Below are 135,510 nucleotides of genomic sequence, written 5' to 3' on the forward strand. Positions count from 1 at the left end.
TTGTTTTGAAATTTTCAATGACTTTTGTGGTCATTAAAAATGTCTTAAACTATTTTTTAGTATATAAGCACACATCAAACTAGCATAACAACTTTTCCTCACTGTCAATAAAAATTATGTTTTACGTGAAAAATACTTTCATGAAAATATTGTTACTTGTACCAGTATGTCTCTGAGGTACGTTAGCTTTCCTTTGACACAATTACATTCACCAAAATGATGATATTATTTTGGCAATTTTATGTATGAAACTGATTTTTATATAGATATTTGCTTTATATCAATGCTTCAATGGTATATTTCCTTTTCTATTCAGATGCATCAACTTCTGATGAAAACAAAGATCATAGCAAGCCAGAAAAAAACCCTAGCAGTAAAAAATCCATAACACATTTGAGAAGTCGTGCGTAGAAGCCCCTCGTGGAGAAACTCAAGAAAACATCGCTTCAAAAAAGAGAAAAAGGAATGTGGAGTCATGGAAAGTGAATAAAAGAAAATGCCTACGAAATCTGGTACTTCAGAAGTCACAAGAATATACATCTGCAACAGGAAAAATATGCCTGCAAGAGCCATCCAGCCATTTTAACATATTTTAAAATATCTGCCGATATGAACGCATGACTTTCACAGAATAAGAGTTTTGGAAAACTGGTTCTTGGCAACAACAAACGTCCTTCATAGTAAAATGTGTTTCAACGGCCAAACCAGGACATCCAGAACAAAACTGTAAGAAGTCAAACACACAAAGTACTGTCATTATCCTGGACAGTAATCAAGTGTGTAAGGAGTTCTTCCTGAAGACATTGACTACAAGCAATCACCAGTTTACCACAGCTGCATTATACAAACCAAGACTGAAAGGCCTGTCTCCGGTTAATCAACTTGGTAAAAATGCTCCTGGGAATAAAGTACTAGAAGATTATCTCACTACCGTAAGGAACCACATAAAAAGCTTTCCTCATTACACAAGTCACTATTCTCATAAACATAATCCTCACAAGAAATACCTGTCACCAGAGTTATCTATCTCAAAAATGTATATGCTTTATACTAAGAAGTGTGAGCCATGAAGGCCTGCATTTATCGCAAAGTGTCCAATTCAGAATTTAATCTATCATTTTATAAGCTAAGGAGTGACACCTGCAATACTCTTGACTGACTTGAAAATTTAATAAAAGCGGAGGTAGATGCCAGTAAAATTAACAATCTAAAGCTGGAGAAAGAGCTTCATCTAAGGAAAGTTGAGCAACCAAGAGCCGCTAAGAAAGGAAATATACAGAAGTGAAAAGAAGACTCAACACATGTGCTTACTTTTGACCTTGAAAAAACATTGCCAACTCCAATACTAACAACCAATGTTATTTACTACAAGACACAGCTTTGTACATTTAATCTTGGAATACATGACTGTAGAACAGAGCATGCCTTCATGTATATGTGGTCCGAAAATACTGCCTCACATGGACCTTCAGAAATTGTTTCTTGCTTAGTGAAGTATGTAAAATCATTGCCATCTGATATTAAACATGTTTTGCCTACAGTGATAGTTGCAGTGGGCAAAACAGAAATCAAATAATTGCCCAATTTTGGTTCTATATTGTTGCTCATACTTCTATTGAAATTGTTGATCATAAGTCTCTCGTGCCTGGACATAGTTAACTCGAAAATGATGCTGACTTTTCTCACATTGAGAGGAATAAAAAGAAAATCCAGTTTACATTTGTGCCACAGGATTGGATGAAGCTTGTAGAAAATGCCAGGGTGACATTTCATGTGAAAGAAATGAAGTAAGATGATTTCCTATCTACAGAACCAACTGCAAAACTTCTCATAAGCAGAAAAATAGACATTTAAAAAGCAAAAGGATGACTGGTTACACTGAGATGGATGCAAAACAGAAAAGCTGAACCAAAAGCTTTCTTCATCAAGGAAACATTGACTGAAGACATACAATTTCGAAAAGTAAATCTTGCAGGTCCATGTAGGTCTGGAACAATACCTGAACAGCTTCCACTACTTCGACACTGACCAGTATGTTTAAAGCAAGCAAAAATTGGTGACTTGATGTCGTTGTTACAGTTTATTCCTCCAGTGTACCACAACTTCTATAGGAATCTAACACAGATTCAGAGCTTGCCAGAAAATCAACCAGGTTGTTGTGGTCACCCTTGTGATTGTGGCAGAGGTCAGCATCATCTTTCACACCTTCCACAGTACACTGCACAGCCAGGTGGTGATGAATGCTACTCTGACAACTGTAAAAGCGATGAAGTGAATGGATGAAGTGAATGAAAGCAAGTAAGAGGAAAGAGTTTATTCTTTAAAGACATAGTGATACAAGTGACATTTTAGAAGAAATTTTGAAACCATAATGGTACAAGTGAACTTTATGGATATTTTAAACTACGACACCTTATACCACGGACCCTCAAATACTTATCATATATATGTCCTCTAAGTGTAAAACTTTGTATAAATGTTTTGTATCATAACCTGTGACTTTATATAAACACTGAAATGTTTAAGGTCATTTTTCTCACAATAAACTCTATGCCACCTATACCACTATGATCTTCACCCATTCATATATTTGAAATGAATGGTAAGATACCTGTATTGAAGTGCAAGCTAAATGTCTCTCAAGGACTATTTAAAGAATCAAGTGAGCAGCCAAACAGGGCCATTCATAGGAGGATTATGGTACGTACACAAAAGTGGTGTTGCCACCTGCTAGAACAATGCGAAAATTTACAGCTTCCAGTGACATTAGACTGCGCAGCACAACAACTGTGGATACTGGCCAATATTTGGTTCAAATAGCGATAAATGTTTATTTTATGCAAAGAAAAACTTCCAGTACCAGGTAGATCCCAAATAATCTTTCTGTACTATATTCCTATGTGTAAATGAAATGAAAAATTGTTTTTATGGTTATCTTTCCTAAGTGCTGTACATCAAATAATGCCCATCCAGCTGATACAATGGTTACACTACCACACAAATCAGTGTTGCCTAACAGTATTTTTAAATATCACAACCTTTTTATTAAAAAATAGTTCAATTCCAAAGTTTTTCAATACAAAAATTATCCTCTAATTTCAGACTATCATAAGCAATATCCACAACAAATAGTAAGGTTATATAAAAATTTGAGGAAACATTCCCCAAAGAATTTCAGTAGATTGGAGATATTTTGGTATAATTATGTTGATTAATCCACTCCTCTTATTAAGCTGAGATCAAACGCAAGCACTCCATTTGCATTTAATCAACTGCTCTTTCTTGATCATAATCTAAATTTTCCATAGCAAAAGTTGGATCTGATACAACTTAAAAGATACTTTTGGTTACAACATAAAATTGTTTGAAATTATCAGTCTCTTCTCACAGCAGAATTTTATTTATTTATTTTTACTGTATCAGTCCTCTGAGTGTAATCTAAGCTCCCATTTTCAGAAATTATGCCTATCGTCACTAACAGTTATTGAAAGTCAGAACTACTTATTACTGAGAGAACATAGTATATGTTTTGTAGGGAAGCTTCCATTTACAGATAAAATCATTTATGACTTTTTGCAATCAAGTGACTGTGATAAAGGTTGTGCAAATGACTAAGAACTTGCAAAAATAAATGAACTGAAAATGAATGGTCATTTAGAAAGAGAAGAAGAAGAAGAAGAAGAAGAAGAAGAAGAAGAAGAAGAAGAAAGGGAGGAGAGAGGGGCAGGGGTGGGAGGAGAGGGAGGGGAGAGAGGGGAGGGCAGGGAGGGAGAGGGGGGGGGGAGAGGGGCAGGGGAGGGGGGGAGAGAGGGGCAGGGGAGGGAGGAGAGAGGGGCAGGGGTGGGAGGGAGAGGGGGGAGAGGGGCAGGGTGGGAGGGAGAGGGGGGGGAGAGAGGGGCAGGGGAGGGAGGGAGAGAGGGGGGGGGGGGGGAGAGAGGGGCAGGGGAGGGAGGGAGAGGGGGGGAGAGAGGGGCAGGGGAGGGAGGGAGAGGGGGGAGAGAGGGGCAGGGGAGGGAGGGAGAGGGGGGAGAGAGGGGCAGGGGGAGGGAGGGAGAGGGGGGAGAGAGGGGCAGGGGAGGGAGGGAGAGGGGGGAGAGAGGGGCAGGGGAGGGAGGGGAGAGGGGGGAGAGAGGGGCAGGGGAGGGAGGAGAGGGGGGGAGAGAGGGGCAGGGGAGGGACGGGAGAGGAGGGGGGAGAGAGGGGCAGGGGAGGGAGGGAGAGGGGGGAGAGAGGGGCAGGGGAGGGAGGGAGAGGGGGGGAGAGGGGCAGGGGAGGAGGGAGAGGGGGGAGAGGGGCAGGGGAGGGAGGGAGAGGGGGAGAGGGGCAGGGGAGGGGAGGGAGAGGGGGGGAGAGGGGCAGGGGAGGGAGGGAGAGGGGGGAGAGGGGCAGGGGAGGGAGGGAGAGGGGGGGAGAGGGGCAGGGGAGGGAGGGAGAGGGGGGGAGAGGGGCAGGGGAGGGAGGGAGAGGGGGGAGAGGGGCAGGGGAGGGGAGGGAGAGGGCGGGGGAGAGAGGGGCAGGGGAGGGAGGGGAGAGGGGGGGGGGAGAGAGGGGCATGGGAGAGAGGGGCAGGGGAGGGAGGGAGAGGGGGGGGGAGAGAGACAGAGAGAGACAGAGAGAGAATTATAGAAACAGGGATCATCAAGTGAGACGAGTAGAGTAGTTTTCCTGACAGACAGCCATGGCAGAAAACCATCTAGCATGTTTCAGGGATAAATCATGACACAGAAGTGACAAGCATGGTGAAATCTGTAGCATGGACTAATAGATGTCATAAGTGCTGTCATTTAAGTGAAAATAACCAAGTAAATGACTACTGCTTGCATGAAAGGCTCACCTTATGAAGCACGTTTGTGTTGAAGGACTGTAGAATTTTCGAGAAGAGAATTAATCAAGAAATTCAGTAGTTGCTACAGTGTCTCATAGGCAAGATCCAATTTATAGCTTTGGTGTTAACACAGAATTGAAAAATGAACATTAAAATAAAGAAACTGTGTTCTCAAGATACAAATTTCGTTGTACTGGACATAAATAAGCTGCTTCATAACCTACATACCAAGCATTTAATGCATTTAAACTATGAATGTAAGAATTTTGTGTTTGGCTATGTCGATGAAATAAAGACTCAAATGGAAAAAAAAAACTATCAATTGAAGCAGTACTTTGAATAACAATAGGAATGTAAGTCATGTTTCATGATAAAAACCAGTGACTTGACAGATAATAAAACTTGTGCACTTGAGATTGATGGTGAAAGCAATTCTTGGAAGGAAAACTGTTAGCATATAGCAACATAAATAACTCTGTCTTTTTTTAAAAAGGGTGCATAAGTCACCATTTTTACCATTTCAGTGTTTTCGACATTCTAGCTAATACAGTAGTTGGTCTGTCATTAGTGTTTAAAAGGTTGCCAGTAATGCTGTTGGTCAGCTGGTAACAGGAAAACAAAGCTCATAATTATTTTTAAATGCGTGGTTGTCAGTGACTTACATCACTTTAAAAATGAACAGCTGCCCATGCAAACAGCTGAAGAGGAATAAAAACTGTTTGTTATTCTTTGGAGGTAGTCTAATTATTTCTAGCTTATTTATAAAATATTGTTATCTGAAAAAATGTCAGATGATGGAAATACTGCAAATGATACTGAAGATGTAACAAGAAAAATAAGGAGAGGAAGAGCTCCTCCTCTAGTTACAACAGTAACAAAATAAAAGTAGCTTCACTGAAGAGAGCCCAACTGAAGCTAAAAAGAGCCAGAATTCTCTTGCACAATAAACTAATCTTTCATTTCATTTAGCACATCTCTGTTGAATTCGGTGCAACTGAAATTACAGTCATGACAATTAACAAAACATATATAGCCTAATATATTCTCTTTGGTTATCACAAACATAACCTCAGTTGTCACCAGTAACAAAAAATAAAACAGCTTTGAGTAATATCCTTTTCATTATTCTGAAATCAATTTCATTTATTTCCCTCAGATATATGAAGAAATGTTTGGCAGTAATTTGAGAGGAAATCTGCTTAAAACATTTTTACAAACTTTTACAGTTCTCCTAATAAGAATGAGCAAGACTTATTTCTACAAGAATTAACAGATTCTCAAGAGGTCTAGCAGAAACTACCAAGACAGAAACGATAACCTTGTGGTGACAGATTCTGCTAGATTTTGTCAACAGGTTTGCAACGAAGCTTTCCTATCAGTTTTTTTAACATTAGTGAGAAACCTATACAAAGAATAAGACAGCCTAAATTCTCTGGGAAAACCCCAGATGACAGGAGACGTAGGGGAGCTACACATATCCTTGAATCTTCAGTTTGTAATGCACTAAGCAAACATATTCAGTCATTCCCTTACACTGCTGAAAAGGTATATTATCTAGTGCGTACGTAAATGTGAAAATAATGTAGAAATTGTTATTTGAGAAGCACCCATAGAGTAAAGTAACTCATTTCTTTTATTGGAGATTTTTTTTGGGAACAGTTCCACTTATTGATTTGGTTCACCTGCTGTATCTGTGAAGAGCTGAAATTAAAACTTTGATCTCCATTTCTCAATGATGTAGCAAAATGAACAGCAGTTGCAGAACTGATGAGACATCAGTGCAGAAGTTGAAAATTTTACTTAGCTCTCAGGCATGAAGTATCAGATGAACCAAACAAAGAGAGTAATATCTTATCCTTATCATTTGATTATATGCAAAAGATCCATGCGTCAAAACTGCCAGTACATAAACTATTTTATCTAAGGGAATTTGTACTGAATGGTTTTTTTTTTTTTTTTTTTTTTTTTTTTTTTTTTTTCATTCAAGGTATGACAGAGGATCTAGATGATGATATGTATACCATGAAGGAAATGATAAAAAGGACCCCCATAAAGTCTGTTCCTTTCTATTTGACTATCTGAAGCCTGCACCCAAAAGCATCACACAGCTTGTATTGTTCTGTGACAAATGTGCCAGACAGAACAACAACCAGTCTCTGTGCAGATTATTACTATCACTTGCATACTCTGGCTGTTTCCAAGGAGTACAGCAATACTACCATATGCAAGGGCACAGCTTCTTACCCTGTGACAAAGATTTTGAGATTATCTGAAAATGGCTTCGTTGGTATGACAGAATTTTCATTATCCATCATCTTATACAACACATTATTCAAAGCACAACAAAAATGGCAAGTTCTTAGTAACAGAAGGAGGGGCATTCCACATTCTAGACTTCAAGAACTGGTCGACAAAGACTGTAAGAAACCACATTTTCTGAAGAAACAAGGAGTAAGTCTAGAACTGAAAGAATTAACTTTGCAATTAGCACTACATCCTATCCTGTTTACTCACATGATACATTGGAAAATATAATAGAAACCAGTAACATAAACAAATAAACTGCATATTCTTCAGGCATGTATGAGAAGATCTGTTCCTGCATCATCAGTATTAACATACTCTTCCAGAACAGTTCCAAATGCAGAGAACCTGAAGCCCATCCGTTACCTTGCTACAAGGTATCATTGTTGGTAATGGTAAAGTTAAGAATCCACCACAGAACACTGATGGCCCATGCAGGATGACTTGTGCACCAACGTAGTTAGAGGTATTAATAGCAATATTGTCTATTGCTTTATAGACTGTAAAGTGCGTACTACTTGTCCTCTTGTAATATCGTGGCATCTTCTGTGAGATTTTCCTTACCAAAAAATTATTAATTACAATATTCCATCAGCCACATGCGAGATACTCTGTGTGAGCGATGACCTTGGTCATTACGCAACCTCTTATCGCTCTATGTTTACAAACATGACAAGCCAAATAAGGAATAGGGAAGAGGGAAGATAATGATTTTATTTAATTTCTATAATAATGGGTAAGGTCACAGACGAGTTTTTTTTTTTTTTTTTTTTTTTTCTCCCATAATTGTCAGCACCTTTAACCCACAATGACACAGATTCTGATTCATTTATTTTACGATGATTCCTGGTCCTCAGAACGAACGGCATTGGTGGCAGGTAATATGATTTACCCATTACCAACAATGATACCTTGCAGCAAAGTAACGGATAGGTAACCGTGGCCCTCGTCCATGGACCAAAAGTTGGCAAAGTTGCAGGGCTTGAAGCGGATGGGCTAAACTTGAAGATGACACAGTACATTCCACGTAAACATATGACATTATGTGAGAAATTTTTCAAATAGTCAACATATAATAATGCTGCAGGCAGCAATTGAAAAATAGTGAATTCCAATTTAGATGAATGTTTTTTAATCTTCTAAAATATTTTGTACGTTGATTAAAGTTCCCTTCTTTGAATGTGATTCTGAATGACTTGCTGTGCAACAGAATGTTGTTATACTGTTAATTACTAGTCTCCTATTATGTTTCTTCATGTTCTAAAGCCAATCTTTTTTTTAAAGTCAGTTTTTTTTCCATTTTTTAAAACCCTAACAACCACTGTTACGTATTATGCATAGTAAGAAGTTACAGTGAAGTCCAATAAATCTTTACGATGTTCAAAATTATATGCCTTCAAATACTTTGCTTCTAAAATAGCTTTCTTCATTTTCTGACTAATTTGCATTTCTTGACTTACACTCTTTTAAAAACAGTTGATTCAAATATCTTACTGTAACACAAATGAATACTCACTGCATTAGGAATAAAATAATACAAAAAGAACATATTTCCAATGCTGAAACTGGATGATGGTGTGTGTGTGTGTGTGTGTGTGTGTGTGTGTGTGAGTGTGTGTGTGTGTGTGAGTGTGTGTGTGTGAGTAAGTGAGTGAGTGAGAGAAAGAGGGAGAGGGAGAGAGAGAGAGAGAAAGAGAGAGAAAGAGAGAGAGAGAGAGAGAGAGAGAGAGAGAAGATTGTCTGATGGACGATCTGGAAGAACATTTTGTTCTTCAAGGTTATTCTGTTAGAGACTTATGTAGAAAAACAGAAGTCGCTATCTAGAAATGGCAAACACTTATGAACATGTTGCAGGAATGAGGAATGTTTTTCAATATCTTAAGATCACATTGTACAAACTACAGGCCCACAGGAAATAATGCTTGCTTGGATAATATTACAGTTAATTTTTCAAGAAGTACATATGGCAGCAGACTAGCTGGTGGAGCCCTAGCAGATCATGAATCTCTAATTTTAAGATTCAGCTATAAATGACTGTAAAAGTCAGATACATCACCATCAAGTTGGGAGTAAGATGGATAAGACATCAGAAGGATAAATGTGTTAATTTATTTATTGACAGATTAGCTGGGAGTTTCTGTACAAAATACAACCTGGGATCTGTTGAACAGTTTCCGGAAAAAATTTACTGGATTATGGCACTCCTGCTCATCACAAGCAGCTCTAAGCACAAATATAACGATAAATAGACAAAGTGGTATACGGATTAGCTGGCTGTCATTAGGGAGGAGATGCTCAAACCGTACAGAATACAAACAAGTTATTGACCAGAAGGGCCAGAGCTGGATGACACTACTTATGGAGCTAACATAAAATCAGACACGCAAACTGACCCTGGCCGAAAAGTTTCATGTTAACATGAAAAACAAAATGAAGGAAAATGGCACAACTGCATTAGATGTGCTTGGTACTAGGTCACATGTGATGTATGCCTTCCACTGGAATATTAATGATTAATGATGACCACCACAGTTCCACTGACACATTTTTATTGTGTCATGACTGGTTCCACATTCATTAAAACATCATGAGGTTGCTGAGTTTTGTCACACTATCAAAATTTAAACTGTCTAGTTGTGTTCATGTAATGTTACAGGCCACTTCTGGAAATGACAATCATACAAACACTCTGCTGACAGCCTTGCAGAAGCAAGGGCGAGCAATCAATGCATGGCAATTCAACAGCAATCCACCAGTGATACCACTAAACAGAAGACTAGGATCTGCCAGCATGCCGCTTACTTACACTGCCACTAGTAGTAAACCACAGAGCAACCTGCGTAGTCTACCTCGCAACAGTAACTCTTGTTGACTATCAGGCTATTTCTGTGCACACTAAGCATCTCCAGAACCCAATTCAACTTTGCTGTCAGGCTCTACTATAAGTAATGTACCATAAATTACAGACTAACCTTGCAATTCAGATTGAGGTAGCTTGTTCAGCTCTCAGTTACAAAAACTAATTTGGTGAAGCAGCATTCTTAAGTTGCCAACGAAGGTAAATTTTTTTGTTAATGAATGGAAGTTGGTTTTACAAGTTATTACTGCTTGGACACAGCAGGACATTATTTGGGTATACTGCAACACTTTATGGACTGTCTACTGTTATAAAGGGGTCAATCAATAAGGATCAGTCAATAAATATTCAGAGGATGTTGAGCTATGAAACAGTGTCATCAGAGCAAGTGCAGTATTTATTGCAGAGCCACTAGTACATATTTTAAACTCATCCTTTGAGAAGATATACTTTCAAACAGTCTAAAAACTACAAAGGTAACACCATCGCACAAAAAAGATGCCATGTGTGGAATCACGAACTGTAAGTGAGATTAAGCTACTATCAACAACATAGTGATATCATCATAGCCGTCCACGACAGACACAAAGTATATACCATCACATTAGTACAAGTTTATACACCCAATAGTGACATAGACGACAGAGAGACTGAAACAATGTATGATGAGATGAAATAAATTATTGAAATAGTTAATGGAGATGAAAAATATTAACTGATGGAAGGAGAAGATGGAAGGGATCTTAGTCTCCTTGCGAAAGACACCAATAAAAAAGTTTCAGAGTGGTGTAAGTAAAACAACATAATGAGAAATCTCAGCAAACATAAAGCACGCACTTTCAAAAATGGTCTCTATAAGGAATCCCACTGCTGGAACAGAAAGTCTAGGATACCAGCTACTTAATGCTGGCCCCTATTTTGACAGCACATGAAATTGGGTTCCTTTTACACGTAGATCAGGAGGTCAGACGATGGCACAGTGAAATGTCAAAATTGGTTGTATAAGTAAATTACATTCAAAATGTAGAGGGCTGATAATGTTTTTAATTTTACATTTTATACTTTCAGACAGAATACAAGAGAAATCAGTTACAGTCAACAGTTCTTAAATGAAAAATTATTAAAGATGAACTATGTATTGCAGTTTCTCTATAGTAACGTAAGTGTATTTTGCTTGTGTATATTTACTCGAGATATGGCACCATACTGTGGGGAAATTTTGCCTTTAGCTTAAAACAAAAAAGAATTGTAATAACTGTTTAAATGATCACATACCAAAATGACAATGTTTATTGTTCCACTAATCGTTAATTTTGACATTATGCCAATTTCAAGTGGTCACTGCGATACATTTAAGAAAAGCGTAGTAATTGTTCAATAGAACAAAGTTTGTGAATCAGGACATATTACTGCAAACAAAACTGGTAGTTTCCAAATTCTACACATTGCTGAGAAAAGGAGAAGAATGAATAGGCTATATTAGAAGAAATTCAAATCTATGGATACTAAAACTGGACCCTGATAAGAGTTTGAACAATAAAATGAACTTAGCATTATAAGAACTTTTTCAAAGTACGCAATATAATTACCAAGTGCTCCTACTGAAAAATATTTAACGTGTAGTACAATATCTATTGTGTTAATTTTGTGAACTAATGTGTTTATTGTTTTCCTAGCTCTCCCGTATAGTCTGACACCTATTTTAGCAACCCCACCAGACATGCAAATGGAGAAATGGACATACTGATATGTGTAATGTAGCACAGGTCCTGCGCAGCAAGAAGAAGGCTGATATTGCAGGTCGGGCATATGAGCTCCCATGGTAGCCAAACATTAAGCCACTCAACAGTGCACTGTGAGTTTGCAAGTAGCCAACTGCCTGCAGGTGTGTATTCTGTAATGCTACAACAATTTACCGCACATGAGTGCACACAGTGCTACAAATTCTGAACTTCTGGTTTTCAGCACTTCTACCCTACGCAGAACTTTAATTATGATGTGCGAGTTAACTGGCTAAGCTGTGCTTGTACTTTATTCTGCTATTCTGGAATGATTTCATAATTGTATCTATTTGAAGGTCAAATGAATAATTTTCTATGAACTATTACTGTTTAGTTCATGAGCTAACTGACAGTGTATGTTGTTGTAATAGAAGTTATATATGTTCAATAAACACAACGGCACGAAGTGAGGGTTACAACACCTATGATGTCCCCAACTTCTTATATTTGTTCTTAGCCAAAGGTAAAATTACTTTTATTGGTGAAATTCAAATGCCACATGTAATTTCTCTGCAAATCAATTGACATTACAATGTTCCATAATCTAAACATTCACATACATTCAGAATCTAATAGAATCACTAACAAGCAATATGTACATAGCACACTAGAACAAATAATAACTACATTACTATTTTGTTTTCTAACCATTATACATTAAATGTTATCATCTATTAATTTGTATGGCATACATAATTTCTGTCTCTTATGCGTATTTCAATGGCCAGCTGAAATGGTACAATATTAAAACCAGACAACAATAGAACAATAAATAGCTTAGCCATTCTGATGAATATGTTGTCATTTAACCAATTCCGTATGACTGTGGCACCGTACAAAGAAATTGTTGGAATAATGAAGCATGTAAGCAGCAGCAAATCATGCAAATCATTCCTTAGTTAAAAAAAGAAAGGTACTTATTCAGAACAAGAACAAAAGCTAGCATGAATACTGTAAAAAATCAAATCATGACACATACAAAGTACTATTACAGTACCCTGTGGAAGAAAGATGTATATCAATCAAGAATACAATTGTTCAATAGCTTCCTGAGTCGTCTAAAAGCCACTAGTTAAACAAGTATCTTAAAAAGTTGTAACTTTACATCTGCTGCAAAACCTTTGCACTCGGTCTACCATAGCTTGAAATTGGAAATGTTTAATTGTGCTGTAAATTTGCAGTCTATGTTAGGTAATTTTTCTCTCATAAAATATTCTGATGTGTAAGTACCTTAAAAACAAGAATGCATAAGTGCTGAATTGTACTTTAAGCAAATTTTGTCGATACAAGCACTGTGATAGACAATGAAATGTCCACTAACCTAGGGGCTAGTGCTAGCCAATTGACTGCAGATGTTCTGTACTTATTCACAGAAAATTCACCAGTGATAAACCTAGAAAAATGAACTATATCGAGTTGACTTTTCTGAGCTGAGGTACACAGTTATGTAAAACTTTCTAAATGAAATGGTCACCTTTACTGTAAAGTGATTTATTTAAAAACCACTGTCCCAATTTTGGCCATGTGACCAAGCAGATGGATGGTGTACACAAACAGTAGTTTCATGTATTTATGTAAAAGATAATATTAAACACCCAACATATCGATACATGAATTTTTTGTTTTGTCCATCAACACACAATGTTAAAAAATGGAAACTCCGGGTCCGAATATCAACAAAATACAAAAAGACTGATTCCTACTTACTGTGAAGATGTGATGTTAACTTGCTGACACATACGATTAAGTCACTTACAAGTAAGCTTTTAGCCACAGCCTTGATCAAAAACAGATAGAGAAACACACACACACACACACACACACACACACACACACACACACACACACAATGAACTTCAACAGCTCTAGTCTGAGCTGCCGGAGTTGGCAGTCCGGAGTGTGTGATGTGCGAATGTGTGAATGAATGGTGTGTGTTTCTCTTTCTTATTCTGACAAAGGTCATGGCCATAAGCTTACGTGTAAGTGTCTTTTAGTTGTTTCTGTCTCCAATTGAATGTGTCATCTTTATGGCAAGGAGCAATCTATCTTTTCCTACACTGTTAATAATGTTTCCTACATTTTTAACAATGTTATGTGGATACAATTTAGCATAGTTATCAAGTTAAAAAAAACTTACTGCCACATAAGAAAATTCTGTGTGTTTACTTATTGAAATAAGCCACCTGTGGTATCTGAAACAAAAGGAATTTTAAGAGCATTGGGGCATTGGCGATACTTGCAACTCCACATCCTGCATTCATGGAGTAGCAAGTGGTGGTAATTGAGACATTACAGACAAGGACGGCTAAAAGCAGTGTGAGCACAGCTTGCACAGAGCAGCTGTCTGTTAACCTAGCAGATGGCACCTGAGCATCTGAAACTGGCAGAATGGGAGTCGGTGAAGTATGCCAGCTAACAGAAGGACCATAGGTTAGCTGGAGAGTTACTGTGAGTTGGTTTTTCCCAGGTGCTTGGCCATTTTGGGTCACTTGGGGTGTAAGGTGCAAGCATGGCACAGAGTGAAAGGCTGCAAAATCATTTCACACTCCACACACAGTTCACAGTCATAAAATATGTAAAATCAGCAATGACACCAAATTAAAGATGAAAACGAGACAAGAAACTCAACACCCACTCAGTAGACAGAATTGTATTTATGGTTCCAAAGACTTTAGTTTTGCAAATACCTACTACAAAATTAACAACTTCTAAACATCTTTAGCAATTTAAAAAAGTCCACAGATAGCACTTGAACATCAGCATCAAAATACAGTTTCAGAATTCCTATCTATGTAATTCATACTGAACTAGGACCCAGTGTGTTAATCTGAGAATTAAACCATGTATTTTAATGCAAAATAAAACTGTAGATCAATACACATAGTAGCAGCATGAGGCAGAAAATGACCCCAGCTATCCATAAACATGTACATTTTGTCATGACAGACAATAGTAAATAATGGTAAGTTAACCATCTCACTGATTAAAATGTAAATAACATAAAAAAAGGACTCAAGCAAAATCGAATGACAACATGCGAAAGCTTGTGAAATTTTAGTCTTCATTTATGTGTAATACACGTAGCAGCAAAAAATTAAATGTAAATTTGTGATTTTGCAGTAACATATTGTCTGGAGTCAGATCGCATGTATTTGTAGAAGAGTAGTGTGTCGGTCACAATGAAATGACAGAAATTTTTTAGGAAGCCAGTTTAGAAACGTGTAAAAGTTTTCAGTAGTCACTTTGATGGGCAACATTGTTTGGACTTGTGAATTATTCACATAGCTTCATGAACCTTACCTCTGAACAGTACTGTGATGTGTCGGGCTTAGCACTTTCATAATCTAGCTAACAACTATCTCTCATTCCTCTCACTGTGTTAAATAAAGGTTCAATACGCATTTTCATTTCTAAATGATGATCGCTAGTGTTTCAAATATTATTTATACCATTGACCATAGTTCTGTCTGCAACTGATAATAATTACATGTTCACTGCCACAAGAGTGTGTGTGTGTGTGAATGTGTGTGTGTGTGTGTGTGTGTGTGTGTGTGTGTGTGTGTGTGTGTGTGTGCGCGCGCGCGCGCCCTAGATGCAAACGGCTGATCACACACTTAATAAACCCTTTTACTCGCCAGAATCCCAAGGAGCAAGAACTTCAGATCCCTTATGAAATGTGGGATCATCGCCTGCAGCAATTCACCTGTACTGAAAAGTTCATATCTTTCAGGAAAATGTTGTCTCCAGAATTTAATGTTGAGTGTCTCCGGGAACCTCCTCTACATAATAATGTGCACTGATAATATATAGCCTTCAGTAAGCCTAGACTCAGTAGTAGAACCATCAGCATTGTACCTAAATGCAGGCACAGAAATCAGATGTAATGAAAACAATAACTTTTTTACAAGAGGAAATAAGACAACATAAGTATCAACAAAACAGTGTAGCTCCACGACGTCTGGCTAAAGATTAGTGTGACACCTCAGATGCTTGCAGATGTATGGCATGGTTGACAGGCACATGAACTATGACGATCACATGTTAAAATTTGCTCAAAAATGAAGGGCCAATGTACTATGGGAGACCAAAACACAGAATGCAGATATTACAGAAGGAAAGTTGCTACTCACCATACAGCAGAGATGCTGAGTTGTGATAGGCATAACAAAAAGATTTACACAATTACAGCTTGTGGTTTCAATTGTCTGAGACTTCAGATGTGTGTGCAAGTTGCGTTTGCGGGAGTGTGCGTGTGCGTGTGTGTATGTGTGCATATTGCTGACAAAGGCCTTAATTGTCGAAAGCTATAATTGTGTGAATCTTCTTTTGCACCTATCGCAACTCAGCATCTTTACTATATGGTGAGTAGCAACTTTCCCTCTCTAATATTGTTACATTCCATCCTGGATTTTCTATTGTTTGACCAAATGCAGATACATTGTTAACTATGGGTATGTTAGGTTACAGTTAATTGTTAACACTCACTGTCATGTGTGTCAGGCAAATTCAGCCCTATTCACATACATAAATTAATGAAGCTGCAGGAGGACGCCATCAGGAGTTTTTAACTTTGCCCCCAAGACAGTCTTGTAGAAACAAATTCAGAGAACTACATAAATTATCTCCTCTTTTTATTCACATGAAATAATTAACTACTTTGCTAACAAACACACACATAGTTAAAATGCAATAAATAAATAAATAAATTCCATGGTTGAAATTAACTAAAAAAGATTCTGTAAATAAGGGCACAATTCTTAGATTAACTACGGTGTAATGAAGACAAGACATCCACATTCAGAAACATGTAATATAGCTTCATTGAGTCAGTACAGAGGTCAAGTATATTTAGATGTTAATCACATAGAGTACTATTCTACTATAGCTCCAGACATAATTTGGAATGTAGTATGAATAGTACCTTTTAGGCATACTATATATAACACACATCACTTATTTTTATCAAATGGTTATATGCTGTTTCAGTTTGTTTCTGGATAACTTGACATTCACATTGTTTTACAAAATGATCCCAGGACAACCAAAGTACAAATATTAATATTATGTTTATCAACACACTCAATGCAGGAATGTTTGTATACAGGTTACACCCCATGTAAATAAACTTTTGTAGCCAATCAAGGTTTTGAACAACATTCTCAAAAGATTCCAGAACAAACTGTGCAACACAGTAAATCTATGTCGATCATTTTAGCAGTTTCTCCAGTGGTCACAAAATAAATAAATAAATAAATAAATACATTTTCATTGCTTCTTACAGTTACATAGGAAACAAAGACCATATATTTTGTACTGTCATACTCTAATGACTAGAATGAATGGCTTTCTCATCCATGTATTCACAATTGCTCAAATGACATATTACTCCAATTTGAAACTATCAAACCGAAACATTAATAACTGTCATAAAATTTGAAGTGGATACACAGTAACATTTATATACTAAAACTCACCAAAACACAGTTTTATCCTCCTGTGTGCTCCTAATTCCAGCATCAAAGTTATTAAAAAACTGCCTTTGATGTTCACTGTAAATGAAATGACGTTTTGACCAAAGGAAATTAAGTATCTCCTTTCACCAGAATAGGTGTCAAGCAAATAGTGTCAAGAACACAGATTCATGAATGCTTTATAAATTTAACATCATGGGAAGACAGTTTATAAAGTTAACATATCTTCTGGCAAGATAACATTATAGTACTCTCTCTCTCTCTCTCTCTCTCTCTCTCTCTCTCCCCCCCCCCCCCTCCCTCCCCCCCCCCTTTCTGTTTTTCCCCTCAACAACCACAATTCCTCACTTTTACCCGACAGAACTAAGCCCTAGAAAATTGCACAACCATAGGTTTATAATATCTATATTATACACACAATAAGTTATGGAATATAATAAAAGGAATCAAGCACCTCTTTTACAGATAAGGAAACATAAGAACACATATCTAGTGTGCCTAATAATACTTTGTGCTATGGAATTTTAGTAGACAGCATTTAGGCACATTTTAAATACATTTAGCTACATACTTACACTTCATTCATCCCAACTGATGGACCAGTACCATGGACGCAAAATAAGCTGTGACATAACATCAAAATGTCCCACTCCATTACCACAAAGGTAGTATGATACCAGTGAAAAAACATTGCTCCTACATGTACTGTTCACACATTGATGACACAGTACACATGTATAATTAGACACATCGAAGAGAAAAGAATTAGACAGTTTTGTATTTGCTAGTCTGATTTAAGGAAGCAAAATGCATTTTGTAATGCTGCCGTGCTGTATCTCCATCAACCTAAGACAGAAAGTTTGTGACTTAAATTTATGATGGTTTGTAATAAATAACTTAACTACATCATGTTAAACACAAAAACAAAAAATATGTCCTGATTATCAGGCTGCCCACAAACTCCATTCTTAATGAAAACTTAACTGGGCATCCCTGTTTGACAATTTCACAGGGAAACTCATTCCGCATTAACATTTAGCCCAAGCTTGACATCAGAAATAGGGAAATAGCCCACAGAATTACTCATTATGAAAATTTTGCTGCTTCACATGAAGATCTGTCAGGAAAGTTGAAGAGAATTCTGCCTTTAAGCCATGCAGAAGTGCATGGTAAAAAAGCAAGTAATCTTAGGGATTACTTTAGACCATTTGTGAGCAAAAATGATCATATTGCACATCTTAGGATAATGAGGGCCACATTGCCACGACAGATCCTTCCAATGTGGCACTTTGAATTTTGTTTAGTTTTTAATTTTAGAAAATATAGAACAAAAATTTAATAAAATAAATCTAAGTTCACATGAAACCAAGAAGCACAAAGAATAGTGAGTAATACATAGTGATAGAGACAACACATCATAACTGATCTCTGAGGAAAAGAGCCATGTAGCAACTGGGGATGTAAAATTTAGTGACACTGCATATTTATGATGACATCTGTCATCTTCCCCTTTCCCTTCCCCAGCCCATATAACTTCCCATTAAGTAAATAATTTTGATTTAAGAAACAACCAGTTTGTTAGACTCCACACTACCTTGAAAGTCTGTCATACTGCCATGATACATTTGGCATCAAGTTTTGAAAACTGTCATGGTCTCCACAGCAGTAGTTAAATAAAAGCAAGCTTATACACTAAATCACAACCAAATGTTCACAGATATACTAAGACTACTGACATTTAGAAAAGTAGTATATAACACCAAGTTATTCACAATCAGAATAGTCAGCCTTACACAAATCTCCCATATCTCGAAACAATGACAAATTACATTTTGGAAATATATGTGAATGTTTATTCAGTCTTATCTTTTATATGTTCCTCTTGACTCACAGCAGCACAATCTTTTATAGATTTTTCTTCAGTTTTGACAGCTGCATGACCTTTCATATGCTCCTCAAAACATGATCTTATGGTGAAGACCTTGGAACATGTAGTGCAAACATAAGATGTTGAATCTGAATGCATCTTAAGATGTTGGTTGAGGTTACCTTTGCTGCTGAATGTCTTTAAACAGTAGTTACATTTGTGTGGCCTGATTCCAGCATGCATTTTGAGATGTACGTGCAGGTCACCCCTAAATACGAAACTTCTTGAGCATTGTTGACAAGAAAATGGCCTAACAGCCGTGTGTTTTTTCATGTGCTGATTCAGGTTACCTGGAATAACACACATTAATGTAAAATCTTAAAGGAAATAAAATTTATATAAATAGCTGTCAGAGCACAACAGAATTTGTACTGCACGAAGTCCACTGACATCACTGAAGTATTTAAAATATTTTATCTCACAAATTAAAGACCTTTCCACAGCTCAGTTAATTCCAATTTTACCGGTAGAAGCTGTCCCAAATTTTCCATATTATAATTATTCCCTATAAATAAATGTCACATACATAATACAAGGACCTTATTGCAGTCTAACAACATACAGTATGAAATTAAATATAAACACACAATTTCTGGACATCACTACTATTAGGATACAAAGGAGAATCCAAGCTAGTATTGGAACAAAATGAAATTGTAAACTTGAAGTTGTATCTTCACCTTTCATTTTACTCATTTTTAATGCTGAAAGAGTTGGAAGCTGTCAGTCTGTTGGTACATCATTTTATAAATACAAGTGGATAAACATTTAAAAGCATGATACAGTAATACAAAATTCACAGCAACTGAAATCCTGTGCCTCTCGTCTCACAAATCCCATTCTGTACTTCATACTAGGAAAATAACTTGTCAAACAGATACAATGAATAAATTTTTTGGCTGATGGTTTTCACAATAGCTGATTTTGACTTTTCCAAACAAAAATCTAAAAAATTCAGTTCTCAAACAAGGAATACAACAAAGTTAGTACCACAGTTTGTCTTCTGAAACATGATCAATAGAGACTGATTGAACTTTTTAACCACAAAACAATTTAACTTCTCTCCTATGTCCATACCAGGTACAAGCATTGAACATTGACCCTACTGCACTGCACATACACGTAAATAATCTCAAATGTAATGCATTATCAGTAACTGAAAAATCTGTCACTTACAGGTTAATAATGGGGAGCAGCCTGAGATGAACAGTTGTGTGTAATCATTTGGGACTGCAGGTGCATAATCAGTGTAAAGGTGGTGTCATGTTTCCAGAAACACACAACTGCTGCTTTTGCACCACATCCACATGGTTCTGCAGGGTCACTTATTGGTAACTGCAATATTGTTGCGTGGTCAATGAAGAGGCTGCTCTTTATAGGATCCATCCCTTGGGATAGTCTTTCTGTGCTACTTTCTAGTGTCTGAGTGTAGAACTCATGATAGATGCATAACAAACTTTGACAATCATGGGCATCTTACAACAATACAGTGTACAGGCTCAGACAAGTGCAACTGAATGTAGACAGCTTGGGTGGCTTAAATGAGAGTATGGAAAGAGTTATCCTACAGCAGATACCATAATCTAGTACCTGGAAGTTATTCCAAAATAGAGTACAGAAGGGCTCTCCAAAGTGGTTTGCAAATACACAAAACAACCCAATGTTGGGTTCCTTGGTGATATATTCCCTCCCTCACAATAGGGGAAAATAGCAAAATTTCAGCCAACACTGGAGCCTGTGGTACCAAGAAAGTTCTAGTACCAGAGTGACTAAAACCTTTCAAGGTACCTCTTCTGGCAGCCTGCATATGCTATAACAGAAAAAAGACTGTCCTCAATGTGAAATGATGACGTCTGGGCACATTTTATTCAGAAACTGTGAAATAGGTGTATGTGCCCAACTGAAACATACTACAGACATTTGGCTGGACAGGATGAAAGCTGGCTAAATGACCTGTACAGTGGAAATTACCGAACAGACATGTATCTACTAGGCTGTGTAAACTTTAGGTACAAGTGCACCCCAAGCAACAAACACAATCAACAGTTGCTTATATTCTAATTTCTGCCTGCATCGATGTAACACAAGATGCTGAGCTACAAATGCAGTTGTTGCCTCAACATCAATAGTAGCAGTCTGTTAGACATTTTCATCACTCCCTACAAACTGCAAAGCCAACTGGCTACTTACATTTCAAAGGAACCCAACCACACAGCAGTCTTGAACCATTTATCAATGACTAGGCAGCGATGCACAACAACACATCATTTCTCCTCCCTCCTTTCCTTCCTCCTCCCCCTCCTTTTCTTCCTTCTCCGCCCTCCCCTCTCAATAACCATCTTACTTATTTACTATTCATATTTATAATTCCCAAGTGCAACATATATGTGCTGTCTACATTGTTCTCAAGCTGTACTGTTACATGTTGAATCAAAAAATATAGAATAAAACATACCAACTGAGAATAATCAAGCATTTTAAGTTCTTTAGCATTTGCCACATGTGCATTATTGATCCAGATTTTTGTTTCTGCCCCCTCCCACACCCAACTCCTTTGTCATGTATTGTATTGTATTGTATTGTTTGTTTGTTTGTTTGTTTCAGATTAATTGCTCAGCAGGTCCCAATATTAATTTTATCACTTTCTCATGACTGAGTCTTTCCCTTTTCCCAGTTAAAAATAAAAAGAGAAAAGTGATGACATGAAATTAAGATTGCCACAAATATGCTACTGAACAATTTGAAAATTTGTTGTTCTATTTATCACTTAGTTCATTCAAACCTATTGAATGATTCATATAGTGATAAATACTGCTACGCTGCAAGACAGAAACATTACTGAGAAACTATGAGTGTTAGCCTGTTAAATACAACTGTACATTACACATACTTGTGGACACCTCTCTTCTAACACTGCTGGCTGATGTGTGGCAATATGTACTCTAACCATTCCTCTTATATTTGTTGATAGTGTTCCACACAATGACATGTTCCTGTTATAGAGGACATGAAATAAAATCAGTATAGATAAAATTTTGAGTATAAATTTATGTCCAAAAACACAAAATTCTGCCTCTCAGTTAAGTACAGTTGCTTGGAGCAACCATACAATCTGTAGCTAATGAATGTACTATTATGACTGCCTTCAGTTGCAAATTACATTGCATTTCATTCCTCTGAAAGTAAGTTTATATGTTTGTGATAGGATGTACAGGAAAATGTGTTAGCAATGATTGGACACTTCCATGCCACATAAATGACCTACATATCTTCTTCTAGTTGGGAAAGAAACACCATGTTTTCTAAAATTCTCTTTCAACTTGACATTAAATTCCTTTAATACTAAGTTATGGGATTCACTCAGATTCAGATTAACAATAATTTACTACTTACATGTTCCGTGAATTATTTTTACAATAATTGTCAACACATTAAAACTTCATTGGTACAATAGATGAGTAAGATATGTTATTATTGTTGTTGTTTTTGCTGTTGCCATTATCATCATCAGCTCCAGTACTAAGACTTGTCTGATGCAGCTCTCTACATTACAGTCAAGTCAGCCAAAGAAGATATCTGACAGTTGCAGTGTGCTTAGTGTGACTGTTTATCACATCTACTTCAACAAATAACATCATCATATGGTTTTGTGTACATCCATGGCAATGCAACATTGCTGGTGCGGATCTATAGATAATTACTGTTTTTGCCTGCAGCTGTTTGGGCTTTGTAGCTGAAAGCTAGCAACAATGCTGCCAGTTGTCAGGGATTATCTTTTGCCAACTCTCCTGTAGTCTATTCTGTGTCACATATTCATCCCTGCACAACTACAGCAACATATATCCATTAGAACCTGCTTACTATACTGAAGTCTTGGTCTCCCTCTACTTTCCTCCATTTGCATATTTATGATTTCTTGAGCATCATGATGTGTCCTATCAACAGATACCTTCTTTTAGTTAAGGAGGTAGTCTTACTTGGAAATTTCAAAAAATCTGTTATCGTCTTACACTGTTCTCTGGGATGTCTATTTTATTGCAGTATTCATCACAAGCTTGCCAGAATCTCCATTACTGAGTTACAAAGCAATTTGTGAAAAAGTGTCTCTAAAAACCAATCACAGAGGGAAAATGTAATTGACATGTAATTTCAATGATGGAAATCATTAATGTGCTCAAACTTCAGATTGGGCCCACTTGTTACAACTTCTGTGCAAAAATGGATGGAAAACATATCGCTCAAGTTGAGCAGCAGATGACCAAAGCTGCCAAAGAGGCTCACAGGACTATCATGGCCATGAAGAAGATGGACTAAACATTCATTTTGGATCCAGAAAGACTGCTGTATGGTATGGCCATTGCTGACTAGAGGTATGTTTAACTTAAATACAAAAAAATGTAATCAAAAACTTTCAACACATTTTTCAACAAATTTTTCAAATTGGTTGGAAACATAACTTGAAAAAGGTACATATGATTATGATTGGTATTTGATGCCCTTGTTCTAAATTGAATCTTCTATTAGCATACATAGTCATTTTGTGATATCTTCAAATGTCTGTTTCATGGCACATTTTCATCTCAATTTTTTGGGCAAAGACACTCACATTTATTTCAACACATCATCATTTTGTTAGAACTTAATATTTTTCAATTATACTATGTATGCTGGCAGAAAACATATTGAAAATTATTTACACAAAATCATTTTGTTACATGTCAAATAGCAGGGTTTGGGAATTTCCACTGATGACCAAATTTACAGCTGCAAGGGATCCTTCCATCTCATGAAGAGGTTGCAAGGAGCATCCAATGTGCACACAAAAGTGACTTCTTAAAGAGAAATGTATAAGGAATGAAATTATGCAAGTGTGCGGTGTCTGTTCCTTCGAACATGTCTGAAGAACACACACACTACGCACATTCATGTAATTGATTCATCTCAACGGGCAATGAATCCACCCTCTTCAGTGTGGATGCAAAATTACAGTCAACCACCTCCTGCAGGAATATGAAAGTAGCAAGCACAGAACACATAGATGGAGACTGCAGATAGGTGGCATTACATGGGAATGTGGGTTGGCCGGGTGGCATGCCGAGACAGTCTGTACACCTGCAGTAAACTCTGTGCCCAGGTGATGCAGAGGTTAATACAACTGCCTAGTGACCAGGCGATCCCAGGTTCAAATCCTAGTCCGGCACAAATTTTCACTCGTCACCACTGATTCCACATAATGTCTCATGGCAGCTGACATCAATAGTTCATTCCTTTTCTTCCCTTCCACCTTCAATTTAAAGAACAAAACTATATCATTAGACTTAGCATGACTTTTTATTTTACTCAGCAAAAATCACAAAAACTACCTATTTTTCATGCAGTCACAGAGGGCTATCCCCTTAAGTTGTGCCACAAATTTCCCCCTCCACCTCTCACACACACACACACACACACACACACACACACACACACACACACACACACACACACACATTGCAAATTCAATTCAGTAAATCTTCATTAATTACATAATTACTCAATGTACCCCCCTGACCTACAGGATTATTCTGCAATACCACATTTGAAAATACTCTATTCTCTTCTTGTCTGAAATGCTTATTGCCCACATTTTACTTCATTACACGACTTGATGCCATTCAAATACCTCCCATAATCTTAAATTTATACTTAATTTTAACAAATTTATCTTTTTCAGAGACGCTTGCTTTTCTTGCTGTTAGCAGTTTGCATCTCACATCCTCTTAACTTAAGCCACAGACAGTTATTTTGCTATTTGAATAGCAAAACTTACTGACTGCTTTTAGTATCTCAATCCCTCATCTAATTCTATCAGCATTAGCTAATTTAATTTGACCACATTTCATTACTCTTGTTTTACTTTTGTTGAAAGTCATCTATAACCTCTTACCAAGATGCTACCTATTTTATTTTTAACTGCTCTATAAAATCCTTTGCTGTCTGACAGAATTACAATGCCATCATCAGACCTTAAAGCTTTCATTTCATGTCTCTGAACTTTAATCCCAGTATCAAAATACTCCTTGCTTTTGTTTACTTTTTACTGAGTGTACAGATTCAATAACATTGAGGAGAAGCTGCAACCCTGTCTTACACCATCTGATTTACTGCTCATCTTTGATGTCCACCAGCTCAACTGCAGTTTGGCTTCTGTGTAAACTGCAGGTAAACTTTCAAGCTCTTTTTTATCCTTGCTACCTCCAGGATTTCAAATAGTGTATTCCAGTCAACAGTTCCAAAACCTTCTTTGTATCTACAAATTCCATAAATGTAGGTTTGCCCTTTTTCAGTCTATCTCCTAAGGTAAGTCATGGTGTTAGTAGGGATTTGAGGAGTTGTAAAAAATAAACCACTTTAATCTGGTCTTTAAACACAAGACATTTAATTTCAGTGTGTAGGTCATCAAAGTGTGCTTCACTTATTCTATGCTAAATATCTCCAGTCCTAAGGGAGGTCTGGTGAAGCTCTCTATATTATAGTCAAGTTGACGCAAGAAGATCTCTGACAGCTGCAGTGTGCTTTCTACGACTGCTTATCACATGTATTTTAACAAATCACTTAATGCAGTTTTGTACGCATTTATGGCAATGTACCATTGTTGTCACAGCTCTACAGATTACTACTGTTTTTGCCTGAAGTTGTTTGGGCTTTGTAGCTGAAAGTTGGTAACAATGCTGCCAGTTGTGAGAGATCATCTTCTGGCAATTCTCCTACAGTCTAATCTGTGTTGCATATTCATTCCTGCGTAACTACTGCAACATATATCCATCTGAATCTGCTTACTGTACTGCAGAATAATACTCCATTATTTCTTCTTCTTCTTCTTCTTCTTCTTGTGCAATATTTGTGTGTATCAGAATTATTCTAAAACTCAAATGGATTATCAACACATTTTCTATTGTACAAATGTCAAATAGTGACAAGTGTCATGAGAATATACCATAATCATGATTTGCTGCTAAATATCTGACTTGCTTATTAAATACATGGCTAGTTATGTCACAATAACTTTCATCCACAACCAGCAACAGTTCAAGGTATGGATCATCTTCACTTTGGCTATGCACACAGTGAAAGTACAATTAGTCTTGGTTAAATTGCTCTTTTGCAGCAGCAGACCTCAAGGAAATCCATTTCAAGATAAAAAATTATTGCTAATAAAAGTTACTGTAATTTAGACAGTAAGTCTTTTAACAGTCTCTCAGAAATGCCAAGAAGACATAAAATGTGTTGCATTCCTGCTCTGGGAGTAACAATATAATACCACAACTTACAGTGGTTGAAATTCATATCTGATTTGTTTACAAGGCAGTTTTATTTGCTAAATATTGATCATACAGTAAAACTTTAACGTGACTATTCATTAATTACTCAATCATTTATTTATGTGGCTTTTTATTTCTATACCTTCTAAAATACTAAGCAACATCACTATCTGACCTATCAGACTTTCTCATCGTAAAATCGCTACAGCCACACTAATGAAAACAATTTAGTCAAATATTCAAGAACTCGCCATTATTTAAATACACTAAACTTGCTGAACATTTTAATTGATACTTCAATGAAGTAATTACAATTTTCAGTGCAGCTCAAAATAATATGATACAAAAAAATTCAGTGTGTTGCAGAATTACAAATAAACATTACCTCTTGAGCTGAAATTCTTGTGGCAAACATCACAGGTGTGAGGTTTCTTCCCTGCATGTGTAGCAGCATGCTTCCTGAGCACAGCCATGGTTGGAAAAGATTTATTGCACGAATCACAAACAAACGGTTTCATGCCTGTGTGCTCTGTCTCATGCACTAGCATGGTATCTCTGCGCACAAAGCCTTTGGAGCAGTATCTGCACTGGAATGGGTGCACTCCGAGGTGAGTGCGAATATGATAAGTCAAACTACTTCTGTTTAAAAAAGGTCTAGAGCATAAAGGACAGGGAACAGGCTTTTGTTTCTGATTGTCACCATTCGAGTCTCCAGTATCAGATGCTTGGGAAAGCGGTGAAATCTGTTTATCTGAAACAAATATGCAACAAATCAAAATACAGTGGATCTTCCAAGTGAGGAGTTAGGAAGACTTAAATCCTCAAAACATCACACTTACACTGATATGAGTCACTTAATAACCAAAAATACAATTATGGGGAAAATAGCCTCTGAATTTCAAGAATGTTGAAAGTTAATGCCAAAATTTCATTAAAAAATTCTGCAAACAGTGACTTATTTGAACATTACTCTTTTAGATTTCATTAATCTTTAATTAGCTTCATACAGTTATGTATTTAATATGCTGGCTCCATTATGTGCAACAAAATTTCATGCTGCAATAGCAAACAGTTTTTATAGGATGTATGCCAAAGTGTGTAAACAATACCTGTTCAACTGCATCCTGTTCAGACTAACAGTAAGGTGCTGGCTAGTCAAAAGTAGGGTCACAAGGCTCATAGTGTGCAGCTGATTTCTGAGGGTCATTGTCATTGAGCCAGTGACAAAGGTGTAGATGTTCAGCCTCAGTCAATGAATATTCCTGCTAAAGCTAATACAATGTGCTGAGCTGCCTACATTTGTTGATTATTAGTCATGGATGCAATACAGACATTTCTGTCAATATTTTTTGTTCAGTTTGTGTATCTCTGCTCCTTGTTGATGCACAACATACTTAGTTTTAATAAATACATGGTTAGAGATTTCACTACTACAGCTATGAAACAGAATGACTAATTCTGTGACTGATGTAAAGAAACATGAACTTGGAACATTTCTAAAAAAGCAGGGGGGAGGGGTGCACCACCACCACCACCACCACCACCACCACCACCACCACCACCAAATGAAATAGCACAACCAGCAAGGGGAGAGTGGAGAGACCACCAACAAGCTTGGTCTCATATTTACATTGTGTCTTTTACATAAATTTAATGCTGAAACCTAGTTTTCTGACCTTTCCAAATGAACATTATGCTTTCTGCCCATTGTAACATCAAACTCATGTAATGGATGCACACTTACTATGTAATCCAAGGAAAAAGCTACCCAATCAGTAACTTCACTTGTGGGTAGCTGACTTGTTGGGTTTGAATTGACACTGTAGATTCACATGTACAAATAGAACACGTCAACAGTCCTAGGAGATATATTTTGGTCCATTTTGTGTCATGTAAGGAAGTGTCTACCGCAACATTGAAACTGCATGAATCTTCCCTGAATGAAGTGTCATTAATAATGGAAGCTTTTAAAGGAACACAAGTAATCATCACCAGGTTAGAAATCTAATATCCACCAACTCACTCCTTATTCACATAACAAACTACATCCTTACACTTAACTACTACTTCTTTACGGAGAACATTACAAACAAATCCATGGGGCCCTCCTACGCCAATCTGTTCATGTGTCTTCTAGAGGAAAACTTCCTAGCCATCCAAAATTCCAAATGCTTTTCGCATCCCTGTGAAAGACGAAGGTGCAACACATGTCCGCTACCAGAACATCATACTCCAGTCCCATCATAGATGTACCCTGTCCTATCAGAAGCATGGCCACCTGGGAACTAGTTATAGCTTACACCAGTTCTGTTGTAATTTCACACAGCATTTTAGCTGAGTATGACCACCAACCAATTTCACCCAAATGAATAGCTACCACCAAACTGTAACCAAGAGAAAAATTTACCATCCAGGGAAACAGCACACTGTCAAGCAGGAGCATAGCATGATGCCAGGCACAGTATGCTTGATTTCATTTGATGCTTTATCTGTCTATCTGTAACATTCCCCCAAATGTCCGCTTCTCTGTAGTACATACATGGGAATGGTCATTCCAATACATCCTTCAATCCTATAATCCACCTGGCCTTAATCTATACTAACCCCTCTCCACACCACCTCCATTCCAGCCCCATAACTGGTAACTTCACTCATTCAGACCTCAGAGCCTCCTCTTCACAGTCACAATGTCCCTCTTTCTCTGTTCTACCTCACCCTCCCATACAGTCCTCCATGTTACCGTGTACTGTGCACAACGTTCTCTCTCTCTCTCTCTCACTCACTCACACACACACACACACACACACACACACACACACACACACACACACACACACACACACACACCATCAACGATGTAATTAGCTGGAAGAATGTTCCATACAGATGTGCATGTGTGAGTGCGGGAGGGGGGGGGGGGGGTGTCAAAGTCAAAGACAAAATACTGGAACAAGGAACTACTGCACTGAAAGACAGTTTCAGCATTTTAAAGTGCAGTCAAAATACTAGCGATATGTATTTATCAGAATGAAGCTAATTTTAACTAAAATGTATCTTGGCATAAATAAAGTTCAAATAAGTGGGTGGTCGCCATATTTCTTCAATTTAATCTGCTGCCAAAGCTTCACAAGCAATCATTGTGGATAAAATAATAATGCTAACACATAAATACATTTAAGCTATGTAGTAAAACATACTCTTCTTCTTATTATTATTCTTATGTTCAGGACACGGAATCAGGTTTATATAAAGGTGGTGTTACACAGCTTTAATGAATGTTAAGAACTATGTTATGCAATACACACCTGTAACAGTATATTTTATTAGACACAATCAATTTCAGTCTAGGATCAGTTCATCATTTAACCCAAAAACCATCTCAGTTAAATATTTTCATAACTAGATAACAGTTACCAGACATACAGCATTCCACCACTGATAGTACCTGTGCATACGTGATGTTATGCGCAGTTAACCTCATAGATGTTTGTGTGTCAAACACACAAATGTCTACGAGTTTAATGGATCATATTATTATACATCTACAGCTACTACCAGTGTTGGAAAAATGTATATCTGATAACCATTAGTCTATTTACACATACACATAGCTGAGATGGTTTCTCTGAGCAGGTGGTCTGATTCTAGACTGAAATCAATTGTCTCTAATAAAATATTCTGATACAGCTGTGTACAGCACAATGCAGTTTTTGAAAACCAGTTTTGTTGTTTTCAAAGGCAACATCATGGCATTCATCTTTTGCAGTTAGGGGACACAATGGAAAACTTAAATCTGGATAGCTAGATGATAATTTGAACTTCATTCCTCCCAAATGAGAGTGTAATGCCTGCACTACTTCATTTAGTCAAAATACGAGGTGTGATTTCAAAGTAATTGCGGATTTTTTAATTTTGCAAGCTTTATACAATTTTTTTTTTATTGTTTTGGGCATTAGACATTATGGTCAGTAAGGAATACCAGCTAAAAGTTATAAGCTGTTATGTGCTATTTGTGTGCAGCAATCCAAAGAAAATGGCCAGAATTGTGGCAAAATCGCTCATGGAAACTGAATCATGATAATGCTTCCACTCTCACCTCAATGCTTGTCTGTAATTTTTTGGCAAAAAACAAAACCATTTTGTTGCCTTAGCCAGCACATTCACCGGACATAGCCCCTTGCAGCTCCTTTCTATTCCTGTAGCTACAGAGAATCATGAAAGAACATTGTTTTGGCACCACTGATGAGATAGAAACAAAATCACTGAAAGAGCCGAACACTATAACAAAAAGTGAGTCTCAGAAGTTCTTCGAAGATTGGAAAAACCGCTGATAAAAGTGTATAATATCTAAGGGGGATTACTTTGAAGGGGACAAAGCTGATGCTGATGATGAATAAATAAAGAATATTTTAAAAAACTAAAAAGTCCCATTTTTTATCACACCTTGTAAGTGGAGCTATTACATATTATAGAGTGCGAAATCTCAACCGCGGTGGGACCAAAGAGTTCCTTTCTTGAAGAATGTCATTATTACAAAAATCAAATGGTGAAAAATGATTTTATCAAAGGTCAGTAAATAGTGCAGTTATCACTTAAAGTCATTAATATCAACAACAACATATAGTGCAAAATTAGAGGTCAAGTTTCATAATATAATCTGGAGTAAAGCAAAAAGTTTATTTAGCTACTTGATGTGATAGCATCTGCATGTTATCGGAACAATATGTCCAACTGTAGCAACTACTTTTTATTGAATGCTTTTCCCATCTGATGTTAGTAAGGATCAGATTCCAGGTTGGAATATCAGCTGTTATGGAAAGGATAGTGCCCCCCTTGTCACCCAACACCATCTTGGAATGGAACAACTGAATTTCATCCTTCGTTGGGGCTTTGATTATCTATCATCATACCCTAATATGAGGGACAGTCTACCCAAGATTCTTCCCACACCTCCTGAAGGTTGTTCCGTCACCCAAATATACCTACCCTCCACAACATTCTAGTCAATCTGTATGCTATTCCAAATCCCAACCCCTTGCCACAGAGATCATATCCCTATGGAAGAGCCAGGTGTAAGACCTGCCCAATCCAACCACCCAGCACTTCCCACTCCAGTCCCGTCACAGGCTTATCCTATCCCCATCAGAGGCCAGGCCACCTGCGAAAGCACCCATATGGTGTACCAGCTCTGCTGGGTTTGTTGCTATTAACAAGCTATCTGCCAGGATAAATGGTGGCCACCCTGTTCAAAGGCTGATTTCTCAACCCAGGTCATCTGGATTCTACCCTCCACCACCACCCTTTCCAAACGGAGCAAATGCAAGTTATGCTTACAACACATTCTCCACTCCCAGAATCATCCTGGACTCAACCTATGGTAACCTCCTATCCCCACACCCTCCACCCAGCAGTTTCTGCCCCTTCTGCCCTATCACTTCCTCCCAACTACGTTCCTTCACCCTTACTGCTCACTGCTCTCTGCCAATGCATCCACTGATCTTTTCCCCTTCTCCGCTCCTCTTCTTTCCTTTCCTTTCCTTTCCGTTCCCTTTTTCCCTATCCTCCCTCCACCAAAGCTTCCCAACACTGCACAGGGTAGGCTCATCTGCTGCCTCTTCTCCCCCACCTATACCCTGCTACCCCTCCTCCTTTCCTGATCCACTATGGATTGTTGCTTCCGTTCGATGCATTTCAGTTTTGGTCTGCCCTGAAAAGCCAGTGATAGTGGTCATGTGTGTGAGGTGTGCTTGCTTGTCTGAATGCATGCGTGGTCTTTTCTTTTGATGAAGGCTTCACCGAAACCTAAATGTGTAACAGTCTTATTGTTGTGACTGCCTGCAACACAGCATATCATTTTTACAGTGAGTAGCAATCTATCCTTTCCACAACTGTTAACATTAGTACAGAAATTGAACAGAATACAATAGAATACACTGTTCAAATTTTGCAATAATACTGCTACAAATAAATAGATTATGTTCAGCAATAAATGTTAGGAGGAAGAGTGCCCATACTTGGAGGAAAGGTGGGGATGTCCCCTCCCCTTTTCCCATAGCTTTCAGGAAAAGGAAAAAATATAATGTAGTCAAGCCTTTTTTTCCAAGGAAAAAACTGAAAAGTCAGTATTATGCAGGTTTTTAACAGGGTTGAAACAGGAACTTTTTTATGGCTACTTACAAGTTGTCACTTGTCTTTCAATACACTAAAAATACTCCATACCCCAGTTCCAGCCACCCCACCTCCCCCTCCCTACAAATTATCTCCTGCCCTTGGTTAGGAGATCACATAGCTAGCTGGAAAGAAGTTAAATCATATGGTGAAACAAAATGATACAAGGTTTAAGTGAACTACATGTGCTTTTAAGAAATTTAAGAACTGCATTACAGATCAGTGTGTGTCAAAAATTTGTTGTCAGTTGGTTTGTATAGTTTATGAGTGGGCAAGAACATGTAGAAAGTCTTATGTAAGACTGGCAGTATGTGACACAGTGACAATGCTGAAGTAGGTAGATGTTTATACAGAGAGATTTGACACAGATGTGCAGACTGTATGGAAGAGCATGGCATTAATGGAAAGACACATCTCACTTTTTATTGTGGTTTCATTAATATCTAAATCTTGTGACTGCTCTTAATCTGGCGTCAGTCAAAACTGGGAAAAGTGCATGAAAAAAGGCAAATTTTACCTGTGAAAATTCATCAATGTATTGGACAAAATTGAAGCATTAAAACTGACCTCTACTCTAGAAGCAAAAAATGTAATCTGTGAACTTAAAGTAGACTGAAAACTGATAATATTAAAGCCATCTCTAATTCAGCAAGTAAAATATAATGGCAAAGGAAGAAACCATTCTAACTTTCATATCCATGTTCAAGTGAGTCATAAAACTCTAGATAAATACTGTAAGTTATCAGCAGTAATGAAGCTGATTACAATGGTAAAGACTGAGAAGGCAGGTCATCATATCCCATCTCTTTCTTCTACTAATTTCCTTATCCCCCCTCAATTCCTCATGCCTCTTTACTCAAATATTTAATGTCCTACTTGACCCACAAATATCTCATTTTCACTTAATTCCTCCACAATACCATATCTACTCCACTCCTGTTTACCCTTTGAATATGCAAATATGAAGCACTCAAGCACTTATTACATAAGCTCAAGTTTCATCACATTTAGAAAAATGTCTGTAAATATTACAATGTTTCAAAAAGTACACAATTTAAAGTGGGTGAAATTTTAGTGGGAATGGGTCAGAATGATTTACAGAAAAATATCTGTATTTGTCTTCAATGAGGTTTTTAGTGGACAGGCATTGAATGTGTTGTCATATGCCCATTCTCACGGAGAAGTAGACAACAGTTCAGTGCATATGGATAATGAAAACACAGTCTAAGCATAGCAAGACTGTGGAGACTATTCTAACTGTGAAGTACCAAATGAGCCAACTGCTTGCAGTCCAATGCAGGAATTTGAAGAAACAGACTGTACAGTGTGTAGTCCTGTGTATCCTTGTAATATCCTGTCTCATCAACGTTAATAAATTCAATTCATTTTCACTCATCTGCAGGTGAATTTGGCAGTAGCCACTGACCAATGTGTTTGATGCAAGATCCCCGTTTGCTTGTGTATGAAGTTCATTTCATACAGAAATTGAAACCAAAGGATCACTCAGAACAGAGTAACTAGCCATGACAAATTATAATAAGGGTATTACAAAGATATAATTTTCAATGACAAGGGATATTTCCACTTTAATTTATCTGTAAACAAAACAATTTGTTGCTTATTGGGCACAACGAAGTTTTAGTGTGGATTGTAGTGTCACAGCAGCTTCATTGTGAAACTGTCTTAATCAATTTACTGGTGAAAAAAGGATATGTTCTCACAGTCAATCCATTTTTTCCATGAAATCATTAAGTTTTACCCTATTAGCTGGATCACATTAGTGACTTGTGGTTTCATCAAACTAGTGTCCCATGCCACAATACTGACGATACAATCAGTTTGATACTTGACAGCTACCAGGTTGACTTGCCTCCTTTCACAATGACCACACCTGCCCAGGTTCCCCTCTCCCCCTCTCTGTCTGTGATTGAGCACCGTGTAATTTTTTTTTTGGGATGTTTATAGCATTGCTTTATGAGAATAGTTCACAAACTTTGGTTAAACATAAGCAGGTATTAAAAAACATTATATAGTTTTTTTACCTTATTAAAGCAAGCTTCAATGGTCCCTTCATCTAAAATTTTGTGCTGATGAATTTCATTGTCCTACACACTTCATTTGATCTGCACATGTGGCTGAACGTATTTTTTTCATGTGTATAGCCTGATGTATTTTTCAAATTGTGTGTTTCACAGGAAATCGAAAGACAACTTCCTATGTTTGCCCTTTCTAATAGTCCCATCACAATAGCGCTCGACAGTCGCCGAAAACAATGCTGTCAATTAGCAAGCCATATCTTCCATTACACATAGTCCATTTGAGTAATTAATTTGGCATTTCACTACTGACCCATGAATTCTGTCACACACACATTGTCATTTCAAAAATGGACTTCAGGTGAAGAGTAGTAGCACAAATCAATCTTTTGTGCTAGTAGCTAGAGTAATAGCATATTTCAGTGCTGAATTTCACTTCAGAGGAGATGCTTGGCAGTATAGGTTCATTAAAACAGTTTATTCTCCAATCAAATTTGGTTAGGATCCTATTGATAATAAGTCTCTTTCTGAAGTATGTCATCATTTAAATTTGGCAAAAATTATTTGATCATACAATGAACTTCTTTCCAGAAGTCACATTGACTTAATTGCTTATAACAAATGATAGCTGGTAATATAAATAACACTTTTTAGTTGTTTGCATTCATTTTACCATATTTTGGATGAAATGGGGGTGATCACACAGCATTCTGATCTAATATGACAAATGAATGTAATGCTTCCAAGAACTTTTCAAGAATTTGTTGATCACACCTTAATATAATTCTGGCACTTTTTTACTTATCTTTCACTGAATGTAGAAGAGTGTAGCACTTATAAGTTCACAGCTGTTTACAAAGCCTGATGTAATACATTCACCATTTAATGTAGTTTTAAAGTTCTGCCAGCTAGTATTCCACATATCTTCTACTAGCAAATTCAACCTTTTTCATTTTTGTCTTGATCTCAAATCTGAGATGAGTATGTTTGTTTCAAACTATTGTACAAGTTTCATAATTATTTTTATCAAACCTTTGTACTGGTTTCACAATTATTTTTTATCATCAATTTGAGTTAATAATTTCATTTCATACTACTGTGTTTGTGTCACCAATTAATTTAGCATTTTTGTAACTCCGCAAATGATTTTTCTGTTATTGGTATTTTTAGAGAATGATTATAGTACATTTCTTTTTTCACTAGACACATTTTGAACTTTAGTTATGGAAAGTAGTTGGTTGACTGTTAATATTAATCTTTCATCAAACAGTTCATAGTTGCCAGTTTTTGGGTATATTTCTGAAGCAAGTATAGCATTTGTTTGTATTGGATCTTGTGACTTCTGGTCCGATGAATATGATAGCCTGAATTCAAACTATTTCTTACTACGACGACATTTTAAACTTTTTTGGAATACATCAAAGTTAAATATTACAGTACCTATTTTGATCTAACACCAACTGGAAGTTATGAATTGTCTGAAGGTAGCTTATTAACTTAGTGTCTCTGCAGCATTATATTTGTTAATTACTATTTCTGTCACTTCCTTAGACACAAATTATCTGCATTCTTTATTAATTCTCACGACAATTACATCCACTTTTTGGTACTATTTTTTTCTTCTCTGCTGGTGTTAGCATAGTCAATTTATGCAAAGCTGTAACTGATGCATATACCTATTCTTTATTGTTCCAGATGAAGGAGAATAATTAAGCATTTGGAAGCAAATTCTATTAACAAGTTCAAAGCTTTGCAAATGCCTATAAAGGTCATATCTAAATTAGAGTAATATTTTCTATAAGCATGCTTCATGCCTCTGATATATTTTATTGGTGAATAGTTACCCTTGTGAGTCTTTGTACCAGTTCAGGAATTTCTTGTATCTCTGTTACATAAAAGTTATACCAAAATGTGAATTTCCACTTGTTCCTGCTTCACAGTGTTTTTAGTTCAACATGTTCACAGATAACCTCATCACCTTAATGTGAACTCTTTCACAAGAGCATATGAAGCACTACAAACTAAGTATACAAACTAAGTATTGTGGATAGATTTTCCAAGGATGATCTCAGACACTTGTTAATTATTTAGTAGGTTTGCAAATACTTCTGACTTGTTACGCACACTAAACTGTAAAATGTGACAGATTTCCTAAGCCACCGTCGTGTTACAAAGTGGATCATTAAACAATGTTTCATTCAGAGTGTCTCGTTACATGCTTAAATGGCATACTGCAGATTATGCATCAGATCTTTGAAATGTAGGTACGCTTTCATGAACCCTCTTTTGAAAAATTTTAATATATTCCATCATGGACATGTTTTGACTGGGATTGTGGCTCTGTACTTTTACCCACACAAACCAAAGTAAGTGCATTTTCCAACATTCTGTACAAATTGGAGACATGTCAATTCTTGTGCTTATAAAAGTCCTCTTTGCTAAAATTTTTCATCTTTACTACAGTTGACACAGTCCACAGTAAGTGGTTGTCATCATTCTCACTTGCTGCATCACTAAAAGTTAAGTTCTCATTCAAATGTTTCCTCCACACTAAAATGTTTGTACAGTCAGTTATATACAAGAACTTAGCACAAACGTATTTCCTGGTGACATTTTTACATGTCTGTCTACAACTAGCATAACTCATTTTAAAAAAAAACTGTTATGATTTAAACAATGAAATCACATGCTTAGCACAATGTGTTTCAAGAATTTATTCTCATTTTCAAGTGCATTTGTTTTCGTGAATATTTTTGATGACGTTTGCATGTGTGATTTTCTGCCTATCTTGCATTGTAGGTATCTTTTTGAGACACAGAATGCCACACACAAACACACACACACACACACAAATCATCAGTTACAATGTTTGTTTTTGTAATCATATCTTTTAGTCTGGCATAACACTATTGTTCACAATGACATCAACTTTTCACATAAAAAGGCATTCTTTGACAGTGTGCTTCAGTTCTGGAGCAGTGAATTCAAGTGATGGAGTGATATTTCAACCATATCATCCTATTGTCAGAAAGGACGAAAGTTTTCACTGTGATGTAACCTTTTAAGAAATTAGAATAGTAATAATGAACAACTGACTAATCAAGTTGCCAGTCACACAGTGTCATTTTCACTGCATAATCCCTAAGAATCTACAGGATCATGTCAGAAGCAGAAATTTGCGTTATTGCTTCCTAAAGGATCATTATCAGGGTGAATCCAGTTTTCCTCCTTTTGTGGATAGTTGGCAGTAACAGATCTTAATCCATCTTAAAGAATTAATGTTCGTCTTTTACTTAGTCTCAGTTTTACTTCCTTAAAAATCTGTTTCTCTTGATGTCAATACTTTTACAGCAACTACAGATGAAGATACTGTACAATACTCCAATTAACCAGTAATTAATGCTGAATACACATTAAAAAGTTAAACTTTTTGTCTTTTCTTCCAATTTGGTGATCTGCACTTTACCAAACAGGCATATTTCATGAAAGCTGACATTCCAAGGTAGAGGTATTTGAGATAGTCTTAGTTTTCAATTCTTATTTCTAATTAGACATCTGTTGCAGGGTTATCACTACCCTAATTTTGTTTCCATCTTCTATGAATTTGCTTATCATATTCATACACAAAATGAATCTGACAATAATTTTCTCTTCAATTCTTTCATCACTGCTTTTGATATTTACCTGTAAAGAACAAATAACATAAAAATCAAAATTTTGTGGAAAGTAGTATACTAAAATAATGCAAAGTATACACAGACTCAGGAAGTAATCAAAGCATTTCACTGCACAAACATTTGAGTAACTCAGTAATTAATACATTAGGCAAACATTAAGTCCTTGGGAAATCAAGTGCGACTTTTACTCAAAAAAATAAATTTGTAAATGTGAGGCCAGTGAATCCATCCTGAAAAACCACAACTATCAGAAGACTATCCTGCCACCTCCTTTTCTTTTGGCTCATTGGTAGAAAAATATTCTGAAGGAACTGAAAGTCCTTTTACATCATCTGGCTGATCAGATGTGCATGAGCTTCATCAAGTTTCTGAAATATCAAATGTCACAACTTCTGACCTTAACCCCTATTCATGGTCTTGCTCATGAGTGGTTGAGTTACTTCTCCTTAAAGCACTGGAATATTGGAGTATTTCCACAGCAACTGAGTGCACATTTCTTGAAATCAAATGCTCCAGTTGCTTATTATATTGTAGCTTTGTTTACACAATGGTTCGCAACTCGATTAAAAATCACTGTCCTTCATTTTAAGTGGCCATGCTAATGACAGCAGTGTCACATAATTTTTTAGCTTCTGATATTTCATTGACATAAACATTACTCTTAAAATATTAAGTATGCTCCATTCAGTAACATTACACCTGCTAACAAGTAGGATGCTCAAACAGGTTCATGAGCTTCTTCAATGCTAAAGATAATGCACTGTCATTTTGCTTCCCGTTTTACCAAAAAGGCAGACACAATACCCTGTTAACTTTTGAGCTTCCTTTTGCATGCTTTGCTATGTCATATTTCTTTATCCTGTTTTACAACAAACAGACCTTTATATTTCCATTGATTATATTTAACTTATGACCATACAATCAACACACTATTTTCACTGCAGTGTCTTCAGCTTGACTCATTTCTTCTTTTGGTCTCTGAATCAATGTGATGCATTAATGACACCCATCAGTCTAACATACAAATTTAAAATGCTTATCACATTCTTGCACTGGAACCAAATAAGCTCTTCCAGACATTGCAGTAATTTCTTGTGTTTACCTTAAATATTCAGTCTAATGAGTTGTCTCCCACTTCTTCACTGCATGTTCTGTTTATTTTTGTAAAATTAAATCCATAAACCCCAGAAAATACTATAAGAGCACAGTATTTGCTGCAGTGGATAATGTATGTATGTTTTTGGTAAGAAAAATGTAAAAAAGATGTTCTTCAGAAATCCCTTTTGCAGAAATTGTTGTTTGGAACAAACGTCTGCTTTCTATGGACCTATCCTAAAGCCAATAATGAATTCATATCACAGTACTCCAAATACAAATCTATAATAAGGCAGTCATCATCACAGATCAATGCAGCTACATCAGAAGACTAAACAGTCAGTTTAATAACATCAGACACAATAATTCATTTATCAGTAGTTTAAGATTGAACGAAATGAAATTAATGAAATTCCAAAAGACATGCCAACCAGACTATGTAATTCAGATTTCAACTCCAAAGGAATGCAAATGTGTTGTTCTGTCTAAATCCAAACTGTTGCCATGCCTCTGTTCACTAACTCCATATCATTCACATTCTTATAAACATATTCTCTTTGTGATGATAGACAGTTTGCTACTTAATGTATCTACCACTACCACCTTTCCATTATAATCCTCTTGTACCTATGTCTTTCTTCTATTCTTTCTCCTGCAGCTTGACAGACCCTAAATAATTCTAAGGGCACAAAGAGAAGCGCTTTTCTCTCTTCCCTCCACTGCCATGACCTTTCTTTTGATATTTTGCTTTTTATTTAAATGAAGTAATTTTCTGACTGTCTACTAAGCATCACTTACCTCCACCTGATGCCAAATTTTCTATCTCCTCTTCGCTTATTTGCGCAAGTGCGGCAATTTCATCAAGAAGATTCCTGGGGAAAAAATGAGAACAGAAAATATTTTCATTGTTTTGTAAAAATTTATGTCCAAAACAGTGGTACAGCTAATGCACAGCATAAAAACTGAATTATGATTAAATACATGTGATACACCTACATAAGAACTGAAAAGTTCAATTTCCTTCACACTGCTCTGACCTTTAGTCCTTCACCTGATATAGCTACATAGTTTTATCTCATCCTTACATATCCTCTTCCTTTCCCATTAATCTGATTTTCTCTCTCTTTGGTACCTTTACTTGTCTGTTATTTCTTAATTATTTTGTTTTCATTTTTATCATTTGTTACAGTTTACTAAATTCTTTCAAAAATCCTCTTTTATTTTCCAAACCCTACACCCCTGATATTTTCGTCACATAATCTTGGCAGAAAGAAAACAGACAGGAAGAGAAGAAGGTATTGTATAATGATGCCATCATAAATTATGTACACTGCATTAGGAATTCAGTTTGAGTTCAAATGACGTGGAATGAGAATATATGGACATGAACAGTCAGGAAGACCAATGAGAACAAAATTTTGTACTTTATCAATGACATCCACCAGACTGTGACAATGAGGCATCAGTTAAATATGAGAGAAATAGCAGATGCTACTGGTATCTTATACAAACACAAACAAAAGAATTTACATGAAGATTGACATGAGAAAGGCAACCTTAAATTTGATGTTATCTACTTGTTGCTGATAAAAAATCCACACCTCGAATAAATGCATATAAATTATAAAAATGTATGTATGTATGTTCCACATCTCCCAAACGACTGGACCAATTTCAACCAAACTTGGTACACACATCATTTAGTGTCTGGAAAGAATCACTGCGGGGGTACGAAACACCCACCTATGAAAGAGGCTGGTGTAGGGATGAGGTTGATAAAGCAGTGTTGCCCATGATGCGAGAATACCCGAGACTTGCAACAAATTTAACACACACTTTCAATCCTTTACGAAACTTTTTCTTGGTGATGACAACCCCCCCCCCCCCCCCCCCCCCCGCCCCAAAAAAAAAAACTACTGAAAGAAGAAAAGTTTGTCACTTACCACATTTTCACTGTTCTTGCATGAAAACTATCTCATGAAGCACAATGTTTCAATTTATTACTTCTTTACTACTAACTGCATTCATGGCACTTTTGCAGTCTGTATTCATATATACCACTGAATGTACCAGAAAAATTACACCATTTTACAACTCTTAGTTCAGGAGATACAATGTCAAACACTGAATGTGTGAGAAACTACTACATCCCGGAAGATGTTTAAATTTATTACTTTGTTGCTACTAACTATTTGCAACTCTTGCATTTTGCACTGAATGCACCTACAGAAATATAGCATTGCACAAAACATAATTCAAGAGATATGATGTCATAAACAGCAAGATGGGCGAGACACTGCTGTATCATGCATGAAGTTTTAATTTTTTTATTACTTCTTTGCTACTAACTCCATTCACAACATTGACAGGCATTGAGGGAGAATGAGGAAATGGGGACAGGTGGGTGGAGGATGAAATGGACAAAGAGACAAGGGAGGGGGAAATGGACAGAAACATGAAAGAGGAGAGATATCCAGAGACGGGAGGAGAAAGGGACAGATAGAAAGATGTGGGAAGAGAAGATGAACAGACAGAGGGGAAGGAGGAAATGGCCAGGGAAAGGGAAGGGGAGGATATGGACAAAAATAGGAAAAAGGAAGAGATGGACAGAGAGAGGGGAGAGCAGAGGATTGGAAAAGAGAGGAGGGGGAGATGGAATTAGAGGGGGGAGGCACAGATTGAGATTGAGATAGAGAGAGATAGAGAGAGAGAGAGAGAGAGAGAGAGATATGGCGATGGACAGAGAGGTGTGGTGGAGATTGATAGAAAGAGCGAGAAAAAGGAGATGGACTAACAGAAGACTGGAATAAATACATATCCAGACAACACTGGGTACTCAGCTAGTATAGATTACAAATGGAAAATTATTATCTTGAAGGTTGTACTACTGTCAACAACATTCTGAAAATGAGAAATGTTTTATGACGTTTACAGCAAAGAACAGATTCCAAAGAAGAATGAAGCACCTAATGCCAGACACATGCATCACTCAAATTTTCCTAGGAACTCTTAGCCCTCTATAAGCCACATATATTGGCAAAAATAAAATTAATAAAGAAAGGAGATACTAGGATTACAGGAACTTGACAAAGCAGTAAATAATGTACAGGACAAGAAGGGTATTTGGGGGGGGGGGGGGGGGGGGGGTGGAGGTTGGATAAATGGAAAAAGGGAGGGATGAATATTGACTGATTAATTAATTAATTAATTAATTAATTACATGAAACTATCAAATTGCACTAATTTATTACGTTCCATTCAATCTTTGGAGTGTTCGAACAAGTCTTCCATTTTTTCCTCCGTGGCCTCTCTCTATTTTCAGTCCGCTTTCTGACTTTACTTTCTGGCAGTACTTAGTATTTGATAATGTTTGGCTGTACGAGTTACTGTTGAAAATGTCTCATGAACTAATATGAGCCTTTTCTAAATCCTTTTTGACCTGCTGGATCCAAGATACGGTTTTGAGTTGTTCTATGTACACTGCAGCTTTGTGGGCATGTTTTGTTGGGAGTCAGTGGATGTGCACATAAAATTCAAATTTTCTTTTTTTGAGGTTTGTCACAAGATTCTGTCCCTTTTTCAGTTGTTTTTCAAAACTGCAGTCTGCAATCATCTTCTGTTCTTTTGTGACAGAGTATCTACATCTACATCGATACTCTGCAAATCACACTTGCCTGCCTGGCAGAGGGATCATCAAACCACCTTCACAATAATTCTCTATTATCCCATTCTCAAACAGGGCGTAGAAAAAATGAACACCTGTATCTTTCTGTGCAAGCTCTGATTTCCCTTGTTTTATTATGATGATCGTTTCTCCCTATGTAGGTCAGGGTCAACAAAATATTTTCATATTCAGATGAGAAATTTGCTGATTGAAATTTTGTGAGGAGATTCCGACCACAATGAAAAACACCTTTGTTTTAATGATGTCCACCCCAAATTCTGTATCATGTCAGTAACACTCTCTCCCCTATTTCGCGACAATACAAAAGGTGCTGCTGTTCATTGAAATTTCTCGATGTACTCTGTTAATCCTACCTGGTACGGATTCCTGACCAAGCAGCAGTACTCCAAAAAGAGGACACACAAGCAAAGGGTAGGCAGTCTCTTTAGTAGATCTTTTACATTTTCTATGTGTCCTGCCAATAAAACACAGTCTTTGGTTAGCTTTCCCCACAATATTTTCTATGCGTTCCTTCCAATTTAAATTGTTTGACACTGTAATTCGTAGGTATTTATTTGAATTTACAGTCTTTAGATTTGACTGATTTGTCATGTAACAGAAGTTTAATGGATTCCTTTTAGCACTCATGTGATATCCTCACACTTCTCATTCTTTAGGGTCAACCGTCAATTTTCACACCATACAGATATCTTTTCTAAATTGTTTTGGTCTTAAGATGACTTTACTAGACAATAAAGGACAGCATCATCTGCAAACAAACCATACAGTTGCTCAGATTGTCTCCTAAATTGTTTATATAGATAAGGTACAGCAAAGGGCCTGTAACACTACCTTGGGTAACGCCAGATACCACTTTTGTTTTACTCAATAACTTTCTATCAGTTACTATGAACTGTGACCCCTCTGGCAGGGAATCACATATCCAGTTACATAACAATATTCCACAAGCATGCAATTTCACTACAAGCCACTTGTGTGGTACAGTGTCAAAAGCCTTCTGGAAACCTAGATATACAGAATCAGTTTGAAATCCCTAGTCTATAACACTCAACACTTTGCGTGTGTAAAGAGCTAGTTGTGTTTCTGAAGAATGATGTTTTCTAAATCCATGTTGACTGTTTACCAATAGACCATTCTCTTCGAGGTAATTCATACTGTTCAAACACAATATATGTTCCAAAATCCTGCTGCATATAAACATTAATGATATGGGCTTGTAATTTAGTGGATTATTCCTACTATCTTCCTTGAATATTAGTGTGACCTATACAACTTTCCAGTCTTTGGGTACAGATCTTTCATCGAGCGAATGGTTGCATATGATAGTTAAGTAAGGAGCTATTGTATCAGCTTACTCTGAAATGAATCTAATTAGTATACAATCTGGAGAGGAAGACTTGCTTTTATTGCTATTTAAGTTGCTTCAATACTCTGAGTTCTTAGAACTCTGCAGTCTGCTTTGAGGATATATTCCAGATCACTTTTACCATGGGGTGTATGCATTCTGTGGCTTCACGCTTGATAATTGAGTTGTAGTGCCTGGTTTTGTGTGTATTTATGTACTTTTTTTGGTAGATGATGTAGGTTTTACTGTATCCACTCCCATGTTTTTGTATGTGAATTTTCTGTGCCACCCCCCTACCCCATAGGTTCAAGGATTCAGCCTAACTACCTGAAGTACGGAAATCCCTTGATTTGTCCACATTTTGTTATCAGTTTTTGAGTCCGATGTTTTAAGCATATGTACCTCATTTTTTTTTTTTGGAAACATGTGGAGGTAACTCATCCAGCACAGTTGAGAGTTTCTATCAGTTTTATTGCTGTCCCCTCTTCTGTAAGTATTGGCAGGTCATCTGCAAAAGCTGGACAAGAAATCTGGATGTCATTTTTGTGTGTTCCAAGTTGTATGGGTTTCCAATAGTTTTGTTTTTAAAGTTTTTTCTAACTCTTGGATGATTTTGCCCAGAACCAGATTACAGAGGATAGGACACAGTTTGTCATCCTGTTGAATACTGGTTTGATTAGAAATGGTTCAGACACCTCAACCAGGAATTTTATTTTGGGTGTGTGTTGGTGAATGTTCGATGAGATTTCAGTTTTCAGGTCATATCCTCATTCTTTGAGGATGATAAAGAGGGTCTGGTGATCAACTGAATCATACTACGCCACAGTCAGATACACCACTCACATATGAGGGTAATTTTTAAACTAAGAACAGATAGCGCATTGTGTCCATGCATCCAGTCTTGTGGCATCTGTTCATGGTCAGCCACTCTTGGCCAGTCTTTCACTTCGGCACCACTATGTTTCACATCTCTACCAGTGTTGGTTTCATGGTTTATATTGCTTCGTTTGTTGCCACATCAATCAATAATCCCACCAACTGTGATGTGTGCTCGGTTATTTGGTTCTTAAATGCAAAACAAGTTCATCCTGGTGAAATTCTCCAGCAGATTGTTGAAGTTTATAGTAGACGTGTAATGACTAATGGAAGTGTGTGAATGTGTGTAAATGGTGTAGGCTTTTTAATGAAGGAAGGACAAATGTTCATGATAAGAATGATCTGGATGGCCTATTGTCGGGAATGAAGACCTGACATGAAACGCTGATGAGGAAATTTGCCAAAACAGGCAGTTCACTATAGACTAGTTGCATCAGATATTTCCCACAAGTTACAAAATCAGTAGTTTTTCATACTGTTACTGACAAACTTCACTACAAAAAGATATGTGCAATAAGGCTGCTGAAAATATTGACAGAAACACAGAAAACAAAAGCGAATGACACATTCTTTGTCTGTTTTAGGAGTGCTATCACAAGGATGGTGATGTGTCCTTGCGTAACACTGTGACTGGTGATGAAACATGGATTGTGTACTTCACTCTAGAGGATAAATGTCAATCCAGTGAGTGGCATCATTCAAACTCCCCAATGAAGCCACAGAAATCCAAACAAGGACATTAAACACAGAAATCATGGCCACAGTTTATTGGGACTGGAAAGGCATTCTTCTGTTTAACTTTTTAACAAGAGGAATGACAATAAGTGCTGAGAAGTACAGTAAAACATTATAAAAGCTTAGGCGCGCTACACAAAATCACTGATGGGGCTGCTCTCTAGCGACAACATTCTGCTTCACGACAATGCTCGGTCTCATGTAGTGGCAAGAACAAAGACACAACTGGACTAGTTTCACTGGGAACTACCAGATAATCCACCATACAGCTCTGACTTAGCACCATCACACTTACATCTGTTTTCAAAACTGAAGGAGTTTCTTGGTGGAAAGTGTTTGGAAAATGATGATATGCTGAAAAATGCTGTTACCAACTGGTTTAAAGGTCAGGTGGCAGAGGTCACTGAAGCCGAGATCCAAAAGCTGGTGCCACAACTTTACAAATGTTTAAATGTTCATGATGACTATGTTAGAAAGTGAAAAAATGTACATAATGTAGTTTCTGATCAATTTAATTCAATAATAAAATTTCTCTTACTCCATTGCAAATTGGTTCTTACTTTAAAAATGGCCCTCATAGAATCAACTGATAGCTAGCAGCATACATGCAATGAGCCATACCTTCCGCATAGCAGATGTTACTCATGTAAGCTAGCCTGAAGCTCCAGTTATGAAGTGTCACCACATTACAAGCAGCAAAATATTACATACATTATAGATTAAATTACACATCTACCATAGAACAAATGGAATAAAACTCTGTACAACATTCTGTTATGCAATAGCTAACAAAGAGGATGCCTCGTATATATACAGTACTTTTCAAGACATGCACACAAAGTCATACAATACACAGAATTTAGAACTTCCATAAATAAATAACTTTCTAACAGTAATGGAAATTCCTGCAGGGAGCAATATATAAAATACAGGAAAGGCAACCACTTGCCTATAGAGAATCAATGCATCAAGTGCAGAAACATATAACAGGAAACAACACACACACTAGCTTTTGAATGCTCAAAAGCTAGTGTGAAAGCTGTTTTCTGTTATGCATTTGTGTGCTCCATGAATTGATCTGCCACAGGTAACTTTCTAACAAGTCCATATGCATTAGCTAAAAGTCAATGGAGAAGTATGACAATGTATTTCAACAATATAGAAAAACAACTTAATCATATGTAATAATTGTATGTTTTAGTGACATTATGGTTTCTGTTTACTATTGCGAATTTCATTTGTTTAATTGCCTGAGTGAGTGGGATAATAAATGTGGTATTATGTGATGTAAGAATCTTTGCAACTGAGTGGATTAAAGCATGGGAACATGGATCTGTATTGTGTTGTAAGTCATGTACAAAAGGAAAGTTGTGAATTGTGAAATAGAATGTTAACAGTATTTTGGAATCACAATGGCTAGTTCAATCCTTGAGACAGTTGGTAACAAGATTAGTTTGCTTTTATTCATTTTTCTGGAACTCATGATTAAATAATTTTGTCTTAAGTAACTTTGGAATGACATAAATTCAAGGCACAAAATATGGGATTGTATGGATCTAAATCAAAACATGATTGGTTACACTGGGACTTGGCCAATCAGAAGCAAGATATTTTGTGTGCATTAAAACTGTGAGCAGGATTTTGATCTGAATCTTGAGGAGTGAGTTACTATCCTTCATGGCATTCAGATGTGTACTGAGCTTCAAAAAATGTATTAATTATGAATAATCATGAAAATAGGCAATTGAAATGTATCAGAAAGTGTTTAAGAATGAACATAAATGATGATTACGCAAATGACAGATTCTTCTATTTCAAATAAGAAATTCTGCATGATGTGCTGTTCAATTACAATGGAGAACTGGTATTCTGAAGTGAACATTTCCAAAGTATACTGTGCAAGAATTTCAACCATAAAAAATCCATTTGTATTTTTGGTGTCTGGACAGGGTGAAAACATTAAACTGGCTGCTTGTGAGTAATTGTGCTGTAATTGTGAATGATTTAGTACAGATTGTTTGGTTTCATGACTTATGTCAAAAACAACAAACTGTGGATTTGGTGGTACAAATTTGTACCAGAAATTGGCAATTTATCGGAGTTTACAATCAATGACTTTTGCTTATTTGATAGTTCATTTAGACATGGAACTTTATTTATCTTACACCCTATTGACAAATTCAGTGCATCTAATATTTTTACAGCTTTTTTTTTTTTTAAAAAAATTGAGAAACATTGTAGGTCTGACCAGCACTGGCCTGTGTACTGCAGAGGGAGATACCAAGGGCAAGTGAGCATTCTCTGTAGGGCAACAAACCTTGCCGCCACAATACCCTTCTTGAAGTTCACAGAGGAGCATATGATCAGGTTGTTTCTGAGTGTTTTCTGTTTTAATGTTGTTTTTAAATTTAATATTTCTTCTGCACAATTTCAATCAGTGCAGAAGCTGACTTGGAATTCACCAATTTTTCTTATCGAGTAGCATCTGAACTCTTTGGAAGAAGCAAGCTGACAGAGATTTGTATACATTTTTAAGAAGAGACATTCCATTATGGTTATTTACATCAGTTTTTTCAGGTTTAACGTAATGGGTGAATGAGGATGTATTTCCTGTCTACAAGAAGTTCTTCTGTCTGCTAAATCTCTGTCATTATTTGTGTAAATTCTTTGAGGGAATTTTGTCCAAGATTTTTCAGCAGTTCTTGAGTGATACCATCTTCTCCTGAAGCTCTGTTGTATTTGAGTTTGAGCATATGCCTGTGCATATCTTCTTGTGAGGGTGGTGGTGATTTGGTGTGGGTGTAAGTGCAGATTCACTTATTGCATCTGGAAGGAGGGGAGGGGAGGGGAGGGGAGGGGAGGGGCAGGGAGGGGAGGGGCAGGGAGGGGAGGGGCGGGGAGGGGAGGGGCAGGGAGGGGAGGGGCGGGGAGGGGAGGGGAGGGGAGGGGAGGGGAGGGGAGGGGAGGGGAGGGGAGGGGAGGGGAGGGGAGGGGAGGGGAGGAAGTTTGGGACAGTTGAGAAGTTCCCTTTCCCAAAACCACTGCATCAGTTCCTGACAGTTTTCCCGACTGATCACGGAATTTTCTGGGGAAAAAAAAGTTGTGGGTACATCCTCTGATTATTCCTGCAAAAGTCCTTTAGAAATCTTACATGTTGTAGCTGAGAAAATTTTGTTAAATGGTTGTTCCTTCATGTATTATCTCTTGGTATGTCTGATGGTTTTCATCACTTGTTTCCCAATTTCAGGTAAGTGTTTTTTTCTGCTGTTATACTTAGGCTAAGGGTCTTTGCATTCTTCCAGCACTTTTTCACATTCTGAGTATCACCAGGATGTCTCGAGATCTTTTTCTGTGGGATTACTTCTTTGGTCTTTTGTGTGATTTCGATATGGATTTTCCCAATGCTCTGCTGAGGAATTGTGGTCACCACATGAACTTATTATTATATTATTATTTATTTTATGGCCTTCATTGGACCACTCTAGTCAAAAACACAAAGTTGTAAACAAGTTGTTACACAGGGATACATTTGGCTCAACAATAACTTAATATGATATTTAGGTAATATAATTATTAGAGTCTATTCTTAAATGAAAGGTGTTTTGCTCTTCTGTCTGCGCAATATTTCTTCATTCTTTCAGATATTTTCTTTCTTTCTTCATCTGAGACCACTCTTCCTGTACTCCTTTTATTGATTTTCACTTGTAGTCTGGTTTGCAGGTCTTGCAGTATTCTGGTTTTCTCTGTCTTGTTTTTTAGGTCATCTACTGTAATTTGGAGTTCTTTTATACCTTCCTTAATTTCTGTGATCCATTTAATGTCGCTCTTGCTATTCCACAATTTTCGTATTATTTTTTTACTAATTCTGTTTTCTGGAGTTCTCATCAGATGTCCAACGAATGAGATGCGTTTCTTCCTGATTGTGCTCACCACTGGTTCTATTTTCTTATATTTGATTCTATTTTCCCATGTCCATTTATTTTATACTGTTTATTATACATGTCCTAATTATTCTTCATTCTATTTTTAGTATTCTGTCAATTTCTGCTGTATTAGTTATTTTGAAGATAGTTTCAACTGCATACGTTATTTCTGGTTGTGTAACTGTTTTATAGTGTTTTAATTTTGCATCTATAGGTAGGCTTTTTTGTTGTATGTAGATTTGGTAATGTAATTTGCGTAGTTCAGTTTTTTTATTCTATTCTGTCATGATGGCTTCTCATTTACATTGTATGTTATTATTTCGCCTAAATATTTAAATTTACCACCAAGTTTGATTTCCTGTTCTCCTATTGTAATTTTGTTTGCAAGTGGTGGATCAGTTAGCATAATCTCCGTTTTTTCAAATGATATTCTAAGGCCTACTTTCTCTGCTATTTCTTGTAGTGATTTCACTTGTTGCCTGACTTCTTGAATGACTTCTGATTAGGAGAGCAAGATCATCAGCAAATCCCAAGCAGTTTAAGCTTTAATTTTAACTACATAATGGTCTGAGCCTGTGTCTACTCCTCTCAGTACTTTAACATTGTGGATCTCCTTATGAAAATTTTTGTCCATACAGACATGGTCTAGCTGCCAATCCCCCTTCCTCCAGTCTGGATGTTTCATGTTTTAAGTTTACTTGGCTTCCTCTTAAAGTATGTTGATTTAGATATAAGGTTGTGTTCTCTGCAGAGTTCCACAAGTCTTTGACCGTTTTTGTTCACAAATTTATGTGGACTCCATTTTCCAATTATATCTTTACATTTCCTTTCTTTTCCCAACTGAGCATTGAAACCTCCCAATAAGATTTTTACATTCTTTTTATTTACTCTGTTCACAGTTTGTTCTAGAAGGTCCCAAAATTTATCTACCTCTTTCTTTGTTTTTGTTAGACAATTTTTTTCATTTGTTGGGGCATGAGCATTTATTATTGTATAGGTTTTATTCATGAACTATTAAACTTAGTCCTCTGTATTACATGAAAATTGAGGCTGGATGATACTAATACAGTAATGTTACTAAGACGAAAACTATTATATTAGTATCACCCAGGTTCAATTCTGTATTACATAAAAACTGAACTTGGGTAATACTGATATCATAATGTTAATAAGGGGAAAATTATTGAATTAGTATCAACTAGGTTCAATTTTTATGTAATACAGAGAGCCGAGTCTAGCAGTCCACATGGTGACTGCAATTCCTCAGGAGAATACTAGCAGCACACTTCTCTTATCTTTCGTGTTGATGTCAGTTGATTTGCTTAACTGTCTCACTACCTGTACAGCAGCCATGACACACGATCCGACAACCCATAGGCTGCCTCGTAGCTTGTTTTGTTAGCTGCTACATTTACTATTATATTGGTAACAAACACATATCAGTGAGTCACATTTCAGTAAGTTAGACAGTCAGCATAAGCTTCTTCCTTTCGATCACTGGTGACCCATAAAAAAATGTTAAAAATAATTTTTCAGTGTATTTCAGTACGTTAATTTTATTAGTTTTCAGCACTAACTTTTATTCTTCAATCATTCCAGAACCCAATATGTTCCTGGATAACATTTACAAGGGGCATTGTCTTTCCAGAATGAGATTTTCACTCTGCAGTGGAGTGTGCACTGATATGAAACTTCCTGGCAGATTAAAACTGTGTGCCAGACCGCACACTCTGCTGCAGAGTGAAAATCTCATTCTGGAAACATCCCCCAGGCTTTGGCTAAGCCATGTCTCCGCAATATCCTTTCCTTCAGGAGTGCTAGTTCTGTACGGTTCGCAGGAGAGCTTCTGTAAAGTTTGGAAGGTAGGAGGCGAGGTACTGGCAGAAGTAAAGCTGTGAGGACGGGGTGAGTCGTGCTTGGGTAGCTCAGTTGGTAGAGCACTTGCCCGCGAAATGCAAAGATCCCGAGTTCGAGTCTTGGTCCGGCACACAGTTTTAATCTGCATGAAGTTTCGGCATTGTCTTCGCTTGACACAGGCTATCAGGAACATATTTTAGTCGGTAAAATGACGACTGTTCATGATTTTCAACACAGGTCAGTCCCGTTTTTGGCAGTTGTTTCATGTTACATGGGGACTGTCTCTACCTCTTTTTCCTTTTAATTACTGCTTCAATTTTTTTTTTTTAAAAAAAAGCAAGGATCAGTTCCTGATTCCTAATTGTATTCTTTCATTTTTTATACTGGATATTCATCACTGATGATGGTTTTTATTAATCCACGAGAGCTGAGAACTTTGCTTAGCCATGACAATTGTTACTTTGCGACATCGGCATTCTGTAACAATTCCCTACACCATATGGCATAGCAGTTGTAAGTAACTTCCTTTTGGCTTGAAATTACAAACCTTATTTTATTAAATACAGGGCATACATAAAGTCCAGGAACACTTTCAATTATTTATTGCACAAGAACCAAACAGTGTGCAGATATCATACATATTCCATTTTGAAGAGAAATCCTGAAAGGTTTTTTTCCCATGTATACCGCCACAGCATAGTTTGGTAATTTGCCAATATTCAGCGCTAGTCACAAACATGGTTAGTTCCAGTGCAGAGCGAGCTTTCCGTGTGTTGGAGTTCGACAAAAACAAGTGTGCTACAGCAGTTCAATGGATGTTTAGAAGCAAGTACGGTAAGAAGCCACCAACAAGTAAGGCCATTTACCACTGGCACAACAAATTCATTACAACAGGTTGCTTGTGCTTGGCAAAGAGAAGCAGGTGTCCAAGTGTGAGTGAAGTGAATGTGGAGCACGTACGAGAGACATTCATAAGGAGTCCAAAGAAATCAGTGGTTCACATATTGAATGCTTGTAAGAAAACTTCAGGTTTCTCTTCAAAATGCAATATGTATGACATCTGTACAATGTTTAGTTCTTGTGCAATAAATCATTGAAAGTTTTCCCTGACTATGTACACCCTGTATGTATAGGCCCATTCTTTTTGTGGCATATGGGATCCATACCTAGTTTCCTAACTCTATGAGTAATATTTTCTTCCTTGTTTAAGTCTATTCATTCAGTAATTTAAGATATCTCAGATAACTTTATTTCCCCATTATAAAAGCATTAATTTATAAAATTCTGTGTACAGACATACACCAGAAGATGCAACTAAAATGTTGCAAAACTAGTTGTGTGGGTTTCTAATCAACTTAATTAACTACAGCTACACTGGACTATTGGACTTTTCATTCAGGTTTATATTTTAATAATTTTAACACCTCCTTTAAACACCTGTTGTACTACAAGACTTGTCAATCTACATGGATTCATTCCCAAAGTGACATGGGTTCTTGACAAGGGAGAAAAGACAGTGCATAGTGCTGCCTGTTAATTGGAACACCGGTGGTAGGTTGCGACCAGGTGCTCCACTTTGCAGTCAGTACCAGGCCAGAAGATGCACCCATGTGACAATTGTTTAGTATGGAAGGCTTCCCAATGAACTTGATGTCACAAAGTGAGAACCTCCCTCAGCTTGGGAATCACAGCCCTGAGGAATGCCTTTTCTGTTCAGAAGAGAATGATACCATCCAACAGAGAAAGATGATGACGGAAAGTCTATAATTTCTGCAACGGGTCAGATTCCCATAGCAGCAGACAGTCAGGCCACCCAGGTCATACCATGCACAAATGTGTTTAAGCACTGGGTTTGCAGCTACCATTTTTGCAATCCTGGAGTTGGTAATGGGGAGACAATCAAAAGGCTGTTGTGCATCTATGCCCAGTTGAAAAGGTAACAGTTCTTTCTGATCAAACCATGGATCACACTCAAATGTACAGTCGAGACAATGCGCCCATATATGTGCGCGGAAATGGATATCGTAATCATACCTTGACGAAAGTAAGGCCCAACACTGAAGGCAATGAGTGGTTTTCTCAAGTAAGGCAACTGAAGGGTGTAACAATGAAACTAAAGGTTTATGATTTGTGACTAAGTGGAATTTTGTACCTTCTAAAAATACATGAAATTTCCAAATTTTCTGATACCATAAATGATCACAAGGTCTTCTTTTTTTATCTGTGAATGGTTCTGCTGAGCTGTGCTGAGCCTTTTGGACACAAAAGTGATAGATTGCTCATGGTCATCCGCATGGCAGTGGGCGAGAACTGCCCTCATTCCATTCTGCGATGCATTTGTCACCAAGACTAAATGTCTACCACGTCAGAAGGTCACACAGTAAGACAGAGTGTAACTTGTTTTTGAGTTGCACAAATGTTTGCAAGGAACCTGCAATAGGAAGCTGGATTCACCCACGGTTTACGATGCTTAGGATTATCAAAATATATCCATTTATCATCACCTGACACTATTTGAAGGCAAAATGGCTTTTTTTTTTATGGCGAGCAGCGTTTCGTAAGTGAACTTTCAATTTGCTTGCTGTCTTTTATTCAGTTCGTGCGGAACCCATTTTCCCACTTTCGGCACCTTTCCCATAGCTTTCAACTAAATAGAAACGGCTTTCTGTGTCACATTCAATTGTTCTGCAAGTTCCTGTTGAGTTTCAGTATCATCTTCATCCAATAAGGCCTGCAATTCGTTGTCTTGAAACTTTTTCTGTGGTGTTCTGCACTCGTCATTTCTCACGTCAAAATCACCACTTTCGAATTTTTTGAACCACTTGAAACACTGTGTTTTCTTAAAAGCATGTTTGCCAAAAGCTTTGAGGAGCATTTGATGTGATTCTGCAGCTGTGTTCCTCAAATAATAGCAGAAAACCAATACTGTCCACCAAAGGCACAAGACATGACATGTTTACAGGTCTGAAACAGATGCTGATGGACGAAACTTGGGTTACTGTGTGTTGACATTTGTTGTCAGCCATTACAGGAAGCAGGTGGCACTGCACCCACCGTCTCATGGCCCCTACACTGATGGCTAGCACCATCTATAGGAAAATTCCGGTTTCGTACTTCTACACCTGGTATGTGCCATGAAACTGTCACACACCCTAAACTCTTAGAAAACAAATTCAAAAATTCGAAGCACAAGGGATGTAGAGCTGAATAAGGAATGTAGAGCTAGACGATGGGTAAGCTGGCCAGTGCAGAAGGATAAGTCCAAATGGGAATAGACGTGTGAGGAGTCAGAACGTAATGAGGGTACTCCAGTGTTAAGGCAGAAGAGGTCGAGTTGATTATCAGCCAAGATGGCGCCTCTCTGACAGGTCCTGGGAGAATCCCAAAGGGGATGATGCATATTAAAGTCACCAAGTAGAAGAAATAGGGGAGGTAGCTGCCCAATAAGCTGAAGGAAGTCTGCCCTGTTGACATCAAACAACAGAGGGACATAAATGGTACAGAGGGGAAAAGTCAGATGAAGGAAGGAAAAGGTGAACTGAAACAGCTTGAAGATGGGTAGTCAGGGAGATGGGTTGACTATGAATGTCATCCCATATGAGCAGCATGACGCCTGCATGAGATGGAATGCCAACCGCTGGGGGAAGGTCAAAATGAACTAAGAAGAAATGTGGAAGCTCAAAGCGGTCGTGAGGATGCAATTTTGTTTCCTGAGAGCGGAGTACAAGGGGATGCTGTGACACTAAAAGCAGCTGTACATCCTCTTTGTGGGACCAAAGGCTGTGAACGTTCCATTGGAGGAGAACCATGATGACTAAGAAATGAAAGGGTGTCACCTCAGTGGCTGCCAAGTGACAGCCCGTGAAGACTCACTGCAGGAGAGCAGGATTTCACAGGACCAGCAATGGCATCAATACCTTTCTGAATAATTAACAGATTTACCACTGCAAAGGACTGACTGTTTTAAGTATGTGAGAGCACGAGAAACCATGGTGCAGTTGGAAGGATCTTTGAATCATTAGGCTCATTCCATTCATGTTCCATAGACAAGATGATTAGCTCATTGTGAGAAACTCCCCCATGATTGCTAGCACCTCTGATGGTGCGTTCCTTACAACTGGTGTCCCCCTTCACAAGGGGGCACACCCGACTAAGATGATTGTTCAAACCTCAGGTCACACCTCCTGAACACCTGACAGAGCAATTTGGGAAGGTAGCAGCTCAGGCAATCACCCCTCCCTGGGCCTGGCCTGTACCAGGGGGTACGTGAAACTCTACCTGTCAACCTGGGGCTACAAATTATGCATTACACAGTCACCTGTAATGCATCAGACACGTGGGCCGGCCCTCAGGAGCACACAGGGAGGAAGAAGAAAAAGAGGAACTGCAAATGCCAAATCAGAGAAATGAGAGGAGAAAGAAAACAAAGAAAGGAAAGGGGAATGAAAAACTGTGGAGAGACTGCTCTTATGTCAGTGACAGACAATGCAGAACATTCTCAATAACACTCCAAACATGTTTCCCACGGGAGGTGAAAAAGAATAGCAAGAGGATACACATGCAGCACAGAAGGGAAAAGATGCTGCAAAGGCTGGGGCCCTGTGGTAGCCAAGCACAGAGGGGCATGACTGAAATGCTGCACATTGTCTTTGTTGTTGTGGCAGCCACTAGGCTTGTCCATTGCAGCCACGTTTCCTGGTTTGCACCGTGTGGAATTCCTTGTCACTTGGTAAGTCTGTTGCTATGTGCCATTGTGGGTCAGTATCAACTATGGCAACATCCTGTCATGCTTTGATTCGGTGCCTGCCATGTGGGAGACCTCGAAAGATTGAGCCATGTCCAACACTTTGTCCAACAACACAGCTTCACATTGAAGTGCCCTTTGACAATCTTCCTCATTGGGTATGAGGCAGGCCATTGTGTAACAAACAATGGAGTCAGAATAGGACTGACTGGAGTTTTTAGCAATAAAGCGATACTTACAATTTAAGATCCTGGAACACCATTGTCCAAGCCTGATATGATTGAAATAGTTGCTTGCAGCACTGGTAAAACTCTGCATGAGCAGCAGTAACTTGAGTGCACTTCTGGTGACAAAAAACTACACATTTCATCAAAGGAAAGTGAGGTCAGTTCCTACAAGGTGGTCAGCTGACAACTGACACATGCAAAGAAAAATCCACAAAAACAAAGCCTTACAAATGTTCTGGTCTTGCACCCAAAATGCAAATAAGTGCTGGTGGAGCTGTTTTTCCTAAGTTTCCTAATCTTCAGCACAACTGTCAAATGGCAGAAATGGCGGCAGATCCAATGGAGATGGTGGAGTCTGCACAGAGTTTTTCCAAAGTGGCTGCTAATGAAAAACAGACTGAAGGACTGCCTCCATATAGAAGTTACATGAACACAGTCACTAAAGTTGAGCACACAAAAGTTCTTCTTGTTGTCACTTTTGTTTTAACTCTGAGGCAATAAGAAACTCGGTTAACAGATATCAACAACCTTTTTATTTGAGTCACAGCATGACAGTGTAACAAACTATACAACCATTTAGTGATTCATACAATAGAGATGGGACAGAGCCAGTGCACAACAACATAAAGGGTATTCATCTGCTAGGGGCCAATGGCTTCCTGTCACAGGCATCTGAGGCACCACTCACAGTCAGTGGCCTCTTGTAGAAATGCCTGGAGCTGTTGAACAGTGCAGTACTCGAATGAGATGCACACCACAGCAGTAGTGGTAGGTGTTTAGTTATGTGTGGTTTACTACAAAATTGTTCTTAAAAGTAGGGCTCAGAAAAAAATGACCCACCACCTTCTGTATGGGTTATGTTCCAGGTGCACATTTTAAACTTTGTTCCAATCTTTACTAGATGTTTTTGGTCGCTCTTCAGGCGTACCATGAAAATCAGTATGTCACAGCACACTCCTGACTTCAACAGATTCCATGTGCGTCCACCACTAGGAAGTGCACATGGTATGTGCTGAGGTCTCTTAGAGTTCCAGGAGACCAATGAGGAACTCAATCTTCATTTTAGGGCATTTCCACTAAAAGAGAGCAGTCTGCCATCATCTGAGGCTGCTTCATCCGACTGAGTCTCAGATTCACTTCCCACATTCTATGAGCACACTGGGCATGTGGAATGAGACGGCTGAGTGCAGTCGACAGACCAGAGAAGTACCACGCCAACCGTGCAGAACCAGTGGTCTGCCTTTAACAGGAGAGGCAGGAGGTTCCCTGGCTGTGGAATGGATATGCAGCCTGAGTTTGTGTTGGACCACAGCTCATCACATCAACACCCGGAATACATTGGATAGGACTGTCCCAGCAGCCAAGCTGTGGAAAGAAGGTTTGTGGAGGGAGCAGCTCACAGAGAAGGAAATCATTGGCTGTGGGAGTATGGCGACAATTCCTATGCAAGTCTGCTACTACCATCAAGGTCCATGCTAAAGAAGACTATACCAGGTGAGCACATTTTTTTAACTGATTTAAATTGTGGTTGCTCAGCTGCATTGTGTGAAATGGAAAAAATGGTTATAACTCTGCTTCTAGTTTTGGTGGCATGCTGTGTGAGCAACACCTATTAACATTCAAAATTGAGTACCATTGTGTCAGCTATGTTTAAGCTGTGGCTCTAGGCTCTGTTTGGTTAAACCAGTATATTATTCTGAAAGGTTCAGAAGATGTAGCGTCTTGATCAGTAGTGCAGCTCAGTCTCTCATGGTGAACACTTATTTATGAGTTTATTCTTGCTTCCGTGTTTAATAATAAGCTTTTGATGGTTACCAAAACTGCGATGCTATTATATGCCGTGTGTTAACTGGACTTTCTCATGTTGAGCCTAGTCTGTGTGGCATTAATAACTTGTTCTGCTAATTATGTTGTACTTGTTGGTGAGCAAATTTGGCCTGAATTAAGAAATTAGTGGAATTGTCTCAAATGTTAATGAACTTTTATTGGTTACTCATTTAATCGTGAGGTGCGAAGTTACCTTGTAAACTTGGAACACACCTACCATTTGTTTGTTTTGTTTTAGGGCATAAAAACAACTGGGGTCATTTGCACCCATGTCAAAACTGTAGAATAGGAAGATAAAGAGAGGACTTAATAATGACTACATGTCAATCCCAACGACGGAAGAGGAGACAGCTAAAAACAGGGACGTGGAGAAAGGTCTATAAAATATGGCACAGAGTAACAGAGGTCCAGAACTAAAAATTAAATGGCCTTCGCCATACTCCTACAACAGATAAAAAGTAAAACATGCTCGACAGCCAGTGCATCGTTCACTGAACGACCGATAACTCACACAGCAAACACAAATGGGGACATAAAGGGTTAAAAAAAGGACATTCTGTCAGGAAGTGATGGACAGTCAAAAGCTGAGCACTATGTTCACAAAGTGGTGAGAGAGCACCACTTATCAATGGTGATGGCTAAAAAGACAGTAACCAATATGCATCCTACTTAACATGATCTCCTCACAGCAAGAGGGCTGAGAGGAGGTCGTCCAAGCCGCTGGGAGAGGCTTAATAACCTGGAGCTTGTTCCCCTTCAAAGGAGGACCAGTTGTGATGCCAAAGTGACACCACCTGCTGACAGATGGCAACACAGATATCCAGAACGAGATTTTCACTCTGCAGCGGAGTGATTGCTGATATTACCTCCTGGCAGATTAAAACTGTGTGCCAGACCGAGACTCGAAATCGGGACCTTTGCCTTTCGCGGGCAAGTGCTCTACCAACTGAGCTACCCAAGCACGACTCTCACCCCATCCTCACAGCTTTACTTCTGCCAGTACCCCATCTCCTACCTTCCAAACTTTACAGAAGCTCTCTTGTGGACCTTCACAGGAGAGCTTTGTAAAGTTTGGAAGGTAGGAGATGAGGTACTGGCAGAAGTAAAGCTGTGAGGATGGGGTGTGAGTCTTGCTTGGGTAGCTCAGTTGGTAGAGCACTTGCCTGCGAAAGGCAAAGGTCCCGAGTTCGAGTCTCGGTCTGGGGCACAGTTTTAATCTGCCAGAAAGTTTCAACACAGATATCGTCAGAGGGAAGGGAATGTAAGAACTGGTAGGCTGAGGTACGAGGACTGCAGCCTCGGCAGCAGCATCAGCCGCCTCATCAGACTCTCAATTGGGCTAGTGTAAAAGGCGCCAGTGGCCAAACATATGCAATGATGGTGGATAGTATAGAGACAGCGTGAGAGGTATAGATGTGCATATGCATAAATTGAACATCCAAAGTCTAGTTTTAAACGGAAAAAGGGTCCAGTGCAAATGGAGAAGGGTGGTACGATCTGCTTCCCAGAAAGTACCATTCAGGACATGTAGGACACTGAGGGACTGCATACAGTGGGCTGCCATGTAAGACACACGGGGATGACCAAGAGTGTTTCCAGTCAAGCATGAGGCTCAGGAATTTTGTAATTTCAATGAACAAAAGAGCAAGACACCCAAGATGTAAAGATTTGTGGAAGAAACCAATAGCCCCACCAGAAATTCATACAAACGGTTTTGTCAGTGGAAAAATGGAAGTCATTGCCGATGCTCCACGAGTAAAGATGATTGAGACATTGCTGAGGATCCCAATCAATGAGACAAGTCTGTGGAGTACTGTGTTAGATGGCAGAATCGTCAACAAAAAGGGTACCGGAGATGCCTGGCAGGAGATAGGCCACTATAGGGTTAATGGTGACACTATCATGAGACAAAGCATTTTCCTGGTTAAAGATGTCCAACAAAGCAAAGTCCACACTTACTTTGACAACTCTGTGTTTTAAAAATTCTTGAAGGAAACAGGGCAGGCAGCCATGTAGAGAGTATGGAGGATACCAGTCCTTCCGTAGGTGTTACAGGCTTTCTCCAAATCGAAAAACACGGCCACAATCTGGGATTTCTGCAGAAAACCAATCATGACATGGGTGATCAAAGTGACGAGATAGTCAACTGCAGAACGGCACACTCTAAATGCTCACTGTGCAGTGGTTAGTAAATTGCAAGACTCGAGCCACCATACCAGCCAGGCACGAATCATATGTTCCATCACCCTGCAAGCACAGCTGGTGAGAGGAATGGGGCGGTAGCTAGAAGGAAGGTGTTGGTCCTTACCGGGCTTAGGTATGGGTACAGCAGTGGCTTCACGCCAGTGTCTGGCAAACATGCCCTCTTCCCAGATGTGGTTGTATGTATTAAGCAGAAAGTGTTTGCCCACAAGAGAAACATGCTGCAACATCTGAATGTGAACAGCACCTGGCCTTGTGGTGGAGGATTGGGATGAAGTGTGAGCATAATCTTGCTCCCTCATAGTAGAGGCAGCATTGTAGCACTCATGATTCTGAGAAGAACAGGGTTGGTTGGTTGGTTGGTTGGTTGGTTTAAAGGCGGGAGAAGGGACCAAACCATGAGGTCATCGGCCCCTTGTTCCTAATAAAATACCAGGTGTACCAGTATGAAATGAGCGTTAAGATACAAATGTGTCGATAGGGAACATTTGTTGTGAACGAGCCTTAAAAAAAAAAATTTTTGTTGTTGTTTGGTTGGTATGACATCTGTCAAAGATATTTAGTATACATCAAGTCATAGAACAAACAACATCATATGTTTTCATCATGTTAACAATGTCAAATTTTGTACCAGCAATTGGTGATTTGCAGAAAGCATTAATTTTTTGTTTTCATTCGAAAAAAAGTGCTGTAGAGTCGCATCGAATGCTTGTCGAGGCATATGGTGATCATGCTCTATCAGAAGCAACATGCAAAAGATGGTTTCAACCGTTCAGAAATAATGATTTTGATGTAAGAAATGAAGAAAGTGGAAGACCAACAAAAAAGTTCAAAGATGCCGAATTACAAGCCATATTGGATGCAGATGATACTTCGAGTCAGAAGCAAATGGCAGCAACACTAAATGTTGCACAACAACAATTTCTGACCATTTTAAAGCTATGGAAAAGATCCCAAGTGCCACATGAATTGAATAAAAGACAGATGGCTCTTGGACTGACCGTGGTGTTGGGTGTGCCTTCATCATTTGCACCAATTTTGGTTCAATGACATGAAAGAAAATCAATTTTGCATCGATTTGTTACTGGCGATGAAAAATGGATTTATTTTAAGAATCCTAAATGGGAAAAATCATGGGTTAATCCGGGACAACCATCAGACCAGATCGATTCAGCAAGAAGACAATGCTCTGTGTTAGGTGGGATCAGAAAGGTGTGGTGTATCATGAGCTTCTAAAACCTGGTGAAACTGTTAATACTAATCACTACAGACAACAAATGATCAATCTGAACTATGCATTGATCAAAGAAAGACCAGAATGGGCCAGAAGACATGGCAAAGTAATTTTTTTACACGACAATGCACCTGCACACAAAGAAAAACTGGTTCAGGATACAATCAAAACACTTGGCTGGGAGCTGCTACCCCAACCGCTGTGTTTGCCAGACTTGGCCCCTTCCGACTACCATTTGTTTTCATCAATGGGACATGCATTGGCGAGGAACACTTCAATTCCTATGAAGAAGTCAAAAATTGGGTGTCTGATTGGTTTGCTTCAAGAGACGAACATTTATATTGGCGTGGTGTCCACAAATTGCCAGAAAGGTGGTCAAAATGTATAGAAAGCAATGGCCAGTACACTGAATAAAATGTTTTTACTTTTCAATTCAAAATTAGTGTTTCATTTTCACAAAAATCGCTCAATTCATACCGGTACACCTGGTAGTGCCACAAGTTTGAGAATAAAACAAACAAAACATATAACACAAAACGGAAAGAAAGGAAAAGCCACAAGAACAAAGGGGAGGCAATGAAAACTAAAAGGAACAAAAGAGGACAAGAAAACAGAGATGCTAGAAACAGAAGAGAGTAAAACACAAAAGCAGATTACAGTGGCTGGCCAACCACGAGAAAAAAAAGGGAAAGCCAGCCACTCTGCAACACATTAAAACCTCCACCCCAAAGGCACTACGGTGAGAGACAGAGGGACAAAGGACATGGCTAAAACTTACATAGACTTATAAAACCCACTCTCACGGATAAAACATAAAACTAAAGCTGCTGTGGAGGCATTGTTGCCCACCGCGGAAGGCAGGGTGCTAGAAAAGTTAAAAAAACTGCCGCAAAGCGGCTAAAAGTGGGCAATCCAGCAAGAGGTGGACGACTGTCATTTGGGAGCCACAGAGACACTGAGGTGGGTCCCGGCGACTGAGTAGGTATCCATGCATTAGCCACGTGTGGCCAATTCGGAGCCGGCAGAGGACAAATGATTCCCTGCGAGAGGCCCACATGGAAGACTTCCACACTTTCATAGTCTCCTTAATGACACACAGTTTGTTATGCATGCTGTTATGCCATTCTGTCTCCTAAAGCCGGAAAACCCTGTGGTGTAAGACAGAACGCAGGTCAGCTTCGGAGATGCCTATCTCCAGAAGCAGTTTCCGCATCGCCTGTTTGGCCAGCCTGTCGGCAAGTTCGTTGCTGGGGATTCCGACGTGTCCTGGGGTCCACACGAACACCACGGAGCGGCGGGACTGTTCCAGAGCATAGATGGACTCTTGAATGGACGCTACCAGAGGGTGGCAAGGGTAGCACTGGTTGATAGCTTGTAGGCTGCTCAGTCAGTCAGTACACAGGAGAAATGACTCGCCAGGGCATGAGCGGATGTACTCAAGAGCACGAGATATGGCTGCCAGCTCTGCAGTGAAAACACTGCAGCCAACTGGCAAGGAGAGCTGCTCAACATGTCCTCCATGAACATATGCGAAGCCTACGTGACCATCAGCCATTGAGCTGTTTGTGTAAACCACTTCAGAACCCGGAACATGTCAAGAATCGAGAGGAAGCGACAGCGGAGAGCGGCAGGGTTAATGGAGTACTTAGGGCCATGCAAAAGATCCAGACGAAGCTGCGGCCGAGGTGCACACCATGGAGCCATATGTGAACATGCCGCAAGCAGAGGTGGTAAGGGGAAGGACTCCAGTTCGGAGAGAAGGGACCACACGCGAACCACAATCATTAGCCCAGATCTGGGCCGCCAATGTAGGTGATGGACTGCCACAGATGGGAAAAGCAGATGGTTATTTGGATGCACAGGGGAACTATGAATGTGTGCTGCATAACTGGTGAGCAATTGCGCACATCTGATCTGTAGTGGAGGGACACCAGCCTCCACCAGTACGCTGGTCACCGGACTCATCCTAAAAGCTCCTGTCACCCATCAAACCCCACAGTGGTGCACAGGGTCTAGTAAATGCAATGCTGAAGGCGCTGCCAAACCATAAACCACACTCCCATAGTCAATTCAGGATTGGACAAGGGCTCTGTAGAGCTGCAGCAGTGTGCAGCGATCTGCACCCCAATTGGTGTTGCTCAGGTAACAGAGGGCATTGAGGTGCTGCCAGCACTTCCGCTTAAGCTGACGAGGATGACGGAGCCAAGTCAGTCGAGTGACGAAAACCAATCCTAGGAATCTGTGTGTCTCCTGTACAGAGAGTGGATCATCATTAAGGTAAAATGTGGGTTTCAGATGAACTGTGTGACGCCAACAGAAGTGTATGACACACGACTTTGAGGCTGAAAACTGGAAGCCGTGAGCTAGAGCCCATGACTGCACCTTGTGGATGGCTGCCTGGAGGCGCCGCTCAGCAACAACAGTACTGGAGCAGCAGTACAAAATGCAGAAGTCGTCTGCATACAGAGAAGGTGAGACGTAGGGCCTGACTGCCGCTGCTAGACCGTTAATGGCCACTAAAAATAGAGAGACACTCAGTACAGAGCCCTGTGGGACTCCATTCTCCTGGATATGGATGGAACTATGGGGGTCACCAACTTGGACACGGAAAGTACGGAGTGACAGGAAGCTTTGGATAAAAATCGGGAGTGGTCCCCAGAGACCCCACTCATACAATGTGGCAAGGATATGAAGTCGCCAAGTCGTGTCGTATGCTTTACGTAAGTAAAAAAAAGACGGCAATAAGGTGTTGCCATCTGGAAAAGGCTGTTTGGATGGCAGGCTCCATGGACACAAGATTATCAGTGGTAGAGCGACCCTGGCGGAAGCCGCCGTGACATGGAGCCAGCAAGCCACTTGACTTCAAGACCCAACGCAACCGCTGACATACCATACGATCCAGCAGCTTACAAAGAACGTTGGTGAGGCTGATGGGCAGATAGCTATCCACATGAAGCGGGTTTTTACCTGGTTTGAGCACCGGAATGATAGCGCTCTCCCACCATTGCGATGGAAAGATGCCACCACACCAGATCCGGCTGAAGATGACGAGAAGACGTCACTTGTAGTCAGATGAGAGATGTTTAATAATCTGGCTGTGGATGCAATCAGGCCCAGGAGCTTTGTCAGGGCAATGTGCAAGCGCACTGAGGAGCTCCCCCCTCTGTAAATCGGGCATTATAGGATTCACTGCAGCGTGTAGTGAATGGGAGGGCATTCCGTTCCAGCCACCGTTTGAGTGTGCAAAAGGCTGAGGGGTAATTCTCCGACACAGAGGCTCGAGCAAAGTGCTTAGCAATCGCGTTTGTGTCGGTACATAACTCACCATTTATGGTAACACCAGGGACAGCTGTTGGGGCCTGGTACCCGAAAAGACATTTGATCTTGTCCCAGACTTGGGAAGGTGACGTGTGACACCCAATGGTGGAGACGTATCTCCCCCAACACTCCTTCTTCCATTGTTTGATAAGGTAATGAGCACGGGCACGGGGCCATTTAAAGGCTATGAGGTGCTCCAGGGAAGGGTGTCACTTATGCCGCTGTAGAGCTCACCGACGCTCCTTAATTGCTTCAGCAACTTCCAGTGACCACCAAGGGACTGCCTTACGCCTCGGGCACCCCAAAGAGAGAGGGATCGTATTTTCTGCAGCAGAAACAACTGTGCTAGTCACTTGCTCAACCATCACATTGATGTTACCATGTAGGGGAGATTGAGCGGTGACAGCAGAGGTGAAAGTTTCCCAGTCTGCCTTGTTCAAAGCCCATCTGGGCAGATGTCTGTGTGCCTGACGCTGGGGCAGTGACAGGAAGATGGGGAAGTGGTCACTACTGCACAGGTCATCATGTGCTCTCCAATGGATAGATGGGAGAAGTCCTGGGCTGCAAATTCATAAATCAATGGCCGAGTAACTACCAAGAGCCACATTGAAATGTGTGGCGGCCCCAGTATTTAAGGAGCAGAGGTCGAATTGCATCAGTAAAGTTTCGACATCTCTGCCTCGTCCAGTAAGCATGGTACCACCTCACAAGGGGTTATGGGCATTAAAATCTCCCAGAAGTAGCAAAGGTTTAGGGAGTTGATCAATCAGTGCAGCTAATACATTCAGGGGTACTGTACCATCTGGAGGAAGATACACATTGCAGACAGTTATTTCCTGTGTCATCCTTATTTGACAACCACAGCTTCAAGAGGGATTTGAAGGGGCACATGTTCACTACAGACCGAGTTTAGGACATAAACACAAACTCCACCTGACACTATTATAGTCCCTACAGTTTCTGTAATATACCTTATAGCCGTGGAGGGCACGGGTCCGCATTGCTGGGAACCAGGTTTTCTGGAGGGCAATGCAGATAGCAGGTGTAAAGCTTAACAGTTGCCGCAGCTCAGCCAGGCGGTGGAAAAAACCACCGCAATTCCACTGAAGGATCACATCGTGAGACTAGGAAGGCTAGGAACATTCAATGGGGCAGTTTACACCTCAGAGTCACCTGCTGCCACCAATTTATTGCCTGAGCAGTCTATATCCATTGGGTCTGAAGGTCTGGTGAGACCTAGGGCGTCAGCGGACACCAAAATCTCCACCCCATCCTCAGCCACAAAGCTTGTAGGTAGCGGTGGTGTGGGTACCACCGCAATTTCCTTGGTCTTAGGGGTTTTCTTTTTGGATTTCTCTCGCTGCTCCTTGGGTTTCCCTGGCTGGGAGGACTTCACAGGCTTAGTCTCTGGGACTAAGGATGAGCGTGAAGCCATACGGCCAGCTGCTTTTGGGCTCTTCAGCCACTGGTGGGTGTCGTCTTTCCCACTACAAGAAACCTGGGAAGGGAGTGACCCAAGGGACCCATTCCTAGCAAGAGAAGCCGAAGAAGACTTATGCTTCTCCAACTGAGAAATGGGGATGGATGTCCCCATGGTTGGGGGGGGGGGGGGGGGGGGGGTGTTGCTCCCCCGACCGAAGTAGGTGGTGCAGGAGCAACAGGGAGGGAAATGCCCCTCACCATCAAGGGGGCAGGTGTAGTCTTCCAGCTCAGAGAGGTGACCTGGGTTGGCAGAGCTGATGCTGCCACAACTGTTGGAGCAGCAGCGTAAGGCGATATCAAACGCACAGGATGCAGACGTTCAAATTTTCTCTTAGCCTCAATGTAGGTCAGTCCATCCAGGGTCTTTTACTCCATTATTTTTCTTTCTTTCTGGAGAATCCTGCAGTCAGGCGAGCAAGGCAAATGGTGCTCTCCACAGTTGACACAGATGGGAGGCGGGGCACATGGAGTATTGGGATGTGATGGGCGTCCGCAATCTCGGCATGTGATGCTTGAAGTACAGCAGGAAGACATATGGCCGAACTTCCAGCACTTAAAGCACCGCATTGGGGGGAGGAATATAGGGCTTTACATCACACCGGCAGACCATCACCTAGTCCTTCTCGAGCAACGTATCACCCTCGAAGCCCAAGATGAAGGCACCAGTGGCAACCTGATTATCCTTCGGACCCCGGTGGACACACCAGACGAAATGTACACCTCATCGCTCTAAACTGGGGCGCAGCTCATTGTCAAACTGCAAAAGGCGGTCTCTATGAAATACGATACCCTGGATCATATTTAAGCTCTTATGGGGCGTGATGGTTACAGAAACACCCCCTGCTTGTCACAAGCGAGTAACTCCTGTGACTGGGCGGAGGATGCTGTTTTGATCAATACTGACCCAGATCTCATTTTGGACGAGCCCTCCACCTTGCCAAACTTGTCCTCTAAATGTTCAACATACAACTGTAGCTGCATCGTCATGAAAGATTCCTCATCAGCTCTCGAACATACAAGATACTGGGGCGAATAAGATCCGCTACCATCCTTAGCCTGACGTTCCTCCCATGGTGTGGCCAAGGAGGGAAACGATTTGGGGTCATACTTCTGTGCATTCAATTGAGCTCATGATCGCTTAGAGACTGCTGGTGTTTCACCACCAGCAAGAGATGATGGACTACGCTTCATCGAGCGTCATCCCCCGATGCCGCCCACTACGACCAGGGGACCTCCCCACGGATGCCACCCAGCCGCAGCATAGGCCATCTGGCAGGATGGCCTTTACCGGGAGTCCCGATGCCCCAGGGGGATGGGCATCTACCCCTTGGCATACGTTGGGAGTTAACGGCGCAGGCATCAGCAGAGCGATCCCTGTGTGGTCAGGGGGCTACAACCAACAGAGTACATGGCAGCTCCACCACAACGGACTGGCTTCTGTACGGGATATCCATTGCAAAGAGGTCCATGGTCATCGTCGACACAGAAATCGACACTGCATAGTGCATGCGCAAAAATGCACCCAGGAAGGTGTCCTCGCCCAAGAAATGGAGAATGGGCAGGACTGCAATGTGACAATGAGAAAATGGGCTAAATATCTCAATGCACGATGGACATGATGCACCTTGTAAGGCCCCCTTCCCCAATTGGCTTGCTCTGGAGGTCAAACCCTAAAGGGGACCGTCACATAAAGGCCAAAATGTGTGAAACTCCTTTTAGTCACCCCGTAAGACAGGCAGGAATACCTCGGGCCTATGGAGGCATCTACTTTTTTTGTCACCCGATGGAAGGCAATGACACCCTGTTTTGAGAGGTATGTTTGGATTTCTGTGTCGGTCAGACCATCAAGCAGCCTAGTGCAAATAACACCATGGGAAAAATTCAGCATTCAAAGGGCCTCAACACAAACAGGGTAGCCATGGAGGAGCAAAGCTGCAAGTAGTAGTGTGCTTGAGAATCAGAAGTAGTCTCCAAAAGCAAAGTGCCAGTGCGTAAACGAGACCGTGATTTCATAAGGCCAGCAATTGCCTCAAAACCTTTCTGAATAATAAACAGATTTACCGTAGCGAAGGACTGACCGTCTCCAATATGTGAAACCGCAAGAAACCTTGGTGCAGCTGGGAGGGCCTTTGAATTGTTAGCCTCATTCCATTTACATTTTGTAGCCATTCACCATGAAGACGATTGGCTCATCGTGAGAAAATCTCCAATGATTGCCAGCATCTCTGATGGCTCACTCCTACCAACTGGGGGGCCCTTAGGTGATTGTTCCACCTCAGATCACACCTCCTTAACACCTGACAGAGGAACCAATCGGCAATTTCAAACGGTAGCAGCTCAGGCAATCACCCCTCCCTGGACCTGGCCTGTACCAGAGGGGTACAGGGGATACGTTGAACCCTGTCTGTCGACCCAGGGCTGGGAATTATGCGTTACCTAGTCATTTGTTACACATCATAGGCTGGGGCCACGTGGTAGCCAAGCATGAACCTGCCAAAAGGCAGCAATGCCCCTGGGGGAAAAACCTATCATTTGAATTCTTTTGTATAGTGTTATTTCAAGGAGTGGGTTTTTAGTTTATTCTGCGTCATCATCTTAATAACGGGTATTTAAAAGAGGTACAATTTTATCTGCAAGTAACTCATTTACCTTGTTGGTTTGAGTCCTGTGACCCAATGTATAACTGGGGAGTGGGTTAGTTATGTTCTGCTGAAGCAGTTGCTGTTTTTTTATTGTAGTGTTTAAATCTTGTTTGTCACTGGGAGGTCTAACGAAGAGTGTTACTGCTACAAATTATGTTCAGTTTCCCATTTCCCAATCCTTCCATTCCCCAATCAAGCGCTGATGGTTGGCCATGTGCCAACAAGATATCAGAAGGTGACTGCTTTTGGGAGAAGGGCTAATTAGTCGATTAATTACTTGAGTGTTCATTTATAAAAAGGAAATTTTTTGTGGTATTTTGGGATAAAATTTTCTTTGACAAATTGTTCTTGTTTAGTCTGTTTACAGGTGAGTTCAGTGGTACCATACAGGCCAAAGAAGTGCTGGGGATTGGAGCACCTACAATATGAGCTTCGTACATGTGGACAGCCGGAAGAGGGAAACATTGCAGAGCTGTGCACACAGCTACATGCGGCAACTATGCGTTTGTTGGAGGTTACCCCAGTCCAAGCTCTAATAATCTGTCGCTTCTCTCTCAAGTGCTGAGCAGACCATTTCATTTTTGGACGGCAGCAATCCCACTCAAGCATAGGTATATAGACAAGAAGTTGCACAGTGGTTACACTGCATTACAGATTTGAGACTTGTCTTTAGTGTTCCTTAGCAGAAGTTAACTGTTAATGGTTTAGAGAGTAAGGTCATTATGTTACAAATGAGACTCAGTATGTTAGAGAGAAGTCAAAAACTGGGATGGCTTGAGGAAGAATGTTCATATTTATTAGAAAATGTGGGTGACTCACCCAGTGTTGGACACAGAAGTGTTGGTGCTGGTATGGCATGTCATTTTTCTAAGTTATCGAATCCTGTTGGAACTGTGTTCTGGGGCACTGAAGACATTTCCATCAGCAATATACAACAGCTGGTAAGTTTTTCGTGGTTCTCAGCTACATTGGAAAGGCATGTGGACATTCTTAAGATTTCCACAGATGTAATTTTTCAGCTCTTATCACTGTTGTGAGAGGCACTTTAGATGATGAGGGGACCTTCAGGCCTGTTAATCAAGGATTCTGAGGTGTCTTAGGCATGTTGTAGAGGGATATGACCTGGCTAGCAGCTGTTTATGTGACAGCCCCTAGCTGCTGGGAACATAGATGTTGAAGTTTTACGTGGATGTTGGAGTTTTATGCGTACCCTGTCCTACCCCTTCCTCCCTATACCTGAAATGTTAAGTCATGTTTCAACTAAGTGAGCATAGCATAGCGAATAAGCCTCGTGGCTACCACATTTGCAATGTGTGCCTATTAACGTACTTTTTTTTCACTTTTATTAAACAGAATGTCATTAAATAATACATGTCATCATGTGAAATTATTCAACAGTAGTGATTTTTGCCATACTAATATCATTAATAAAGTGATCATTACAGCAAGCTTTCTTCAAGTGTGTATTCTATCTGTTACAGAATATGTTACAGAATCATCTTACTTGTTACCACTTGCATTGCTTTCTGTGCTAGAACAGAATTCCAGATGGTACTTGTCACATAAGAAACCAGAACACAAATCTGTAGAGCACCAAGCACATTTAATGAAAGCTACTCTCTTGCAGGCAAACAAATTTTTCAAATGCTTTATCAGAAAACACAGCTCATTTAAATTCAAAAAGACTGTTCTCCCGTAGACCAAATTAGATGCTCACCAGTAGTATTTGATCATTCCTGTGAAAGCAAGTGCAATAAACCGATGCAGAATTAGAGAATATGTTTTGATGGAATCTTTCCTCACAGTGGTTTCCCTATTAGTGTTTAGGAATTCAGGAGCATTCTGAATTTTTTTCCATGAAACTTTTAACTTGCTTGAAAATATAAACGTCACATTTATAAAGAGTCAATCTGCCCTCCCCACGAATCAGGAATGTAAAGAAATTTCTCTAGCCTCACCCACAAAAAGAGTGGCATATTTTAAAAACTCTTTTACAATACTTTAATGAATTTTCCTGAATTCATACAAGACACAACTACATTTTCTATTTATGAGTCACATCATTAACTCTTTTTTTGAACACTCCCGTCAAATTTCCCAGGTGGTGATTGCATGCACAAGAAAACAAAGGAATATCTTACCTGATGCAGTTACAGTACACTGTGCTGTAAAGGAATGGCTAATCTTGTTCAAATCTTTTTCCTGCACAGGGATGGTTATCGCTCCTTTTTTCATGGGGGCTCTAACGTACAACTGTATGTTTAGTACTGGTAGATGTTTTGATCAGAATTAATTACGTATTTGAGATCAAAATTAGAGATGAGTACTTTTGTATGTATCTGGAATGACATCTAATTAATGACATTCTGTATCATGAGATTGGGGGGAAAAAAGCGCACAGACAGGACTTCAACCTATACTGCCAGTGTGGTAGCCATGAACTTCAGCTGCTGTGCTATTCTCACTTGGTCAAAGTAATATAAACATAACAGGTATAGGGGGTCTAAATAAAACTTCAACATTGATTTTCTCGGAAACTAGAGACCATCGCATGAGAAGCTGATTAGCAGGTACTGACAACAGGTCTCTCTACAATATACTGAAGATTCAGCAAAATCCCAATTCACACATCTGATGGTCCGCTTGTGAGATGATTAGTGTTGTTTTGATTGAATGTGGCTCCTTACACGAGTTGCACAAGAGCATTTTAAGAGGAAGGTTGTCAGCTAAGGCCAAGAGTGAGCTGATCAATCAACATTTCTTGCTGTGTTCTATGGAGGAGGGAGACTTTGATTGAATATATATGTGAAATACACACTGTGACCAAGGGCTTCGATATTCAGCTTTTGGAATCTGAAGTTGTTGCCAACACAACAACATTTTGCAAGATATGAAATCAGAGGATCGTCTGCAGGTTTTGTTTGCTGAGAGGCTGGATACATATACTGATCTGGACCACCTACTGTATTCAGCAGTATTGAAGGGAGTTAGGCAGACTGACCTTAGACGTAGTCAGGCTGACACTTCCAGTCAGTTAACTGAAAGGGTGATGATTTAAAGTACTCTGGCAAGAAAAGTTACATTAGGGAAGTGGAGTTGCTATCATTGCGGCTCGCTGGAACATTTTGCTCGTCAGTACTGCAGTGATTGGAAGAAACACCATAAGAGGCTAAGGTGTCACATCTATCGTGTCTTACCCAGCGTTTATAATAAGGTGAGAGTAGCAGCAAACAACCAGTTTCCCTTTGTGTGCACCTCTCTTGACAACAAATCTGTGTGCTTTACGAGATTCCGGGAGTAGTGATTCTTTATTAAGTTATAATTGATGATTAAGACACTGGTCTTTGTATAAATTTTCTGACTTTCATTCAATTACTCACACTTGCACGACAGTCAATGGTCAGATGCTACCCTTTGTTGGTTTATTAAGTATCTCTTGTAAAATTGGCGATTTCTTTTGGCCTTTGAATTTCATGGTAGCCAAAGGTTTAAGCACTAACCTGATATTGGGCTGTGATTTTGTTCAGAATATTGACTTAGTTTTGGATTATGCCAATAGGAAATTTCATTTTAAGTTCTGACTACTGCAAAAATTTAGGTTGCACAGAGATTCTAATTTACCGGATGTATATAATGTGGATACCTAGTCCAGAGTGTTTGACATCGCCCAATCATCGACCAGTGAGATGCAAGGTTTGCTTCATGTTTTGCAGAAATTTCCCTATGTTTTAACTAATAAACATACAGTGATGCATTTATCTTTCTGGTCAGATTCCCATCCAGCAGTCGTCTTTCAAATTATCTCCTCCCAAGATGGAAATCCTATGTCACCTTGTGAAGAATATGTTGCGTGATGGGGTGATTAGGCTGTCCACTCCACTGTACACTTCTTCAATTTTCTTAATAGCTAAGGATAATGATTCAGGCTATAGGCCGATCATGGACTGCCATGCTTTAAACTATAAAGTCATTCTGTAGCCAGTCCCTGTGCCCAATTTGCACAGTTGTTCTATCTGGTTCATGGGGGTACAGTAACTTACCATGCTTGCTTAAATCAGACACATTAACAGATCCTGGTAGTGGAAGACTCCAAAGTGGTGACAGATTTTTCAGCTGACTGGATTTTCTATGAATTTAATAGAGTACCATTTGGGTTATCAAACAGAGCTGCAGTTTTATTCAGGCTCCTGGATTCTGTTTTGGGCGATATCAAGTTTAAATTTGTTTGTAAATATCTTGATCATGTAGTTGTCTATAATAGATTGTTCTCTGAACACCTTGAACACCTGTGACAAGTCCTGACAGTGTTACAGGAGACCATATTTACCATCAAGCACTTTAAGGTCAATTTGGCTCACCAGGAAATTTCTTTCTTAGGTTACTTAGTATCTGCCACTGGCATTAAGATTGGTCACTAACACATGGGTCATTAAGACTTCCACCCACCCACGACCAAGAAATGTGCAGACTGCTTTGGTAGTATGGGCAACTCCTTTAGGAAGTTCATCCCCAAGTTTGCAGAACTTGTTGCTCCCTGAAACCAGCTGCATAAGAAGGTTGAGCCATTTAGATGGACTGACAGCCAACAAACCACTTTCAACACTTTGAAGTTAGCAATGAGTAATTCCTGCTGTCTTGGTGGTTCTGGACTTTAATTAATCATTTCTGGTTCAAACTTACACTTTGAATTCCAATGTTGTGGCTTTACTGCTGAAGGAGCAGAAGAGTGATCATCATCCAGTGGTGTATGCACTGAACTGAAGACTCTCACTGTACTTTTTGTGTCCAGTAAATTTAAATTCTACTTGAAACACAAGGAATTTATGCTCAAAATGAATAATCAGGCTTTTATTTGATACTTAGCATGTCCTTGCAAGACCAGCCAGATCACCCACTTGGTGGTACAAATCTCAGCATTCTGCATTTCTGCCATGCACATTAGGGGTCACAAACATGACTCAGCAGTGCCTCTAGTCAGATGTTTAACGAAGAAAAGGGAAGAACCCATTCACTCCAGAATTCAGGGGATATGTGTGGTCAATTCCCAGTGTTAACTGACCCTCCCTCTTTGGTGATTTTCAAGACCATAAGACAAACGCTCTGACTTAGGGTCGATTAAGCAAAGGGTGACAATATGGGAGGAAGTACTAGGGTATGAGTTGCAAACAGGAATGCTCTGTTATAATACATGACAAGACAGAAGGTTAAAAATTTGTCTACACCTTGATTTGGTTCAAGTGGTGTTCAAAAACTACTAGAAGGTTGTAGTAGGGGGTCACCTGGTCCTCTACAAAACCATCCATAAGATTAAAAAGGCTACTCTATGGCTGTCCTTACACAAGAGTGTATCGAGGTTGGTAGGTAAGTGTCAGGCTTGCAATATGACCAAACCCAATCCTAACGGTCATAGGGAGCTTCTCCAGTCCACCTGGACTGAACATCCCATGGACCAGCTATTCATTGATTATGCTGGACCACTGATTAATACTCAGTGAGGCCTCGAGTTTGTATTTGTAGTGGCGGACATCTTTCACGTTTTACCTGGTTAGTGCCCAGCAGAAAGGCAACTGCACGAGTCAGCATTCACAATTTAACACTAATTTTTTCTCTGTTTGATCCTCCTGAAATGCTGGTTAGTTGCTGTTGGTGATATATGGTTTGTGGGGCACTCAATTGCACGGTCATCGGCACCCGTACAAAGTCCCAATTTGTACACAGTCCATTTTCTTTTCATAATCCAATCTAGTCACTCTTACAAATGATGATGATGATGATGATGATGATGATGATGATGAAATGATGAGAACAACACAAACACCCAGTCTCCGGGCAGAGAAAATCCCCAACTCGTCTGGGAATCAAACCCAGGACCCCATCATCCAGAGACAGCAATGCTAGCCCCTGGACCACGAGCTGCGGACATACTGGTTAGTGATAAATGCTCCAGCATTTGTGTCAAGGGAGATCTGCAAATTTCTATTCCAACATAGCATAATATACCACCATCACACTGTATCATCCTCAGCCGTCCACTTACAGAGTTAACAGCAACTTAAACACTGAGCTGATAATTTTCCATGCCAATACCCAGACCTAATGTGATCTCTCCATGCACTGGTTGAATTCAGTGTTCAATACTACTAATCATGAAGCTCATAAGACAACTCCAGCTGCCCTAATTTTTTTTCCTTAAATTCACCAGTGTCCAATCTCTGATTGGTCAATGATCTATTGCCTGAAAAGGTTACTCCAGAAGCTATTTAGGACAAATGGAGAAGGGCCAAGTTAAATACAGATCATGTCCACAGAGAGAAACGGCACAGTACAATCAAGACCAGCATCCTGGCACTTTTAAGGTTGGGGAATTTATTTTTATTAGGGATTTCAGGGGTCACACTCAGTCTGATAAGGTCATATGAGGATGTTATTACAGTATGTTGTGAGACCAACTGTCAGTATAGCTGTCTTGAAACTTTTTTTTTTTCTTTAGGGTGCAAAACAGCCGACATCATAAGTGCCTGTGTCATAACTTAAAATGGTCAATTCCTGAATGGATTTGAAGTCAATAATACTCAGAACCTAATCGACCTAATAGAGAGATAGATGAAAATAATCACTTGACCTTTGAGGAGGTTGCTCAAACAGATGAAAATTAAATATCCTTCATCATTTAAAAAAATTAAAACACGAGCTACAGCTCATGCTGTATCTGCTAAAATATCTGATAATACAATTGCAAACATATATTAAAACGTAAATAGTTATAAAACCAGCAATGCATCAGAAAACTGCACACTGACAGGCTTGGTTGCAGTAAGCACAGAGTGGTGTGGGGTCTCCACTTAAATGATGGTGTCTGGAACAACAATGCCCAATAAGCAGCCTAACTACAAGTATCTCCTCACAATGAGAGAGGTGAGAGGAAGTCATCCACACCATTTGTAGGTGTTTTAATTTCCTGGAGTTTGTTTCCACATGAAGAAGACCAGCAGTCATATCAAAGTGACACGATATTCCTGTGTGCAGCAACATAGGGATCATCTGAAGGGACAGAACAGTTAAAAGGCCTACCTAGTCAGACTGCAGCCTTGGCAGCAGCATCGGCGGCTTCATCCCCCGAAACTCTCATGTGACCAAGGACCCACACGAACATAACATCAGCAAGCGAGTGGAGGCATTCTTGGATTCATTGCACTATGGGGTGAAATGTGTATAGCACACAGAGGCTCTGGACGCCACTAGTGAATCTGAACACCACTAGTGAATCTGAACATAAAACACAATTGAGAAGCCTGTGTCATCGGATGTACTGCATGGCCTGAAAGAGGGCAGAAAGCTCTGTAGTAAAAATCGTGCACTGTTTTAGAAGCCGGTTCAAAAATGTTTGTTGCCAATGACAAAAGATGCATTCGACACCACAGCTGGTCTTAGAGCCACCAGTCTAGGCATGAAGCCAAGGTGGTGAAGGATTCTCAGACATTGGGAACATGGCAGGTAACATGAAGTTCAGCTCCCAAGGCAGTATATGAAAGCGAACTCCAGGAAGCAACAAAGAAATTGTGCTTACCAGCATTGGCAGTCAAGGGAGTCATCAAAACAGGACACAAAGGACGGATGGTTGGGCATAGAGAACAGAGGGCACATGTAGCTGCTGAAGAGAACATCACATTGATGTGACAGAGGTAATACAGTAGCATCTGCACAGAAACTAACTGGACTGGTGTAGAAAGTTCCAGTGGCCAAACGTATGCCTCAATGGTGGATTGTGTTGAGACGGCGTAAAATAGATGGTCATGCAAATGACTAAACTAGACACCCAAAGTCCACTTTTAATCAACCAAGGGATTGGTAGTATAAGCAGAAGAAGATTTTCCAATCCACTCCCCATGAAGTACTGTTTTAAACATGTAGGATATTTAGAGATTAGGTACAGTGTGCTGCCAGGTAAGATATGTGGAAGGACCAACAGAGCTTCCTATCGTGCATGAGCCCCAAGAATTTTGTGATCTTGACAAATGGACGAGCAATGGGACCGAGGCTTAAGGACTGCGGAAGTAACTCCTTACGATGTCAGAAGTTCAGACAGACAGTTTACTGAGTGAAAAAGTGGAAGCCTTTGTTGATGCTCCATGAGTAAAGATGGCTGAGACACTGCTTAAGTCATTGCTCAAGTAAACAGGATCAGTGAGAGCTGCAGTAGATTGCACAGCCATCAAAGGAAAGAGAGCCTGAGATGCCTGGTGGGAGACATTTCATGACAGGGATAATTGCTATGGCAAACAGGGCTGTGCACAGCACAGAGCCCCGAGACAACCCATTCTCCTGAATAAAAGCATTTGACAAGACTGAACCCACATGTACCTCAAAAACCCAGTCTTTTTTCAAAAAAAAAAAAAAAAAAAATAGAGCATGCAGCCTCAGAAGCCCCACGTGTAAATTGTACAGAGGATGCCCATCCTGCAGCAGATGCCTTAAACCTTAGCCAAATAAAAGAAACACAGCTAAGGTCTGGCATTTCCACATAAAATTGTTCATAATATGGGTTGACAGGATGATGAACTGCAAAGCGGTGCTTACGAAATCCACACTGTGCATTTGTTAGCAAATGGCAAAACTCAGGCCACCGTACCAGCTAACCACCAATCACGCATTCTATCATCTTTCAGACACTGTTGGTGAGGGAAACAGGGTGATTTCTGGATGGAAAATGTTGTCCTTATGAAGCATGGGTATAGGGATTACAGTGGTTTCATGTGACAGTTAGGGAAAAGGCGCCAACTATCCAGACATGATTATACGTACAAATGAGAAAAATGTTTGCCATCAAGAGACAATTGCTGCAACATCTGAATGTGAATATCATCCAGTCCTGGAGTGGAGGATCATAATAATGTGAGAGCCTGTCCCTCATAGTAAAAACGGCATTGTAGCAATCACGATACTGAAAGTAGAAGGATATTTCTCAAGCCGCCTCCACTCATTTCTGAGGTAGGATGGTAAGAAAGTAATAAGTGAAGCTCGAGATCTCTGCAAAGTATGGACCAAGGTATTGTAAATATTGATAGGGTCCACAAGGACATCGTTTGCTGTCAGGCCAGAAATCTGGAGATGTACCTTGCTTGCAGAAATCCGACATAGGTTACCTCAGACAACACAGAAGACTAATTAAAGCAATTAAAAGAATTAGTAAAAGAGATCCAACTAGTATTTTGCTATCTCTGATAATGTGACAATGCTTTGTACACAATTGTTTGTGGGATGGCATTCAAAGACACTGAGAGCATGTCTCCACACACAAACCGTGTCTTGGCATTCCTCAAGTCCACCAGCAGTCTGGGACACTTCATGGTAGGGAAGAGGGTCAAGCAATGGAACATTCCGAGGGGATAAGGATAACATTCATAAGGTACTCTACCTGATCATTACTGCTGAGGAAATGATGTTTGTTGAAGGTTGTCAGCAATGAACAGAGCCTCCAATCAGCTTAAGAAAGCTGCTAGTGGGGTTTGCACACAGATGTGACAATAGTTGGCAGATGAATTACATACAGGACATGGTTGTTCAGTGTCTGAGAGGAAAGTCCACTCTAGACAGTGAACAAGTTGTGCATTACAGAATGAGACATCTATGTACGAGAAAGTATGTGTGGAATCTGAAAGAAATGTGGGTTCACCAGAGTTGAGAGAAATGAGAGTAATCTGGTTCTGAGAATATCTGCCAGGAGAGAGCCTCTCCGTCAGGTTCACACAGAACTCCAAGTGGGATGGTGGGCACTGAAGTCACTGAGTAGCAAAAATAGTTGAGGTAGCTGAGCAGTAAGCTGCAGTATGTCTGCCCTAGTGAAATCAGATGATGGAGGTATATAGATATTACAAAGAGAAGAGATGTAGCTGGGGGGAGAAAGAAGGACAGCAACAGCTTGTAGCTGGGTGTTGAATGAAATGGTTTGGCTATGGATGTTGTCCCAAATGATGTCATGACTATCCCATGAGCTGGAGTTCCTGTCTGAGAAGGAAGGTCAAAATGTAATGGAATGAAGTGTAAGAGGTCAACGTGGTCTTGAGGTCATATCTTCATTTCTTGGAGGTATAAAACAACTGAGCACTGAGATCACAATAGCAGTTGTGAGTCTGTCCTGTGGGATTTGATACCATGAATGTTCCTTTGGAGAACAGTCATTTCAGATGAGAGGAAACATTTTTATTATAAGGGGCAATTACTTTGGTGGCTGCCAAGTTCCAGATTTCAGCTTCGTACTGCTACCATGTTCTGAAGCTGGAGGATCTTGTTCCATTATTTCTTCAGAGGTATGACTAACCTCCCTGTGTTTATCAGCTGACTCCAGGGAGGAGAAACAGTTGGTGATTTGCACCAGTGAAATGGAAATCGGCCAAACAGAGGTGTTGCACACTGCCACTGTTGAAGGCACCTCCGAGTTGGAGAAGGGGAACCATGTTTGTCTTCGTTCAACTTCTTGGTACCTTTGTGTTTGTCATATGTAAACTCAGACATTCCCTTTCTAAATTTCTGCTCTTCTGGTTGCATCACAAGTGATTTCATCAGAGTGGGTGAAGGTTTTTTTGGTGTGTTGATCAACTGTAGTGGATGGATGTGAGGACATCACATTAGCACTAGGCAATTTCACAACAATAGCACTGAACTGGAGGTCGCAAGTCTTCATGGCCATAGCTTTCATGGGTTGTGACATAGCAACAATGGTACTATAACCACCGGATAATGGTATCTTGGCTAGCCAATATTTTGTGAGCAACATTGAGATGTACCTTTCCCTTCACCCAGATCTCCTAAATGGATTCCTCATTAATGTACATAGGGCATTCACAGGACAAAGTGGCCTGGTTGCCATTGCAGTTGATATAACAGAGAGAAGGAGGTGGGCAATCTCTCTCATGAACATCCTTCCATAAGTAACACATTTGGCTGTGTTTTTACAGGACATGCGAGTATGGTTATAACACTGACAGTGGTAGCAAAGCATTGGATTTAGTATGTATATTCTCACAATGACGACTTGACAGCTCACCCTGATCTTCAATGGGAGCTCCACTCAATGAAACCTTATGAAAAGGATGTGAGTACACACAAATTCTGCATCAACCCTCTTCATAATCTGATGGACTGTGATTACACCCTGATCAGAAAGATAATTTTGTATATATCACTCAGTCATACCATGAAGCAACCGAGCGTATGTGACCCCATATGGAGAATTCAGTTTTGAATGAGTCTGTACATGAATAGGGTACCCATAGAGGAACATAGTTTTTAGTAGTTTTTGGGTTTCTAAGACACTACCTGACTTGAGAATCAAAATTGCTTAAGTGAGTGCAATGTATCCACACCTTTCTGAGTGCTGAATGTGTTCACTGTAGAAAAGTTCTGAACTTCCTCTGTGTTTGATACAACAAGGTAGTGGGACACAACTGGAAGATTCATCATGTCTATGGCCTCATTTTATTTCTGTTTAGAAGGTAGAAGTTGTGTTGATGTACTTATCATCGGTGAATCACCCATGATTGCCAGCATCTCTGATGGTGCACTCTTTTGTTCTGGGGTCCTCCACAGAAGGGAGAACACATGCATTAGGTGATTGTTCACACATCAGGTCACACCTCCTGAACTCCAGACAGAGGGACCAATCAGCAGCTGGGAAAGTAACAGCTAAGGCAATCACCCCTCCTTGTGCCTGGTCTTTACCAGGGGGTATGTGCGAGCCCCACCTGTCGACCCTGGTGCCACGACATATGCATTGTCCTGTCTCTCTTTATGCATTGAACATGTGAACCGGCCTCCAGGCACACACAGGGAAAATTAGAAATACTTCAAACATTGAAGCAGAGGAATGACAGGAGCAGTCAGAACAATTAAGGAGAGAGAGAGAGAGAGAGAGACAAAAATTAAAACCACCTAAATTTTCCAATACTTTCACAAGTTTCAGTGGTTACCAAGGGAGGGGAGAAACAACAGTAGCAGGAGAGACATGAAGCATGGAAAAGGAAGAAGTACTGTGTGGGCAGCCCCTGGGGGTTGAAATAATGTTGTTGTGGTCTTCAGTCCTGAGACTGGTTTGATGCCACTCTCCATGCTACTCTATCCTGTGCAAGTTTCTTCATCTCCCAGTACCTACTGCAGCCTACATCCTTCTGAACCTGCTTAGTGTATTCATCTTTTGGTCTCCCTCTACGATTTTTATACTCCACGCTGCCCTCCAATACTAAATTGGGGATCCCTTTATCTCTCAGAACATGTCCTACCAACCGATTCCTTCTTCTAGTCAAGTTGTGCCACAAACTCCTCTTCTCTTCAATTCTATTCAATACCTCCTCATTAGTTATGTGATCTACTCATTTAATCTTCAGCATTCTTATGTAGCACCACATTTCAAAAGCTTCTATTCTCTTCTTGTCTAAACTATTTATCGTCCATGTTTCACTTCCACATGTGGCCACACTCCATACAAATACATTCAGAAACGACTTCCTGACACTTAAATCTATACTCAATGTTAACAAATTTCTTTTCTTCAGAATTGCTTTCCTTGCCATTGCCAGTCTACATTTTATATCCTCTCTACTTCGACCATCATCAGTTATTTCGCTCCCCAAATAGCAAAACTCATTTACTACTTTAAGTGTCTCATTTCCTAATCTAATTCCCTCAGCATCGCCTGACTTAATTCGACTACATTCCATTATCCTCGTTTTGCTTTTGTTGATGTTCATCTTATATATCCTCCTTTCAAGACACTATCCATTCCATTCAACTGCTCTTCCAAGTCCTTTGCTGTCTCTGACAGAATTACTGTGTCATCGGCGAACCTCAAAGTTTTTATTTCTTCTCCATGGATTTTAATACCGACTCCAAATTTTTCTTTTGATTCCTTCACTGCTTGCTCAATATAGAGATTGAATAACATCGGGGAGAGGCTACAACCCTGTCACACTCCCTTCCCAACCACTGCTTCCCTTTCATGCCCCTCAACTCTTATAACTGCCATCTGGTTTCTGTACAAATTGTAAATAGCTTTTCGCTCCCTGTATTTTACCCCTGCCACCTTCAGAATTTGAAAGAGAGTATTCCAGTCAACATTGTCAAAAGCTTTCCCTAAGTCTACAAATGCTAGAAACGTGGGTTTGCCTTTCTTCTAAGATAAGTCGTAGGGTCAGTATTGCCTCACGTGTTCCAACGTTTCTAAGGAATCCACACTGATCTTCCCCGAGGTCTGCTTCTACCAGTTTTTCCATTTGTCTGTAAAGAATCCGCATTAGTATTTTGCAGCTGTGACTTATTACACTGATGGTTCAGTAATTTTCACATCTGTCAACACCTGCTTTCTTTGGGATTGGAATTATTATATTCTTCTTGAAGTCTGAGGGAATTTCGCCTGTCTCGTACATATTGCTCACCAGATGGTAGAGTTTTGTCAGGACTGGCTCTCCCAAGGCTATCAGTAGTTCTAATGGAATGTTGTCTACTCCCAGGGCCTTGTTTCGACCTAAGTCTTTCAGTGCTCTGTCCAACTCTTCACGCAGTATCATATCTCCCATTTCATCTTCATCTACACCCTCTTCCATTTCCATAATATTGTCCTCAAGAACATCGCCCCTGTGTAGACCCTCTGTATACTCCTTCCACCTTTCTGCTTCCCTTCTTTGCTTAGAACTGGGTTTCCATCTGAGCTCTTGATATTCATGCAAGTGGTTCTCTTTTTTCCAAAGGTCTCTTTAATTTTCCTGTAGGCAGCATCTATCTTACCCCTCGTGAGATAAGCCTCTACATCCTTACAATTGTCCTCTAGCCATCCCTGCTTAGCCATTTTGCACTTCCTGTTGATCTCATTTTTGAGACGTTTGTATTCCTTTTTGCCTGATTGATTTACTGCATTTTTGTATTTTCTCCTTTCATCAATTAAATGCATTATCTCTTCTGTTACCCAAGGATTTCTACTAGCCCTCGTCTTTTTACCTACTTGATCCTCTGCTGCCTTCACTATTTCATCCCTCAAAGCTACCCATTGTTCTTCTACTGTATTCCTTTCCCCCATTCCTGTCAATTGTTCCCTTATGCTCTCCCTGAAACTGTACAACCTCTGGTTCTTTCAGTTTGTCCAGGTCCCATCTCCTTAAAATCCCACCTTTTTTGCAGTTTCTTCAGTTTTAATCTACAGTTCATAACCAATAGATTGTGGTCAGGGTCCACGTCTGCCCCTGGAAATGTCTTACAATTTAAAACCTGGTTCCTAAATCTCTGTCTTACCATGATATAATCTGTTTGTCTAGTATCTCCAGGGTTCTTCCATGTATACAACCTTCTTTCCTGATTCTTGAACCAAGTGTTAGCAATGATTAAGTTATTTTCTGTGCAAAATTCTACCAGGCAGCTTCCTCTTTCGTTTCTTAGCCCTAATCCATATTCACCTACTACATTTCCTTCTCTCCCTTTTCCTACTGTTGAGTTCCAGTCACCCATGACTTAAATTTTCATCTCCCTTCACTACCTGAATAATTTCTTTTATCACATCATACATTTCATGAATATCTTCATTATCTGCAGAGCTAGTTGGCATATAAACTTTTACTACTGTAGTAGGCGTGGGCTTCGTATCTATCTCGGCCACAATAATGCGTTCACTATGCTGTTTGTAGTAGCTTACTCGCACTCCTGTTTTTTTATTCACTATTAAACCTGCTCCTGCATTACCACTATTTGATTTTGTATTTATAACCCTGTATTCACCTACCCAAAAGTCTTGTTCCTCCTGCCACCGAACTTCACTAATTCCCACTATATCTAACTTTAACCTATCCATTTCCCTTTTTAAATTTTCTAACCTACCTGCCCGATTAAGGGATCTGACATTCCACGCTCCGATCTGTGGAACGCCAGTTTTCTTTCTCCTCATAATGACATCCTGAGTAGTCCCCGCCCGGAGATCCGGAGATCCGAATGGAGGACTATTTTACCTCCGGAATATTTTACCCAAGAGGATGTCATCATCATTTAATCATACAGTAAAGCTGCATGCCCTTGGCAAAAATTACGGCTGTAGTTTCCCCTTGCTTTCAACCATTCACAGTACCACAACAGCAAGGCCATTTTGGTTAGCGTTACAAGGCCAGATCAGTCAGTCATCCAGACTGTTGCCCCTGGAACTATTGAAAAGGCTGCTGCCTCTCTTCAGGAACCACACGTTTGTCTGGCCTCTCAACAGATGCCTCTCCATTGTGGTTGCACCTACGGTACGGCTATCTGTATCGTTGAGGCACGCAAGCCTCCCCACCAACGGCAAGGTCCATGGTTCATGGGGGTGGGTTGAAATATTATTATCAAATAAAATTTTATAATTAGACTTAATTACATAGACAACCATTCCAACAAAAAATTTAACACCTACTGTAGCTCCACCATCACAGGAGTAAACTTATAAAATAGTGTGACGTCAACTGAAGCATCAATGTCATATTGGTATATTGGTACAAGACTGCCTGCTGTAACATGAAGATGGCAATCACACCAAAATAGGCCCATAGAAACAAACAATATAAACAAACACAGCAGCATCTTCATTCTCACAACATAATATAATATGTGTGATGCAGCAGGCATATATGAATATAAATTGGTAAAATGCTGTCTGGGAAATTGTCACTCCATTTTATAGTGCTGTGCCATGCCATGCCATGTGCTCAAGTTGGTGGGTCATGTGTCACATGCTTGAGGTACCAGGCCATGTCACACTCCTCGTCAAGAATGCATAGACTGGACAGAACCACCAAGTGTGTCAGGTTGAAACTGGTGGTTCTGATTAGAAGTGGTCTCCATTGCAAATTGCGAACCTCATCTCGGGGGTTTGGGGACGGCGGAGGATACTGAATGTGCTGTGAGAATCAATATGTCACAGCATTCCCCTGGGTTCCACAGATTCTATACCCGAGAGCATCTACTGCTAGAAGGTGCACATAGTGTGTGCAGAGATTTCTTAGTGTGCCAGGTGATCAAGGAGGGAGTCAGCTTGCCGCAGGACATGCTCGCTTGAGAGGACAGTCTGCCATCTTCTGAGGCCACTGTGATCGGCTGAGTCTGGCACTCACTGCCCACATTCTGCAAGCACACTGGGCATGTGGACCGAAAGGGCAGAATGCAACCAACAGAGTGGAACAGTACTGGGCCAATCAGTCAGAACCAGCAGTCCACCTTTAGTAGGCAAGGCAAGAGGTTTTCTGCCTAGGGAATGAACAAACAGTCTGAATTTGTGTTGAAGCACAGCCGATTACACAGACACCTGAAATACATCAGATACGCACTGCCCCATCAGCCAACAAGTGGACAGAAGGTCGTGTAAGAAGCAGCTGACAGAGAAGGGATCACTGGCCATGGGAGAAGAGCCACACATTCTATGCAAGTCTTGCCAGCTATCACTGGCAAGGCTCCTGCTAAGAGACTATACCCGATGAACACGTTTTTTGAACGAATTAAAAATGTGGTTGATCAGCTGCAGTGTGTGGACTGGAAAGAAATGGTTAGAACTTGGTATCTAGTTTAAGTGGGATGTTGTGTGACTGACACCTAGTACATTCAGAACAGAGTATTATTGTCAGCCATGTTTAAGTTGTGTCCTCCGAGTCTTTCGCGACGGCATACATGAATAAAACATTCTCGGTTTTCCAGCCGCGTCAATTCAAATAAAATGCTCGAGCTTTCAATGGCCACCTCCACCATCGTCGTCAGGAGTTCATTGACTGCCGGGCAGTCTTGCACCACACCCTGTACAAAGAAATATGCATAATGTAGAAATTTAGAAGTACAGTATCCAAACTAAGAGACATGACCCCATACAGTTTCTGTATGCTGTGCATAGCTGCTGCAAGTGTCTACAATGTGATTTTTTCACTGTCTCTATGGCAACACCTCTTCATAGCTCTATAGATGGCTGCCGTTTTCACCGACAGCTATTTGTGCTCCGCACTTTAAAGCAGTCAAAAGCGCTGCCTGGTGTCAGGTGTTTCCTTCAGTTGACTGTGGGAGTTCCATAGTAGTAAAGAATAAATGTATTTAAACTTCATGCATAATGTGGCATTTTTTAAAGTATATTAGTGTTTATGACCTCATTTTTCTTGAACTATGTATTGTACAATGATATTTGTGTAGGTACATCCAGTGACATATGTGGATACTATCAGCAAAATGTGTCGTGAATAGCGTTAATAACAAAGAAGTAATAAATTTAAAAGTAATTTGCATGATGCAGCAATTTCTCAAGCATTTCATTGTTTGTGACGTCATATCTCCTGATAAGTGGTTCTAAACTCCATGGCGATTGTTGCCTGACAGTAAGGTATGTGTGTATTAGTTCCAGTGGTGCAGGAAATATGGAAAACAAACACACACACACACACACACACACACACACACACACACACACACACACACACACTTACTTTTAGTGTTCTGTGCTTTAGTCTGTAAAAATTAAACCATTATAGGATGGCTTTGTTGTTTTTTTTTTGTTTTGGTTTTAGGGCGCAAAACTGCTATGGTCATTAGCGCCCAGCCCGTGACTTAGGAAACAGTAAAAAACCGAAATTGAAAACCAGCAGCAATGGGAACAAAGTCATAAAATTGCAGAAACTAAAAGCAGAAGGAAGGCTTAAAAATCCACTACAGAAAGGGGTTGGTAGTCCCCAAAAAAAAGCTTCAAATGACTGACGTCATTTCACTGGCACTAATAAACTGGAGCACGCGGTCGGCTGAGCGCGTGTCATCTGCTAAAATCGACGATAGATCAGGCGATAGCTGTAGACGGGAGCGTAATGGATTAAAATAGGGGCACTCAATTAAAAGGTGTCTTACCGTCCACAGCTGAGAGCAGTGGGGACAGAGTGGGGGAGGATCGCCGCTTAAATGATGTCGATGGCTAAAAAGACAGTGCCCGATCCGGAGTCTAGTTAAATTACCTCCTCCCGACGACGCGTTCGGGGGGAAGAGGTCTAAACACAAGGAAGAGCTTTCACGTCCCGCAATTTATTATGGGGAAGTGTTGACCAATGTGCGTGCCATAAATGAACAACACAACGACATAAAACGCTCCGCAGATCGGCGAAAGGAACCGATTGAATAGCTGGCCGAAGAAGAGAGACTGCAGCCTTGGCTGCAATATCGGCCGCCTCATTTCCAGAGATACCAACGTGACCCGGGAGCCAGAGGAACGCCACCGAGGCGCCCCCCAGGTGGAGCAAGCGAAGACAGTCCTGAATCCGGTGGACCAGAGGGTGCACAGGATAAAGAGCTTGGAGACTGAGGAGAGAGCTGAGAGAATCTGAGCAGATAACGTACTGTATCCGCTGATGGCGGCAGATGTAGTGGACAGCCTGGAGAACAGCGTAAAGCTCCGCAGTATAAACCGAACACTGGTCGGGAAGCCGAAAGTGATTTGGGGTGTCGCCACCAATATAGGCACTCCCTACACCTAATGATGTTTTCGAGCCGTCGGTGTAAATAAATGTGGCGTCCGTCATTTGTGCACATAGAGCAGCAAGTTCCCGACGATAAACAAGTGGAGGGGTACCATCCTTGGGAAATCGACAAAGGTCACAGAGCAGGCAGATCCGGGGACGGAGCCAAGGCGGTGCTGTACCCCAAGTTGTCAAGAAGGTTTTAGGAAAGCGGAAGGAAAGAGAACGGAGCAGTTGACGGAAGCGGACTCCCGGTGGTAGTAGGGAGGAGGGGCGGCCTGCATACCCTACATCAAAGGAGGCGTCGAAAAAAATGTCATGGGCTGGATTAGCAGGCATGGAAGACAGATGGCTAGCATAACGACTCAGAAGGACTGCTCGCCGATTGGACAGCGGAGGTTCAGCAGTCTCAGCATAAAGGCTTTCCACAGGGCTGGTGTAAAAAGCTCCAGACACTAAACGTAATCCACGGTGGTGGATAGAGTCGAGACGCCGAAGAATAGACGACAGAGCAGAGGAGTAGACTATGCTTCCATAATCCAATTTCGAGCGCACTAAGGCGCGATAGAGGCGGAGAAGGACCACTTGGTCCGCTCCCCAGGAGGTACCATTCAGGACACGGAGGGTGTTAAGGGATCGCAGACAGCGAGCCGAAAGATAGGAAACGTGGGAGGACCAGCACAGTTTTCTGTCAAACATAAGACCCAAGAATTTAGCAACGTCTGAAAATGGAAGGTTGACAGGACCTAGATGTAAGGAGGGCAGAAGAAACTCCTTACGTCGCCAAAAATTAACACAAACGGTCTTACTGGGAGAGAAACGGGAGCCGGTTTCGATGCTCCAAGAGTGGAGGCGATCAAGACATCCTTGAAGACGTCGTTCAAGAAGGCTGGTCCGTTGAGAGTTGTAGTAGATCGCAAAATCGTCCACAAAGAGGGAGCCCGAGACATCAGGAAGGAGACAATCCATAATTGGATTGATGGCAATGGCAAACAGAACAACACTCAGCACGGAGCCCTGGGGTACCCCGTTTTCTTGGGAGAAAGTACGGGAGAGAGTAGTGTTCACCCGCACCCTAAATGTGCGCTCTGCCATAAATTCGCGAAGAAAAAGGGGTAGCCGACCTCGAAAGCCCCAAGAGAACAGTGTGCGGAGGATGCCTGTCCTCCAACAGGTATCGTATGCTCTCTCCATATCAAAAAATATTGCTACTGTTTGGCGTTTCCGGAGAAAATTGTTCATGATATAAGTGGAGAGAGCAACAAGATGGTCAACTGCAGAACAATGCTTTCGGAATCCGCACTGGGCAGGTGTTAAAAGACTGCGGGATTCCAGCCACCACGCTAAACGGTAATTCACCATACGCTCCAAAACCTTACAGACACTACTCGTGAGAGAAATGGGGCGATAGCTAGAGGGGAGATGTTTGTCCTTTCCAGTTTCGGAACAGGAACGACGATAGCTTCCCACCATCGTCTGGGAAAAGTACTGTCGGTCCAAATTCGATTATAAAGGCGAAGGAGGTAACGCAGACTATGGGTTGATAGATGCAGCAACATTTGGACGTGGATACCATCCGGTCCTGGGGTGGAGGAGCGAGAAGAAGAGGGTGCATGTTAGAGTTCCCGCAAGGGGAAAACAGTATTATAGCTTTCGCGATTTTGAGAGGAGAAAGCAAGAGGTCGCACTTCCGCTGCACGTTTCTTCGGGAGAAATGCTGGCGGGTAATTGGAAGAGCTCGAAATCTCAGCAAAGTGCTGACCCAACGAGTTAGAAATTTCGACGGGGTCCACGAATGTATCATGCGCGACAGTGAGCCCAGAGACCGGGGAGAAACTAGGCGCGCCTGAGAACCGTCGAAGCCGACTCCTAACTTCCGAGGAGGGAGTGAAGGTGTTAAATGAGCTAATAAAGAATTTCCAGCTTGCCTTCTTGCTATCGCGGATGACACAACGGCATTGCGCACAGAACTGCTTATAGCGGATACAGTTGGCCAAAGTAGGATGGTTGCGGAAAACGCGGAGAGCACGTCGCCGCTCACGTATTGCATCACGGCATGCCTCGTTCCACCAAGGAACTGGGGGGCGCCAGGGCAATTCGGAGGTGCGTGGTATTGAATGTTCCGCAGCTGTAAGAATAATGTCGGTAATATGGGTGACCTCATCGTCGACGCTGGGAAAGTGACGGCCATCGAATGTCGCTAGAGACGAAAAAAGTGTCCAATCAGCTTGGGCAAACTTCCAGCGTTGCGGGCGCATGTATGGCAGTTGAGGCTGCAGTCGAAGGACACATGGAAAGTGGTCACTCAAGTGTGTATCATCAAGGGCGAACCATTCGAAGTGCCGAGCTAGCGGAACAGTACCGACCGCAAGGTCCAAATGAGATAAATTTGTCGTGGAGGCAGATAAAAATGTAGGGACCCCAGTGTTGAAGCAAACTAGATCCGCTTGGTGGAAGACGTCTAGCAATAGTGAGCCACGTGGACAAGGATGTGGAGATCCCCAAAGCGGGTGGTGGGCATTGAAGTCCCCAACCAGCAAATAGGGGGGTGGAAGCTGACCAAGAAGATGAAGGAGATCAGCTCGTGCCATTGGTGAGGACGATGGAATGTATACAGTACAAAGAGAGAACGTGTATCCGGAAAGGGAAAGACGGACAGCGACAGCTTGGAAGGAAGTGTTTAAATGGATTGGGTAATAATGGAGAGTTTCATGGAGAAGAATCATGAGTCCTCCATGTGCTGGAGTGCCTTCAACAGAGGGGAGATCATATCGGACGGACTGAAAATGAGGGAGAACAAAGCGGTCATGGGGACGCAGCTTTGTTTCCTGAAGACAGAAGATGACCGGTGAGTAGGATCGTAAGAGGATCGACAATTCATCCCGATTGGCTCGAATACCGCGGATATTCCAGTGGATAAAGGACATAGGGTGAACAGAAAATGCAGGAATGTGACCAAGGGTGCTGTCAACTCAACGACTGCTCAGAGCTTGCGACCGACAGCATGGAATGGCATTCAGCCAAAGGCAGAAGATCCTGATCCATAGGTTGGTCAGGAGCAGCTCCTGCCACCAGCTATCGGCCGGTTGACCGGCCACCAGCAGTGCGCCTCGGCGACACAGAAGACGGCCAAGGGCGATTTCCGCCAGGTGGTGCTGTAGATGGGACACGCCTTGGCGGAGAAGGAGAGGAACAGGGTTTCTTTGTAGCCTTCTTGGAAGTATGATGTTTAGATGAAGGAGGAACCGATGGTTGTGAAGTTGCGGTATGTAAAAACTCTTCACGAGTATGCTCTTTTTTCGAAGTCTTGGTGTCTGACTTTTGGGCTCGAGATTTAGCAGAACCCGACGAAGGGTGAGCCATAGAGTGGGCAGGCGAAAGTGGTGAGGCTGAACGGGGATCTTTGCGCTGGCCGATCTGATGACCGTGGCACTAAAGGTGAGGTCGCAAGTCTGCGTGGCCGCCTCCTTTGTTGGCCGAGAAGAAGCAAGGACAGTGCTGTATTTTCCTGTCTGAGGCACGGTGGGCTGTCGACTGGCGAATAATTTTCGAGCAGCAAAGGTCGACACCTTTTCCTACACTCTTATTTCCTGGATGAGCTTTTCGTCCTTAAAAACGGGGCAATCTCGAGAGGAAGCAGCGTGGTCACCCATACAGTTGATGCAGCGAGGGGATGGAGGTGGACAAGCACCCTCATGGGCATCCTTGCCACACGTAACACATTTGGCCGGATTGGAACAGGACTGGCTGGTGTGATTGAACCGCTGACATCGATAGCAACACGTAGGGTTTGGGACGTAAGGGCAATGGAAATTATCTCATAGCCTGCTTTGATTTTCGATGGGAGTTGAACTTTGTCAAATGTCAAGAAGACAGTGCGGGTTGGAATGATGTTCGTGTCAACCCTTGTGGGGGCCCTTACTGAGGGCACACCCGCCTTAGGTGATTGTTCACACCTCAGGTCACACCTCCCGGCAAACGGACGGAGGGACCAATTGGCACTTTCGGAAGGTATCAGCTCGGGTAATCACCCCTCCATGGGCCTGGCCATTACCAGGGGGTACGTACGTGTCCTACATGTCTACCCGGGGCGGGGAATTACGCGTTACCCCGTCACCGGCTACGCATGGAAGTGCATGGGTCGGCCTTCAGACACGCACAGGGAGGAAAAAAGAGAAAGGGAAAGGAAAGAAGAGGGGTCTCAAACGCCGCAGCGGAGAAAAGGGCAAAGAGAAGAGGGAAGGAAAAGAGAAGGACAGAGGAAGGACGAAGACTTGCAAGTGTAGAAAGAAAGCAAGGAATTTGTAACAGTTTCGAGCGTCCGTCTCCGGACGTAGGCACAAACCATACTCCCAGAGGGGAAGAAAGGGAAGGAAAGAGCCAGAGGTGAGGGGGGTGGGGCGAAGATGGGGGACGGGGAAGGATGCAGAAAGGGAAGGTATGCAGCCCGGAAAGGAAGGAGGGCCACATTAGCTCGGGGTCCCGTGCTCGCTACGCACGTGTCCACAAAAGAGTTGTGGACCCCCTGGGGGGTTTGTTGTCTTTTGTCCATCCGTCTGAGTGTACAAGCCCTTTTCACAGGAAGTAGATGTATTAGGTTCAAATTTATGTCACATATATTGGTGATGTAAAAATTTTAAGCTTGTAAGTCAATGCAATCAAAAGGCAGCCATTTATGTCGCATATTTTGAAACTCGAAATCTCACTCATCAAAACATATAGGGTGCTTCCTGTTTACCTAGAATCATGAAATTCTGCAAGAAGCAATGTTTCACAGCATAGGTAAAGGATAAAATCCTAAAATAATTAAACTGTAATTATATCATATACAAAATATCTTTTTGCCATTTGAACATGCACTACATTAATCATCCATCAAAAGTGTAACAGATGAACATTACTGCATACAAACATAAAATGTAAGCAGTATTCATGTGTTAGTAAGTGTGTGTGTGTGTGTGTGTGTGTGTGTGTGTGTGTGTGTGTGTGTGTGTGTGTGTGTGTGTGTGTACTTTTTGTATGTTCAGGCCAGTCTGAGCACTATTGCAGGGATTTTGATACAGTCTTTGAATTCTGTGCCAATGGCCTTGCCACTGTGGTAACACAGGTTCCCATCATATCACCGAAGTTAAGCACTGTCAGACTTGGCTAGCACTTAGATGGGTGACCGACTGGACTACCAAACACTGCTCACAAGTGGGGTGCACTGAGCCCTTCTGAGGCAAATTGAGGAGCTACTTGATTGACAAGTAGTGATTCCAGACTTATAAATGGACAACAGCTGGGAGAGCGTTGCGCAGACCAGTTCACCACATGACAATCAATATCCTCATCCAGTGATGCCTGTATGCTTAGGATGACATGAAGGTTGGTCAGCATCATTGGGCCTTCCAAGGCCTGTTCGGATGGAGTTAGAATTTCTGGGACCAATATCATGCCAGTATCGATATCAATACCAGGCAAAACTCATTAAGATTCTCTATTCCCAGGATGAAAGAACCGTCAATATGGAACTAAATTGTCTGGTTTGTTTACAATGTGAGATGGTCCATGTATCTACACCTGTTAAAAATGGTTTAAGTTATCTTTGTATTCGTGTTCTGGGAAAGCCTGGCACTTTTGTTACCAGAGCTGCAGTACACCCAGACAAGTGGGCGATGCTCAGGTTTGAACTCTATCTCCTGATGTGTCACTGGGAAGCAGACTAACAGTGTTCTGCTGAAGCAGCTGGTCTTTGTTATTGCATAGTTAAAACTGTTAACCTGTTTGTCAATTTACCACAGCACTGGGAAGTCTAATAAACTGTGTAATCACTATGAATGATGATCAATTTCCCATGGCCCGGTCCTTCCACTCCCTGAGCAACCACTGACAGTTGGGCATGTGCCAGCCATTGCTTCTGCAGCCCTAAATTCTGATGGCAGTTTCTTAGTGTTCTGTTTCTGTACGAATATCAAACAGAACACGCAAAAATGTGGTGTACTATAAGTGATTGTTGTATGTGTGGCATTAATTCATCTGAACCATGATGGGAACCACATTTCACACCACAATGCCCTAAGTTAAACAGACTTAAGCTACATTCTTCATTTGACCAGAACATAATCCACTAAAAAATCTTATTGTCTTAGTAAACACAAATTATGATTCCCCAAATTCTGCCACCTTCACATGCATCCCTATAACAAGATAACTGATGATTATATGTAGAAACTGATCACACAACAGTGGAGTATTTAGCAAGTGTGCGTGAGCACAATCTAGAACCCACACATGCATCTGCATATAGATACAGAACATGCATACAGACATGTGTGTGGCAACCAACAAAATTACAAATGTTTCCTCTGCTGCTGGAGGAGAGGTAGTGTGTTTTGTATTGGCTGATTCATTTTCTTTGGTGGGTACATTGCCTGTAATGCTTGTCTTGCACTTGGTGGACTGGAGTAGATGAGAAGCTATTTGGTGTGATGACACCTCATCTACTCCAGTGGCTTCATGACTGCCTTCAGTTCTCCACTAACAGCAAAGCATTCATTCATTGCGAATGTGAATCCTGAAGATATGATCCAAGAAACAGATTTATTTGATCAGCAGAAAGTAGCCACTTGCTTCAAGTAATCAGTGTATACTGTATTTAAATTTTAATGCCAGTCTAAAATTTTATAGACTAATGATTTACATGATACATCTCGTGTGCACTGTTTCTTAAAATTTTCCAAGTGTAAAATAATTTTGAGCTTCTTTACAAGAGAAAGTGGAGATCTGTTTTACCTTGAAGAACAAGCAGCCACATTCCAAAAGGCCTCATTGCCCACAGTCTATTACTGCAAAATTGTTCTGCTGGTGGATGAACAACAGTATGGTATGCAGGCATTCAAGATATGGGAATGATTTTACAGGCTTGTCACACCATCAGGAGACAGCCTGATGATCTGTGATGCAACCCCACAGTCAGCACAGGGGCTATCAATAGGACAGACTGATCTTAAAGGCACCAGTGTCCAGTCAAATTCCCTATATGTGCTTCATTTCCAACATTCCCCATAATCAAGCTATGGATCATACACAGAATCTGTAAAACTAAAGCAGACAGCTTTAGTCTACCACCTACAAACTGTGACTAACACATTTTAAAATATTTAGCACTTTTAGGGATCATGCTTCCAGGTCCCTAAGGTTTAGTAACAGAGGTACAGTAAAATCGCTACTACCTGACTTACTGTGGTGGAAGACCAAGTCATACAACAAAAGAGCCAGTTAGGCCAGAGTTCTATTCTGTCAACCAACCCCATCCATACCATTCAAAACACCCTTTTTTTTATACCAAAACCCAATTTTATTAACTTTTTCTAACTTCTTACATAATACACACTAGTTGTAAGTGTTTTTATACGTATACTGCACCTTTCAAAAATTACTACAAGAAACAAAATGATCTGTGTTGTACAGTATGAATATAGGACAACACATATGTGAAAAGCCAGATCTAACACAAAAAATACGAAACTTACAAGTTTGAGGTTCTAAAAAAAGTCTTTGATAGATTACTGTTTCCCTCCTCTAACCATCTTCCATGCTGCAATATCCCTACACTTATGCAGCAGATGATATCAGTTGGCATTGCTTTCTCCTACTCACTAATGTACTGCAGCACTGTCTCAATCATCTTGAACCCTTCCAAATGTGGGATGAGATTACTCCTGTCATCAACATCCACTGCATCAACATCCTCACGAATCAGCAACAAAACAATATCTCCATTTCCATCTTCAACTTTGGTTGCACATGTGGATACAAAATTAAAATGTCCACCTTCATGGCCTAAAAGAATTTTCCAAGTCCATCCTCTTCAGAACAGCTACAAAGTCTTCATTACTATCAGTTGCTGATATCAACAAACTGAGAAGGCAATGGCAATAATTCTTTGGCATTTCAATGATGACCTAATCCATCGGCTGACAAACAGAAATCACATTTGGTGGCAAAAATAATATTTTGATATTTCCATCTGTGACTTTGTCACTGGCAGGATGCGAAGGCACAGAGCCTTCCTCAGAAAACTGTTATCTACATCTCTCTATCTACATGATTACTCTTCAATTCACAATTAAATGCCTTGCAACGGGTTCATAAAATAACCTTCAAGCTATTTCTCTACAGTTCCATTTCTGCAGGTGGGTGCCAACGAAACAAAAGTATTGCTCTTAATGAAAAACCATTTATCTGCCACTGCAACTACACTGCCTTTTCCTCTTAAATGTTCAGGCCACAAAAGTAAAGTTTCCTCAACATCTTTATCCTTACCTTTCAACATTGACTTCCCTACTTTTATTCCACTCCAACTAACTTGGAAAGCACATCACTTTTCAATTTCTGCTTGATTTTTCTTCCACTCTCAAACAATACTTTTTCCAACCCCTACATCCAAAGCAACAGTTTTGGGCGCTACCCCAGAATCCAGCTGTATTACAACAAGCAGTTTCTGATCCACGCTCACTACAGATTTTTTTTATCGCCCATTTCAGACTCTTAATTAAAACACAAAGGACTGTATAAAGTAAAATGTGAGACCAAAAAATAAATTACTAGAAACATGGTTTCCACAATACCCTTTGTTCTAAGAGTGCTAGTCTTGCAAGTTTCACAGGAGAACTTCTGTAAAGTTTGGAAGGTAGGAGATGAGGTACCAACGGAAGTGAAGCTGTGAGGACAGGTTGTGAGTCAAGACTGGGTAGCTTAGTCAACAGAGCACTTGCTCATGAAAGGCAAAGGTCCCGAGTTCGAGTCTCAGTCCACCACACAGTTTCAATCTGTCAGGAAGTTTCATATCAGCATGCATTCCGCTGCAGAATGAAAATTTCATTACATGGAAAAATATTGCCAGAGGTGAAAGAAGTGACAAGAGACAGATAAAAATTCTAGGACTGACAGTACATAGAATCTCTACACCTTTCAATCAGCAGTCTTACCCTTTACCAATGCGACAATGGGCTATACATATGTGCCGTATGGTATAATATTTAGCAGTATATCAAATCAGGAAATGGGAAGGGCAACATGTGGATGTGAAGATAGTGCTACAAGTGAAAGTGAAAATAAGCCAAAGAGAGGTGCCGAAACAGACATTTTATGGATTTGCACACATATGACATTTGTGATTGTAAGAAGGATAGTGACAAAACTGCAGTCAAACAACCACACTTCAACAGCTCATTAAATAATCTGCTTTTAGAGTTACAATGAAACAAAAATTGTTATATATTCGTTTTCATGTGGATCGTGATATTTTAATTCAATGAAACAAAACACATATGACAAAATAAACACATTTTTAGTAGCTGCATAGATGGATCCAAAATACTAATTATATACAAACAACAGGCAATATGGCCAGACAAACAAAAAATTCAAGATGGGCAGTAAATTAAATTTTGAAGCTTCACAATATTTAAAAAACAAACAAATACATAGTAACATGCTAATTACAGAAATTGTGTAGCAAATATAAAAAATGTCTGGGAAGAAGCAAAAACAATTGGGAACCAGAACAACTCTATAATTTAATTAATGCATGAATATATTACAAAATTAAGAGGCACAAGAAACTAAACTTACACATTGTTGCCAAAAAGCAACAAGTCTTCCAGATCTGGAGGCAGATCGTAGCAACAGGATGTGTCATCACCGAACACATTCTGAAAAAGATATCCTGAGTTAAAGGATGAACACTACAGTGATACCATAATATGATGGACTGTTTTCAATGCTCAAAAGAGAGGCAAGGTAATGGAAATGAAATCTATCACTGTGTGAATGGATCCTCTCTCTTCCCTTCAATCTTTTATTTTATCTATTTACTTTTATCTTCAGACATTTTTCATGCTATTGATGTTAATAATTTGTACAAATCAAACAATATATAATCATACACATAATAATAAAAACAGTTAAATAAGTTGATTTCCATACAAATACACAATTAGTGTTAGTTAAAATTTTAGAACTTCTTTCATGTAGTCAAAATTTTCCTCTATGGCATAGAAAGCCTTCTTTTTAAGCCAGGTTTGTAGAACTTTTCTGAAGGTTTTAAATAAGGTGTGTTTCTGGTGACAATTCACTTAATAGTTGTACTTCAAGGTATGTATAGCTGTAATAAGTCATGCTTAGTCTTGTAAAGGAATGGTTAATCTTTTATTTGTGACATGTATTGTGACAATGAAATAATTTCCTTAACTTTTAACTGTCTTGGTTTTCTTTAATGCACACTAGGCAGCTAAGTATAAATAATGACAAGACTGTCATGAAACCCAATTTCTTGGAAAGTGACCTACAGGATACATTGTTTTTGAAAACTCTGGCTACACATACAAACACACAAAAACTATTTTTGCCTCACTGGAAATGCTACAAAGCAGTATGCAGTATGTTATGTGGCTATGAAAAAATACACAACAAGAGTTAAGCATCATGTTTTCACTCACATCTGCTCTAAGTTCATGTAACAGATATGTGACACTTCACAATATAGTGCAAACAGAGTCTGTATGGAGGTTCCGAGTTAATTTGGGATCTAAGTGTACACCCAGAAGTTAGCAAACATAATCATTGACAAACTGCCTACTGGCTTCTGTCTCGGGTTCTTCGGCCAACGTTCATCTAATGATTTTTCTGACGTTTTGCCAGCACGAGTGGCTGGCATTGTCAAAGCTTCACCCTCCATTGCCGGTGGTGAACTGGAGCCGAGCTCGCGGGCGCAGACTATATGTACCTGGCGCGCCAACGTCCGAGGGCTTCTCCGCGGTCATTTCCGGTGCGGTTCTCCTCTTGCTACCTGCGATGGTCGTTCGCTACAGCCAGAACTTCCGTGTCGGCGAATTTTATTACGTGAGCACTATCACACGCGCTTGTTCAGAGAAGCTGTGGAAATACAAAAACACGCGAACAGTTTGAACAAGAAAGAAGAAAGCCTTAAGGTAAACGGATCCTGGCTTCCCGTACTGCAGCGAACGACCGTCGCAGGTAGCAATAGGAGAACCACACCGGAAATGACCGCGGAGAAGCCCTCTGACGTTGGCGCGCCAGGTATATATAGTCTGCGCCTGCGAGCTCGGCTCCAGTTCACCACCGGCAATGGAGGGTGAAGCTTTGACAGTGCCAGCCACTCGTGCTGGCGAAACGTCAGAAAAATCATTAGATGAACGTCGGCCGAAGAACCCGAGACAGAAGCCAGTAGGCAGTTTGTCAACAAGCGGCCACGAAAGCCCCAACAATTTTGTATTAAACATAATCATTGTCTGTATTGCATAAACTAAAAATTACATTTTCAATTTTATTCTGATTTACAGTTAATTCATTATCTTTAGACCAGATCCTAGAAATTCTTAGGTCAGTTTTGCTTTGTTCCTTTAGGCCTTCTATGCCATTCCCAGTTGCAATGAAAGTTGTATCATCAGCATACAGAACTGATTTACATGGCATGATACTACGTAGGTTATTAATTTTACATTATAAACTGTGAGAACGCCAGCATGGAAGCTTGAGGCATACCACCTCAAATGTCTAGGAATGCAGAACTCGTACCATTAAAGTGCACCTTCTGCTTCATGTTGTCAAGATACGGTTTTATAAGAGCGACTTTTTAACTCTAATGTCCCAGCACATCAGTTTAGCTGTTAAAGTATTGTACAATGACACACAGAATCAAATCCCTCACTCAGGTACATCAGCAGGGCATCAACAGATGATGTGACATTAGACCAAAAACTAATTTGGATTTGCTTTGCTGAATAATCCAAAGTATGGGTTGCTCAATTATTAATAGAGCATCCAACAACCAAGTCCCTGATATCTATAAAAAATATCAAAACTATCTGTTGTGAAAGCATATCAAAATGAGCGTCTCTCCTTACAGAATTAAAAGACAAACCATAAATTGTAGCTACCTCAGTTAGGATTTAGTGCAGTATTTAATACAAATAAAAATTAAATTAAACTGGGTCCATCTGTTTGAATATCCCTGTGTAAGAACCTGAACTTTAAGCCACATGTTATGAATTTTCATAAAAATTAAAGTTCTCCAGCTTTTGGATTATGGATAATTTCTTATTTTATTGGTGAAAAAGTCAAAATGCAGATCAATATTCCTATTTTGATTCACTAATGTTTTACGATATCACATCCTGTGTTACTCAACACCAAGGAAAACTGTGTTTCACAGATGCATTCAGTACAAACAATATGTCATGTCCACTCAACTTTTACAAACAACCATTTAACTGGTTGGGCATACTGATAACAGTCTCACAGTACATTTACTGACCTAAAAAGTTTGTTGATAGCAATCTTCATGTGCTTCTGAGAACCAGTCTGGCATGTTGTCAACAAAATATGTTGTATTTGCCATTTTCACAGCAGCTGAAAATTGTTATAGCAAGCACACAGCATAGGTAAGAACTCCCATATCAAGAAGAGGGTTACATCCCAATTCACAATATTTACAAGTATGATTCTGTTTTGTTTTGTTTTAGGGTGCAAAAACAACTACGGTCATACATGTCCATGTCAAAATTGTAGAACACAAAGACAAAGAGAGGAGTTAAAAACAACTACACCTCAAACCCAATCAATGAAAGAGAAGACAGCTAAAAACAAGGACAAGGAGAAAGGCCTTTAAATCCGCCATAGAGGAACGGAGGTCCAGAACTAAAAATTAAATGGCCTTAGCCATATTGCTACGATGGATAAAAAGTAAATCATCATTGACAGCCCATGTGTCATTCGCTAAAATGGCCAACAACTCGTGCACAAAGTGGTACGGGAGCAGCACCACTTAACAAATGGCAATGGCCAAAGAGAGAGTGTCCAATACACAACTCACATAGAATGACCTCCTCATGATGAGAGGGCTGAGAGGAGGTCGTCCAAGCCACTGGGAAAGGCTTAATAGCCCGGAGTCTGCTCCCATGAAGGGAGGACCAGTGGTGATGACAAAATGACACCACCTGCTGACAGACAGCAACACAGAAATCATCAGAGGGAATATAAGAACTAGCAGGCTGAGGTAAGAGGACTGCAGACTTGACAGTGGCATCAGTGACCTTGTTTCCGGCTGTCAGACTGATGTGATCAGGAACTGACATAAAAATCTCTGTGGCTCCATCAAAGTAAGCAAGTGACAGCTTTCCTGGATCTGTTGCACTAAGAGAAGGGATGGACAGTGTGCAGCACACACAGGCTTTGAAGGCACAGAGAGTCTGAGCAGATGACGCAACTGAAAAGCCTCTGTCGCCGGAAGTACTGCATGGCCTGATACAGAGTGAAGAACTCTGCTGCAAATACTGAGCAGTGCCCCGGAAGCCAATACGAAAAAAATGTTGCCGCCAATGATGAAGGCACACCTGACACCACAGTCAGTCCAAGAGCCACCAGTGTACACATAGGTACTATGCAAAATTCCATGCAAATGTAATGAAATGGAAAGAATAAGAGCGAGGCTGGATTAGTGTCCATAGAAAGCGAATGAAGGTCAGGGTGAACACGGGCCGCCGCACGAAGCCGTGGTAGTGAAGGGTTCACGCCCACCAGGAAAGTTGCAGGTAGCATGACGTTAAGCTGCCAGAGCAAGAACCAAAAGCCATACGGAACCAAACTACATACTGGTGATCAAAAGAGTCATCTAAGAAGAAGGCACAGGATGGGTGGCCAGGCATGGTGGACAAATGGCATGCATTGTGTGAGGAGAAAGTCACAGTGGTAGGACAGTGGTAGTTTGGAAGCTTCCACATACAGACTCTCAACTGGGCTAGTGTAAAATGTGCCAGTGACCAAAAGGATGCCACGATGGTGAGACGGCATAAGAGGACATGCACATGCATAAACAAAACAGCCGTAGTCTAGTTTTTAATGGAAAAGGGACTGGTCCAAATGGAGGAGGGTGGTTCGATCTGCACCCCAGGAAGAGTCATTAAAAACACACAGGAATTGAAGGACCGCATGCAGTGGGCTGCCAGGTAAGACATGTGGGAGGGCCAAGAGAGTTTTCTATAGAGCTTGAGCCCCAGGAACTTCGTAGTTTCAACTAACAGAAGAGCAACATGCCCAAGATATAAAGACGGTGGAAGAAACCAATTGCACCACAAGAAACCTATACACACAGTTTTGTCGGTGAAAACACAAAAGTCACTGTCAACGCTCCATGAATAAAGATGATCAAGACATCGCTGAAGGTGTTGTTCAATGAGGCAAGTCCATGAAGAACTGTAATAGATGGCAAAATCGTCAATGAAAAGGGAGCCGGAGCCGGAGCCAGAGCCAGAGATGCCCGGTGGGAGGCAGGCCATTATAGAGTATAATGGCAACAGCAAATAGGACAACACTTAGGACGGAACCCTGAGACACACCATTTTCCAGGATAAAGGTGTCCAACAAGGCAAAACCCACATGTACCTTGAAAACTCTGTCTTTTAAAAATTGCTAATGGAAATGGGGCAGGGGGGCCACGGAAGCCCCACGTGTAGAGATTACAGAGGATACCAGTTCTCCAATATGTGTCTTAGGCTTTCTCCAAATCGAAAAATATGGCCACAGTCTGGGATTTCCGCAGAAAACCATTCATGACATGGGTGTACAAAGTGACAAAATGGTCAACTGCAGCACGCCGCACTCGATATCCACACTGTATGAGACTCGAGCCCCCATACCAGCCTGGCATGAATCATATGGTCCTTCACATTGAAAACACAGCTTGTGAGAGACAGGATGGTAGCTAGATTGAAGTTGTTTGTCCTTAAAGGATTAGGTATATAACAGTGGCTTCATGCCAGCATCTGGGAAACGTGATCTCTTCCCAGATTTGGTTGTATGTATTAAGCAGAAAGTGATTGCCTGCAAGAGGAAAGTGCCAACATCTGAATGTGAACGGCGTCTGGCCCTGGGGCGGAGGATCGGGATGAAGTGAGAGCGAAATCTAACTCCACAATGACTTCATCTGCTACTGTCTGGCCAGAAACTGTGGAATGGATCTTGGTCCCAGTGACCCATCGGAGGTCGGCCCCACAGCAGGAGAGGGAGTGGAACTGTTAAAAGAACTAACAGATGAAACCCAGTGACCTTTTTTGCTATCCTGAAGAACACAACACACTGTGTACACATCTGTTTATAATGAATGCAGTTTGCCATCATAAGACAACAGCTAAAAAAGTGGAGAGCACATCTCTGTGCGTTAATCTCTGTGCGTTAATTGTGTCACGGCACATCTCAGTCCCCCAAGGGACCGGGACACGGCGCAGTAAAGAGGAAGGGTGAGGAATGGAGCGTCCTGCGGTGGTAAGGATAATGTTTGTAAGATATTCCCCTGAAATTGTAGTTAGTTGAAGGTTGCCAGGGAGGAATAAAGCCTCCAGTCGGCCTTAGTAAGCTGCCATTTGGTTGTGCCCAGAGGTGGGGTAGGAGTCAACAAATGGATAGCACATGGGAAATGGTCACTCGAGTATGTGTCAGAGAGAACAGACCACTAAACGGGCAAGCTGGGCAGTGCAGAGGGATAGGTCCAAATGGGAATAAGTGTGCATGGAGTCTGAAAGGAACATGGGTGCTCCTGTGTTAAGGCAGAAGAGGTTAAGTTGATTAAGATGGTCAGACAAGAGGGTGCCTCTCAGACAGGTTGTGGCAGAACCCCAAAGGGGATGGTGCACATTAAAGTCTCCGAGCAGCGGAAAGGGATGAGTCAGCTGCCCAATAAGCTGGAAGAAGTCTGCCCTGGTGACATAGTATGAGACAGGGATGCAAACAGTACAAAGGGAAAAGGCCAAGTGAGGAAGGAAAAGGAGAACTGTAACAGCTGGAAGGCATGTAGTCAGGGGTATGGGTTGACTAAGAGCAGCATGACTCCTGCATGAGATGGAATACCAACCTCAGGAAGAAGGTCAAAATGGACCAGGAAGAAATGCAAGAGCTCAAAGCAGTCATGAGGATGCAATTTTGTTTCCCAAAGGCAGAGAACAAGTGGGCGCTGTGATTCTAAGAGCAACAGTAAATCCTCCTTGTTGGATCGAAAGCCACAAATGATCCATTGGAGGAGAGTCATGACTAAGAAAAAATGCCGAGTGTCAGCTTTGAAAGACTCACTGCTACAGGGCACAGAGGGTGGAGGATACTGCTCCATGAGGTCTACAGATGTGTCGGCAATCTTCTGCTGTCAGCCTGTGGAGGACAGAAAAATGGTTAGTCCTTTGTACTGGTGATACTGATGTCAGCCAGGCAAGGCTATCACGTGGCAACTCCATTGAGGAGGATCTTCGAGTCGGTGATGGAGAAGACCTTCTGCCTTTGTTTGACTTCTTCGAGCCTTTCCGATGAGCAGAGGAAGATTCTGGTGTTGGTTGGCTGGAGGGATATACGAAGTCTTCACAGGAGTATTCCTTCTGCCCTTTCTGACTTACCAGTTGTGTAGCTGGTGACTTCACCCCATGAGGCATGTTGCACAGCTGGAGCAGGAGACAAGGACACTACCATGAGACTGGGTGATTTCACAACCAGTGCTGTGTGGACTCAGATATAGCACGAACAGTACTGTAGGTTCCAGATAATACAGCGAAGGGTTTACAACTAGCCAATGTGTGAGCGATTGGGTAAGGCACTTTTTCCTTCATCCAGATCTCCTTGACAGCCCACTCATCGAGATACATAGGACAATCGTGGGAGGAGGCGGCATGGTCATCACTGCAGCTGATGCAGCAGGGAGAAGGAGGTGGACCATCACCCTCATGACCATCCTTACCACTGGTTACACATTTGGCTGGGTGTTGACAAGATGTTCTAGTATGGTTGAAACGATAACACTGGTAGCAGAGCATCGGGTTCGGAATATATGGTTGGACTGTGGTAACTTCATAACCTGCTTTTATCTTTGATGGAAGAACCATTCTATCAAAAGTGAGCAAGAGAGTGCATGTAGTCACTAAGGTGGCATCTACTTTTTTCATCACCCAATTGACAGCCATGACACTCGGATCAGAGAGGTACGTTTGGATTTCTGCCTCGGTCAGATCATCGAGCAGCCTAGTGTAAATAACACCATGGGAAGAATTCAGTGTTCGATGGGCCTCAGCACAAACAGGATAGCCATAGAGAAGTGAAGCTGCAAGCAGTTGTTGTGCTCGAGAATCAGAAGTAGTCTCCAAAAGCAAAGTGCCATTGCATAAACAAGAGCAGGATTTCACAGTGCCAGCAATTGCATCAACACCTTTATGAAAAATAAACGGATTTATCATAGTGAAGGACTGACCATCTTCAGTACGTGAAACTGCGGGGTACCTTGGTGCAGCTGGGATGATCTTTGAATCGTTAGCCTCGTTCTGTTTACGTTTCGTAGCCATTGACTGCAAAATGACTGGCACATTGTGAGAAAATCCCCCATAGTTGCCAGCATCTCTGATGGCACACTCGTTACAACTGGGGGCTCCCATCAGAGGAGTGTCACCCGCCTTACGTGATTGTTAGCACCTCAGATCATATCTCCTGAACACCTGACAAGGAACCAATTGGCAATTTGGGATGGTAGCAGCTCAGTTAATCACCCCTCCCTGGGCCTGGCCTCTAGCAGAGGTTACATGCGAACCCTACCTGTCAATGCGGGGCTGGGAATTGTGTGTTACCCAGTCACCTGTTACTTGTCAGAGGCATGAGCCGGCATTCAGGAGCACACAGGAAGAAAGAAGAATAAGAGGAAGCTGAAACACCAAAGTAACGGAAAAGAGTAGGAGACGGTGAATGATGAACAAAAAACAGCAATGAAAAACAGTGGAGAGTATTCATTCTGATATTGACTACCAAAAATGCAGAAATCATTTCCAAAAAGGATTCAGACGTGTTCCCCAAAGGAGGGGAAAAGGAACAGCCAGAGGATAGGCATGCAGCATGAAAGGGAAAAGCTGCTGCAAAGGCTGGGGCCCCATGGTAGCCAAGCATGGACCTGCCAAAGAGCAGCAAGCCCGCTGGGGGAGGTGGTGATTCTGTGTCGGGTACTTTACTGATATCTCACCAGTATACATTCAATATATGGGGAGGGGGGGGGGGGGGGGAGGGTGCTGGATAGAAATACACAGCTTCAAAGCCACTTCGACATAATGAAGTCGTACTGGAGCCACATACATTCACCTATAATTCACAAAAAGCTGATGAAGGACTACCAGATTGAAGTACCAATCACGAGAGAACTACACAAGATGACACCAAATGTGATGGCACTTTTACGAGAGAGAATATTAATGTTCAATATTAATGCAGTTCAGCAAGCACTGCTCAACCACGAGTTCAACACAATGTAGTGGCACCACAGTTTAGGATAGGGAAAGTTAGTTTTGTGCAATATTCTGAGCACAAGTTACAGCCAGTTGTGGGCCAGATTGCAGTGAGTTATGCATACCAATGGTTGTGAAGAGAACGGAGGCCACAGGGCCGTTTAACCACTGAAAAGCATAAATGCAGTGGTTCACATGGCACAAGCTACAGGCAGAAGGGGCCCACTGACGCAACCGGGGTGTGGTGAGTATGTGACTCGGAGTGGCGCATTAGCAAAACAAGAGACGCACAGCCGAGTATAAATACGTGCCATTTTCTAACGAGGTTCATTCAAGTGTGGCAGCTCTCCTCGACGGCTACACACAACAGCAGATGGGGCGCCAGCATTCCAGACCATGGCGAGTTGTTGGTTCGACCCACTGAGGCCGACATGGTGTCCATGGCCAGCCAGCCAGCCAGCCAGCCAGCCAGCCAGCAGGCCACTCCACAGCTCACTACAGCAGGCAGTCGTCTTGGCTCCTGACACACGTTGGAGACATCCCGACGCGAGGGCCACAGATTTGGACCCCAGATCATGGGCACTTGTTCGTTGCCGTGATCTCAGCCACGCCGGCGAGAAGGACACAGCTGGCTGCCTGTGGCTCACACTGAGCAGTGCTTAGTCGGCAGGGATGCAGACTGCTGAGCCAGCTCCTGGCATCCTGACGACGACGCACTCCGCTGATGTACAAGGCCTACGCACACCACGTTGCACTGGGTCGCTGGGGCGGTGGCCTCAGTGTTGTGGAACCCTGTGACGTGGACCGACGGGAATGGGGCGCTGTAGTGGAAACAAATAAATCATTTGGAAAGTTCTTGCCAAGTTTTAATATGGCACCTCCTGGCAACCACCCACTACATTTGGTGTCATCCCACAACATTTGGTCATCCTGATACATTTGGTGGCACCAGCCACGACATTTGGCGTCAGAATAGCAGACGTTGTTTGTCCAGTACAACGTTTGAGCCCACTGCCTACATTACGGTCACAAGATGTGGTGAGTTTTGCCCAGTTTTCTTTTGAGTCTTAGACGTTTTCTTGCTTTTTTTTTTTGTTTCTTTTTAGTATGGCTCCTGGCAAGCCACATTGTAGATGTTTTGCATGGGTATAGTATTTTTTGTTGTCAGAGTACGTGTTAGTATGTTTAGGAAGTAACATTGTTTTCGTGGTGTTTAATTAGTTTTGTATTTGTTTATGATGATACTGAGTGTGATGATATGGAGCTGTAGGAAGTCAGGTTGTTCTTGTACTTAAATGTTTTGTTTCGGGACTAACTGGGAATGACAGCAACATAATGGCTGAGTCAGACGTGAGGTGTGTCAGAACCAGAAGTGGTGCGGATTTTGATGGAAAAAGTAGCACAACTGATAGCGGACAATACACAGTTGAGGAGTGATTTGGCATCTAGAAGAGAGCGGGAAACTGCATCAGATCAGTCATTGTTGCCTAGGGTGCTGGAGATTGACCCAGCTGCCGCAAGTTTGATTATTCCATTTCCTGGCACGGTATCTGGGCATGTGCATTCGTTTGTGGAGGACTTGAAAATTTCAGCTGTGATGAATGGTTGGTCTGATGAACAGTTGTTACATGTAGCCAAGATTAGATTGACGGGTGAAGCGAAGACATACGTAAGATGTTCTGAGGCCTTAAGGAAGCCAGGACAATTTAAGCTGTTAAAGGAAGGGCTTTTACAATGGTACAAAAAACAGAATAGCACTCGGTACTTTACAGAGAGGTTAAGTACAATGACAAAGAGACAAGGGGAGACGATGCAGAAATTTGCAGACAAGATAATGGAAATTAATGAGTATTTTTATGAGTCGCGTCAGAGTAATGAAGCGAACTGTGTTCTGTTGCAGGAGGCTGAGAAAAGGGCACTTTATGTGTTTTTGAGAGGGTTACCGGCACACATGTCACGGAAAGTGCGTGAAGGGACTCCAAAAGATTTGTATTCAGCCATTCAGCTGTTAATTCAATGTGAGGAAATAGACATGGCAACAGGGGTATGAGAGAGGCAAACAGTGTTTACAGCAGGTGCAAAATGTTTTAAGTGTGGTTGTATGGGACATGTGCAGAGGCAATGTACCCTGTCACCGTGGAATAAAGGAAGGGGTGGAAATCAGCAGCGTGGAGGATGGAGAAGTGGAGATAGGGGAGGTGAACAATAGTTAAACGGTAGACGGGGCAGAAGACCCACCTAAGGGAGCTCCTGTTTAATTTCAATACTACGAATGCATGTGCAGAGGTGGAATGTTCAGTGGTAAGATCCACAGGAATTAAAAAGTTTAAGATTTTGTTGGACAGAGGGGCGCAAGTGTCAGTGGCTACTAAGAATATCATGGACAAAGGAAGTTAGACCCACCATGTTATAGGTTGCATGGAGTGGGGGATAAGGAGGCCACGCCTTTCGGGTCAATGACAGTTTACTTTCGCATAGGGAAAGTCCGATTTGATGCATATGAAGGTAGTACCATGGGTAAACGAGGGCTATGACATGATCCTAGGAGTAGATTTCTAGCATCAACATCATGCCAAAATTGTCCTTGGACAATGAACTGTGGAACTTGGTGGAATGTTATTTCAGCTAGGGAAAACTGTTGTCAATGCAGAGCTGTCATGAGGGGCACTCAATGTAATGGACAAACCAGCTGAACCGCGTTCATTAGCATTAAGGCTTAATTCACATGAGTGTGTGTCTAGTGGCACCGGGAAGTCATTTGGGTAAGGGTGGAGTCAAATCTACCTGTGGGTACAGTACACGTTATTGAACCATTGGAGGATAATGAAGTTTTGGTTTCACTGGGTTGTTTTGTGAAACGTAGTGTTGTACACGTACACGACAGGAACGATGGCCAAGTAGTTCCCCTGAATGTGGATAATTTTAGCACTGTAGACGTGAATTTGAGAATAGGAGTTTTAGTAGCAAATTTGGATTTGCCAGATGAGGAAGACTGGTGTTCGAGAGGTAGGCAAAGCGATCAACCACTAACTGCTGATAAAACTGCATTGCATGACAAAATTAAGCATTTGAAAAGAGGAGAAAGAGAGCATATGGAAGTATTATTGTGGGGATTTAAGGATTTGTTTTTTCTACAAGGGCCATTACCAGCAACTCTATTATTTCAACATAGGATACCAACAGGGAATGAAGCACCTGTTTACCATAAACCATACAGAATACTGAGGCATTTGCAACCGACAGTAATAGTTGCTGGGTAGTGGGCATTGTCATTGTACCTAAAAAATCTACTGACGGAACTAAGAAATACAGGTTCTGTTGTGACTCCTTATACCTCAATAATAAGACAGTAATGGACGCATACCCCATTCCAAACATATTGGAGACTTTGGATCACTTAGGGCAGTGCCAGTACTTTTCTACGATGGACAAATGGTTATCATGAGTTGGAGTTGGCTCCAGAGGATCGTCCAAAAACTGCTTCCTCTACTCCTGGAGGCCATTACCAGTACATTAGAATGCCATTCTGTTTGAAAAACGCTCCAGCATCATTTTAGAGGTTGCTAGACAGTGTCTTGAGGGGTTTGAAACCACGGCAGTGTCTGGTCAGTTTGGATAACATTATAGTGTTTTCAAGTAGTATGGAGCAACATTGACAGCAGTTAAGGGAAGTCTTTGTGAGGTTAAGAGCAGTTCATTTGACATTGAGCCTGGAGAAGTGTCATTTTGCATTAGAAGAAGTAAAATATTTGGGTCATATTATCAATAAGGACAGAGTGCAAACAGATCTGAGGTTGGTACAGGATGTAAGGGATTTTCAGGAACCGAAAATAGTTAAGGAAGTGCAGTCATTCATCGGAAGCTGCAGTTTCTATCAAAAGTTCATGAAGGATTTTGCAGATTTAGCACAGCCATTGGCGCAATTGTTGTGGAAGGGTGTGAAATCTGAGTGGACAGAAGATTGTCACAAAGCGTTTGACAAACTGAAGTGTTAACATCAAGTCTGGTTCTTGTGTTTCCAGATTTTGAAAAGGAGTTTATACTAGCATGCAATGCATCAAATCAAGCATTGGGGTGTGTTCTTAGGAAAGTGATGGGAAAGAACATCCTACAGTCTATGCATCTAGGCAGTTGAATGCAGCAGAGAGGAATTACTCAACAACTGAGAGGGAGATGCTTAGCATAATCTATGGAATCACGTATTTTAAATGTTATTTATATAGGAAAAGATTTCAGGTAGTGATGGATCATGCTGCGTTGAAGTGGTGGTTGGGGTTGAAGGATCCGTCAACTAGACTCACTAGATGGGCTGTGAGGCTAGTGAATTCAACTACAAGGTGGTGCACAAGCCTGGGAAGAAACACTGTAATGTAGATGCACTAAGTAAGAAGATGGCAAAAGTAGAAGTCATAGGTTATGACCCAATGGTATGGCAAGAATTACAGGATGCAGACAACAATTGTAAATTGAATCGTACACAGCCACAATTTAATATGTACGATGGTCTTCTATGCAGGGAAACGAAGTTAGGATCAAGGGTAGTAGTGCCAGCAAAGCTGAGGGATGAGGTTTTAAAGGAAGCACATGATCATGTGTCATCCAGTCATGGAGGGTGGCAGAGTGGCAGAGAGATATTGGTGGAGAGGTAGGAAAGTAGATGCGGAACAGTACAACAAGAATTGTATACCATGTGTGCAGAGAGAAGATTTGAGTCGGGAACAGATACAGCTACAACGATTACCGGAAGCAACATGTCCATTTTCTTTGCTGGGGATTGATGTCTTAGGACCTTTTAGGCAATCACCATCGGGGAACAGATTCGTTCTCACAATAACAGATCATTTTTCCAGGTACATGGAGATTGTGGCTATGCCAAATCAACAGGCAGCAGAGGTCGCACAAGTGTTAATAAACAACTGGATTTTGAAGTTTGGTGTACCGGCGTCAATAATTACTGACCAAGGGACCAACTTCATGTCGGATTTAATGAAGGAACTGTGTAAATTGTTGAACATAAAGAAGTTGAGGGCGTGCGTGTTGCATCCACAGGCCAACAGAAGGACAGAACAGGTACACAGAACAATCGGGAAGATGCTGAGTTTTTATGTGGATTCTCATCACCATCAGTGGGACGAGTATTTGAAGCATGTTGTATGCGCATACAATGCAAAAGTCCATACAAATAACAGTTTGTCTCCATATGAGGTAGTGTACGGGTGAAAAATGCAGTCACCGTTTGATTTAGTGAAGCTACAGAAAGGAAAGACCGGTGAATCTGTATGTCAATTTGCAAGGACAATTTGGAACATTTGGAAACAGGTACAAAAGGCGAATACAAATGCTTTGGAAAGAGAGGAAGATGCAGTAAAGTGGAAAGGAAGTTTACCACAGTATAGAGTGGGGCAATGGGCAATGCTGTCCAGCCCCTACACGCAAAAAGGGAAAACGAAGAAATTCCTCATGAGGTATCAAGGGCCATACCCTTTAATATTAATCTTCAGCTGCCAACTAGAACGACGATAGTACACATTGGGCAGTTACGGCCATTTAAGGGTTGCCCAGATGTGATTCCAGGCATGTCACAGGAAGGAAAGAGGAAGAGAGAGAGAGTGAAGAGAGGTGCTAAGCACTGAGAAAACTAAGAAGATAGAGTACAGCATGAAATACCATATCCTCTGCGATACAGAAAGTAGTAGAGTATTTGTAGTTTTTTTTGTTTTCGTGTCATGTATCACTGGGTTTGTGTAGGGTAACTAGGCATTGTATTTTATACGTGTTTTCGAGTATTGTGAGCCTGCTAGGGACAGCAGTCTTCAGAGGGAGGAAGGGTGATGGTGATCCCTGTCCTCAGGTCACTGAAAAGGGAAGTGTGGCGTCTGACGTAAGTGGAGTGTTGTTGGAGGAGAAATCCAACGCAGTACTGGAGAAATAAATTCATCAGAGTGAATTTTGCAGCAAAGCCGTAATAAATATGAGTTGAATGATGTCAGAGTCGTACAATTTTCTGTTTAAATTTTTTGCTATCGATAGTGCTGGGTCAGGAAAGTTGGGTTTATTGCACCAGTTCATATAATGTAAATCTAAGGATGAAAGTAGTCACACAATCAGTGTTGAGTTTGAATAAAAAATAGTGAATGTTGGAGGAAAATCTGTGAAGCTACAAATATGGGACAAGTGCACCATGAAGTTATTTTTTAGCTAGGGGGAAAGGAATCGACTGTCCAAGGGACATCATGGAGCCAAACTTGAGCTTGCAACAGGTCAGGATGCATTGGATCTTCTCCACCTACAAGAATTTGGTAGTAGAAGCAAGTTGTTTTGAGCGAGGAATATTTGCAGAAGAAAAACGAGCAGAGCTCGAAGGAAGTGGGATTTTAACCAATGGAACTAAGTGTAACATAATAGGACCAACCTTCCACCTGCCAGGGTCAATTTCAGGAGTCACACAGTTGATTGTTACGCAGCCACAGCTGTACTGGCCAGAAGCCACTTTAGAGTTTTTGCCGAGGCAGAATCTGACCTTATTAAGTCAAACTCTGGAGCCAGGCCTACTGAGATTCGTAAACAAGTTCATTTCAGAGCAAAAGGGGGCATATCAGACGAACAGCTTGTACAACATGTCGATCAGTATACGGAAAAGCAACGGCAAATAACTATCATTTTGAGCACCTCTGTGTCAAGTGTCATCACAGCCTTAACTTTGTTATGTGTTGTTTTCTTTCTGATCAGGCGGAGAGCTAATTCCAAGAGGGAACCAAGGGTGGTCCAAGTCCCAGTGGATTTGATACCGAGGGCATGAGACGAGTAGTAAGGGGTTGATCGGGCAGTAGCCGTCCAGTAAGGAATTTTTACATTTTGTTTCAAGTCATGGTTTTAAGAGGGCACTAGACCACATTTAAGTTTCCTAGTAGTAAGGAAATATGCCATAGTTGCCAACCCAAACAAGTTAAGAGCTAATTAAAGGTCAACCCGAGGACCACATCTTTCCAAAGAGAGAAATAATGTAGCGACACCACAGTTTAGGATAGGGAAAGTTAGTTTTGGGCGATATTCTGAGCACAAGTTACAGCCAGGTGCAGGCCGAATTGCAGTGAGTTACACATACCAATGGTTGCAAAGTAGAATGGAAGCCACATAGGCCGCTGAACCACTGAAAAGTGTAAACGCAACAGTTCGCATGGCGCAAGCTACAGGCAGAAGGGGCCCACTGGCACAACTGGGGCGTGGTGAGTACGTGATCCGAGCGGCGTGTTAGCAAAACAGAGGCGCACAGCCGAGTATAAATAGGTGCCGTTTTCTAACAACATTTATTCAAGTGTGGCAGCTCTCCTGGATGGCAGTGTGTGTCACACCACCGGCTACACACATCAGCAGAGGGGGCATCAGCATTCCATCCCCAGTGGGTCGTGGGTTTGACGCCCCTGAGGTCAACATGGGGTCCGTAGCCAGCCCGCCAGCGGCGGGCCACTCCATGGCTCGCAACCGCAGGCAGTCATCTCGGCTCCCGACACATGCTGGAGACATCCCAAGGTGAGGGCCACACATTCAGACCCCAAATCACGGGCACTTGTTCGTTGCCACGATTTCAGCCACGCTGGTGAGAAGAAGGACGCAGCGTGCTGCCTGTGGCTCACATCGAACAGCACTGAGCTGGCAGGAACACAGACCACTGAGCCAACTCCTGCCATCCTGACAACAACACACTCCACTCGCGTACAAGGCTGACACACAGCGCATTGCACTGGGTCGCTGGGGCTGTGGCCTCAGCATTGCAGGACCCTGTGATGCGCACTGAGGGGAATGGGGCGCTGTATTGGAAACGAATAAATCATTTGGAAAGTTCTCACTGAGTTTTAATATGGCACCTCCTGGCAATCACCCACTGCAATGGTGTCTTCCCGCTACATTTGGTCATCCTAATACATTTCGCGGCACCAGCCATGACAACAAGTTCCAAAATTGATCTAACAAGAAGAGACCTTCATTGTTTATCCTGAAAGTAGGTACTTCAGATGAAAATGGAAAGTTCATGGATTCAGAGTATATTACCAAAAAATTTTTAAAGCCGGATAGTGTAGTAGGCTTTTACATTAAGATGGAACCTCTCCCAGCAGGATTCAACATGAAATCACATTGCTTTAAGTGTCAACAAGAAGGACAGTGGCTGCTACCATCGGACAACATGTGTGAAATGAGCTGAGAATCATGACATCCACAAATGTAAGCACAAAAATGTAGAGCTATCCACGTCATAACATGGTGTGGCTGCAAGGCCTTCTCAGGTCACAACAATGTTGGAAATAAGACGCAAGAGAAGGTAAAACATCAAGCAGACTCAAAATAAATCACCAGGAACAAAAGACAGAGGAGGTAACACTAGGAATGTGTGGCACCCCCTTGAGTGCAGACCAGCAGTGAGCTGGCAGAGGCCTCCCCTCACTGTGGCCAGCCAGAACTCCCAAACACAGAGTGGAGAGAAGGACAATCCTACAGCTAGGAAGGAAGCCAGTCAGCACTGAAATGAAAACAGACCAAAGTTTTTGAAGAGGTAGTAGGCAGTGCGAGAACAGAAGAAGAGTCTGAAGTTCAGATCAAAGCCCTTGTCAAAATGTTAGTGAGGAAGCTGATGATCAGATCAGAACAGAGCTCCTAGTTGGGATAAACATGGTAGTTTATGCTGTAATAGAGAAGGCAAAAGTGCGCTACAGCACAAAATCCAAAATCAATCCCAGCCACACATTAAGTGGGATTTACACTGGCTATAAGGCAAATGCTGGAACTTCCTTCTTCTTCTTCTTCTTCTTCTTCCCCCCCCCCCCCCCCCCCCCCCCGCCACACACACACAAAAATATAAGTATCTGCCCCTTCAGATCTATTAATGAGTACCCAAATCAATAAAAACACAGAATGCCAAAACAGTGTTAAAAATTAACTCGCAATTTAAAAACACAAAAGTAACATTCATAAAATATAACACTAGAAGCATAAATGACTTACACTACCCACCATTCAGCCTAAGCATGGCACAGAAAGGACTGACAGTGGAGTAAAGAGTGTAGAAGATTTAACTTCAAACTCAAAACCAACTCATTACACATCACATCACATATCACATTTCTGATACACTGAACTATTATCTGGAGATACTATCCAATTAGTTAAAAGCTCATATTTTACTCACGCCAAAATATACTTAAGTGAAGAAGAGGAGGAGGAGTTTATTGACATAATCCTGACCTACCTACCACACTGGCTAACCCAGGAAAATGTTGTAAACAAATTACTCTTATGTGATTGCTATCCTATCCTAAGTGTACCACTCTAAATCTGTCTTTCCGGCCCTCTATCAATGCTCACTAGAAATATGTGGTTTCTTCAGTGTATCTTTACACATGTTCATTTTATAATTTTTACTGCTGTATTTTCTGTTATTTGGTTAGTTCATAACACATTCTCCTCATCTCCTCTAAATCTACTACTTCATTTGTTTCCTTGTATCCTGTTATTTTAATTTTTACATTGTTTGTTCATCAAGTTTGAGACCTGATCTAACAACTGGTGTTTGCTATTACTAAAATTAATTTCATTTACAATGTATTACTGTGCAATAAGGACTCAGAATTGTTTATGGGCCATTAATCATTATCTGGCCTTCTGGTTCTTTTCCCAAATCATTAAAGGCAAATGCCTGGATGTTGCCTAATAATCCGTCACAACCACCACCTTCCACAATCATGGCCAGATATAAGTAATTTTAATTTAATGTCTCCTGCAGCACTGTCCCTGTCATGATTACTCATTGCACTAAACCATATTCCATGATATTGTTAAAACACTATAATGGTTTTATGAAATAAATAAATAAAATCCAAAATTTGTATGTTTCCAGTCCACATTTTCAGCTGCAATTGATCTCTTTTCTATTCCTCTGTTTGGTGTGACTTTTCTACCCTTAACTACTAGTAAGTCTTATCTTTGTTAAGATGTATATTCATATCTGTTGAGTTTCTAATCTTTTATAATCATATATTTTATACCAATTTCGATATCAACAGACAAAAGGCTACTACTGACACAAATGTATTAATTGATTAGTGATAAGAACATGAGCACAGGATACAGGTGACAAGTGATTTGTTGAGAATCTGAATTTCAAAGATAAAGTACAATTTATAGTTCTTACCCTAAAAGACAGGCACAATAATATCAGTATTAATTAAGGATCAAATGCGTGCATTTTTTGTGTCTGTCATGTCATGTATGTTTGTTTCAAAAAAATACAAGACACCACCTACTGCCAGCATCTTTCCTCATTAGTTCTTACTAATATTGCCTTCTTAACATCTACCTACAACCATTCAAGACTATGCTGTTGTCCTTAGTCTGAATAAGGGTTTGATGCAGCTCACCATGCTACTCTCTCTCTCTCTCTCTCTCTCTCTCTCTCTCTCTCTCTCTCTCTCTCTCTCTCTCTCTCTCTCTCTCTCTGTTAAGAGTGTGTAACTCACTTTCATTTCATTCAACTCTTACAGCTGTGGCCTGGTTTCTCTACAAGCCTTTTTGCTCCCTGTATTTTATCTCTGATAACTTTGGAACTGCAAATAATGTATTCCATTCAAAATTTTCAAAAACATAATTTTATTTTTCAAAATGTCTTCTAAGATGTAAGTTGTAGAGGTAATATTGGCTCATGTCTTCCTACATTTATCTTGAACTCAAATGATCTCCCAGGGGTCAGCTTCCACGAGTCTCTCCTATCTTCTGTAATTTATTTGTACTAGTATTTTGCAACTATGAATTATTAAACTGATGGATTGCTAATATTTATTGTGACAGCACCTGCCTTTTTTGGGAATGGGCTTATTCTTTTCTCGAAACCTCAGGGCATTTTTCCTTTGTCATATATCCCACATATCTGAGGAACAATTTGGTCATGCCTATTTCTCCCAAAGATCTGAATAATTCTGAGGCAATTTCATCAACGCCAGATACCTCGTTTATGGTATACTTTCAGTAAAAAAACATGTAGCTCTGCATCATACCCTAAGAATCCCATGAAACTGGCTTACTGCTGTGTCATCTTCTGCCATATGGCATCATTAAGCTGCAGTATGAACGGATATGGGGCAGTACACCACTCTCCCACTGTTAGCTTTCCACACCTGTGAGCTGCTGCTACTGATACAAGCAGCTCCTACAATGGCCTCAACAAGGCTGATTGCACCAGGTTTCACTCCCTTGACCAAGGAAAAAGTTTCTGGCAGTACTGTGAATTCAACACCCATCTTGAGCACTGCATCTCTTCCCTTCTTGTACCACTGTCTTCCAGTCCCTCACATTTGTACAGTGCTTTTATATACTCCTTCCATCTTTCAGTGATCCACTCTGTTTAGTACTGGCATGCCAACTGCTCCTGATACCTACACATCAGCTTATCTCTTCTCTTAATGTTTCTTTGGTTTTCCTATACACTGCATTTATCTTTCCCAGCCATGCATGAATCTATAGCTTTCTATTCCTCCTCTAGACATCCCTGTTCTGTTATCTTGCACATTCTGTCAACCTGTCAATTTATTGATATAGGCGCACATATTCCTGTTGGCCTCCTCCTCTGGTTATTTCTATTTCTTTGCTTTTTTTCTCATTTCATCAGTTAAATTGAATACCTCCCATGGTATCCAAGAATTTCTAATGCACCTTGATACACTGTCTTGTGTTATATTGAGCTTTCATTATTTCATCCCTCTACGTTACCCATTCAGCTTCAATCTTATTTGTTTACAGGAATGAAAAATGAGGGCAAAGTGAAAAGAGGGATAGCTTTGAGTGAACATAGTAAGACAGCAATAAAAAAATTCTGATAACACATAAATATACTGGTCAACACCTGATAAAGTCCTGTGAATTTGCCAAAACGGGTCTAGTGCAGCAGGGGATACAACCCGTCGGCTTTGGACAAGGACGTCACAAGCCGCCAGAGAGCAGTTTACCATTTTCGCTTTTGCTGTTATGTTTGTTTCGTTTTTTTACTGATTGCTTAATAAAGTGGATCTGTTTATTCTATCTCGTGAGATTTTTTTAAAAAAGCCAAAAAACACTTATCAGCCACTGAAGGGAGCTACAACACTAAGAAGAATCGCTTCTCGATTGGCCACTTGTGACGTCATTGCCCAAAGCCGACGGGTTGTATCCCCTGGTGCACTAGTCCCGCCAAAACTAATTTATAACTTTATTATACAGCTTTATCTTTGGGAATCATGAATAGAAGTGATGTTCCATAATCAGTAAAAAACTACAGCCAATGTCATCACTCAGTTTCTGGGAAACATGGAAACACCGTTCAGAAAATTTTCAATTGTGCAATTATTGAACATAGAATATAATCTCTGTCTTAAATGACTGGAATTAACCACATGACTGTTCTACAACAATCCCATTTATTGCAAGGTACTATTCTCGTAAATCACAATATAATTAAAATAGTAGCTAAAAAAGGTTGGTCTATCCCTTATGCCAAGCAACAAGTTGCTTTGTCCAAGAAGATTATTACTTGAGGGTGAAATGCATGAATTTACAAACAAAACTCCGTACAATTGACGCACTGAAAAAAAATCCGAATGATGTATGTACAATGTCAATAACCAAGTAATGGAAATAATTATCAAAGCGAACGATAAGTGAACGGCATCAACTATAAGCTGCTCAACAGGTATCACGAGACTTGCTTTGCACTATAAAATTACCTGCTACACATAAAACTGAGAAAACTTTAATAGTTTTTTCTTATAAGTGGAGCTTTCCGTAAAACGCACGTCCAGTTTCTGTAAGGTGTGCGTGTTTATTTGAAAAAGTTACGGCTACATAATCAGTTGATTGGAAAAATAGAAGAAAAAGAAGAGGCAGAACATGCCAGCTAAAATAAATATAACTTCCATAGATTTCTTTCGGCTAACATTTCTTTACAAACGTTTTAAGAGTTTGTATTATTTTTTTCGTCATGAACGCAACCATTCGTGCATGCACAAAGCTACACACTTATCTGAAATACTAAGTCTATGATACCTTGGCTGAATTTGCAAATATATCTTCCTCGGCCTCATTCGGCATCTTCTTGCTCCTAACTGTCAAGCACACAACCGTTTGTTGTGATGCCGCTGTCACAGCAGACAAGCAAAACTTCTGTTGACGTTTAGCAAAATTCACCAATCAGTTTCACGAGTTGTCTACCGTCATTTGTTTTCCTAGATCATCTTCGGCAGTCACCATCTTTAGCAAATGTCTGCGCAGGCAAATCGTACCCTGTCTAACGAATATTTGTGCAGATATATTTGCACAAATATACAAATGCGAATCAAGGAAGATAGAGTAAAGGGAGATGCAGTTGTACAGAGTGGTCAGAAACGGTCTCAAACACTTGTAACGGTGTTGTTGGGTAGGTTATGCAGAGAAATAATTGTTAAGAAAAAATTCGATACATTGCGCCCTCTCCAAGTTAATTGGCATTGAAGTTGGTCAGTCAGACCGTTGTGTGCACAAATTCAAGGGGCGCACCAGATACAGTTAGTGTCAGCTGTTCTCATAGCGTAGCTGATAGCGCACGAGTCTGCTCAGCCTTCGAATAGGGTTTTATTCTTACTACTGTCCCATGTCCAATTTTTGTATCGGTCTCTTGTTCGGTTGTAGAAAACCAAACAAAGAACACTTTTGGCAACACTATCTCTGGCGGGCTGTTTGACTTTGCGCACGCAAAGGCCTGATTGGCTAACTTCAATGCTAATTAAGTCGAAATGGTGCGACGTATCGAATTTGTTCCTTAACATTTATTTCTTAACATAACCCTCTCTGCAACACACTTTCGAGTTTTTCATACCGTTTCTGACCACCCTATACACGTGGAGAACATGAATAGCACAGTCTAAACCCGGGTTCTCAGACGCAAATAATGCGCCGTAGCTTGTGGCTTACTGTAATGGCACTGTGAGCTATCGTTCACACAGGACGCCACAAATTATGCGTAACTGCACAGCTTTCAGCATTGTGTCAGTTGATATTAAAAGGTTGGGTATGAATGTTATAGTAGTTGTTATCGCATCAGAGCTGCGATGAGAGACAAATACAAGGAAGAAGAAACTCAATTGTCGGATCTGAAAATAGATTTCGCAAAGGGGTAAATTAAGTGCCACAAACACATTTATAAAGGAAATAACACTCAGGGATGAAAATGCTATCTATAATGGCAAACCAATGGAGTTAGAATGTTTATGTCAACCTCTCAGTGCCAAACTAATCAACAGCTGGCATGTATCATGTGCAATATCATCTGCAAATACGTCACACTTTCAAGATTTTAGAATCTTGTTGTACTCGTTGATACATGCATTATGAATAACTTATTTTTATTTTAAAAGATGCCACATCATATTCACGAGCTATTTCCTGTAGACAGAGTGTTTCACTAAATGTGTTTGCCTGTGTAAGCTACGAAGTAATAGGCGACGGAAATATTTATTGTGGTAGGTCACTATACGAAACGTTACACTGTCTGCGGAGCTATGACCACAGTTTATTGTGTTTTTATCCAAAGAGTTACAGCAAAAAGATACAATTTTTTAAATGGAACAATAGTTGTTTCTATCGTGCACTGGAATCAGTAACACCAACTCCGTATACATCAATTTAAATTACATTCTTGTCACTTTTAGTTTGTGAGCCACAACCCTTCAAAGTTTCATGGGCAGATACCACACGCTGTACTTAATAGATGGCTGTGTGATGGGTGATGGATGTTCTGGCGGAGAGAAGTTGAATGCACAATGCAATGCTCCTTCTAAAGGATCTGCAGACGAGATGTAACATCGCCAGTGTCACGATGAGCCGTTTTAGATCACCTGGGGATGTGGGCTCAGTGACATAAACATGATCCTTTAGGTATCCCCACAAAAAGAAATCTAATGGTGTTAAATTGGGCGACCTTGAGGATCATGAATGAGGACCATAACGCCCCAACCACTTTCCTGCAAACCTGTTGTTTAGTTCTTCCACAACAGCACATGCAGAATGGGCTGGGTGACCATCGTGCTCCATCCACATATGGACTCTCATGTGTAAACACACATGCTCAAGGATGGTTCAAATGGCTCTGAGCACTATGCGACTTAACTTCTAAGGTCATCAGTCGCCTAGAACTTAGAACTAATTAAACCTAACTAACCTAAGGACAGCACACACATTCATGCCCGAGGCAGGATTCGAACCTGCGACCGGAGCGGTCGCTCGGCTCCAGACTGTAGCACCTAGAACCGCACGGCCACTCCGGCCGGCTCATGTTCAAGGAGACCACCTAAACTGTCGACTATAATCGCGCGATATAACTCACCTGTGAGTGTACCTGGGAAGTAGTGTGGACTGATGATTTCATCCCCAAGGATTCCACATCATACATTTATAAACCACCTATGTTCACGGTCGACAGGTCGTACCCACCGAGGATTGTCTGCGGCCCAGTGGTGCACATTATGGTGATTCACTGCACCATAATTTGTGAACGTGAACTCATCAGAGAACGTAACACCTTGTAAAGACCCCAGCGTGAAATTAAGCATGGTCCATTCACAGAATGTAGCTCTCGCACGGAAATCGTTCCCATGCAGCTCCTGGGTGAGTGACAGGTGGTACGGGTGAAACCTGTGGCCGTGTACTATAGCCACACATATGTGAGACTGACACCAGCAACGGCTCGCGAGCTGACATGAGGATCGTGGTGTACTGCAGCTAAAACAAGCACCTCCGTCTCCTCACTTCTTGTTGTTTATCGTCTGTTACTGTGGCGCATTAGCAAGCTGCCTGTTGCCCAAAGGCATATAAGAACGTAATGGCTGCCGGAGCTCTTCGCCTAGGATATCTCACGGCGTACATCATGGCTGCTTCAGTGGCATCGTGTCGGCAGTCGCCGAGCATCAGCAACATGTAAACGTACTCGTTGTTTGTATATGCCATCTCCATCCCATGTCAGTAACTGTGGTATATTGTCCCGTTTGTTTGTGTGGCTCGAACTGTCGGATATACGGCCGTGTGCGGCAACAGTCGTCAGTCTAACGGCGCTTCCACGAAGCTTCTCGCTCCGTGACACCGGTGACGTTACAACTCGGCGGCACCACATTTAGAAGGCGCATTGCATTATGCACAGTGTGTGTGGTATTTGCCCCCGAAACTTTGAAGGGTTGCAGCTTCAAACTTAAAGTGATAGGAATGTCATTTAAATTTATGTAAACACAGCTGGTGTTACTGATTCCAGGGCGTGATAGATTCGACTATTGTTCCATTTAAAAATTGTATCTTTTGCTGTAACTCTTTGGATAATAACACAATAAACTATATTCATAGCTCCGCAGACAGTGTAACGTTTCTTATGGTGACCTACCGCAAAAAATATTTCTGTCGCATATTACTTCGTAACTTACAGAGGCAAACGCATTTAGCGAAACACCCTGTGTATTCCACAATTTATATAATGCTTGGACTGACAAGTCACGAAGTTCAAATGACTAGCTTTTTCGGTTACAAATAACAAGTTTATTTATTCATTCAGCCAAAATTCTTGTAAGATACGTCACTGATCTGCAAATATTTCTTCTCCCCACTCCAAACACACACACACACACACACACACACACACACACACACTGCTGCAGAAAATCTAATATAGGTTGCTGTCCTTGTTGTTCCACAAGCCTGTGAAAGTGTGCCTACCGACCGCTTTTTTCAGTGATAAAATGAAAACACACTAAAATAAAATGATGCACAGTAGCAATCACTCCACGATAACTGTGACAGAATGCTCCTGTTCAGAATGGCACAGTGGTGAATGGGAAGTGGGGCAACCATGGAGGTAAAAATTAGAAGGGAGTTGACATTACGCCAAAACTTGAAGCTGACGCCCACCACATTATATAACCGGAAACTTTATGTTCACCACATTCATACTTACATGGCTCACCATGGCGATACTTCCCTGTAATGTAACTCTGACTTGCATGTGCCCAGTTTAGACTGTTGGGAATATCTTTCAGTTTTTGTGGTCATATCCTAAACAGCTTCTGGTGCTTTTATTGTGTGGATACGTAGTTGTTTTATCAAAATGTCAGCTTGCATCGTTTACAGCTGTACTGATCTATCTGATCGTAATCTAAAGTTTAAACGAATCATATTTCATTCATTAGTGGAGTCCTTCAAGGAATATTATCTTTTGTTTACATGAGTCATGGTTGCGCTTTTTGCTTTTATTCTTTCCTGTTTTTCATTGCCTTCCTGACCTCAAACTCACTGACATCCGAACCACACTGTCTCGTCCCCACACAATGCAGTGCTAAGTCATTGTGTTGATTGTTCATGCAGCATGGCATGCCTTAAATTCCTCGAGCCAGTAATTATCCATTGTTCATATTTCCTCCCTCTTAAAATAAAAAAGATTCTGGCTTTAATAGCCAGAGACAGCTGTCTTGTGTGTGTGAGTTATGTGCATATGATTGTATCAATGTGTGCATATGCTTTGCGTCCTTTGTGATGAAGGCTTTGGCCAAAAACACATGCGAACACTCTTTTCGTCGTGCCTGCCTGCTGTTCGGTGTGTGAGTAGCAATCTATCCATTTCACAGTATAGTTATTCCTTCAACATTCCAGTTGTGATATGTTTTTTATTCCTGAAAAATTGACTGTCATAGGCGAGAAATGTTCTGGAAAAAGAAGAAAATAGGCTACCGCTGGAAAGGTAGGCCTATACATTACACCAGTTAGGCTATCGTTTGTAAAAATGACTTACATATATGTTAAATCAAAATATTCATTTTAAGGGGTCTAACCATTTGAGATCAATCCCTTAATCTCATTTATAGTATTGCTCAGTGCTGAAAAACATCTAAAAAATTATGTTTTTTTGCCCTGTAAAATGTTATTATTTGTCACTCACTGAAAGAGGCATCAGAGTGAGGAGATGCGTAAACTACGGTGAAACTTATGCACTGGCAATCTAATAAAACAAGAGCTATATTCTGCATGGAGGTAAACATATATGCACTTCTGTTTCTTTGACATTTCAGTAATCGTTAACTTTGCTGACATGCACAAGATACAACAGCATGCCCTGCTTCTTTTCTCATTTTACATGTGCATTAGCAAAGAGCATTTTTTTTTTTTTTGCAAATGTGAACATTAAAAATGTTGTGCATATGAACTGAAAGCTGGAAATGTAACCAACAAGAAGCAGTACTACTAAGCAAACAAGCACTACTTTCGCCGTGCCAATTTCATTTGCCATTGGTGCAAACACAAAGAAAGTGGAATTAAATGGATTATGAAACCATGCTTTTCGCATATATCAAAAAAAAATCATGGTTCATTAATGAGGCCTCAAGTGTCATGTACCTTTTTATTTTATTTATATATTTATTTTATTTTTTTTTTGTCATCAGCCTTCTGACTAGTTTGATGCAGCCCACCAAGAATTCCTCTCCCGTGCCAATCTCTTCAACTCAGAATAACACTTGCAGACTATGTCCTCAATTATTTGCTGCATGTATTCCAACCTCTGTCTTCCTCTACAGTTTTGCCCTCTACAGCTCCCCCTAGTACACTGAAGTAATTCTCTCATGTCTTAACAGTTGTCCTATCATTCTGTCCCATCTTCTTATCAGTGTTTTACACGTGTTTCTTTCCTCTCCGATTCTGCACAGAACCTCCTCATTCCTTACCTTATCACTCCACCTAATTTTCGACATTCGCCTCTAGCACATCTCAAATGCTTCGTTTCTCTTCAGTTCCGGTTTTCCACAGTCCATGTTTCACTATCATGCAATGCTGTACTTCAGACATACATGCTCAGAAATTTGTTCCTCAATTAAGGTCAATGTTTGATAATAGCAGTCTTCCCTTGACCAGGAAAGCCCTTTTTGACATTGCTAGCCTGCTTTTGATGCCCTTATTCCGTCCGTCATTGGTTATTTTACTGCCTAGGTAGCAGAATTCCTTAACTTCATTTACTTCTTTGTCGTCAATTAAGTTTCTCTCTGTTTCATTTCTGATACTTCTCATTACTTTTGTCTTTCTTTGATTTACTCTCAATCCATATTCTGTACTCATTAGATTGTTCATTCCACTTAGCAGATCATGTGATTCTTCTTCACTTTCACTCAGAATAGCAAAGTCATCAGCGAATCGTATCATTGATATCCTTTCACTTTGAATTTTAATTCCAATCCCGAGCCTTTTTCTTTTTTTTTTTTTTTGTTTCCGTCATTGCTTCTTCAATGTACAGACTGAACAGTAGGGAGGAAAGACTACATCCCTCTCTTACACTCTTTTTAATCCGAGCACTTCGTTCTTGATCGCCCACTCTTATTACTTCCTCTTGACTCTTCTACATACCGTATTTACCCATCTCTCTCTTTAGCTTACTATTATAATAGAGCAAATACGAATTCAAGATCAGAAAAACGTTCCAAATTGCCTTCCTGACACTCTGTTATTCATGTAAGTATTGTGATTTATAGTGTTTAAAACTGCTGTTGCATGACAGAGATAATGAATAAGAAGCAATCATAAACAGTAGTCTGCTAACGTTTTGGGTTATTTAAGATGGCGGCAGAGTCTGTGCACTCTGGCAGCTTCAAAACAATTTACAGTGTAAGTCTGTAGAGTCATCTCCTTCTTTTTTTTACCTCTATGGGCACTATGAAGTAAAACCAAGCTGAAGTTTTTGTGTCATGACGAAAGTTGCGTCTCTGAAGTAACAACACTAAAATCTGGTAGTTCACACATGCAACTGCAGTATGTTCACATCTAAAGCACTATGCTATCTGACACCAAATCAAATAAATTTCGTTAATTTGAGTACAATAGAAAAGAACAGGTTATTTATTCACCTTTAAACAAGTTTATAAGTAATCAGACTCAGCATATAAAATTTACTCTAGGAGACGCTATTCTATTGGTTATGCAAAGCACAAATGCGAGAAACTAGATAGGCTACGCAATAGGCTGCAAGTTGAGACTTCCATGATCAAAATCAAGGACTGGACCAAAAGAATTACACGTTGTCCAACTTACTAGTTCATAAACCGAATTAAAGACCATTTCCACAGCAACTGCTGTGATCTGTGCCGTTGCAGCTCGGCAAGTTAGCGCAAGCGTCCAAAGACGTTTCTTTCATCGGAAATACGAGTATTATAGCAAAACCTCTGGTTTTAACACGACAGACATAGCTGAAGGCCATGATCAATCGAAATAATTAAGTACTGAGTATTTATCCAAACTAAGCACAGACTGAACATGTGGTCAGACCGTCCAGTATCGTAAACATAGCGGTCTTGGACACAAAATTTGCCAAATTTACGAGAGAAAATAAAATGGTTACATTAAGAATTGCACTAATGAGATCGAGGAGTGGTTAAGTATAGATCCCATATATGTAATAAGCCAGGAGCCACACTCACATGGCATGTTTTATTTATTTATTTATTTATTTATTTCGTATTCAATTAATCCGTATTGTGATAAATCACAAGGATGTGGAATGAGTCATGATTACATACAACAGATATAATACACATATATAAAATGACAAAAATGTACCATAAGATTATGAATAAGTTTGTAGGTTAAAATCAAATCAAAGGTATAGCTCAAGTAATATAAAACAATACCTAAAAAGGAAATATAGTACATTTTCCAAATTAAACAAATAATACACATATATAAAATGACAAAAATGTACCATAAGATTATGAATAAGTTTGTAGGTTAAAATCAAATCAAAGGTATAGCTCAAGTAATATAAAACAATACCTAAAAAGGAAATATAGTACATTTTCCAAATTAAACAGTTAATGTGATCTATAGCAAACAAATTTTTATCAGTATAAAAAATCATTGCTTTATCTGTAGATACTCATCAAGAGAATAGCAGGAATTTACCATTAGGTATTCTCTCAATTTACATTTAAAAGTAGGTAAGACATTAATGTGATCTTTAATACCTGATGGAAGGGAGTTGAAAATTTTTGTGGCTGAATAATGAACACCTTTCTGAACAAGACTTAAATGTTTCAGATCCCTGTGTAGATCATTTTTAGACCTAGTATTATGATCATGACATTCACTATTAGTTTTAAAAAGAGATAGGTTGTTAGAAACAAAAATCATCAAAGAAAATATGAATTGAGAGGTAAGTGTTAATATTTGTAACTTATGAAACAGACTTCTGCAAGAATATCTTGGATGAACACCACTCATGATTCTAACAGCTCTCTTCTGTGCAGTAAATATTTTTTTGGCTAAAGGCTTGTTGCCCCAAAATATTATGCCATCCGACATGATAGAATGAAAATAACCAAAGTAGGCAGCTTTAGTAGCGTCCTCATCACCAATGGGGGTGATTACACGCAGAGCATAAGTTGCCACACTGAGCCTTCTATGTAGGTCTAAGATATGCTCAGACCAGTTCAGCTTGCCATCAATTAGAATGCCCAAGAACTTAGATGATTCACAGTGTAGTATATTTTGGTTACCACAGTTTAAGTGGCATACTTCATTTTCTTGTTGAAATGTGTGAAATTGCATATACTGAGTTTTCTGAATGTTTAGAGTTAGTCCGTTGCACTTAAACCAGTGTAGGATGTCAACGAGTACAGCATTACATTTATTTTCTAGGTCACTGTTAGTTCGACTTTCAAGCAGAATAGTGGTGTCATCGGCAAAAAGAGTAAATTTACACTCGGTGTCTGTGCAAAGTGGGAGATCATTGATGAAGATAAGGAAAAGCAAAGGTCTTAGGATGGACCCCTGAGGCACACCACACTTTAATGTGTCCCAATCAGAAGAAATGGGACTATCATTGGCACCATTAATTATCACCTTCTGTTTTCTGTTTTGCAGATATGATTCTATCCATCTACCAATGCTACCTCGCAAGCCATAAAAATTAGCCTTATGTAAGAGAATGTTGTGGTCCACACAGTCAAAGGCCTTAGTGTGAGCACTAGCCATCAGTGATTGTACAAAGAAAACAACACAGAAATTTTAAAAAAACTTGCAGAAAACACCTTTCAGACAATTTATCTTAATGTTTTAACACGAAAGAACATCATAAAAGCGAAATATTGTTACTACTGTCATGCTCACTCTGTCTGCATGACATGTGGCGTGAACACAACACATGAAGAAATACGCCATAATAATTATGTAAAATGTACACCAACACAACTCCTATCCTTAATCTACAGCACCTCCTATCCTTATTCGCCCACAAAATGAATTCCTATGGGAACTAAAGGTGCCATATGTGAAAGGCTCCAAAATGTGCCCTAATACACATCACAAAGAAAGACCATAAAATATTAATTTCTCGCCACTAAATTTATCCCATGCATTGAAATCATTTCCACTATAGCGAAAAACAACCATACTGCTATCTGCTGTCCATCTTAAAGCCCCAAGAGGTATTTGTTCATACTAGTACAAAGCTGTTTTGACTATGGGCTAGAAAAGCACTCAGTTTGCCAAAATGAGAGCAATTATTGCCCCATCAGTACCTCTACCCCTAAACTGGAGCTAACTGCAATGCCTAGAAACGTATCAATTAGAATATGGCGTTTTTTACTATATTTTAACATACTGCAGACGCAACACCTCCACAGCTTGTACCCTCTCCAGTGCGCTCCAGCTAACAGTAGCACTCCAGAGGGTTCCTGGCCAGACCCAGCGTCCCTTGTTCGAATCGCTCACTCTCATGGGCTAAGGGTTGATCAATGCCTTCTCTACTCTATCGAACTGACCTGTCTCAAGCATTATATGAGCATCAGCCAGCACTGCATGCAACAAAACAATTCTCCTGTGCTTTGTGAAATAAAATCTTTATTTCACATCCACAAAAATAAAAACTTGCAATTAATTAACCAGCATACTTCATCACAAATCTAGTTCGCTATCCTTCAAAGTTTATTTGATTACCATATTTGCATTCACTTTTGTTTCTGTGAAAAGAAGATTTCCGACACTCTCACAGCATGAGACTGTAATACCAAGTGATTATTGAGTGACCATCAGTCTCTCATGTGAGCAACCAAGTTGAGAAACAAAATCTGGAAAAATGAAATTTTCACTCTGCAGCAGAGTATGTACTGATATGAAACTTCCTGACAGATTAAAATTGTGTGCCAGATTGAGACTCGAGCTCCCAGTTTTGAGTCTTGGTCCAGCAGGCTGTTTTAATCTGCCACAAAACTGCAACAAAATATTTTTGAAATGCTTACTCATTACCTTCACTAACCATTAAATGAGTGCAATTCCGTGGACATACATACTACATCACTTGTGAAAATATTCCCCACTTGACTACCATTTATTTTGGGGGATGTAGCAATGAAGTATAAAATGTAACCTTCACACAATGATATGTTCTTGCAGAATAAAATTTAAATGTTGTTGCAAAAGACTTCAAAGCTGTGTCACGTTTTGTAAGAATGACAGAACATATTGTCTTGAAAAACTGATGTGACTGTTCTCTGTTTACACCAGATACAATGTTAAGCACTGAAATAGTCTCTTTATCCATGTAGTTCTTCTTCTGCAAGGCCATTATCACAGGATTCAAGTGAATATTTCGCTGCTTGAGGCGACAGTTTGGCTGCTGAAAGAACTTGATTTTCTTCCTGTTTTGCATATTTACTTCACACACAGTGTACAACTTTATACGTATATATCTAGCTGTTCCAAACAGAAGGCATGCTTTGTTGGTGCTCCACAATTTTCGCAATTTCATCTAAAATAAACCGACGTTGCCATTTATATCTTCGTCATACCAATGCAGAAGTTGTCACAGATTCAGCCAAGTAAAAAAATCGATGCAATTTGCATGTTTATTTACGTATATTAGACGACATTCGAATTTTCCTTTGCATGAGTCTGCATGTGCAAGATTTGCGTGCTGATGCGAAATAATAGGTGCTAACATTTTATTGTTTGCATTGATTTTACATCATCTTTCATTGATTATGTTGATACTCATGTGTATCGTGATGAATTGTCAGATATTGAAAATTTACAAGTGATGTGTAAATGGCAAATTTATGGTTGCTGTAAGCTTGGATATTTTTGGGATAGATGACATGAGTCTCCCAAAGGGATTAATAGTAGCAACTTTAGAGATACTCAATGAAGATGATATTGATAGATCAACATATGATCACAGTCTCAAGCAAACCGTCACTGCATCTGCACTATGCACCATTGTTGGTCACTTCAAAGACAGTGAACGGGAAGTTATCAAAACATTGTTACAATACTTAAACTTGTTTAGCTGAGATGGATTGTTACTAGCAAAACTTATAACAAAACGGCGCAGTCCAGGTGTACAAGTGATATACATAATACAAAAATTACCATAGCCACTGAATTCATAGCTCAACAGACAACTGAAAGCATTATCGAACATTGCGATAGTCCCTGGTCAGCCATTATTGTCACTGTACCAAAAATGTCATCCAATGGAATGAAGAACTTCAGATTCTGTTGTGACTATCATTACCAAAATGCATGGAGTATAAAAGATGGGTATCCAATCCCAAACATCATGGAAATGTTATGTAACTTGGAACAGTGTAACTATTTTTTGACACTGGATCTTACAAGAGGTTATTGTCAAACTGAAGTATATCCAGAAGGTAGGCCTAAAACAACATTGACAACACTCTCAGGTCATTGTCAGTACCACAGCATTCCATTTGGATAAAAAATGCTTCTGCCATACGCTTGTGCTTGTTAGATAACGACATACTAGTTCATTCAAGAAATTTAGAAGACCATGATAAATGTTTGGGTGAAGTGTCCAGCAGACTGAGAACAGCTCAGGTTACATTTAGCATAGAGAAGTGTCATTTTGCTCAAACAACAGTTAATAACGTGAGCATATTATCAGTCAAGAGGGAGTGAGGACAGATCCTTGCTTCACATCATCTGTGTGTGATTTTACAACACCACAGATAACAAAACAGTTGCAATCATTTCTTGGTTTATGTAACTATTATTGTAAATTTGTAAAGGGATTTTGCTGAAATTGCACAACTTGGTTACTTCCAAGGGAATTAAGTTATTATGGACAGCAGAGTGACAAGAAGCTTTTAAGAAATTAGAGGAAATTGTATTAGTACTCCCTGATTTAGAGAAGTAATTAATATTTTCCTGTGATGCTAGTAACAGTGCATTAGGTTGTATTCTGAGTCAGAATTAGAATGGAAAGCAACACCTAGTGGCATCTAGGCAGCTAAACAAGGCTGCACGAAATTATGAAACAATCAAAAAAGAGATGTTGGCAGTAATATATGGATTTCTTATTTTCAATGTTATTTGTAAGATCAGGAATTTAAAGTGATAACAGATCATGCATCCTTGAAGTGGTTGTTAGGCGTAAAATACATGAAAGTCGGTTAACAAGATGGCTTCTCAAACTCAGTGAGTCTGATTATGAAGTGACTGACAACCCAGGAATAAAGCATACCAATGCAGACATCCTAAGTATAAAAGTTGTGGGATTACAGACATCAGGTAAAAGGTACAGATAGGTGACAGTGAATGTCAACTGTTTAAAATGTAACTTCAGTTTGTAATCCAAAAGGGTTTAATGGGTAGGTCCACAAAGCACTTCCCACACATCTTGGTTCCCGCAACTATCAGAAGCGAACTATTACAACAAGTGCATGGCCATATATTATCAAGTGATGAAGGTAGGAGGACAACTGACAAACACAAGGAAAGACGATGTAGTGCTACAGAGCAATATGTCAAAAACCCCATCCCCTTTGTGCAGAGAACAGATTTAAGTCAGCAAGAAATACAATTGCAGAAATTATGAGAAGCTAAAAACCATTTCAAATGGTATGACCTGATCATTTTTCGGGTTATGTAGTAATGGTCGCAATTCTGAGTTAGTAAGCTAATACTGTTGCAGAGACAATGATAAACAACTGATTATTAAAACCTGGTATACCAGAGAGCATAATCACAGACCAAGGAATTACCTTTTGTTTCGTATCCCTGTGCACTTTGATTTTATATACAGTTTGATTGAATGTAACAGAATGTTATTCATTAGATTGGTAGTAATAAAATCATGGATTGAACTTTTATGATCTTTGGCTATAATACAGTTTATATTGCATAGCACTTTAAGGAAACGAAATGTTGATTATCGTTGCCATGGAGGTAACCTCCATGATCGTTGCAAACACAAAAGATAAAACACAGTTCTCACTACTGGTTTCTGTAGTTGAAATTTTAACTTTGTGCACTCTGACCTATTATATGGGGATATGCACAACACTAAAATATTTCCTGCTGCGAATGTATGATTGTTAATTTGTAAAACTATGTTCTCATAACTCTGATCTGGCTTGTTAGAAATGAAACACTGTATCATTACTGTAACTGATTGCGTAACTAAACATGTCTTTCTCTATTTCATTCTCTGAAATGTACTGAAAATTACTCTTATTACACACACAGAAGTTACAGTATACAAAGTTTGCCAACCATAAAAGCTGCAGTGGATTTTTTAATATTTGATCACTATTGATTGTCACAGCTAACACAAGAGCATGAAACTAAAAATTGAAAATTATTTTAATATTATTAGCCAGACCAGATTTCAAGGCAGCAGTCCTTGATCTCACACAAGTATAGTTTTAACTCTCTATTTTACATAAATTATTTATATCACTAATATGGTAATAGCAGTTGCCCATGTCCATCTGCAAATGACATAAGAAAATCTGCAGTTCTCCTCTGTGGTCTCCCAGAAGCTGAAAGAAATAATTTTAATGTTCAATTACCTGACCACTTAGTTGCGGGAAAACTGCTTTGATTCAATTATAGTCTGAATTTGCCGTGGTAGCGGCTCCCGCGATCGTGGCGCAGCACTACGTCACTACAAGTGCTAAATTCGCTGAAAAGGGCTAAAAATGTGGGATGAAATACTGGGCAAGCGAGCTACAAACTATTACAAGTATTTTTAACAATTTCTATATTCAGAATTAACATAAAATTCAAAGTACACACCTTTTTTATACATCAGTGTCCAATGGCGTCTTTCTCGATCAAAAAACTAGTGTTTGTGAGAGCATCACAGCCTCTTACAACATTCATGGCTACGAGAAGACAGAGAGAGTAATGTCTATGCCTTCGCTATTTATAAGCAATTAGATATATATCTTTGTTATATTTTTAATTATCATCAGATGTTATTTGCAAATAATATTATACAAACAAAAAATGCAAAATGAGTACTTCTTTTATGCAGAATCAACGTAACTAATAACATTTCATACATAAATGAAGTATAAGAACACAGATAAATGTTTTTTGCATGTATTACACAGATTTTATAAATGTCTTGCCGGGAGACATCACACTTTGTGTTCGATCTGATGAAACAGTTATGCCATTTATTGCAAATCAAGAAGAAAAGTACCAGTCTGTTCCACCAGTGAATGGACGAACGAAAAGAGTTCACCAGATGGTATCAAAAGTTATGTGGATGATTAGTAAGTTGAGTGGGACACTTATTGATGTTTTGTACTGAGCACATATAATTCAAAAGTTTGCACAGGAAAAGGTCTTTCAAAATACGTAGCTCTATGGATGGAAGATGCTGTCACCTTTTAACATGATTAACCAAAATTAGGGACGCAATATGAACCAGCAAAACAAATTTCAAAATGGTTAAGAGAAGTTTGACAGAGGGTAAACCATTTTAACACTAGCGCTTTGGAAAATCAGGAATGTATTGGGCAACATGCAAGTAAATTACTGCAGTATGGTATAGAATAGTGGTTATCGCCAGCAGTCTCTTATAATCCAAAGGGTGAAACAAAATAATTCCTAACAAAGTGTCAAGGACTGCGTCAGGTCGTCGAAATGAGTTCACAGATAAATGTAAAACTGCAGATACCGATAAAGACATCTGTACTTCATGTCAGTACAGTAGAGTTACGCCCGTTAAATGAGTTCATTACCAGAAAAATAGAAGTTACCTTTGAAAGTAAAACATACATGTAATGTACCATATGAAATTAGTGCTAAGGGAAAACAGGTATACATGGTTTATGTTGGATGTATGTTAGGGTAATTACATTAACATTATTTTTCATCTGCTTGTCCTTGATTTTGTAGATATACAGTACTCTGGTCCGAACAAGGGAGGGGATTGATGGTCATTTATTTTTATTTGCAAAAGGATTATCATGGGCATAATATTACTAAATACTACATTTGGACTTTCCTGCAGGATTGCAGCACACTATATTTATAACAGAAAAATATGTAGCCTTGTTTAAACACATACTTACTGTTGAAGTAGGTACTGACCGAGCTAGTTTATACTTCACCATACAGTTTCTGGTGGTAGGCATAAACACACGACATCGATGTTTTACAATCCATCCATATCCTTCTAAGTGGTACACAATCAACATATGAGTGGAAATAAAGGCTCAAGAAGTTTTATTGGACTCAGAACGGACATATGCTGATGTATTTATGGACATAGCAGATCTAAACAACTCTGTCAGAGAGTGTTATATTTGGCCTACCAGGATAGTTCTGACTATTGAACAGGCATCTGAAATACAACTATTTCTTGGAAGAATGGAAGCAATACACTGTAAAGCCCAGCAATACATTGTAAAGCCCAGCAGTCATATTTCCAGAAAACTGGAGACCACAGGATTATCTCCATAGTTTCACCAGAAACAGTGATTGTCAACTGTTACACAAACGTAAAATCAACAGCGATGACAAATTTAAAACTGCAAAAAAGGGGATTACTGGTCAACAGAACATAGTGTGACATAGATGGAACACAGTTTCATCTCCCAGTTCTTATCACAGGAACTTTCCTTAACAAAACCTTGGATTCTAGTTTATTACACTATTTAGACCACTTGACAGTCTCAGGAAATGGAAGAATTGTTGGACTAGAGCCAGAAAGATTCTACCTGGGCTTAGTGACTTGAATGGCAGGAAAATTCCCAGTACCTGCTGGATTCTATTTTAAATAAACAAATTTTGTGGCAAATTCCTAATTTTCCCTTTGGATAACCATAAACCACTATCTTCCAGTGACTGAATTTTGGTTTCTGTTATCTGTCAGAG

General features: G+C 40.5%; 1 protein-coding gene across 1 annotated transcript; it reads right to left on the minus strand.

Annotated features, from left to right (window-relative positions):
• Positions 1-19,090: 19,090 nt before the first annotated feature.
• On the minus strand, positions 19,091-119,547 carry LOC126419615 (gastrula zinc finger protein XlCGF7.1-like). Its single transcript, XM_050086804.1, has 5 exons — positions 119,377-119,547; positions 97,631-97,710; positions 40,241-40,314; positions 26,852-27,217; positions 19,091-19,455 (listed from the first exon to the last, which is right to left on the minus strand). Exons 1-5 carry the CDS (start codon positions 119,419-119,421, stop codon positions 19,091-19,093), a joined length of 930 nt encoding a protein of 309 aa, XP_049942761.1. The 5' UTR covers positions 119,422-119,547.
• Between the last annotated feature and the right edge of the window lie 15,963 nt (positions 119,548-135,510).

The sequence above is a fragment of the Schistocerca serialis genome, chromosome 9 (assembly GCF_023864345.2).
Source record: "Schistocerca serialis cubense isolate TAMUIC-IGC-003099 chromosome 9, iqSchSeri2.2, whole genome shotgun sequence".
In the NCBI taxonomy this organism is placed as follows: domain Eukaryota; kingdom Metazoa; phylum Arthropoda; class Insecta; order Orthoptera; family Acrididae; genus Schistocerca; species Schistocerca serialis.

Coding starts and splice junctions, on each gene's coding strand:
- LOC126419615 (XM_050086804.1), bottom strand. CDS start 119,421: ATGCCGAATGAGGCCGAGGAAGATATATTTGCAAATTCAGCCAAG. Junction 97,711..119,376: donor TATTTGCAAATTCAGCCAAG/GTATCATAGACT, acceptor TATCTTTTTCAG/AATGTGTTCGGTGATGACAC. Junction 27,218..40,240: donor AAATTTGGCATCAGGTGGAG/GTAAGTGATGCT, acceptor TATTTGTTTCAG/ATAAACAGATTTCACCGCTT.